Raw genomic sequence first — 108,286 nt, 5'->3', positions numbered from 1 at the left:
TTAGCCCACTGGTGTCCGGCAGGTGGGCACGCCCTTCAAGGGCACAGCACGCCACCTCCTCACTCCCGCTCTAACATAAAACATCCGGTCCTCTCCCAGCCTGAAAGAAGAGATGGAGCTGCAGGGTCCGGCTGGGATGACCAGGCACATCCGCCCCTGCCCCACCCCACTACCTGCCATGGACAAACTTGATCATTTACCACCTTTGTAATATACAAAACCCTTGTCGCCAGGACTCCTCTTCAAGGTGAAGGCCTGGGCACAGCCCACAGCGGACAGTGGCAGGCCGAGCTGCTCAGCCTTGGCAGGAAAAGGAGGGGAACCACATTGCCTTCTTCGGGAGGAGCACTGCATCTGGCCGTCACGGCTAAGCCCCGACCTGGGCCTCATCCGCACCCTAGTGGGAGGGGAGTGCTTGCGCGTGCGGCTCTGGGGCGGCGGGGGCGGGGGTTCTTCCGCAAGTAGCTCTTCAGCTCCACCTAGGTCTCCATTCTCACATAGTGCAGGGAGAGGCCCGGAAGGCTTCTCGGAGGCGGCAGGCCACGCTTTCCCTGGATCCATGCGCAGTGCGAACAGTGTCAGGGAGAGTGAGCCCAACTGGGGCCTAAACGGGGGGAGCGAGGGCTGTCTGAGGCCCAATTTCCGGGTTTGGGTGACACCCCTCCGCGACCCTCGCTAGGACGGACGCAAAGCGCACCAGGGATGGTACCACTGCCATCTCCAGCACGTCCCTTCCCCGGCTCCGACCTGACCTAGCGCCGCGCAAACTACTCGAACAGAAGGAAGAGCAGAGCGGTGGCGAGGCGTCCGCTGGACCGTGCAGGGACCCCCGGGGACGCCCTGCGCTGCTGTCTCACCACACCCGGATCAGGGTTCACTCTGGGGGTACTCACGGGGTCACACCTGACCTGCCGCTGGGCTCGAAGGGCTGGGGCGCCTGGTGCAGGAGGGCGGCAGGAAGGCGGTAGTGGCGGTGCTTTTATGGGACCGGGTTGGGACGAGAGTAGGGGGCCCAAGAGCAGGCACGCTTCCCCACCTCCCCACGCTCACTCAGCAGCCAATTGGAGGCCGCAGCTGGACGAAGCTCGGACGCCAAAGGCCGCTGGATGGGATAAGGACGTGCCTCCGCCCCTAGCAGGTGGGGGTGTGGGCGGGACGCTGGGAGACACGAGGGCGCAAGCTGGCTGTCTCTGCTCCTGATACCAGTCCTCAAAGCCCCATGGCCCGGCCCCCAGCGGCCAGCAGCCTTGCGGGACTCAGGACCAGGGAAAGTGTCCCTACCTGGGGTCTTGGCATACGGATCAGTTCCTTCCCAGACACTGAGGACAGGCGTCCCCACTGGCCACGTTCTGGTCGCTGTCTGTCCACCGGTGACACATTTGGTCCCTCCTATGAACCTTTCCAGTGGCTCACACTTGACCAGGAGCTCTCCCAGACAGGGGACCTTCTGGAGAAGGCCATCCTCACTGGGTGACAATTGGTGCAGGGTCCCCAGAATGTGGAGCCCCATGGAGACACGGCCTGAATCAGAAAAGGGTCCTACCAGCTGGGCTGCACTGAGAGGCCAGTGCCTCTGCCCCTGGGAGTTCCCACACTCCCCCTTGCTTTTGAGAAGCCAGTCTCCAGCTGCCACCTCCTCCGGGAAGCTCCCCTGGCCTCCCCAGGCTGCTCCTTGTCTGATGTGCTCTGGGCAGTTAATTCCTGAGGCCAGGTACCCTGCCTCCCCTCCTCCCTTACCCCACCCCCTGCTTCCTCCAGGACTTGGTATTTTGAAACATCTGAATTTAGGGGACTCTTACACCAGCCCAGGGAAGTGGCAGTGCTGTCCCACATCTCAGATGAGGAAGCTGAGGTCAAGGTGGAGGCTGCGCCCAGCCTTCTGCCTTCACCATGTCTCTCTCTTGTCACCTGCATGGCGTGGCAGAATGGGGTTGGAGCAGGTGAGGGTGTCTAAGTAAAAAGGAGGTGAGAGCAGCAAGGCAGCATGCCAGTGGGTGATGGGTGACCTGAGGCCAGCGGGGGAGTGGGAGAGAGCAGCCCGATGGCAAGGCAGGCACAGCAGCGGGAGTGTGCTGGTCTGAGGGAGGAGGCCAAAGATGAGTGACAGGCCCGAGAACCATGCCAGCTTCCAGCAGAGGGAGGGGAGGGACGGGTGGCTGGCCTGGGTGGCCCCATAGGGCTCTCCCAAGTGCCCAGCCCCAGGGACCTCCCAGCCCCCGGTGGTCAGTGGGTAGGTGCCTTCCCCATAGACACGAGCTCTGCCTGGGGGTGGCCAGGTAGGCTGCATTGCGCCTCTGCTCACCCCGCCCGCCGCCGGGCCCTGAAAGGCTGGAAGCCTTTTGTGGGAGAGCAGCTGGCGGCCGGCCTTTATGTGGGGCTGTGGGAAAGTCCGCGGCCAGCCTCTCACAGCCTCTCAAAGGCAGGGATTATCTCGGGGCCTGCAGGACACCCTCTCAAGGACATCCCTCCCGGCGGGGGTGGGGGCAGGGCGCCTCCGCAGAGGTCCTGTCCGCCAGCCCTGGCCCCACAGCCCCTTGGACAGGAAGGATCCCTGAGCGGAAACCCTGACACCCCACTCCCTGCCCCCAGCCGTCCAGCTGCCAGGCTCAGAACTGCCTGCCATACGAGGTGGGGCTTTCAGGGAACACCCCCACCCTGCTCCTCGGGGCTCTCCCCTCGGATTGTCCAGGTCCCTGGCCCTTCAGGGGCTGGTCAGCAGAAGGGTATGATTGGGGCTGTGCCCACCCTGGGCTGACTCAGGGCAGGCCCAGGGTGGAGGTCAGGGGGCCTGAATGGGGAGAGTGGGTCACACTTACTTAGCGCCTACAGCATGCAGACTGAGCAGGACATGCGGCTTCTCCCTGGAATTGCTTGGAATCCTGAGAGGGAGGCAGGCCCACCTGTGCTCTACTGGACAGAGGACAGGCCAGCCCCACTACTGCTGAGGTCACATCGTCCTGGGTGCTCCCTGGCCCTGCACCCAGCCTTTTCCTGTTCCATCAGGTGGCTTTCATGAGGCCCAGATGTGCGCAGGGATCACCAACCCAAGAAGTGGAACCAAGTGGGGTGGGTGGAAACAAAGTCATTAGTACCAGTAGCGCCTGCGTGGCCACCTGAATACTCTGCCTTTATCCCCTCCCTTCGTCCTCAGCATGGTCCTGCGGTGGACTGTTAGCCCCATTTTACAGATGAAGAAACTGAGGTCTACTACTAAGTGGTAGTAGTAGTCGCAGTGCCTGGGTTTGAGTCCTGAGCCCACAGCCCTGTCCTGAGGCCATGCTGCCCCCAGAGGCTCTCTGATGGGTGCATCCAAGGGGTAGCAATCCTAAGGGTTTGGGAGGGGAGGCAGGCGTCCCCCTCGTCATCCTAGCAGTGCCAGGCTGGGGTGTGCATGGGACACCCCGTGGGCTGTGGGACAGGAAGGTGATGCCAGGCCAGATGTGTGGCCTTCCAGCCGCTGCTGCTTCCTCAACCTTCAAAGGCAGCCCGGGACCCCGCCCTGCTGAGACGACTGCTCCCCAGATGGCCTCTGGGTCCGCAGCCCCGAACACAAAGCCTGGCGGCCGGTGTGAATGAGTTTGTCGCCGGGCACGCGCCTTTTGTGCCAGATGAATGTCCTCAGCAGGGGGCGGGGTGTGGGAAGCCACCCGGAGCGGGCCTCCCGCCCAAATTCCCGCGGACTGGGGCTGGGCAGGGCTGCGGGGCGGCTGCTCAGAAAAAGCCCCAGAGCCAAGAGCTGGCAGCAGCCTCGGGCAGCACAGGCCCCCTGTCCACAGGCCCCCGGGCTTTCTCAAGTAGCATCTGACGAAGGGGGTCCATAGGGCCGGCGAGACCACTGGGGTTCCCCCGTCTTATTCCACATGCAGGGAAACCGAGGAGCTCCAGGGTAGGTGGCAGCTGCCCCATGGGGCACAGAGCTACTGGGTGAAGCCGGGGGGTCACCTGCTGGACACCTGTGGTTGAGACCAGGAGCCATCTGAGTCCCAGAGGCTAGAGGTGGGACACTGAAGATGGGGTCACTGCCAGACCTGGGGGCAACCAGAGAAGGGAGCCCTCACCTCTACCTGAGCGGAGACCCCATGGCCAGGCTCTGGGCACTCGGCCTGGCATTTAACCACCACTTTAAGTAGCTGGGGGTGGGCAGACTTGATCTTGCCACCTCCCCTAAGCCTTTGGCTAGCCGGGAGCCCAAGACTGGTTTGGCCACACTTGCCTTCACCTGTGAACCAGGCATCATGTCCTCTGCTCCACTGAGTGGGTCCAAGGAGACTCCCCAGCCCAGTGGCTCAGGGAGCACCAAGTGTGCCCTGGGCCACTGCTGAGCCTCACTGAGGGGTCCTCTTAATGGGCTGGAATCCTGGAGCCCCTGGCATTGGGCTCTGACTGCCAGTTATAACGTGGGGTCTGCAGGAAGTGGGAGCCAGCAGGTACCCACAGGGAATGCTGATGAAGTAGTTTGGCATCAGTGCAGGGATCTGTGGGGGGTTGGGAAGGAACTGAGGGTCCAGGGATCAGGGAGGAATGACCAAGAAGGATGTGGAGCCTCACATCTGTGATCCCCATAATACCTGGGAGCAGAGGGTCCCGGCTGGGACAGTACCTACAGAGCTGGATTCTTTTCTCCTTTCAGCCATCATAGGGTAGGGGGATGGGGCTGCGTCAGCCCAGTGAGGCAAAGAGAAAGGATTTCCAAACTAAGTGCCCGAGAACTGCAAGTCTCCTTGGCATCCCCCCATAACTGGTCCAACAGCAGGCAGGCCCCAGTGGGCCTGCCTAAAGCCCCCATCCTCTGAGTTGCTGCCCCCTGTATTTCGCATCCCTCAAGCCCCCAGTGACCTAAGCACAAGGCAAGGGAGCACCTTACAGATCAGCAAGACCAATCCAACCATCAGTGGGGACACCGAGGCCCAGGATTGGACTGCTGGTGGAGGAAGGGGTTGGAAAACCCAGCCTAGGGCCCTCAATGAGCCCATGGGGGCAGCCATGTGAGAATTAACTTTAGCCAGGGAAGGGGGGGGCAGAGCAGGGTGCTTTTAGCACAAAATGGATCTTCTCTGTGGTGCACAACAGCACCTGTGCTGGGGGGCATGGACTCCTCCCAATGTGTGAAGGGGAAGATCCCCTCCGGGCAGTGGAAGACATGCAAGTGGACTCTAGGAGCTGAGTGCCCACCGTGGTGCTTTCTGCTGCCCCATCTGCCCTAACCCAGGGTCCAGTCTGGTCTCAGCTACAAACTGGGCCTCAGTTTGCTTACCTGTACAATGGGCATGAGGGCTTCCCAGGTGGCACTAGTGGTAAAGAATCTGCCTGCCAATGCAGGAGACTTAAGAGACTGGAATTCGATCCCTGGGGTGATCCCTGAATCAGGAAGATTCCCTGGAGGAGGGCATGGCAACCCACTCTAGTATTCTTGCCTGGAGAATCCCATGGACAGAGGAACTTGGCATGCACAATGGCCATGAAAACCCTCACCCTCGGCAAGGTGTCCACCTCTGAGTGGGGCTCCCACACCAGCCCCAGAAGCGAGAGGGATGAGGGGGCAAGACTTATCCTTGAGCTGGGGCGGGGCGGGGGGGGGGGTTGGTAAGGATAGCAGTTAACACAGCAACGGTGTGGTGGGTGCCGTTCCTGACTGCAGGTGAGCGAACCTGCCCTACGGTAAATATGTCAGGGTTTAGGAGCCTATGTTTCACCCACTCGGGTCTGCCTCCATCCAGGAGAACGGCACTCCTCATATTAATAGCAGAGGGATCGCCTGGCTGTGGTCCAGTAATATTTTATTTCTGGATGCTGAAATTTGAATTTCATCTCATTTTCACGTATTTCAAAATATTTTTCTTCTTTGGATGTTTTTTCAAGGATTTAAACATGTAACAGCGCTCTTCTGGGAAGGCGTGAAAATGGCGGAGGGCCGCGGTCCGCCCCTGTCCAGCACTCCAAAACCTAGTAGGTGGGCGCAGGCATCCTCCCTGCTTTACAGATGAGGAGACCGAGGCACAGTAGGGTTCAGGCCACCCTGTGAGGGCCGCCGGGAGTCCTCCCGCCCCGCCCCGCCCCGCCCCGCCCCGCCCAGCCCGCTAGCTCTCCCGCCCAGCCCGCTAGCTCTCCACGGGCGCGGGCAGCCCCGCGGGAGCTCCGTGCGTGCCCATCCGTGCCCCTCCCCGAGGGCGGGCTGTGGGTCCGCACTGCCCGGCGGTTCCCACACTGCGCGGCGGCCGCGGAAGCGTGCCTGCTCCCCCACCCCCAGCCTCCCGGCGGCATTAGCGCCGGGGTCTGCCCCTGAATGAATGAGGGCGGCCGCGGGGGGCGAGGGGGGGCAACTCCCAAAAGACCATCTGGCTCCGCGTTATAATAGAGCAATAAAGGGCTTGTCTGCCTTTCAGAGGTTGGGAACGAGCTGCTCTCTGACACTGCGGGGTTTTTAACCAGCTGGGGACAGCGACCTGGCCCTGCCCTGGCCTCGCGGGGCGGGGGCGGGGCGCGGCCACGTGGGCTGCGCGGCCCCTAATCCCGAGGCGCCGTGAGACGCGCAGCTCCCGCGCTTTCCCACCGCCCACCTCCGCGTGTCCCTGTGGCCACCCCACTGCGCCGCACCCCCCTACCTTACACCTGGAAAACTGAAGCCCAGGGAAGTAGGGGCGGATGGAGCCGGGGGTCTGTGCTCCTGTCTGCCAAGTCTGCAGCGCAGCTCTTTTGGGAAACTGGGGCCTGTTTGGTTCGCAAAATCCAGGGGAGGGGATCCCCAAGTCTACAGTCCCTGGCTGACCCCCCACCCTCTCATGGAATGCAGGGGTCCCTCAGATCTGTGGACACCTTGCTTCAACCCGAGGATAGAGTCTAACCTTGATGAGATGAGAGAAGGGGGTAAGGGGTGGGGGAAACCAGGCAGCCATCCAAGGGCAACTTCTGGGGAGGGTCCAAGCTCCGGGATCCCAGAATCTGATCCAGTCATCAGGTTTATGACCTGGACCAGCCCCACTTTGGCCACCCTCAGCTCCAGCAACCTGGAGCCAGTCCCCTGCCTCAGGTGGTCTTGGCAGAGAAAGCCCATCCTACACAGGTAAATTGAGGCACAGAAGGCAAGAGCAGAGCCCATCCTCAGCCTGGACACACCCTGTGCCCATCCCGCCCAGTCCCTCCTCCCCCAAAACCAGCTCCCCTCAGTGTACCACTGAAATGCCAAAGGGAAGGAGACTATCTTCTGGGTGAGGGGGTCTGTGTCTACACAGACAGGGGCAGTACAGACCCCAGAAACTGGGAGCTGGCTGCAGAGTTGCCCCACCACAGGATGGGCAACTTGGTCCCACCCACCACCCGGGGTGAGGGTCGAGAAGGGCATTGTCTGTGCCCCCAGCGGTGCCCCTGGAAACCACCCCACTTTGGATGGGGGTCTCATGGGTCTCTGGGCACCCAGCCTGGAGAACTCTGAGCCTGGGGAGGAGCTGCAAGGCACTGGCTGAGAGCCTGACCCCCAGGAGCAGGCTTGGGCAGGGTCTCTGCGCCCTTAGGGCACAGGAGTGAAACTAGCAGGAGCGAAGGGTGGGTAGAGAGGAGGCGAGTGCAGAAGACAAAGCTGCCAGCCCCTGCTTGTAGAGAGGAGGCGAGTGCACAAGACAAAGCTGCCAGCCCCTGCTTCAGCCCCTGAAGCTGTCACCTTCTCTGACCTGTGGGCAGGAGGAGCTGCAGGGCCCTGGCTGTCTGGCTCAGTCTGTGGCCTTGGGCCAGACCCCTCCTCTTTTGAAGCCTCTCCTCATCTGTGCAATGGACATGATAATAATCATCCTTGGATCCCAGAGTCAGACGCCAAGCCTCCCCTCTGGGGCTCGGCGTGCGGTGGGCGCTCAGGAAATGCCGGCTTTATTTTAGTACCCTGTGAGCTGGGGTGGCCCAGCCTCCAGGTTGACTGGAGGGAGATGTGGAGAGAGTATGGTGGACACCCCCTTCTCGAATCACCCTCTGCAGCCTGCTTTCTGTGCTGGAACAGAAGGGGGTACCCCCTGGAATCCCCGCCCAGCAGCACCCAGGATTGGCCAAGAAGCTGTCTGTGAAACCCCAACTGCCCTGGGGAGAGGGCTGGGGGCCCCCTTCCTGCAACCTGGCCTCTATTATGGGGGCTCCAGGCTGAGGGACAGGAGGAGGCATCTGCACGCTCCCTCCACCGTGGGCCTCGGGTTTCCTGCTGTTTGAAAGCATCCCCTCGCCCCCGCCATTCCCGGACTTCTGGTCCACCTCCTGGGTCCAGCATAACCCAGGAGCGCTGGTCCTGAGCTCTGAGTGTCGTGCCTGGGGAGAGGCTCCTCCCCAGACACCCTGAACCCTCAGCCCCTTCTGGGCTCGGGGGGCTGACTGATCTGCCATGTGGCCTGACACCATGGCCCAGCCCCAGGTAGGTGGTGGACCATGGCACTCTCAACACCTCAGTTTCCCCTGTGAGATGGGGATAATCTTTCCTGCCTCTGAATGTTGGCGGAGGCCTGGGTGAGCCGTGGTGCCGCCCTGGGGAGGGCACTGACCCCCAGACACTGAGGACGGGGGCTGCTAACAGACAAGGTCTTCCCACACCCACCCGGGGCCCTGAGTCCACCTGCTTCAGGAGGGGGCGCCCAGAATAGCATCCAGCCCAACTCGGGTCCTCCTCCAGTTGGGGCCCCTAATGCCAGGCCACAGGAGGGAGGAGAGGACACCTAAGGTACATACACACACTGACCCACCAAGGGAAGTGAGCCAAGCTGAGGGGCTGGGGGCAGTGCCAGGCCCTTTACCTCCAGAGCCCAGGCATGGGCGCACATTCATGGGTGTACATGCCAGGGCACACATGCATGGCACACACATGGGGAAGCCTCCTCCAGCCAGACCTGGAGACTTCCCATCCCTGCTTCTGCTCACCCCCAAATCCGTATGCCCCCAATCTCTTTACCTGGATAAAGCTTCTCAGAATTCCTTACCAGGCACTCAGCCAGTCTCCCTTCAAGGACCTCCTTGGGCACCGCCTCCTCCAGGAAGTCCTCCCTTGGTATCCCCATCTTTCTCTTCAGCCCTCTAAATCCAGGGCTCTTCTGAAAAATGTCAGTGTCTCAAGCTTTCCCCAAGACGCCCCCTGCTCCCTGGGGCCCCAAGTGAGCCTAAACATGCCCGTTTAGAAATTATACAAGCAGCTGATGCTCCTTCCAGAAAATCTGAAGAAAGCAGACAGAAGAAAAACTAAGTTTCTGGCCCCAAACTGTCAGCATTTGGGAAGCTTCCCCTCACCCCTCTGCTAATGTCAGATGGACATTCTTTCTTCCCTGAAATTCCACGGTGGGCTAATTACTCCCTCAAAGTGACCTCCTACATGTAAGGTCTCCCAGCCCCAATTTCAGCCTCACTCCAGCCCCAGGACAGGAGCCAGGCCTCAGTCCCCTCTCAGGCCAAGTGCATCATCCAGGTGTCTGCTGACCCAGGGAAGGAGAGGGAAGCATCCACAGTGGGAAGAGGGGAGAAGAGCCCCCTCTCACATCCAGTTCTCTGGTCTGGTTCTGGAGGTGCGGGGAGCTAGGGTGGAGGAGAGCAGGGAGTGGAGGGCCGGGTGCTCCCGCACCCCAGAGCACTCCTCCCCCAGAGTGCCTCCACAGCAGTGCGGCCACGCAGCCAGAGATTCCCACACTCTGGACCCTCCGCCTTCAAGCCACAGAGGCAGCCGCGTGCTTCACAGCCTGCCTGGGAGCTGCGGCTGCCCTTTGTCCAGAGTCCTGGCCACCCGCCATCTGGAGCGTGGCTCCAGCCAGGGGATCCAGGGAGCGATCAGTGTGCCCCTTCGCACACACCCGGGAGTAAGAGAGGGGGAAGCATGTTGCCTCCCCCAGTCCCATCTCCACAGCAGGCTCCACTCACTTCCGCGCCCCAGGCCCCCAGCCCCGACTCTGCACTCTGTCCCCTCCCCAACCCCACTTCCGCAGGTCCAAGTCCCAGCTCCCACCTTCACCCTCCGTGTGGCCTCAGCAACCTCTCAGATGTGCCTATGGGCTCTCCCCATCTAGTACCTAGTAATAAATGCTCAAAAACATGGACTCACCACTGTCACCATCATGTCAGCTGTCCCTGAGTTCATGGGACCGCGGGAAAGATTTAACCTCTGTGACCCCCTGGTTGCTGCCTGTCAAACAGGGAAGGGACAGTCCCCTCCCTGGGCAGTCCTAAGAAGGCAAATTCTTGTTCCTTGTGTGGTGCTTAGTAGATGCTGAAAAACTGAAACGCTTATCCCCATCTAGCTCTGCTTGGATCCCCACAGAGAGACCCCAATGCCCTCCCCACCCCTAGACAGACTCAGCAGCCTGCAAACCCTGGCCATCCAGGGCCCCCAGGGGTCTGCCTGGCTGGAGGTGACTCTGAGTGGCAGCCTTGTCCCTTCACACCTGGGGAGATGAGTTGGGCGCCTCCCTGCTGTCCTGGGTGCTCTCTCAGGGGCCACAGCAGGTGGTCCAGGTAGTGATGGAGGGCTGGACGGGGACTTGCTGGAAGCCACTGGACAGTAGGAGGGGGCACAGTGCTTGCTGCATTTGGATGGGTCCAGGGAGAGGGCCATGGCACAGAACAACCCCAGGAGGCACCCACCTCTGCCCTGTACATAGCCTGGGGTCCTTGTGATGGCCCTGGATGTGAGGCCACCACTGTGGATGGTGGAATCCCTGCTTTCCCAGAAGGCCAGCCTTGCTCCTTACCTGCCCCAGCCTGCCCACTCCCCACACGCCAAGGAGGAAACCCTCCTGTACCTGAGACACTGGGGCTTCATACGGCCCTGTGGATGGCACAACCTGTTAGGGAATCTGGCCCCAGGCAGGCTGGAGGGGCGGTGTGGAGCTGGGCAGAGGCCAGTGGGTACGGCAGTGTCCCCTCCAGACCAGGCCTGCCTGCAGGGCACTGGGAGGTCCGGGGCAGAGTAGCCTGGGGCCAAATACAAGGCTGAGTGGGAGTGAATGTGTGGCTCTTCTTCAAGGAGTCCTCCTTGTTTATATATATTTTAAAACTGTGGTAAAATACACATAACATTAGAGTACTGTCTCAACCATTTATAAGGGCACAGCTCAGTGGCATTGAGCACATTCACGTTGTTGTGCAGCCATCCCCACGTCTCCAGAATGTTCTCACCTTCCCAAACCAAAGCTCTGTCTTCATCAAACACTCACTCCTCACCCCTTCCCCCTCCCCCAGCCCCCACCCTCCTACTTTGGTTCTCTGTGTCTTTGACTCCTCCAGGGATCTCAGAGAAGTAGAATCACATAGGATGTGTCCTCCTGTGTCTGGTTTATTTCACTCAGCTTTGTGTCCTAAGGTCCATCCACATTGGAACAGGTGTCAGGACCTCCTCCCTGTTTAAGGCTGGATCATATTCTGTCATATAGATGAACCACATTTTGCTTATCCATTCATCCGTTGATGGACACAGGTTGTTTCTACCTATTGGTAATTGTGAATATGCTGCTGTGAACATGTGTGTTCAAGGGTTTATTTGAGACCCTGCTTTCAATTATTTTGGGTACAGAGCACGAGTGGAATGGCTGGGTCACGTGGTGATTCTGTTTAACTTTGGAGGACTGCCACACTGTTTTCCACACTGGTTGCACCGTTTGCCTTCCCAACGAGAAGACCTCCCTGGACACAGGGAGCAAATGCCCCTGGAGCACACCACCCCCCACCCCCATGGTGCTCTCGGCTTTGCAGTCAGTCTGGGAGGGGTGGACTTGGGGTGTGGGTTATTTAGAAATGGGTTGTGGTCCTAGCTTACCGAGTTCTAACATAATCACACCCAGCTAGTATGTTTGGCCTGAGCCCCCACATCCACAGCAAGATGCCTCAATGGCTGTTTCCAGACACCCGACCCCAGACTTAGTGATCTCTCCAGGGTGGGGGCAAGACAAGCTCCCGTCTCTCCTCCCCAGCTGCTGGCGGCTGCCGAGGCAGAGGATCTGACCCCCTCCACACCCTGGGCTGCCTCTGTGTTAAGACTGCTAGCCAGGAGCAGCCCTGGGTTATCCCCCTGCCCCCAAACCCTCCCTCCTTGGCAGCCCCCCCCCCAAGCTGCTGGGCCACTCACTTCGGACGTGTGAGCCAGGAGCCCAGCGACTTTCCCACACTTTGGCCCCATTCACAGTGTTAAGCGGCCCACAAAGGCCAGGCGTGTGCCTCCGAGGCCGCGCTGCCATCTGGCCCACACGCGGGGAGGGAGCCAGCGAGCCTTTCATCCGGCCAGGCTGAGATTTAACACCATTCATTTCATATTTCCCACAGCTCCGAACTGGATCAAAGCTGCTCCTGTCAGGGGGAGAGGGCGGAAGGAGGGAGGAGGCGGCTCCCCCACAGACCACCCGCCACCCTCACCTCCACCCCGGCCCACTGCAGGTGGGCATGCAGTTGGGGTGGTGGGGGCCGGACCACTTCTGCTGGCACGTGTCTCCTCTGGGCTAAAAGCTGGCTTGGGGGAGGCAGCCAAGGCAGGGCACACGTCCCCAGCCAACTGCCCCTCCAAAGCCAGGGAGCAGGGGATGGGTCCCAGCTTGGGTGCTGCCCTCAGTTCTGGGCAGGACTCTGGGGCACCATTGCCAGCAGCCAGGCAGTCAGGCATATATGGTCTCAGGTGGGGGCTGAAGACAGGGCCCACCCCTTACTCCTGCATTCCCTTTTCTTTGGCCAAGCTCCTCCTTGGCACCGGGTGCTGGGCTGGCAGGGTGTGGGAATGGGGACACAGGAGACTTAGCCACTCTGCTCTCCACCCACAGCCTAGTCCCCAGGGAGTCCATAAGCAGGCCAGCCGCCCAGCACAAGCCCTACTTTGGCTGAGTGTCACCAGGTCCCCCCTGCAGCCTGTGGGAGCTGCCAGATGGGCTGTGGAGCAAAGTACAGAGCATGTGTCCTCCACACACCCACCCCCATTTTGCCCGGGTACCCTCTGCCCTTTGGCATCAACCAGATATGGCCAGATATCTGTGGCAGGGGTCCCCCTGCTCAAAGAGGAACACAGGCCCAAGGCAGGAACCTCAGGATCACCTGCCTCCCACAGCCAGTCTGGGCCTGTGTCCCCTTCAGGAGAGGTGCTGCAGGGGAGGAGCAGGTGCCAAAGGGTGAAGTTGGGCTACCTTCTATCTTGATCCAAAGTCACCTGACATTTCCACCCCGGGAGCCCCTCACCTAATCCAACCCAGGGGTGACCAGGGGCTCTCAGGGCTGTCTTGGGCTGACTCCAAGCCAAGCCTGCCCACTACCTTCCTGCTTCCTGGATGGGCCCCTCTCTGGGTCACCAAAGGCTTCCTGTGCTGTGGACTTCTTGAGCAGGTCCACCAAGCAGGCCACTCAAAGCTGCGAGTCCCTGCCAAGACCTTTGTTAGGGCCCTGCGATTCCCAGCAGCACTCGGGCATGGCTGCTGTCCAGGAAACTGTGCTCCTGGATTTAAACTCCAGCTAATGTGCCCTGATGCCAACTGCTGGCTCCTGGGGCTGAAGCCCTGCTCCCCCTTGGACCTTCCTGGATTCTGCCCTGCCCCTAGAAGGCAGCCCCAGTCTCGCCCCCTTGCTCAGTCCCTACAGAATGGGATTCCTGGCTGCAGAGAATCAGAGGACAGTGACAGTTCTGGGTTGAGGGGGGCTCTAAGCAGCCACTCCCCTAGGGACCCAGGGTGGCACTGGCCCCCAACTCGTCACTGGCCCTCAGCTGGGCTGACCAGGGACCAGGATCAGCGGTTCCGCTAGTGGGTCTGAGCTGGTACAGCATTCACGTGGGCTCCAGGCAGGGGCCTCATGTCTGCCTCCTGGCAACCCTTCCCCATCACTGGCAAAATGCTTAAGGACAGCAGGTGCCCTTACAGGTGCCCCCAGGGCTGGACTAGGACAGCATGTGCCTGAGGCTTTCCCCCCGTCCCATGGGAGCAGTAACCACACACCTGTAAGGAGCATGCCTGGAGCCACCGTGACAGCTAGGGTCGGACTCCCATCCAGATTGGGGTGGGGTGGGGCCATGGCGGCCACCTGTTGGTTCAGAGCACCCCAGATGCCACAGCCTGATAAACCTTAGCTCTCCGGAGGAGGGGGTGCAGAGGCTCCTGGGAGGCATCTCAGGGACTCTGGCTCCCTGAAGCTACCCAAAGCCCAGCCTAGGAGGAGCAGAAGCCCATTTTCCAGCTCTTAAGTCACATGTCCCAGGTGACAGCCTGGGGACTTGCCACATACACCAGTAGGTCTGATGCTGAAAGCCCCTCTTCCACCTGAGAAGAGGGAGGTGGCTGTGTCTGCTTCCTCCGTTCCCCCTCCCCTGAGGGCAGCAGGTCCCTGCCTGGGAGGTTGCCCAACCCTCTGGAAGCTGCTGCAGTTGTACATTCTAGAGCTATCTCCGTATCTGCACTCCTGGCCTCTGCAAGCCAGCAGCGCGGAATCGCTGGGGAGGGGGCTGTAGGGAGAGAAGGGGGCTGGGGAGGCGAGGGGCGGGGAGGGCGCCGCTCCTTCCTGCTCCCCCGCCCTCGTCCCCGCGGCCTGGGAAAAGGCAGCATATTGAGGCGCGGGGCTCCCAGCATCAGGCCCCGGGATGCTAATGAGGGCGAGCGCGTTCCCACAGCCCGGACATTGTGCCGCGCGGCCCACCTGCTCCTCGGGGAGCGCCCATTGTGCCCGCGCCAATTCACAGGCAATTTAGCGTGCGCTAATGGGCCGGCGCCTTTGTGCGGCCCGCGCCGTCATTGGCCGCGGAGTGTGGGAACGGCCGCGGCACCCGGGCCCCAGGCGCCAGCCCGCCGCCCGCGCCTATATAGGGGCCGGGGTCCGCGCCAGCCCGGGACGCGCCAGCTCCGCTCCCTGCCGCCTTGCCGCCTCGCCTCTCCCCGCGCCAGGCATGGCTCCCAGCACCGTGGCCATGGAGCTGCTCAGCCCCAAAGAGAAAAACCGAGTAAGTGCGCGGCCGGCCTGGCGCGCGGTCCCCGCGGCCCCCGCGCCTGCGTGGCCCGGGCCCGGTTGACGCCCCCTCCTCCCGCCTGCAGCTGCGGAAACCGGTGGTGGAGAAGATGCGCCGAGACCGCATCAACAGCAGCATCGAGCAGTTGAAGCTGCTGCTGGAGCAGGAGTTCGCGCGCCACCAGCCCAACTCCAAGCTGGAGAAGGCCGACATCCTGGAGATGGCCGTCAGCTACCTGAAACACAGCAAAGGTGAGACGCCCTGCGTCCAGGAGTCGGGCCGTGCGACCGGCTCACGGCCGCCCCGCGCTCCCTGACCCCGTTCACCGGCGCCCCGCTCATCGCCGCCCTCTCCCTGAGCCTCTGGCCCCGTTGTCCGCTACCCCGCTCCCCGCGCCCTTGGCCCGGCTCACCGCGGTCCCTACTCACCGCTGTCCCCGGCCCCCGGCCCTCGCTCCCCGCAGCCTTCGCCGCCTCCGCCGCCGGCCCCAAGAGCTTGCACCAGGACTACAGCGAGGGCTACTCGTGGTGCCTGCAGGAGGCCGTGCAGTTCCTGACGCTGCACGCGGCCAGCGACACGCAAATGAAACTGCTGTACCATTTCCAGCGACCCCCGGCCGCGCCCGCCGCCCCCGCCAAGGAGCCAAAGGCACCCAGCCCCGCGCCCGCGCCTGCCCCGGCCAAAGCCGCCGCTGCCGCCGCTGCGCGACAGCCCGCCTGTGGCCTCTGGCGGCCTTGGTGACCGGAGAGACCCGCGGGCGGCCGCCCAGCCCCGAGGACAAGAGGGCCGGGGCGTTCCTCTGGCGAGGGAAGAGCCTTCCCATCAGCCATGTGGCCCCAGGCTTGGATGCACCCCTTCTCCGGAAGGCTCTCTCTTCAGGCTGGCCGGCCAGCAGGAGAGTCATTCTCAGAGAATGCGTGCAGAGTCCTTGTCATTTAGGACAATCGGGGCCCATCTTCTGCCAAATGTCTGACCCCATGGGGTTGCTCTGTGTTTGCATTTCAGCAAGTGACTTCTGGGAAGTCCCCACTGCCGGGGTTCTATGATATTTGTAGATGGCGGGGCTCAGCCAGCCGGCGCCCCGAGCTGTGCGTAGAGGGCTTTCTCAGATCCGGTGCTGCCGGGCCGCATTTGCCTTTTGTGAAGGCGGAACTCAAGGTGTATCCTCATAGGAAGGAGAGCATCAGCCAGGATGGGTGTGGGGCAGAACCGGGCCGAAAGGCCCTACATCTGCTTGGTTGTCTGGTCGGGGCTCACAGTGGGCTGCGTGGGGCGGGTGGGGGTCCCCGCCATGATCCTTAAAGGATTTCCGTGTGGGTGGGTACACATGGGCATGACTTTGTACTCAGAATTTGAACTGTTGGTCATGTGGGAACCACAGGACTGCTCTGCAGACTGATAATAAAATCTGACTGTTCAGCCCCCTCACGATCTGTCTCTGTGCCTCACACACGTCCTTGGTGGCCACCAGGCAGGCGGGTCGGCTGGGATGAAGGGGAGTAGGCACTATTGTGATATATGCAGCCACAGGTGGGCGCTGTCCTTGCCAATGACCCCCTGGACACACGTAGAAGGGCTGGGCTCCGGCTGAGGAGGGAGGGAGGAGGGGAGTTGACCAGCAGGGAGGGAAGAGAAGCTGGGAATGAGGAGTGAGGGGACAAGTAGGGGGGGCAGGAAATGACTGAGAGGCAGGGAAGCAAGGGAGAGACAGGCTGGAGGGGAGAGGGTCTCCGAACATCTTGGGTCCCCTTGTGCAGTAAAAGGGTTGTGGGGGGGGGGCCTGGGTTCCTGCTTAGACCTCTCACTAGCTCCCTGCAGGTGGGGGTGGGGGCGGAATGCTGAGAGGAACCCCACAGCCTGCAGCACTCTCGCTGCAGTCAAAGGGGTTTAGTTGGTCCAAACACATTCCCCTCCACGGTCCTCCCCGCATACCTGGAGCCCCTGTGTCCCTGGACCAGCCCCTGGGGCACCTTCCTGGCCAGCCCAGAGGTGGCTGGCCTGCCTCCCTGCAGGTTGACCGCTCACCAGGGCTGAGACAGGCAGTGCTGGCAACAGGAGGGCCGGCCCTCACCTCAGAAAGGGCAGCTGTCTATTTTTAGGCAGGCCCGGGGTGTTGGTTGAGTCTGCAGAGACCCAGAAGCACCCAGGCCGGCCCTCCCTCCTTCCTCCTCTCTCGGCCCTGCCTTCCAACCCTTTCTGTCCACTCTGGAGGGGAGGTCCACAGCACCCCTTCCAGACCAGCACAGTGCTGCTCTGCCCTGGGGTCCCTATTGAGCCCTGAGAGCAGCCCCTGCCACACCCACACGTTTATTGTTTGTGTGGCAGACACACAGTTGAACTGTCCCCGTGGGTGTGCCTCCTGGCCAGGCCAGCCTGCAAGGCTGCCTCCTTCTCCTGAAGCCCTGCCTGAATCACCCTGGAGCTCTGAGTCTGTGCTGCTCACAGGTCTGTGTTCCAATGGGCCTTGCCAGGCAGCCAGTGGCATGCTCAGATGGAGGCTGAGGTCAAAACCCAAAGTAACTGGCCCACGAGTTTGGAACCTAGGAGGCAGGTGCCAAAGCCACCTGGAACACTGTCTGCTTCCAACACTGGGCCCTTTCGCAAAGCTCCCACTGCCTTTACGGGGTACACTTCCCTTAAGAGTCTCCACGCCTTCTAGGGTTTCCAGAGACGGGCCCTGGAAGTCTGTCCCCAACACCATCTGGGAGCTTTCTCAGCTTGTTCCCTGCAAACTCCCACAGACTCCATCTTTCACGAGGAAGATGATTTCCTCTGTACTCTGAATCTCGCCATCACAACACACTTCTTGCCCAGCTGCAAGGGTATCTCCCACCCCGGTGGGGTGGGGGAGGGGCTCCTAGAGAGCAAGGTACCAAACTCCCCCCGTTTGCATGGGATTTTTGGCAGCGATGGGCCTGTGCTCCTAGGAAACCAGTCTGGTGGGGTCACAAGCGCCTTCGCGTGCAGGAGTTGGTCTCTGGTGGTCTGCACGTTCCAGGTGCCCTCTTTTCCACTAGCTCAATAGCACACGAAGTCAGCAGCCGACTAGCTCAGTGAAAGAACAGAGACGACAGCCCAGAGGTTTTGTGTTGAGTTGCCTCACCGTCCTCTCTCTTATGACCCTCGCCGACCGGCCTGTGTCCGCCCTCCAGCCTTCACCGCGGCTGCGGCGGCGGCGGGAGGGGCGGGGCCGGCGCGGGCGCTCATTAGCATAATCTATGCGCGGGAGGCGTTTAGCAGTCAAATATATGCGCATATATCTCCATGGCTGATGAGGCTGGCCGGGCACTTTCAAAATGGCGGAGAGTGGAGCGAGCGGCAGCGGGAGCAGCGGGGACAGCCTGGACAAGAGCATCACGCTGCCCCCCGACGAGATCTTCCGGAACCTGGAGAACGCCAAGCGCTTCGCCATAGACATAGGTCGCCGCGGGCTGGCACAGGGAGCGGGGCGGCTGGGGCAGGCGTGGGCGCGGGCGGCGGGGCCAGCGGGCTGGGGTGGCGGCAAGGACGAAGGGCGGGGCGCGGGCCGCTGGTGCCGCACGGCCTGTCGGGCCTTGTGGTCTGCGGCGGCCGACGCGTACAGCCTGTCGGTCCTTGTAGTCTGTGGGCTGCCGGCGCTCGCGCTTTCGCTGGGGCGACCGGACTGCAGCTCCCAGCAGGCGCCGCGTGGCCGGAGCGGGGTATGCCGGGACTCGCAGTCCTGAGGGAGAAGCCGCCGGGCGGCCGCTCTGGCACCCCGCCTTGGGGCAGGGGTGGGGTGGGGTTCGGCCGCCGCGCGGGGCGTCTCCTCGCTGGCGGGAGATCGGGGACCCAGTATCTGGGGCCAGGGTTTTGGAGGACCCGCCCCCCACCGGGCCCTCCTCCCTCCCCGACGCGCTGGCGCCTGCCGACGACCGATTTCTCAGATGTGGTCGCTAAGGCATGGAGACCCGGCTGGTCAGTGGCCAGTACGGGCTGCATGCAGCCTGAGCGCCCGGGACGGTCAGTGCCCTCCGGCCCGGGACCCCCACGCGCCTGGCCAGGCATGGCCGCTCAGTAAACGCTGGGACGGACCGTGCGATTCTCCCCGGAGGGGGTTAGGCCGCCCCGCCCCCCGTCTTTAGGAGTCCCTGGAATCACGGGGTTGGGTGGGGGGCATCCAGGGAAGTGGGGAGCGCCTTGAGTCCCAACCTGCAAAGCGCGGAGACCGGGCGGAGCCTGGCAGAGGGCGGGCGTGGGCAGCTCTGTGAGCGGGAGCTTGTCCTCCTGGGGGGAGACTTGCCAGAACGGTGCCCTGCTGGACGTTGGGCTGGAAGACGGTGAGCGGGGAGGCCCAGCCTGGGGGCTCGAGTGAGCCCTACCGCTGTCCTCTGAGCCCTGCTCACTCCGGAGGTGACCCCAATCCACTGGCCCTGTGCTCCGAGCTTCTAGACTTGGTGCTGCTGCCCCAGCTCTGGGAGTTCTGCTCCAGCCAATGCGCACCTAACGTTTCTGAAGTGCTCCCAAAAAGTTCCTGGCCACAAGTCTTACCTCGGTTGTTTGGTGTGGCCCCAGCTTGTCTCTGCAAAGGGAGGAGTGCTTGCCTCTCCTCCCTAATCAAGGTTCCTTGGCAGACCCAAACGGATGTTTTCAGTGTTTGTATTTATTTCCTCTCTGAAATTCACCCCTCCCCCACCCCCGGGTCCTCTGTCTCTGGTAAGGACACATTCATTGCTAGTAAGGACTGACTTTTGCTAGTGCAGCTAGCTTGTGAAAGACCACTTGGGGCAGTGGTCCTCAGCCAGGAATCCGCAAAGCCAGGGTGCTTGTCAGTGTTCAGTTTACAAGCAGGCTTCCCCTTTCGTCTCCCTTCCCCAAGCCTCTCCATCTAGGAGGGCTCAGCTGCAGGGTCCTCAGAGAGCCCCTTCCTCTCTGTGGTGGGGCACCCCTGTCTGCTGGTGGAGTCCCTGCTTCGAAAGCCTCAGGGAGGCTTTGTATCAACACATACTTGAAGCTGATTTGACTCCAGGTTTTTTGTTTTTTTTAGTTTTGGCTGCACTCAGTCTGTGTTGCTGCACGGGCTTTCTCTAGTTGCAGGCTTCTTATTGTGGTGACTTTCCTTGTTGCAGAGCATGGGCTCTGGGGTGCTTAGGCTTCTGTAGTTAGTTGCAGCTCACTGCAGAACACCGGCTCAGTCGTGGTGGCTCATGGGCTGAGTTGCTCCTCATCAGGTGGGGTCTTCCCAGACCAGGGACTGAACCTGTGTCTCATGCATTGGCAGGTGGATTTTTATCCACTGTGCAACCAGGGAAGCTCTGACTCTAGGTTTCTACTGGGCAGAGGGAGGGTTCCTTGGGTGAAGTGGAAGGGGCCCACAGGGCGGGAATGTGTGCAGCAGTGTCCTGCGCCTCTGGGTGCCTAGAGAGGAGTGACTGCCGCACACCAGGCCCCCAGGGATCTGGATGAACCGGTCTTGGCTCAGGTTCTTGCCATCAGTCAGGGATGCTGTGGGCCCCAAGGTGGGGGGTCAGGAGGCCTGGAGAGCCCGTGGTGTCCACCAGAGAGCACAGTGCTGTGTGGGTGTGCCTGGTCACTGCCCTTGTCTGGTGTGGCGTATGGAGCCAGGGGGAGGACAGGTTGACGTGCACTCTAATCCCAGGGGACCTGAGAGCAGACGGGATCTCCTGGTCCCTGCAGGCTCCTGCATGCTGCCCTATGAGCACATCTGGGCTCAGACAGAGCAAAGGCTGCTCCCACACCACTGACCCCTTCTGCTGCTCTCAGCGGAGCTGGGTGACAAGTCTGGGCAGAGCCAGGCTTCTCCCACTTGGTGCACATGATGTGCAGTGCACAGAACCCAGCTCACCGCCCCCCCAGGTCCCCCCACAAACCATCGCAGTCATGGTTGTGATTTGTAGCTGACCTGGAGAACACACCATCTGCAGTTGGATTTCTGTGACCATAGAGTTTGTTGATAGTAAATTCTGATGAGCTTCTCAAATAGGTCTTTATCCCTTTGCGTTTGCCGGTGTGTGTGGTTTTTGTTTGTTTGTTTGTTTTTGTGGCATGGCATGTGGGATCTTAGTTCCCCAATCAGGGATCGACTGAACCGGGAGGAGCAGTCTTAACCACTGGACCTCCAGAGAGGTCCTGTGTTGCCTCTTTTTAGGAAAGGATTTGTTCATAGAGGTGAATCCGGCAACAGGCATTCAGTGAAAGGTGCTGCGGGCCAAGCTGGGATTGAGGGCAGGGAGGAGGGATAAGGAGGCTTAAAGCCAAGTTCTGTGTCTTAAGCTCATGGCCTTGGGATGGGAGCAAGCCTAGGACAGTGGATGCAGTAACTGGATGTGGGCCCCTCCGTGCCTGATGAGGCTGGCTCACAAGATGTCTGGAGGCCCTGTCCACGCTACCATGCGGGCGGCTCCCACCAGGACAGTGTGCTTGGTCTCAGAAATGGGGCTTTGATTTTTGTTACCTGGGAGAGCCGTGGCCCTCGGATACAGAGGTGTTTCCAGATGCTTGTTGTGACTTGAGTGTTTCTGGTATGCTCCCTTGGTGCTGTGTCACAAAACAGTGGTTGTTGATGATTTTAACCTTCCTCTCACAACGAGGGATTCCTCGTTATTTTTGTCGGGCCTTCTGAGAAGCACAGTTTGTTCTGAAGTCGCTTTGCAGAGCTGAGCCTTTGCCTTTCTCTACTCTGTGTGTGGTTGGCTGCTTTCACAGCCCTGCATCACCTGGAGCTTCCCTGATGCCTCCTCTCTGACTCTGCAAAGGACCACTCTGGGCATCTTTTTCACTTGCCCAAAAGCCTCATCTGTTTCCTGATGTTCCGTTCTCGGTCACATGCCAGGGGAGTTAATGAGTCCTGCTGCCGATCTTCCCGGCGAGTCCAGGCCTCAGACCGCTGCTCCCGGGGCCCTTTCTTCCATGTTCCTGGTGAAAACAGTCCCTCCCCCACCCGTCTACTCTGAGAAATGCTCCTTTTAGCTCCTCCTCCACCGCTTCTCCATGGACTGTCAAGTGTATGCTTTTCAGTGAAAACAGTGAATTTGTCAGCTTTTTCCTTTGGTTCATCCTCATGATCAAAGCTTGGAACTGAATTTTCCTAAACCACCAGCAGTCACCAAGGTCACCCAGAAGCAGGCCTGTCTCTTTGCTCCTCGAGGAGAGACAGACAGTTTCCACTTCAGCTGGGCCCCGAGAGAGAACAGACCTTTCTTTTCAAGGAAGGTAAAGGGCTGGGGTCTCACAGTTCACTCCCTTCCTCTGTTTGGTGCCCTGCAGGCTTTTCAAGTTCAAGTAGCACCAAACTCTTCGTGGGCAGGACCTGGGTCTGGCAGAGGAGGGCCTGTGGAGGGGCAGCCTCAGGTCCCTTCCAGCCGCTCCTGAATCTGCTGCGTCCGTGTCTCCCCCGCAGGCGGGTCACTGACCAAGCTGGCCTACTACTCCACTGTGCAGCACAAAGTCGCCAAGGTGCGGTCCTTCGACTACTCTGGCAAGGTGAGCCTCTGGGAGGGGCCTGGGCAGGCCCTGGCAGTGTTGAATGCTGACACCCCTCTGTGCCTCCTAGCTCAGCTCCCCTTCTGCCCCCGCTCATGCCCCTGGCTCCCACCTGCGTCGGCACTGCTGGAGGTGATCAGGGCTGTGTCTCAGCATTGCCCCCTCCCCAAGGCAGTGCACACACGCGGTCCCCCAACTTCTCCCCAGGACACAGAGCAGGACCACGAGCCACCCTACGAGATCTCCGTCCAAGAGGAGGTAACCGCCAGGCTGCACTTTGTAAAGTTTGAAAACACCTACATAGAAGCCTGCCTGGACTTCATTAAAGACCACCTCGTCAACACCGAGACCAAGGTCATCCAGGCGACTGGGGGTGGGGCATACAAGTTCAAAGACCTCATCGAAGAAAAGCTGCAGCTGAAGTAAGTGTGGACCTCGGGATGGGGTGCGGTGGGAGCTCGGAGGCTGGTTGGCCTCGGCTCACAGGTCGGGCTCTGAAGTAGTGCACAGTGTCCCAGCTACTATACACCCCCTCCTCCCTGCTCTGGGGATTCCTGAGACCCCATGACCACAGTGAGGCTGTGGGGAGCTGCCAGGGGGCCATGGGCCTGAGATCAGGCTCTGGACCAGCTGCAGTGGGATTTGGGTGGCTGAACCTCAGGAAGGGAACTGCACGGTGGGGGGCAAGGGCTGAAAGGAAGGGAGGGGAACCCCGAGACCTAGTCTGCCTGCTCCCGTGGTGACATGAGGCTCCCCAGCCCACTGGATGGAGGCTCTGGGGTCCATGGGCACACCAGCTCCAGTGAGCGGGCCCCTCCCTCGCAGGGTTGACAAGGAGGATGTGATGACCTGCCTGATCAAAGGCTGCAACTTTGTGCTGAAGAACATCCCACATGAAGCCTTCGTGTACCAGAAAGACTCCGACCCCGAGTTCCGGTTTCAGACGAACCACCCCAACATCTTCCCATATCTCCTGGTCAACATCGGCTCAGGGGTCTCTATCGTTAAGGTGCGGCCTGGCTTGTGGAAGAGGGCGGGGCTTCCACCATGGCGTGTTGAGCCCTGGCCATGTGTCAGAGCTGTGCTAGACATAGGGACACGGGCACACTTGGGCCTGGCTCCGGTGTTCATGGGCCACAGGCAGAGTGCTCGACACCGGCTGTCTGTGGGGAGGTGGCGTCTCTACTTCCACCATAAGCACCTGCCAAGCATCCCCAGACTTGGCCTCCAAGAGAGCTGTCACCTGGGTAGGGGATACCCCGAGTCACCACATCTGCTGGCCTCAGGACCTGCTGGCTAGTGGCTGGGGGCCTGCTTGCTGACGCACCTGCCCTTATTCTGCTCCAGGTAGAGACGGAGGACAGGTTCGAGTGGATTGGCGGCAGCTCCATCGGGGGTGGCACCTTCTGGGGGCTTGGGGCTCTGCTCACCAAGACGAAGGTATTTCGGCTTCTGGGGTTGGATGCTCCCGGCTCCAGTTCCCTCCGGAGAGGGCTGGAGGCTGTGGGGTTGGGGCCTGTGCTTGGTGGGGGTTGTGTGCAAGTGGCTCTCCCCTTGGCCTCTTCCTGTTACTTAGTCTCAGGAGGATGGGCATCTGAGTGGCCAGAGCATCACCCAGCTGGATGTTCCAAAGAGGGTGCCCATCTCCCCCCTCCCTGCGCCCCCAGGGCCATGTCTTGAGATGGCCTCCCCGCCCTGGTCAGCAGCTGGCATTCTTCACGTGCTGTGGGCCAGCAGGGGAGCTCCCCCAGCTTGCAGTCCCTGACAGCCCCGTCTGCTCTGTCCCCCAGAAGTTTGATGAGTTGCTGCAGCTGGCCTCCAGAGGCCAGCACACTAACGTGGACATGCTGGTTCAGGACATCTACGGAGGGGCCCACGAGACCCTGGGGCTGAGCGGCAACCTCATTGCCAGCAGCTTCGGGAAGTCTGCCACCGCGGACCAAGGTACCGGCCCCACGCCTGCTCTCGCTCACTGTGGTGCACGGCGGCCGCCAGGCTGCTTGCCCAGCGCGCTGCTTCCGTCCCCCAGAGTTCTCCAAGGAGGACATGGCCAAGAGCCTGCTGCACATGATCAGCAACGACATCGGGCAGCTCGCCTGCCTCTACGCCAGGCTCCACTGCCTGGACCGCGTGTACTTTGGCGGCTTCTTCATCCGCGGCCACCCGGTCACCATGCGCACCATCACCTACAGCATCAACTTCTTCTCCAAGGTAACAAGCACCGCTGCCTTCCTTGGCTCTGCCCGCCCTCAGTCCGGCCTCCCCTCCACTGTGTCTCTAAAACTAGCAGGCCTGAGGAGAGGGGGGAGCGAGCGAGGCAGGACCGGAAGCTGAGTGCCCCCAAACCCCGGCCTCCAGCCCCTTTCCACCCACTGGCTCTGGGCGTCGTGTGTTTGGGTCGCCATGGCCATCCCTGAGTTTGGCGTGTTGCTAAGGGTGAGGTCCAGGGACCGCCTCTCACTGTCTGCAAGCTCTCGGTGAGCTTTGGGGCGGGGGCGCATCATACCAGGTCAGCACAGGAAACTGGGTGGCTACCCGTTTTTATGGAAGATGCTCCACACCCTGTAGGCGATGGGCTTTTAAATTCCATGTGTGCATACAGTTCTGGAGGCCAGTGCACTACAGGCAGCCTTCACCGTGTTGGGAGGGAGGCCTCCTGCCTCAGGCGAACGTGTATTCTTGGGCCAAGCGCTGCATGTGCAAGGCTGGCTTCAGGGGTGTTTCTGTGGCAGGGGGAGGTCCAGGCACTGTTCCTGAGGCACGAAGGCTACCTGGGCGCCATTGGAGCCTTTCTCAAAGGAGCTGAGCAAGACAGTGAGTCCAGCGCAGCTGCAGGTCCTGGCCCATGTCCAGCAGTGGCAAAAGGGGAGGTTTTGGGGAGGCTGTGAGTGGGATGTGGGAACTTCGTGGGCCCCTCCCACCAGTGGCAGGAACCTTTCCTGTGATCCCTGAGGATCCAGTGGAAGCCGACTCATGTGGGTGCCATGTAATCAGCCCACAGGGTCCTCGTGCATGGTGCGCCTCATGCAAGGGCTCCACACATGTGACCTTGGCCCTCCTGCACCCTTTGGCCCCTCGCCACCGTCTCGCCAGCTATTGAGATGTGCTTCCGGTCTGTCCTCTTTGAAGGACACATGAAGGAATCGCAGGTGTGATTCTGTCCCCAGAAGTGCAGGGCAGGCTTCTTTGGGATCAGCGCCAATCAGAGTGGCATGGGCTGACCCTCACACTGTCCTTGAGTCCAGTTTCTTACTTGAGATGAGATAAACCAGGGAGACCCTTCAGAAGCTTGGAAGGGTCTCAGTGATTATCTTGCCAGGTCTCCGAGCCCATGAGAAATAGCACAGCAGAACAAACCCCCCAGCTTGCCTGGCGCCAGGGAGACCTTCAGTGGCTGGTTCTCCCAGACGTGGCCCAGCCACCCCCAGCTTGTGCCTTGCCGAGCTGCTCGCCCCTGACGTTGGGTCTCTTGTCCTGCAGACCCAAACCAGTACAGCTGGGGAGAAAACTACGCTGGCAGCTCTGGGCTCATGAGCTCGTCACCCGAGCTCTGCCCCACCCAGCGGGCAAGGAGCGGCACCGTGAGTACAGGGTCAGGGGCCCTGGGTCCCACATGCGCCGCCTCTGTGGGCTCTGTGTGGTTCCCCAAGAGAGGCCCTGTGTTGCTGCAACCGGGCTCAATCCTGCCCCTTCCTGGTGCAGGCCGGTCTCAAACCACATGCTCTGGGGCTGAAGAACGATGTTTGTACCTGTAGCTGACTTGCTTTCTTCCTTCTATAACATCTCAGCTTTTTCAGACATTTAGCTGAAGCCCCAGAGCCATGCAGTCCACCCCTTGTTTGCAGAGCAAAGATAAAGTTTAGGGAGGCTGGGGATCTCTCCCCAGGGCTCTGGCCCCGTTCACAGCACAATCAAGTGAAAACCCAGCAGGGCCCCTTCTCTTAGGTCATGTTCTCTGCATGACAGGTCCATGGCAGTCCTGGGCACGCGGAGCTTGCTGTCCTTGGGAAATACTGCCTGTTGCTCAGTCTCTCCTTGGGCTGAGGCCTGTGGAGCTAATGTGGAGCGGGGCTTCCGGGTGGGACTGGGTGGTCCTACATGGCCCACCCTGGCCCAGGGCACTGTTTGAGTGCTGTTGCTGACTTGTTGACAACACATCCCAAATAGCCCAGGAGCGGTTGTGAGAACCATGTGGGGCAGGAAGACCGGCCGAGACCACAGGAGCCAGGTCTGGGCACTCGGGTCGGGGCACTTCCTTCAGGACAAGCCTGTGGGCTGTTTGGAGGGAAGATTGCTTTTCAGTTGTGGATGCAGTTTCTAAAAAGTTGGCATAAACATGGTGAGAATATGCCTCATCCACGTCTCTCTCCTGGGGGAGACCCCCACATGCGGCAGCTCTGGTTCCCAGGCAAGGCCTGTGCTCCACTCTGCGTCCTTCACACCCAGCCCAGCCATGCAGGGTAGCTGGGTCCATTCTGAGCGCAGGTGCCTGCGGCAGGGGTGGTGAGGGCCAGGCCTGGTCAGAGTTGTGATTGATTTTCGGAGGAAGGCCCAACGTCCTCCAGGCCCTATTTCTGATTTTCAGAGGGCAGACAATGCAGATACCTGCTCTACAGGTTGCAAAACTAAATGGGCAGGTAGGCAGGCTAGAAACCCTTCAGCCAGCCCTGACATGCACACAGTCACCCTCCGGGACCTGCTCCCACCTGGTGTGCTGGGCTCCCTGCAGCCTTGCGGGTGGGTGTGGGGATCCCCACTGTGTCCTGGAGCCACTTCTCTGAGTATCCCTGGCCTAGATGAGGTCCAGCTCAGATCTGAGCTCCCACCCATCAGGGAGGTAGGGGAGCCCTTGCAGGCTGGCCCAGCTGGAGGCTGCCACCTTTGACCCCCTTGGGAACACAGCAGCTTTTACTCTGCTGAACACGCATTCAGGGGCATCCTCAAAACCAGTCTTTCCCTCATGGCATGGATCTTCTCATCCTGACCATCCCTGGCTCCAAGAAGGCCTGCTGCCCTGACCCACTAGTGGGCCAGTCAGAAGCGCTCCTAGGTGGGCAGCTCCCTGGAAAGTTACGGAGGTGCCTGGCGGGCAAGCCCGAGCTCGCTCTTGTGGCCTCAGAGTGGCTGCCCGCCCCAGTTCTCATTTGAAGTCAGGGCCGGGTACATGGAACCCTTATTCCCATGACACTGACATCAGCCTCGAGTGTCCAGGTCTTCGCAGAGCACGGTGGGAGCAGTGGCTCGGCACTGGGGCCTCAGGAAGGGGCAGTGTTTCCTTCCTGGAGAACTGGCTCTGGGCAGGAGCTGTAGGACGGGCCCCCTGGGCAGGAAGTGAGGACAGTGGCAGTGGTGCCCCAGTAGGAGAGGTGAGGACCAGACAGGTGGCCGTGTGCACAGGGTCCCGAGCTTAGAGCACAGCACACGGGGTTCAGCAGGAAGACGGAGGGTGTCCAGGAGGTCAGGGCGTCAGGCTCAGGCCCCAGACAAGTGAAGGGGACACTCACCTGAGAGGATGTGAGAGGCCCAGAGATGGTGGGAACAGGGCTATCCACTTACCATGCAACAGCTTCCCTTTGTGCAGAGAAGCCAGTTCTTGAACTTTCAGGAGCGGGTTTTGATTTTTCTGAAAAGACATGATTGATGGACCTACCTGCTTCTCATCCTTCCAGTTCGACTTGCTGGAAATGGACCGGCTGGAGAGGCCACTGGTCAACCTGCCTCTCCTTCTGGACCCATCCTCCTATGTGCCCGACACGGTCGACCTCACGGACGACGCCCTGGCCCGCAAGTACTGGCTCACCTGCTTTGAGGAGGCCCTGGACGGGGTGAGGACCAGAGCCAGTGGGGTGAGGGTGGGGTGAGGGATGGGGACAGAGCTGAACATCCCCACAGGAGTAAAACACCCACCTGTCAGGAAAGGTGACTGTGGACCTTTGATCACGGCCATCTCTGAACACCTCGGGTTCCCAAGGGGTCATGAGAGGCGTGGTGAAGGACAGGGACTTTTCTAGGAGTCATTTATTTGCAGCGTTGTTTATAGTTCAAAAACGTGGCTCTGCGTCATATCTGGTTGGGATGCGGTGTCAGCAAGGTTCATCTTCGTGGGCTTGCCTGGCAACCCATGTTTCCTGAGAAGGCAGGCAGGTTGCAGAGGCACAGGAGCAGCAGGGGCTGGAGCCTGAACTCAGGCTAGTCACGTCTCAAGGCCACAGAGCCCCCCTGGGAGCACCTCTTTCTCCATGGAGCCCCTGAGACCCATGGGGTCTGTCCTCAGAGTGAGAGTCCCACCCTGCCCACACAGACTCTGAAGATAATCCAGAATTGCTTGTCCTCTTAGCCAGATGGGAGCTGGTGGCCGGTGGGCCCCGTGGATCATATCAAAGAACACGAACATGAGCTTTGGGTCAGGGCAGTGGTGACCCCATGTCCACATGGCAGGGGAAGCCCCCAGTGGCTGCCATGGCAGGCAGGTGAGCCTGCTCTCCGTGGGCTTGGGGCTGCCCTAAGTACCGCTGACCACCCTGTCCTTAATAGGTCGTGAAACGTGCTGTGGCAAGCCAACCAGGCTCCGTGGACGCAGCCGAGAGGGCCGAGAAGTTCCGGCAGAAGTATTGGAACAAGCTGCAGACACTGCGGCACCAGCCCTTGTGAGTGGCCCCCACACCCGCCCAGGCCAGGTTCCGAAAGCTGAGTGCCCTTCCCCCACACTTGGGGGCCCTAAGCACAGCCCGGTGCCTACTCAGCCTCACCACCCACTGGGCTTCTTTTGTTGGCATCTGACACCTTGAGGACGTCTCTGGGGGTGGAGGGCGTGATGGGCAGGTACTCGGCTGTCCAGCCCACTCAGCCGCCTTCCACCTGGCTCTGTCCCCAGTGCTTATGGGACCCTGACTGTGCGCAGCCTCCTGGACACAAGAGAGCACTGTCTGAATGAGTTTAACTTCCCAGATCCCTATTCCAAGGTAAGCGCTGCCTTCTCGTGGGTGGGCGGGTGCGTGATTGTGAGGAGGTGTGGGGTCCTGGCTACAGGCTGCACCCTGGCGTCGCCCTGCTGAGGCCTCATCCCCTAGAAGCCCTGGGCGGCCTGTCAGCAGCATCAGCTGTGGATCGATCGCAGGCAGCATGGTGACTGCCTCAGCAGAGCAGAGTCGTGGGTCTGACAAGCAGCTGGTATGGGTGTGGGAGATGGCGCCTCCTGAGGTTGGCCCGGATGCTCAGAGTTGGTGCCTGAGGATGTCTGTCCTGCTGACAAGCCTTTCAGGGCCTGGCGGGCGGCCTGGAGGCACCTCCTTGGGCTCTTTGACCAGGAGGCCTCGTGCCCCGGAGCAGTGGGCGGCCCCAGAGCAGTGGGCAGGGTCAAGGGCCAGCACAACACACCAACTCCTGCCCCCCACCCCCTCCCCAGCACATAAGGGTCTGGGAAGGGATCTGGGTGCTGAGGATTTCATGGTCAGGTCAGCAGTGCCCGTGAGGATCTGGGCCCCCGCCCTGGCTCTTCTCTGCTCCGCCCTGCCCTTGGCCACGACAGTCACTCCTGGGCCTCAGCCCTCAGGGTGCGGTTAAAACCTGCACCAACACCAGCGCCCCTGGCTCTTCTCACCCACACTGTTCTGAGTCAGTGCCGTTTTTAAACTGACATGACCTGGGTTTGTTTGGTCTCCTATGGTAACGGCACTTGGGGTCTCCTGTCCCCTAGGGCAGGCCCACGGTTGGTGGTATTCCTGCAGGTCCCAGCAAGGTGCTGGGGGCTGGAGGAGGTTGGCCCACATCTTCACGCGTGTCTCCCCGCAGGTGAAGCAGAAGGACAATGGCGTGGCGCTGAAGTGTTTCCAGAGGGTGGTCAGTGCCCTGGACGCACTGGACTGGGAGGAGAGGCAGCTGGCCTTGGTGAAGGGGCTGCTGGCTGGCAATGTCTTTGACTGGGGCGCAAAAGCCGTCTCTGAGTAGGTGCCTCCCCACCCCTGGCCTGTCCCTCTCCCTCTTTCCAGCTCAGGCTCAGAACTGCAGCCCCTTGGCCACATGTGGCCCTGGGTGGCCCCAATCCCGGCCTCAGCTGGCTCAGCTTGGCCCACTAGCAGTGGGTCTCAGCAGATGGGGTACAGCTCAGGGCCTGCTGGACCCCTGTGGCCTCGAGAATGGACGGGACAGGCACAGGGGTCAGCCTTCCCATCCATAGGAGAGCAGGTATGTGGGTTTTTTCAGTGGGAAACTCCATATTTACGGTGACCTCGTAGAGTAGGTGGAGATGGTACGGGGTGTGTGGAGGAAGCAAGTCCCTCAACAAGTTGATCAGCCCTGGGTCATGGGGTGCGTCTCCCAGGACTCCCATCCCCCATTCAGTGCCTTTCCTGGGCTTACCTCCATCTCCGCAGAAGCAGCACTTCCAGCAGGGACCTCACCTGGTCCACCCCTGGGTGCTCCTGGACCCGGGCTCCTAGCAGAGCCACCTCCTCCCTCCCTGCCCACATCCCTGGCCGCCCCTTGGGCAGTACGTTGGGGTGAGGGGCCAGCACTGCCCAGGGCCTGGCCCACGGCTGCAGCACGGAGGTTCCTGCACTACCTCCCCGTCCCCGGAGGACGTGGCAGCAGTGATGGTGACCGTGTGCTCATCCAGCTCGGGGCCACGGGTGACCAGGGCTGAGGTCAGGGGCTAAGGTCAGGGAGGTTGAGGTCGGGGGTCTGAGGTCCAGGGTTGAGTTCAGGGGCTAAGATCAGGAAGCTGAGGTCTGGGGCCTAAGGTCAGGGAGCTGAGGTCGGGGGCTAAGATCAGGGAGCAGAGCTGAGGTCAGAAGCTAAGGTCAGGGAGCTGAGATTGGGGGCTGAGGTCAGGGCTAAGCTAAGGTCTGGACTTTGGGTGACTGTGTCTTCCTCCCCGTACAGTGTCCTTGAGTCTGACCCACAGTTTGGGTTCGAGGAGGCGAAAAAGAAGCTGCAAGGTAGGGGCACCCAGGGCTCGCCTCTGGTGCGGGGACTCGGGGGAGAGTAGCAGGGGCCACGCGTCCCAACCAAGCCGAGGGCAAGTGAGAAACGGGCAGCGGGTGACCTCATCCCTGTTCCCACAGAGCGGCCCTGGCTCGTGGACTCCTACGGCAAATGGCTCCAGAGACTGAAGGTACACGGAGCTGCCACACCTCTGTCCTGTGCCCTCGGGGCCTGGGGGCAGGGGGCTGAGTGGGGTTCACAGGATGGGAGGCAGTGCAGGGGATGGGCATAGAGCTGCCCAGGATGGGGACCCAGGGTAAGCCAAGGGCTCCCTAGAGTCTCCCCCCACCCCCAAGCTGGGAGTGCAAGGTGACTTCCCTGCTCTGAGCCTGACTCCCACAGGACAGACATGAGGTCGCTGGCCTCGGCTCAGAGGTCCTTCAGACCAGCCGTTCTGGAAGAGGCCGGGGCTGCCCCGTGCCCCTGGCGCTGGCAGACCTGGCAGCCCTTGCCCGGCCGCGGGGAGTGGACTGTGGAGGTGTCTGGAACGCTTGGACGCGCCTGTTCCCAACTGAACGTCCTGGTTTTGTCTTACAGGGGCCCCCTCACAAATGTGCCTTAATTTTCGCAGATAACAGTGGAGTAGACGTCATTTTGGGAGTCTTCCCCTTTGTCAGGGAGCTTCTCTCTAGAGGGACGGAGGTGAGTGTGGGGGCCACATGGCAGGACCCTTGCCCTGCACGCCTGTGCCCGGTGGGGTTGGCATTGCCCTGGGCTCCTCCGTGCGCAGGTAGGTTCCAGGGAGACGGCGGCAGGGCGGGAAGAGAGGAAGAGACCCCATGTGTCGGGTTCCAGGGCTTCTGTCAGCCTGACCTTGGTCAGCCTGACCTGAGAGCTGTCCAAGCCGTGAGATGTTACCAGAAGCCGTGCTCTTGGCCAGCAGCCCCCCGGGGGTGGGGGATACAGGGCGGGCAGGTGAGCCCAGGCTGACCCGGCACCGTCATGGTTGCTAAAGAGCTGGGTGTCCTGCCACAGGTCATCTTGGCGTGCAACTCGGGACCCGCTTTGAACGATGTGACCTACAGCGAGTCCCTCATTGTGGCTGAGCGCATTGCGGCCATGGACCCCGTCATCCAGTAAGCCGGGTGGGAGGCCAGGCCTGGCACCCCGAGGGGGTGGGGGCGCAGTGGGGCAGCTTTCTGGGGCGTCACCTCACAGTGCCGACCCCTATGCTCGGCAGCTCAGCGCTCAAGGAAGAGAGGCTCCTGCTGGTGCAGACAGGCTCCAGTTCCCCATGCCTGGACCTCAGGTAGGTGGCCCTCCACTCCCAGGCCCCCTGGGCCCCCTGGGCCCCCTAGGGGCGGCAGAAGTCAGCAGGGCCGGCCGCAGCCCTGTGGCAGGGGACCTGGGAGGGTAGGTGGAGGGAGCAGGGGCCCTGTAAGTGGCGGGGCTGTCTCCCCACTGCGGGTAGTTGTCCTCAGATAATCAGTTCATGGCTGTAGAGCGTTCCCTCCAGGGCTCCTGGAAGGTGGCGCCACCCATGTAAAGGTGACATGTCTGGGCTCTGCATGTCAGCCTCTCTGTCTCTCCTTGTGACATCTCTGTGGTGTCTACTTCATCCCTCCCAAGCGGGGATGGGGGGGACAATAAAACCCTATGCAAATAGAAAAGCGTCACGAAGGCCCAGTTTTCAGGACAAGCCGCCTTGTAGAAATGAGAGCGCAGCTGCCGCGGGTCCCCGAGGCCTTGATCCCCAGGTCTTGGGAGGGCGGCTGCCTGGCTGGTTGTCTAGGGAGCAGGCTGGACTCAGGGCCCACAAAGTTGGTGGGCTCAGGGTCACTGCCTTTGGCAGGAGGCAGGGTGCGACTCAGTGCAGGGCTCGAGGCCCCTGCCTGCACCTCCCTCACTGCCGCCTTCCTCCCAAAGCCGCCTGGACAAGGGGCTGGCCGTGCTGGTGCGGGAGCGTGGTGCCGACCTGGTGGTCATCGAGGGCATGGGCCGTGCCGTCCACACCAACTACCATGCAGCGCTGTGCTGTGAGAGCCTCAAGCTGGCCGTCATCAAGAACTCCTGGCTGGCTGAGCGGCTGGGCGGCCAGCTCTTCAGTGTCATCTTCAAGTATGAGGTCCCAGCTGAGTGAGGCACGGCCCCCGGGCTGCTCTGCTGGTCACACGTCAGGAATGTATTTCGACTGCAACAGGGAACCGTGTTCAAATCAAAATATTTATATTGTGCTTCAGTGACTCGGAGCCAGGTGCGCCGGGGTGGGCCCAGTGCTCATAGCCTGGGCTCAGTGTTCCTTTAATGCTGCCGTGTTCGTGGTGGGAGACACAACTTTTGTCCCATGAGACATTCGTATTGGAATCTATTTAACTGTTAAATAATCTTTTATATATATATACATATATATATAAATATATATACATATCCGCCTCTGACAGGATGCCGAGGTCGGGGCGCAGCAAATAGAGTTTCCAGAGTGAGAACGGAGTGCCTCTGCCTTTGCTGTTTCCTGTGACGGGGGCCCATCTACCCTCCTGGGAAGCCCGGCAGTGGGGTCTCTCCCTAGGTGGCCTCCAGCGTGTCTAAAGAAGACCCCCCACGCCTGCCCTCCATGGCCCCTGGGAAAGACTGGGCTCTGAGCAGCTCTCCTGACCCAAGAGCCCACTGAGAGGAGGCCCTGGCTTCAAGGACCCTCGAGGGCTCTTGGGCTTAGTGATGGGTCCGTTCTCCTGCTCAGAGCACCTCTGACCACGTGGGCACCTGGGCTCAGAGCCCTGCCCAGCTCTGGGGGTGCTCCTCTCCCTCGACCCGTCCCTCAGGCTGTGGACCTGAGCCACAGACATTGGGTCACTGCAGGAGAAGTGGGTGTGGAGGAGCTGCAAGGCTGCCTGCGTGTGCCAGGGTCTCAGGAGTGAAGAGTTACGTGAGGCCCTGCCGCCACAGCTTCAGCTCAGAACAGCCCTGTGCACTGGGGAGGACCAACTGCCCAGCACCCGGGGCTACTGGAGAACCCAGCGATGTGAGGACAGGCGGGATGAGGAAGTCCAGCGAGGCTGTCTCTGCAGGGACCGGAGCCCGGTCCTCTTTCCCCAAGACCCCCTCACACCTGCACTGCTGGGCCTGGGGAGCCGGGGCCCTGTGCCCCATTCTAGGAGCCTCAGCTCGGTGGTCTGGGACCTACACCGAACCCCAAGGTGTGCGACATGTCTTGCATCTCAGCAGCTACCCTGGGTGACTTGGGTGCTGGCCCTGCTCCTGGGTGGACCTCAGAGCTCTTACTGGGTCAGCAGAGAGGGGCTGGCTTTCCTGTGAGTGGCCGCCAGAGGGAGCAGAGGGCCCAGCCAGGCCTGCCCACTGTGTGGTCCCTGAGAGTCCCTTTCCTCCAGGGCTCCCCCACCTCCACCTCAACACTCCCCTCAACCCCCGGCATGGCTCAGCTTCCTGTGGCTACCTTTGTGAGGTTGGGCCTGGCCCTTCTTCTTCTCAGGCCACCCCTTGTTTTCCCCTTCTCCCTGGTGGGAAGGCAGCACTGTCCTGGCTAGTCTGGAGCTCCCTGTGCAGAGGGTGCCCGGCCCAGACACCCAGCAGGGCTCCAGGGGTCTGATCAGAGCCGCACTCCAGGGGTCCGGCTGGGCCCCTGAGCATCACTGGACAGGCCAGGGTAGCCTGAGGGGCCGCACAGTGAGAGGGCTTCAGGGCTCTGAGCACCTACCCCACCCTGTTGCTCCTCCTGCGACCCCCATTCCCTTTCTCAGCTGGAGCAGAAGGGCGCTGGGCCTTTGGGAGCCGAGAGCAGCCTCTGGAAGTTAACTGGCCATAGAGCCAGCACCCACTTGGGGCTGAACAAGCCCCATAGATCACTCAGGAATGTCCCTCCATGCCCACACCCCTACTGTTCCAGAGACCCTAGGAGCCAGCCCAGATGCCCTGCCTTGGAGCCCCCTGCCTCCTGAGGCTGGGCTGCAGCTCCACAGACTGAGCCCCTCTGACCAACCAGAGGATGGAGGCAGCCTTGCCAGTTCCCGGGGGCCTGGCGGGCCTGGGAGGTAAGTGGAGCCAGTACAGCTGCCTACCCCCAGGCCTTTGCTGAATGTGGGCAAGTGACCAGCACAGGTCCCTAGGGCCTACGAGGGACATGGCAAGAGAACACACACACACACACACACCCCCGCCCAGGTCATCCACACCCACCAGCACCCAGCCTTTCAGACACTGTTCCTGGCACCCATGGCCTCTGGGGCCTCACCCCAGACCGCAGATCTGGTCCTGGTGCGGGCCCACGGCCTCCCCAAGCTGAGCCTGGGTGGGGCCACCCCAGTACCCCAGGAGCACTGTTCCTTGCAGAGGGGCTTGGAGTGGCCCCTGACACCTCAGCTGGCTCCTGTGCCAGCCAGATTCTTGGCAGGAAGAGTGGATAGACCTCCTTATGACCCAGCCAGCCCGCCAGCTTCTCCAGGGAGGGCAGTCCTGGAAGCGTGTGCACAGAACTTCTCTGGGGGCCTCAGCCTGGGGTCCCCGGCAGGGCCAACGTCCGCCCCCGACAAGACAAACAGGGCTCGGGTGGGGGACAGGCTACAGGGTAGTTGGGGTTGTGGCCCTGGCCCCGGGCAAAGTCCAGCCAAACCATCCATGGACAGAGGTAAGGGGACAGGAACACTGGGTACGTGGCCAGAGACAGAGTGGACCAGGAGCCCACATGGGCAAGCATGGACGTGTTTATTGGAGTTGTGTTCAGGAGTTTACAAGCGCATACAACGTCCCATACAGAGCAGGGTTTGTGCAGAGCCAGCCAGCAGTCTGTGGGGACGGCCATGCTCTGGTCACCCTGGGCGCCTGACAAGCACAGCAGGACCGGGCAGACGCGTGCCCGCACACGCCACACGGCCGAGACTGGGAAAAGTGGGAAGGGAAATGGCACCATTTTCATATTGTAGAAGCTTTTGTCTCTAGAAAATTTAAATATCCCTCTATGTGTACGTAAATCTTAAAAGGTCAAGGAAGCTTTACCCACCCCTGGGACGGGGGTCCCTTCCTCCCCGGGAGGAGGGGCGGGGGCTAAGGGGCAGAGCCACACCAGCCACACCAGAGACAGGCGGGCAGCCTCCCATCCTGAGCAAACACTGGCCTGCCAAGGCCCAGACTGCAGTTGGCGGGGGGGGGGCGAGGGGCACCCGGGCTGGTCAGAATCGGAGCAGAAGGCCGGTGGCGGCAGCACCTAAGGGCTGGTGGGTGGCACCCTTGGCGGGGGCCAGCACATCCCCACAACCCTCTTGGCCCACAGAGCAGGCGCCCTCAGGGGTACCCCGCTCCTCCTCCGGGGGCCCCCGCAGACCCCGCAGCCGCTGCTGCCGCTCCTGAGCCTGGCGGGCCCGGCTGGCGATGGCGCGCACGCGGCTCTGGCTGCGGGAGGAGGAGCGCCGCAGGAAGCCCGGGGCTCCAGCCACCCCCTCCCCGGTGGGGCCCAGGCTGGTAGGCGACGTGATGTCCCCGGCCTGCTGGAACCCCGTGAGCCAGCGCAGCTGCTCCGTCAGGGCATCTGGCCGTGCCCTCTGCCCAGCTGGCCTCTCTCTGGCCAGGCCCAGGCCATGGCCCAGGCTCTCCACGCGGGGAGCGAAGTCGTCCGCAGTCAAGTCCCCGAGGCTCTTAGACTTGGCAGCCACAGTGCAGTCAGGGAGGCCTGCCAGGGGGAGGCGGCGCCAGGGTGGCCCCGGGGCCAGGGGCAGGGGCTGCAGCCCGTCCGGCCCCACAGGCAGCTGGCCGGCAGCCCGCAGGTTGGGGTTGGATTTGCTCTTGGTCACAGCGGATGGGTCCAGGTGGGCGACCGGGGCCGAGCAGGGCCGCAGGGGCAGACGTCCCGCCAGGGTCCCTGGGAGGCTGTCGCAGCCCAGGCCCAGGCCTAGGCCCGGCAGGGCGAGCTCAATGACCGTGTCACTGGATGACAGGCTGGAGGACGAGGACACGCTACCACGGTGGCTGCCTGGCTCCAGCCGCTGCCATAGCCGGTCCCCGCCAGTGGCATCCAACGACACGGTGGGGCAGGGTCCGGCCAGGGGCCACCGTCCACCCAGAGACTCAGAGGGCACCTGCCCCTCGCTCTTGGCCCTTTTGGGCACGTGGCCCAGAGCCCGGGGGTGGCCCTTGCCATCTATATGGCCGCTGGGGGCCCCCTTGCAGGCCCCAGCAGGGCCCCCCGTGCTGCACGCCCACTGCCTGCTTCCTGGGGCTGGCTCAGTGCTCCCTTGGCTCCCTGTCCGGAGCTGGAGGGGTCTGGGAGCTCCCAGAGCCGCCCTTGGGGGGCTTGCCAAGTGGGCGCCGGGCCCTGCAGACCACTGGGGCCCTCCAGGGGCATGGCTGGGGGGAGTTGCCCCTGACAGTAGGGGGCCGGGACCCAGGGCTGGTTCCTCGGCAATGGTTTCCAGGCTGCACAGCGAGGAGACCGACCTCTGCATGGAGAAGGGGCGGGGCTCTGTGGGGAAGAGGGAGAGGCCTGTGTCAGGGGTGGCCTGGGGCTTTGTGCCCACAGGATGCCTACACTCAGGCCCCTCCATGTGCACACGGCCGTCCCCCCACCCACCTCCCTCCAGCCCACCCTCTGGTTCTACTGCTGTTGGGGAAGGAACTGGGTTCTATGCCCATAGGCAGGGGCCTCCCAAGGCCAGGGCAGCAGGGCACACGGGGGCCGGGCCCCGTTACCTGGCACTCGGCTGCTCTCAGTTCCTAACTAGGGAGGCAGCGTGGGGACAGAAAGGAGAACAGGGTGGTCAGCGGGTGTGAGGCTGGCCATGGACACAGGAGGGGAGGCTGGGCACGTGCAGGAGGGAGGCTCAGCTTCCAGCGCACCCTCCCCAGGTTGGGTCTGCTTCCTGTGACCAGGGTCCGCTCCCTGTGAGCAGGGGCCACAAGCAGGTCTGTCACGACCACCCCTGAGGGCAGGGGCAAGGGGAGGGTTCCGGGGCAGAGCTGCTCACACGTGTGTCCCCATCCCCAGGGCTGAGGGCCACATGCAATCTGCTCCCCTCACACTTTGCAAGCTGAAGCCCTGGTGTCAAGGCTCCGAGCCCCTTCCAGGAGCCCAGGCCAGTCTTCCCAGAGGACTGCGGTGCAGGCCAGGGCTGGGGAGAGGCGGGAGGAAGGCCTGGAAACTGCCCCTGGGTCCTGGCCGTCAGGCCAAGGAGGGAGCCTGGGCCGGGCACTGGAGCTGGTCCCCAGAGGCCACGCTTGGGCCTCCAGGCCTCGGCAAGCAGGGCCCAGCTCAGACTCGCCAGTCTCCACCCTGGGGTCACTTCCCAGCCTCAGAGGTGTCAGGCCCACGGGGCACGTTGTGGGCACACAGGGAGCTGGGGGCAGCAGGGCCCACGGGACCAGCTGATGGAGCACAGAGAGCACACGAAGGCCATGGTTCTGGACACGAAAGCACAGTGGGACGCCGGCCAGGCCATGCGGGGCGGGGCGGGGCCAGCACGGGGACGCTGCCGAGGAGCGTCTGGTCTTACCGGTGGAGAACACGGGGGATTTACTTCTAATCTCCTCCAGCTTTTGAATGAACAGGGCGTTCATCTCCCTCTGCAGGGCCCCTGCCTGCCTGTGGGCACCCTCGGGCCAGCGGGTGGCCCCCTCGGGGCTGCCCGGGCTGCTGGAGTCCGAGGACACGGAGCCGCTGCCGCCCGGCCCGGGCTGCCGGGACCTGGGGCCCTTGGGGGCCTCTCTGCTTCTCCCGGGGGCATCGTGGGGGGCCTCCAGCGAGTCCTCCCAGGCACGGGGCTGCTGGCTGATAGCCGAGTGCCCGCCCTCGGGCCCCGGGCTGGGCAGCCGCCCCCTGCGCAAGCCCTCGGCATCCTCGCCAGCACAGGAGCCCACCACACACTTCATGCAGGTGGCGGCCATCCCAGCAGGCCCGGGGCCTGCGGGCACCCACGGGGGCTGCCCCTGCTCTGGACTCCTCTCCGCCGGCGCCTTACCTCGGGGGCTGCAGCTGCCCGGCTCCTCCCTGGTTGGGGCCTCCGGGGTGGGGCCAGGACTGGAGGGTGCCACATCGCCAGCCTCCCCCTCAGAGCCCGTGTCCTGCAGGCCCAGGACCAGCTCTGGGAAGGCCTTGCGGCCTGGCTTCTGACTCTTGGTCGGGGCGCTGGCCGTGCGCCGCAGGAGCCGCTGGCTAACGGAGGGTCGGGGCAGGGGCCGCCCAGCAGCATGACTGTCCAGGGAGCCGGGCTTTGGGCCTCGGAGGAACAGGCCTTTTAGGCCCAGAGCCTGCTTGACCTGCAAGAGAAGGAGACACATAGGGGACAGCCGGACACTGGGGGCTGGTGACCGCCCAGCCCCATCCAGCTGAGCTCCAGAAGGTGCAGCCCGAGGGACCAGCACGCTTTGGGGCACCACTCAGGGCTGAGCCTAAGGAGGAGGGTCTCCGGGGCGTCTCTACCAGGTTCAGCGGCGGCTGCATCTGCAGCCTCAACCCAGCCTGCACCGGGTGGAGTGAGTGGGCACTGGCGGAGAGGCTGCAGGTCTCAGGGCAAGTGTCCCAGGAAGGGCTGGAGGATTTCCTAAGCAGAGATCTGGGCCTCAGTCCCGTGCCCACTGCACGTTGCACCCCTCCAGCCCTCGGCCCCCAGCTCTGAGGGCAGGCTGGCACAGGGCTGGTGCAGAGAGCATGGCGGGGTGAGAACCCAATGGAGCAGCCCCGGTCCCGTTCACCCACCCCAGGCACTGCGGCTGAGGCAGCAAGCACAGTCAGGTGCAGCCCCGCGCCCTCGCCCAGGCCCCTGCCCAGCCCACTGCCTGGAGCAGTGCCTCTTCCAGGAGGCCTTTCCAGGCTCCTGCCAGGCCACGCTTCCAGCCTTGCCCTGCTCTCTGGTCACGGGGCCTCAGGAGCAGGGCCCACGCTCGCTTGGTGCCCCCTGAACCAATGCTGGCCCAGGGCCTTCCTGGGCAGCCAGGCCCAGGAGGTCCCTGCAAGGCCTCTCCCCATAGCCTCCCTGACTGCGGAGGGCAGCCAGGGTCCCCAGGACCAGCTGGCAAGTGCCTCGGTCAACACCGGACAGGCCAACTGGGTCCTTGCATGCAGAGACCCTGCAAACAGTCACAGTGCCCACGACACGGGGCACTTCAGGGTGGAGGCATTAGTAGCCAGCACTTGAATCAGCTGCCTGATTCAAGATCCCAAATCCAGAGCAATTTGGTCAGAGTCGGCGAGAAAGTCATTTAGAGGAAGGTCCAGAATTCAAGCTCCTGGTCCCTGGGGCCTCTCCCCTCCTCCCCACCCCCAGCACGGGGCATCAAGGCACAGAGAGTTCAGAGGGGCACGCAGGCAGTTGGGGGGTGGTGCACACAGAAGGAGGAGGAGGGCAGAGCACAGGTGCCAGGAGGGCTGGCAGCTAGAGGACCAGACACAGGGAGGGGCAAGAAGAGACGGGCCGGACCTCGGGGCGGACACACGGGAGGCCTGGCTGAAGTCCTGGACCTGCCTCGTAAATGCTGCTCTGTGCCTGAGGATGGCCCAGGGGACCCGGAACCACATCCCGACTCCCGTCACGTGAGCTGACAGTCTGCAAAATGCTACCAGGAATCACAGATGCTAACGGGGTGGCCTGAGCATGCAGGTGGGGGCGGGCAGGCCATGCCACCCCCGTGCTGGGGTACCTTCGAGCTCCTAACAGAGCTGTGCTTCTAAAAGTAGACTTTGGACACACAGAAGCCCACTGCAAGACCAAAGAGACAGAGTGAGGCCGTGAGACACCGACAGCAGGCGTGCAGCGAGGAGATGGAGACACAGGACAGACAGGGCGACCACGGACGCACGATGGAGATGGGTGGCCTGTGGGGCCCCCGCTGGCAGCACCCGGGGCCGAGGAGCAAGGCAGGAGAGAGACGGTTAGTCCCGGGAGATGCACGGACCCCCGTGTGTGCCTGACAGACGACCTCCTACAGCCCGGCTGGGCCCTGGACACAGAACCAGGGGCCCCTGGGCTCTGCACACTGGGGAAGTGGGAGCAGACCTTCTCCTGGGGTAAATGTGCTGGGATGAGGGGGAGACAGGGGGCAAAGCCAGGCAGACGCCTTCAAGGACGGACAGAGAACCAGGGGCCCCAAGCAGTAGAGGGGGGCTCAGGGGAGATGGGAGGGACCAGGGGTGCCTGGGGAGGACCATGGCTCCCACATCCTGGCAGACACGGAGGCAGGGCTGGCGGAGGTGCATCGGGGGCCCTGCCAACCCCTTCCTGGATGGAGACACAGGCCCATCAAGATATCCACCAGGGACAGGGATGGAGGGGGTGGGGTGGGGCTGGTATGCCCCTTACGACAAGTGACCTTGTCGGTGGCACTCACCTTACCACTGATATCACTGACAGCCACGTGGACAAAGATAGAGGCCTCTTCCATCCCCTCCAGGTACACATGCCGATAGCCTGAAACAGCAGGGGGCATGCTCACCCTGGCCCCACATTCTACTTAAATGTTCCAAGGCCCTGATTACAACCCATGAGCCGGGTCCTGGGGACTCTGCTTCCTTCAGGAAGCCTCCCAGGACTGCCTCAGCTGCAAGGATCTTTTCCTCCTCTGGGAGCTGAGGGGCTCTGTGGTTAGAGCTCCCCTCCCCCATCTAGCCACACAGTGCTGTAGCCTTGAACCCTCCTCCTCACCGCCCTCGGTGTCCCCAGGCCCAGGCAAGGCAGGAGCCAACTCGCCCGGTCCTAGAGCCCTCTGATGGCCCTCAGGGGATGCACTGTAGGGGCACTGGCCCTGTGCTCTGCCCTCCCCCACCCTCACTGGCCCCCTGCCCACCTGGCATCATGCTGCTGAAGGCCAGCGTCCTTTGGCCGATGAAGTCACGCCCAATGGGGTCATGGTCCCAGACGAGGAAGCGCACTAGTGCTATCTCAGGCATGTGCACCGTGAACACCAGAGTCTCCTCCCACAGGGGGTTGAATCCTGGAGACCACCAGGAGGAGGTGTCTGTCACCTTTGTCCCACCCGCACCTCTCAGGCACGCCTGTCCCCATCACAACTTCAACCCGGAGGCCACCTGGGCCCACACCCTCTCCCAGTAGCTTCTCCTGGGTGGGTCGCCAGCACAAAGAAGCAACGCTGGAAGGCCAGGTGGCTGTCACTGGGCTCCCCACCGAGGGGGCAGCCTGGGCAGTTATGTGAGTTACAGGCTGCGGCCCTTGCCCTTCCCTACCTAGTCAGACCAGCATCACCAGCACAGGAGCTGTGATGGGGCCTGGGGGCACAGGCTGGCCTCTGGGTGCCCACACCCCTCCTACACCCCCACCCCACCCCCATGCTCACCGTTGTCGTCCACCACTCGGGTCTGCTCCTTGTTGCAGTCCACCGGGAGCCCGATGACCTCCACCTCCACGAAGGGGTCGATGATCTGGTACACAAGTCAGGGTGGCACCGTGGCCCAGGCCGACACCCAGGCCCTCCCGCCTGCCCAGGCCCTCCCACCTACCTCCCCTCGGTCCCCCAGCATCGAGTCCCTCGGCTTGGGCAGCTGCTGACCACTGATGATCCGCAGCACCAGCTGCTTCTTGAGCTGCCCAGGCAGGGGATCCTCAGAGTTAGGGTTGAAGATGCCTGTGGGGGGCCGGGGCAAGAAGATGACCAGGCAGGGTGAGCCCCCCACCAGCTCACTGGGGCAGCCCCAGGGCACCCACTCCCACCTCTCCCCCATCGACCGGACGGGAGTCCCAGGTGCAAGAGGGGGAGGGAAGGCAGCACTCCAGTGCAGGGGTGCTGAGGGGCCAGTCACCTCTGTGACCACCCAGTGATGTGGGCCCCGCTTGTTTCCCCCACGGGTGAACCACGAGGGCTCAGCGTGGGTGCAAGGCCACACTGCCTCTGGATGGGGGACTGGGTGCTCGGGGACAGGGTCCAGGGTGTCAGCAGGAAGAGATCCACAGGTTGCTTTCAGCACATCCGGGAGAAGCTGAAGTGTCTGAGAAGGAGGAGCAAGTGCCCAGCCAGACCTCACTCAAGGGTGCGTCACCCGGGGAACTTCGTGTAGGGGTGGGCTAGGGAGGGGCTCCAGATCCTGGTGGGGTGGGGGTTCTGGGGCCATGTCCTCACCCTGGCACATGCACTGAGGCTTGAGCACGTAGCCACAGCTGCCGTTGGCGCTGAACTTGGCCCGGTTCAGCTGCAGCATCCGCCCCTCCGACTGGTAGTTCAGGGCGACTGCCAGGAAGGACACAAGGTGGCCGGGTCAGCATGCGGCCCACCTCTGCACTGCCAGGGAGCCCAAGTCTGCTGGGGTCACACTGGGCACAACCAGGGCCGTGCAACCCGGCAGGACTTTCCTAGAGCCTGCACAGCAGCCCCTTCACAGGGGCAGAGCTTGGGCAGACTGGGTCTTCCACCACCTTACCTTGGGGTTCTAAGGCCCCCACCCCCAGGGTCCTCACCAGTGCCATCCTGGTGAGGGTGACTGGATACCTCCAAGATTCTCCCGAGTCAGGGGCGAGAGAGCTAAGCGGAGCGACTGCGGAGTACCCGGCCACATCCCCCTCGCCGCCTCAGCCGCCTCTGCCACCCCAGGACCCAGGCACCCACCCATCTGGCAGCCGGTGTTCCAGAAGGGCTGCGGGTTGTAGTTGCTGGAGTCCACGCGGTAGGAGGAGGGGTAGATGCGCGAGAGCTGGTGCTGGTTGAAGCGCAAGTACTGCGCCGGCTTCTGCTGCAGGATCTGCTGAGCCTTGGTCTCACTGAAGGAGGACACCTGCCAGCTGGACCCCACTGTGGGCCGAACGGGCACCGTCAGGGCACCGGGTCTGGGGGTACCCCCACTGGACTCCGTCCCAGTGGCCCTGCCTCTCACCGGGCCGTGTCCCCAATGACCCCGCCCCCGTGGCACCGCCCACCTCCAGGGCCCCGCCCCTCCACCGGGCCCTGCCTCCAATGGCCCCACCCCCTCCACAGCCCGTCCCAATGTCCCCGTCCCCGAGGGCCCTCAGGGCATTGCCCTGTCCCGACGACCCCATCCCAATGGCCCCCGCCCCTCCCAGGACCCCACTTGTAGCGGCCCCTCACCCTCCGTCTCCACGTCGTGGGTGCCCACAGACTTGGTGTACTTGACCAGGTCCGAGAGGGCCCGAGACAGCTTCATAGTCTTCTTCTGCCGGGCGGCCCTGTGGGAGGGGGTTGTTGGGGTCAGGATCTGGGTCACACTCCTCCCCTTGAAGCTCTGGGGAGCGTCCATCAGGCGCCCACTGTGCCCGTGTATTCCAGGGCTCGGGTCACACATGGATGCACTGAGAGGTGACGCTGGGGGAGGGGGCAGGTGCTGAACCCAAGGAAGGGCACCGACCCTGACCAATCCTAAGGAAAGGAGCACAGGGAGCTGCCAGCCCTGCACCCTGGGTTCCCTGCCTCAGGCCTCCATGTCTCCTCTGAGCCTGCGCATCTGACGCCTGCTGTTGCCAGAACAGCGGCCTCAGCACTTTCCACACAGCCATCTCTTCAAGGGCCGAGGATGGAGGTGGGCACTGACCCCCGGCTCTGGCTGCCTTGGGAGTCCAGGTCCTCGTCCCCCTCCTCCACACTGGCCGCCTTCTTCAGCTTGCTGCTCTTTTTCTGTGCAGAAGGAGGGCAGAGTCAAGATGGGTGGAGCCTCAGGCTTGGGGAAGGAAGGACCTGCTGAACTGGGGTCCTGGCACCCACGCTGCAGCTGGGCTTGCCCCTCCTCTGCAGTGCCCTGCTCAACCTGGGCCCTGGAGGACCTGAGCTCTGGGCATTGGCCACTGTCGACCAAGGGAGGGCCATCGAGACACCTGCTCCATCCAGCCCTGACCAAGGATCCACACCTGGCACCTGTAGCCCAAGAAGGCAACCAGGAATCCCAGGGACCCTCAGGGCTAGAGAAGCCCCTGCCCCATCTCTGGCTGGGGGACATAGGGGCAGGCTCCCTGCCTGGGAGCCCGGCAGACCTTGCGCTTGGAGAAGCTGCCCACGAGAAGCCGGCTGTTCCGACGGCTGGTTCCGGCCTCCTCCCCAATCTCCACGTCCTCCTCGAACTGGAAGCAGAGACAGACAGGGGGCCAAGTGAGCCCAGCCTCAGACCAGGCCAGGGACACAGGCAGGCAGCTCCTCCCAGTGTCTCCTTCCTGGAAGAGGGGGAGCTGAGAGGGGCCTGGAGGAAGGGGGTAGCTGGGCCTTGGGCTGGCCGCTGCCCCAGGCCCTCGGGAGGCACAGTCCCCACCCAAATGGGGTACACAGAGGCGGTTGCCAGGAGCAGGGGCCTGGCTGAATCAGCTCCCCATAATGCCCCGCTCTAAACTCACTAAGTGCCCAGTTCTGATTCTTCCCCATGGATGGTGATTGCATAATGAATACCATCAGTGTGTCTGGAATATTCCGTGGAGTGCCTGCTTATGTAATCCTCGTTTGAGGATCCCAAGCTCAGGAGCCCTGACCTGCTTCTAACAGCGGCAGAGGTGTTATCTCCTTAGACAGTCCCCAGGGCTGTGGCCATCCACTGCTTGCACTTGGGGCTGCAGCAAGTCTCCTGAAGCCACAGGACTGAGCCTCCTCACCACCATTTACAGAACACACGTGTGGGTGGCTCCCCTCCCGGCCCCTGCCCCCTTCACCAGGAAGGGGCTCAGTCCTGGCAGCACTGTGGCCTGTCCACCTCTGTCATCTGTCATTGAAGCCCAAAGCTGTCATCCATGAAAGCGAAAGCCACTCTGTCGTGTCTGACTCTTTGTGACAACATGGACTATACAGTCCATGGAATTCTCCAGGCCAGAATACTGGAGTGGGTAGCCATTCCCTTCTCCGGAGGATCTGCCCAACCCAGGGATTGAACCCAGGTCTCCCGCATTGCAGGCAGATTCTTTACCTGCTGAGACATCTACGGAAACCATGCTGAAGCTCAGTTACACCCCTGGAGTGGCTGGAAGCCTGTGCCCGTGTCCCTGAGGCCACTTGCTGCAGCTACCACCAGCTGCCCCCCCAGCCCTTTCCACAGATGCCCCCACAACCCTCCCAGCTTTGTTCAGGGTGCGCCTGCCACGCCATGGCAGGAGCTGGTTTTGCAGCCGACGTTCCCTGTCAGGGAGGGGCTTCAGCCAGACGTACACACCCTGTGTGTGAGCTTGTACACACACCCCTGGGGGGGCCTCTGCACATACTCCTCCCTCAGTCCACTGGCCTCACCCAGCAGATGAGCGGAGCCCTTCAGGTCTGGGTTCTGGTCACCAGGCAGGGAGCCTGGAGCTGGAGCAAGGGAAAGGAGGCCCTCAGGCCCAGCAAAGAGGGGTGGGGACAGCCACAGGTCCATCCCCCCGGATGCCTTCTCTGCTCACATGCTAGAGAGGGGGCACCTGGCTGGAGACACTGCCTGCAGTGTCAGGAGGCTCCTGGGAGTCGCCACCCCCACCAACTCCGCTGCTTTCCCGACCCTGGTCCCCTCCTCCACCCACCGGGGAGTCCTGTCTCCCACCGGCTGGCAGGCTACATGGAGGGGCGCTGGTGCAAAGCCCAAGCTGCAGACCCTGGGTAACGGAGGCGCTCAGGAAACCCATGAGCTGGCAGAGGCATGGGAATCTGTATTCACGGTGTTTGCAGCCAGCAAGGCTGACACACTTCTTGGCTCTTTAACCCTCGCCTGAAACCCCATGGTCACCCAGCACAGCAGTGCCCCTGAATCTGGGCACAGAGCAAAGAGGTGCATGCTGGCCCGGCATCCTGAAGAAGTGCTGCGGCCAGGGCCAGAATCCGCTGTCACCCACCCCCTCTCCTGGCACCCCAGCTTGGCAGGGAGACAGTACCCCTCTCCATCCTTGGTGGTGGGGGGTGTGGGCAGCAGGGCCACGTCAGCCCCTCCCACCAGCACACAGAGCCGGATGTGTCTCATCTCGCAAAATGGGGTCTGCAGGACCAACTGGCACCCTCCTAGCCCTAGGACCAGCCACCCTGATCATCACAGCCCCCATGGGGTTCCCCCCAGGCCACTCTGCTGATGTGACCCTCCTCCAGTGTCAGCCAGTCCCTCTAGACAGCACCACAGCCGCTGGTCCTGGCCAGCCCAGCCTGGCCCCCAGGCTTTACGTCTGCCCTGACAGCTCCCACACTGTTCTCCCTGCGAAGGTACTTCCCAGAGTTCAGCCACGCTTCCCTGTGAGGCTGGGGGCCTCCGGGCATGGGGCAGCTGGACAGCTGCCAGGACTCACCGGGCTCTGAGCCCCTCCCAGTCACCACCAGACCCCCGAGGCCATGCCCAAGTCCTCTTCTGGGAGTAGCTGGAGGTGCCTTGGGGGCTGCCATCCGCTCCTGCCCACAGATGGGGAGGGTGGGGGCTAGAGGAGTTGCCCACAGGCCTCTGGGGACAAACAGTCAGCCATACGAATGGGGCGGCCCCACCGTGGTCATCTGCCTTGTGACATTGACGGCTGCAGGTCTTTCAAGATGAGACTCGGAAGAGCCAGGTGTGAGCTCCTAGAGGACCAGGGGTGGATATATGCAGGGGCAGTGTATGTGCGCATGGGGGTGTGTGTGTGCAGATGTAGGTGTGTATGCAGATGTAGGTGTGTGTGTGTGCAGGTATGAGTGTGCAGATGTATGTAGGTGTGTGTGTGTGCAGGTGTATGTAGGTGTGTGTGTGTGCAGGTGTGTGTGCAGATGTGCAGAGACCTCACGTGCCAGCCCCTCTCCCAGCTGCAGGCAACCCCCCTCATTGCCTCAGGGCTCTCACCTTTTTGGCCTCTGTCTTGTGCCCAAGTTTGCCAGGCGGGGGCAGCGTGGACACGGTGAAGTCGCTGGGGTCCTCACAGTCCCGAATCTTGGACTCCTTCATTAGGAAATCCAGTTTCCTCTTGGCAATGTTTTCCACACGTTTCCGGTTGGTGGAGGCCTGTGAGAGGCGGACAGCCAGCTCATTGGCCTCCGTCCCCGGCCTGCGGGCAGCAGTGCGGACAGCGTCCGGGGTCTCGGCAGGGCCAGCGCCACCCTACCCCTCCTCTCACACTTGGCACTGACCACATGCAGTCCTGCATCACAGTGCTGGTCCTCACCCCCACCCAGCTCCCCCGGGGTGCACAGTAGGTGTGCAATTTGTCCTGGGGCCCCAGATGGTGCAAGCAGACCCAGGCCCGTCTGATTCCAATGCCTGCCTCCTTCAGCTGCACCACGCTGCCGTGGAACCCACAGACAAGTCACAGGCGCCCAGCTGCCACTATGCGCTCAGGGCGGCTCAAGATCAGGAACCGACCACCGGCCACCCTGTGTCTGGAGGAGATGAATGGGGGTGGGGAGCAGCCCCAGTGCGGCAGGGTATCTGGGCACCCCCACGCCCAGGGTACAGTGGGTGCAAGGGGGCCAGTGCAGACGTAAGGTTTACCATTGCCTTGGGCCAGGCAGGGAAATGCACAGGCCCACCCAGAGCGGGAAGAATCCACTGCCTCAGGGCTTTCTAAAACAATTAGTCAGCAGGGCTTTCTCATCCAATGGCCCCTCAGGGAGAAAGAATACCTCAGCAGCGCCCAGAAAAGGGAGGATGCTAATTAGAGGCCCCCCACCTCCCCATGGCCACCTCCCCATGGCCCATTCCTCCGCTGCTCGAGGCTGGTGCTGACTCCTCAGCCTCTCAGCACTGCCCCAGCCTCACGATGCCGGGAAAAGAGGTGACAGTTGCTCACTGGGAACTCAGGGTTTGTATTCTGTGGGGGGGTGGCTGGGCAGGGGGGCTCCCTGTGGCCCAGGCCAAGTGCATGCCCAGCAGCTTGGCAGCTGTGCAACTTACCCTCAAGCTGCCCCATGCCCCTCTGTCCCTGCTGCCTCCATCCCATAACCAGGCCATGAGCCGGCCCTTCATGGCTGTGGCTCCCCAATCTGGGAAGAAGGTCCCCCCCGACTCACATCCCCATTGAGGAGCTTGCAGTCCTCATCAATCTCGTCTGCACTGTCCTCATCAGACACCTCGCCCTCTTCAGCATCCTCGCTGATGTTGGCTGGGAGCTTCTTGCCCTGGAGGAGCAGGTGGGCCATGAGAGGGGCCCTGCGGGAAGCTCTAGGAGGCCAGTACCCACAGGAGCAGCCGCTAAGGGTGGGCGCCTTTCCCAAACTTGACTGTGGCTCTCAGGCCAGGGGCAGGGCCAGGGGAATGCCAGGGGCAGGGCCAGCCCTGCAGCAGCATCATGGGAGGGACATACCCTGATATGCATGCCGAGGGCCCCAGGTTGAGGGACCTTCGTGGGGAGATGGAGGCCAAGGCAGGGGCAGGTCTTGTACTGACCCCTCAAATCTATCACAGATGGTGTGGAACCCCAGCCGGTCTGGGGCAGGGCCCTGCCCTGCCCTGACCGCAGGTCAGAGATCGAAGGTCAGAGGCTCAGCAGGATGCCGGTGCTGGGAAGGGCAGGGAGGGTCTCACCTTCACCAGGATCTTGCCCTTGAGCACCTGGGGAGAGGGCAGCGTGGTGGCATCCTCGATGCTCACTGATGACAGGTCCAGCTTGTCCCCAAGAATGTCGGTCAGATACTGGGCCATCTTCTTCTGCTGGATAACACTGCAGTGGTTCTCAATGGACAGGATCACTGGGTACCTGTGGCCCCAAGATGGAAGGAGCAGGATGAGGCCAGGGGAAGGCCAGGTCCCACCATGTAGGACTGCAGGTCACCTGCAGCACTGCGTGAGGAGAAGAGGTCTTCATAGGGGCCCCCGGAGAGATGCAGCTGCCAGTCACTGTGGGAGGGTGAGGACTTTTCCCTGTGGCCCAGCGGTTAAAAATCCACCTGCCAATGCAGAGGATATGGGTTCAATCCCTGGTCTGGGAAGATTCCACATGCCTCGGGAATCAACTAAGCCCGTGAGCCACAACTACTGAAGCCTGAGTGCCCTGGAGCCTGTACACTGCAATAAGAGAATCCACCCAGCACAGCCAAAAATAAATAAATAAAATTAAAAAAAAAAAAAAGCAACTGAGTGTGGAGGATAGGAACCAGGAGACCTTGAGGGTGGGTAAAGAAGGCATGTACTTCTTCTCCCCATAAGAAAAGAGCCAAAGGCAATTAGAAACTCCAGGGGAAAAAAAAGGAAACGTTCAAGCAAGTCATGGTCAAAAAATGACGTGGACTGAACTGAGGTGCAATGTGGAGCAATGGACAGACTGTGAGAAAGATTCCCATTCACTGAGATCCTGGAGACACTGTCCAGTGTGTGGCCCTGGGGCCCAGTGTTGGCCCAAACAGCCTGGCCCAGCTATGACCTGTGTGGTGCAGGTGAGGAGAGCAGTGTGGGCATTTTTGTAATAGGCTCTTCAGTTGTTTGATTTATTCTTTTCAGTCATGTGCACAGTTACTTGGATTTTTGCCAAAAGGCAACATAATTCTTTTAGAAAATGTAAGTGACCCCAACCTAGAAGTCACAAACTAGAGCAAGAGATGGGTGAGTCCTGTGATGCAGGGAGGCAGGGCCTGGGGCAAAGGTGCTTCTCTCCTCAGTTCTCAGGTGAGAACCATGTGCCTGCAAACATCATGCTGGCATGGGAGGTGTGAGCCCCTTCCCGAGACCCCAGCAGGCCCCTGGTTTCTTGGCAGATTAGGGAGACCTGTGTGTCCCAGCCCCACTGCCCAGGATGCCCCCACACCTGCAGTTCCAGAGGCCAGGTTGTCCTGCAGAGGTTCCCCATGCCCACTCCCTTCCGAGACAGAGCCTGGGCCAGGTCCTCCCAGAGCAACTCCTCTGTTTCTAGTTCTTAAGTCAGTCTCCTTCTCCTCTTCATTCAATTAGTTCTTCCCTTGCCTGCAAGCCTCGCTGATTTGGGGTAACTAACAGTGTGGGGAGGCGGTCTTCTATTTTCAGAAACTAAACTGGATTTCGCTCAATAGTGTCTATAGCCACAGCTGAGTGACAGCAAAGTGAGTCTGGATGCAGAGCAGCTTCTTAAGGACAGTCAGTGCCAGAGCCACTGTTGGAGGCGTCTGATACCTGGTGTTGCCACCGAGTGTGTGGGGGCGGGGTTGCTGACAAACATGCCCCTCCCAGCCCGTGCTGCTCTTGCACCCACCGCCTCTCCCCTCCTCCACCCCTTCCCTGCCCCTCATCCTCAACAAGAAAGCCTGAAACCAGCCCCTTGGCCACTAAAACCACTGCTCCCCAGAAAGGATGTGGGGGAGGGGCAGGAAGAACCCCTTAATTCCCTCCCCTACCTACCCCCCCAAGCCAGTCCCCCAGTCCCAGTCACTCACTCATTCTTGATGAAGGCGTACTTGTTGATGGTTTCAATGACGTCTTTGAAGAGGATCTTGGAGGTCAGCGTGTAGCCATGGTGCACAATGGGCTCCCCATCAGGCCCATCCCAGCAGTCCACTGCAGGCAGGCAGACCTCAGTGGGTTCCAGGGACTGGACCACCAAGGCCCAGGGACCCATAGCCCATGGGCTCTAACTGGAGGCAGTCTTCTTGCTCCGCAGTTAACACCAAGAGAGACCTATGCCAGCCCCTGCCAGACACAGGGCTCCTCGGAGAGGCCAGCCCACAGCCAAGGCCCAGCCCCCAGGGCCGAGTGGGGTTGCAGGGTCCCAGAGCCCAGCACTCACCCTCCACACAGCGGCAGCCGGCCTGCAGGACCCAGGCGTACATATCCGCCCTCGACTGAGACATGAGCTGGTCGCCCACGAGGTAGGTGTTGTGAGACGAGGTTATGAAGTAGTGGCTCAGCGGCCGTGTCATGTCCTGGTGCACGCAGTGGTGCTCTGGGTTGAAGATGTCACCGGCTGGGCTCCGCGTGTAGTTGGTGAAGCCTGTGGGGAGGAGCGTGGGGCGGAGGGCAGCGAGGGGTTTAGCCCCCGTGTGCCAGTCCCACACTGGGCTCATGTCAAGACCACCCACCCTCATGGCACGTGGCCCCTTTGGCACCCCGCTGGCCTGGCAGCACAGCTGGGCCATTGTGGCACCCACTCACCATCGATGCCCATTGCCCCTTTACTCTTGTTCTCTGGGCAGGGTTCAAATTGCTCAATGATGTCGCGGCAGCTCTCAAGGGTCACGCCCGTCATCTAGGCCAGAGCAGGGGCTTGAGACCAAGCTGGCCTCAGGCAGCCCCTCATCCTCCTCCACCACGGCCAACCCTCCCACTCCACCTCTGACCGCTGCATCGCCCAGGGGCCAACACTGGCGGGACTGAGACTCTGCTCCTTGTAGTGTGCTCCCCCACGAGGGGGCTCCCTGGCCACCCCTAGTGTCACAAGACTTGGGGCTCGATGGCCAACAGAAGATAGAGGGTCCCCTGGCTTTGGAAGAGCTGGCGCTGGCTGAGGATCCCTTCCACAGGGAGGGTCTTTGGCCTCACCAGCTGGGTCATCCCCCACTGACACTGTGCTTGGGGCCTCAGGACCCCCAGGGTGGGCTAGCAGGAGTGAGACCTGGTATGAGAAGGCGCAGGAGGGCCAGAACCATGTCCCATCTCGGAGGAGAGGAGGGGGCTCACCTGGCCCCTCCTGCCATCTGCCCAAGTCACTCTCAAGAAAGTTGCACACAACAGCCGAGCCCAGGTGGCCCCATGTCAGAGGCTGAGCGATCCTTAGGGCTCCACAGTGCAGCCCCCAGGAACCCCCAGCTCTTGGAGACAGGCCCACCAGCAGGGCTTCCTGGACACCCCCAGGAATCTGAGGTGGGTATGGATAGTGGAGTGGACAGATGGGGTCAGAGCTTGGAGCAGCTGCAGACCCAGGAGGCCAAACCACCCAGCTGGTTTGGGCCCCAGACTGTAGGGAGAGTTGTGGAAAGCTTAGGGCAAAGGTCAGGGAGCAAGGGTCAGTGCTGCCCTTCCCACACTGGGCCCCATTCCCTCCCTCCACCCCCAGGTATGCCAGCTGTTAGGACAGTTGCCCCTCAGCCTCATGCCAACATTGCCTTCAGCCAGCCTGGTACCCACCTCTCCTGCCTGGGCAAACCCCAGTGTCCTCATCAGCAGGACAGGAGGGAGGCCTCAGCAAACCACGTGATGGTGGGGAGGAGGGAGGGGGCCCAAGAGCATAGTGCAGGGGGCAGCTCCCCAGGTCAGAACACTGGCAAGAGGTCCAAGGTGACCACCACCCAGACCCAGGATGAGTCCACAGCCGCTTCTGGTTCCCAACACCCAGCCCCCAGCCCTGCCCAGTGGTGGTCACCCACAGCCCATCACCATGAGCCGACATTGCACGTAAGGCAGATGGGATGAGGGCCCTGGGCAGTCCTGGGGCCAAGGAGTCTGACCCCAGAAGGGCAAGGCAGCTGGGGCCTGAAGGTTACCCCAAAAGTGGCCCTCCAAGGGTCCGGGAAGTTACAGGCCCAGACCCTGGTCCCCATGGCCTTCTCCCACCAGCCTGGGGGCAGTGCCTATGTGGTCTGTCTGAGCACCCCTATCCCCCACTCCCTTTGTGAGTGCTATCTCCTCAGAGGATGCTGACCTTCCCCTCCCCCTCTACAGACTTCCAGCCTCCGTCCACCAGAGCGGGCAGCACCTGGCCTCCACCCAGACCGCTGAGTTTCTGGACCCTGAGCTTTAGTTAGGCAATGCCTCTTGGGAGGATGGAGCTTCCCGGGGTCTAGGGCAGTGGGCAGGCATACTCGGCTGGCCCCCACAGGCACCCACACATCTGTTGGACAAATGTTTGAGTGAGTTGGCAATGGGCGCAGAATCCTGGGGGTGTGAGCTCAGGTGGGAAGGCTGGGCCATGGAACCTAGGCCAGGAGATGCTCGACACTAAAGTTGGGGCTGTGGTCAAGCTCTGGGCTGGGGCATGGTCAGAGCTAAGCTGCCCTCCTTCCCCACCTGCTTGGCAGCGGGATGGCTGATGAGAGCCTGGGCAGGTCCAGTACATGGGCCTCAAATGCCAGGCTGGTGCCCACCCTTCTCCCAAACTGTGGACAGGCTCAAATGTCCAGGGAGGCTGAGGAGAGGCCACCTTGACCAGGAGCCTAGCTTCTGCTGGGGGGCCCTCACCTTCTGCTCCACCTCCAGGAAGCGCAGCAGGTCAGCGGCGTCCAGGTGGTCCTTGTGGTTGCTGTAGGTGAGCATGAGCAGGTAGAGGTCCCGGCGTGTGGACATCATCTTGTAGAAGGCACAGAACTCCTCAAAGCCTAGTGTCCCCTGGTGGTCATCCGTGTCCGCCTCCTGTAACACAACGTCTCTGTGTCTCCTCATGTCCCATCCTGGGCCTCGACCGAGAGGGGGCCTTTAAGCCCCCCACTCTTCAGGCAACCCTGAGTCAAGAATCGCCTTTCCCCCTCCCAATGCCACTGCCTGTATCACAGGCTCGTGGAGGGCTCATCGTGTTCTCCAAGCCCTACAGCAGCATCCTCACTCTGCCTCTCCCACCAAGAAGCCACCACGTGATCCATTAACACAGATCTCACCCCACTTGCTCCTTTCCTAGCCTTCCAAAGTCAACCTGCACCTGAACCCAGCAATGTCCCCCCACCTGCAGCCAACAACACCCACCCAGTGTCCATACTGGGCCATGATCTATAATCACAGTTGGTCGTCCATCGATTAGAAAAGCACAGGGCTGCAAAGCATGCAGGAATCCCCGACTTCAGCCTCTATAGCAGAGATGACAGGGCCCTAATCTCAGCCACTGTCCTCACTTTTCTCAGAGAACAGCTCACACAATACCCACAGGAACCCCCACCCCAGGCAAGCCCACTGGGCTGCTAATGAGACCACAGGCTCCTTCATGAATCCACTAGCTCAGGAAGCATGCACTGAGATGTCAGACTCTGGGGACACCAAGAGTCAAGGCCAGGGGCAGACTCAGAGGACAAGGGCACTCAGTAATGAAGTCTAGGCTGCCCAGAGGATGCCAGGGTTGCTACAGGGCAGTCAGGCCCTGAGTGCTGAGGTCGGGTCCTTGGCCCGTCAGCCGGGGTTGGCGACTGCCTGGCAAAAACAGACACCAGGTTCAGCACCATGGACAGCAGTGCTCGCCAGCCCTGAACACAGTCTGCATGTCTTTCCTCCTGTGGCCACACCATCTGGGATGGCTGGAAGGAGGCCCCTCTGAATCAGGAGAATCACCCACAAGCCGGGGGCTGCAGCCACCCCCAAGTCCCCAGGCCCAGAGAGAGTGGGGCTCTCGGGAAGTCTGGCCCTGCCTCTCCTGACCCTGTGGCCTGGCACCAAGGTGGGCGCCCAGCAAGCCTGTCTCCCTCCAGAACCAGGCACCCAGGTGGGGTGCCCATGCCAAGGCTGGAACAGGACCCAGCCCAGAGTCACCTGTGCTGAGACCAGCAGATACCAGTGAGGACCCCATGTCTGCCCAGTTTGAGGGCGGCCCTGTGTCTCAGAGGTGGCGGGACATGCCCTGCAGGTCAAAGGGCCTCTTGGGGACAGAGCCAGCCTGGGAGCCCTTCCAGGACAGAGGCTAGAGCTGGCAGAGATGCCCATCTGCTGAGCGTCTACCCACAGGGTCATCTGGTCTCCCTGCGGGCTCTGAGCTGGGCAACACACCCAAGGCACGATTAGAAAGCCTTTGGGATGATGAGGCCCTCCGGGCCCAAAGGGACGGCCCCGACCCCTAGACCCAAGGAATGCCTCCCGACGTGGTCCTGTGGCCGCTCTCCTCTCTACAAAGGGAAACCACCATGGCTGAAAGCACACGCTGGCCGGAGCCGCGCTACTGAGACAGGCCTGGAGCTGCCTAGGGTGCTCATCATGCAGGAGGCCCAGGGGCCACGCCGGCCTCGCCCACATTCCACTGTTATTTTAGACTTAACGAAATTATGCTCAAGCCTCTCTACCCACCACTCAGATCTATCCTTTGATTAGGGCATTTCCAGGCAGTAGAAACAATATTGAGATTTCTCAACAATAAAATTGATGTTAATTATCAGAGTGGCTCTGCCTGGCTGGAGGTCAGCCCTCTTTCCCTGGGCCCCCGAGTGCCCACGTAGGGCCCCACGTATATGGGCCAGGAGGCCCAGGTGCTCAGGGGACACCGGGGACAACAGCCACTGGGGGCAGAGCTGCCCAGGGTCTGAGGTCAGCACTCCTGGTGACAGCCCCCACTGGACTCTCTCCAGATCCTCGCCGGTCCTTCTCTCTTCCAGTCCACCTCTCCAGGTCCTTCTCGAAGTGGTCTAGACAGTGCCCAGATACCACCTGGCCTGAGGCTGTTCAGGAGGCTCTGCATGGGCACCTCTTGTTCCCAGAGGGGCTGGGGGTATGGGCTCCCTGGAGCTCCCAGCGGGGGCATTTTCAGGCCAGGACTTGACCTTAAGGTGCCAGGAGCCTGTGCCCACTCCATGAGGGGCACTCATCTCTTGTCCTGCCTCTGAGGCCGATCTGAGCCCTGTTGCCTGGCCTCTGGCACAGCCTCATGTTCTGGAAGGGACTGCTGACCCCCGAGCTGCCCCCAGAGGCAGAGCAGGCACAGAATGGGGTGAGGGTATGGCTCTGCAAGCCTGAGCCACCTGCCAGTTCCTCACTGCCCAGGCAGGCTCTGTCCCCGCTGGGCCTTCAGGATGGGCCATGTGAGACCCCCAGTCCTCAACCAGCATCTGAGATCATCCAGCTCACTGTGCCCTGCTCCCACCCCTGCTATTAACACAGACCCACACACTCTGAGCTGGCCAGCTCCCCTCACTCCAACGAGCATGACCTTCTGTCCATCACAGGAGCCCAGGAGGGAGCCGCCAGGGCTTGCACCTGGAGGGGCAGCTGGCTGTGTGTGTGCGTGCATGTGTGTTTGTGTATGTCTGTGTGTTCACATGTGTGTCTCCCTCTGTGCATGTGTGCATGCATCTGTGCGCACGTGTGTGCATGCATGTGTGTCTCTGTGTGCATGTGTGTTGGGGCACAGCGCCTCGTTCAAGCTCACAGAACCCTTTCCCCAGCAGCAGAGAGACAGCGAGCCCTGAGTGAGGGCAGGCTTTGCTGGCCCAGCCCCGCCCAGAACCAGGACCCGCTGACAGCTGACAACGCCTGCCTTCCTCCCCTATCCCAGCAGGGGTTCTGGAAAGAGAGAAACTCATTACAGACGATAAAGGCAGCCGCTCAGCTGAGGATGCATTTTCATAACTGCTAACAGCGGTGGCAGCGGACCGCAGGGGAGGCGGTGGGTGACCAGCGCTGCTGCCCGCAAGGCAGAGTTTCTGCCCCCTATCAGGGCTGGGGAGTCGTGGGTGGGGTGGGATGAGGGTACGGGCCCTGTGAGCGGTTTCCTTTGCTGGCCAGGCAGCTGCTACATGCCCAGTCCATCAGCTAGGGGAGGCCCCAGGAGCTGCTGCAGAGAACCGGCACAGCCAGAGGTAGCAACTTGGGGTATCTGACTGACCGCCCCCCAAAGGTCCAGACCAGCTGCTGCCTCGCTATTTGCTTCAGCTCAGACGGCACTGCCCAGGACCCTCTGCAGCTCGGACAGGGCAGGGCGGCTCCCGACACACACCTGGGTCTGGGCTTACCTTGAACATCTGCTTCACCCTCTGCCGGGGCAGGTTCACGTTCAGCTTGTGCAGCAGCTGCAGAACCTCGCCGATGCTCAGGCTGCCGTCCCCGTTCTTGTCGGCCTCGTCAAATGTCTGCTTCAGCCACTTTGGGGCCAAGTTAGGGACCAACGTAGGTCCAGCAGGGTCAGCCATACCTCCCCTCCCCTCCCCTTCCCGGGCAGGAAGGCGTGAAGGACCCCATCCCAGTGCCCTTTCCCCCAAACACATGAGCCAGCTGGGGCGGGGAGCCCACTGAGGTGGACAGTGAGGATGCATCCTGGGGCCCTCCTGCCCGCCACAAGTGAGGATATTGGTCCCGGGTGCGCTGGCGGCGGGCCAGGCTGTCCTCGTCGCTGATGCCGGCCATGAGGTAGCGCAGGCCCGTGACCCAGGTGCGCGCCTCGTCGCCGCTGGGTGAGACCAGGTCCAGCGACTCTCGGTGGCTGCCATGGTAGATGCTGAAGCAGCAGTTGGGGTCGAAGCTGCCGTCAGGGTAGCGCTGGAAGATCTCCGACTGCCGCCCCTCGCTTACCTCCTGGATGGAGTCGATGGAGACTGCAGAGGTGGGGGGGTTGCAGCACGGTCACGGCCCTCCCCAGGGTTTCCCTCCTGTCTGAGGCTAGGGGAGGGGGCGTTTCAAGGGGCCCTTGGGGTGTTGCTGTTCTGTCGCTCAGTCGTGTCTGACTCTTTGCAATCCCATGGACTGCAGCACCCCAGGCTTCCTTGTCTTTCACTAACTCCTGGAGTCTGCTCTAACTCATGTCCACTGAGTCAGTGATATCATCCAACCATCTCATCCTCTGTTGCCCCCTTCTCCTCCTGCCCTCAATCTTTCCCAGCATCAGGGAAATCTTTCCCACCCTTGGGGAGAAGGAAAAACCACAGATATGCTGGTGCTGGTGAGCTTGCCTCTTCCCCCTCCGCTCGGATCCTGGGGTCTGCCCACCTTCCCTCTGGCCATGAAAGATGTCCATCCTCCCCAAGAGAAGGGCTGCCTTCCCCCGGTCAGCCACCCTGGGTCTGTCCTCTGCATCCAGAGTGAGGAGAACCAGACAAGCCAATTCCATCTGTCAAGCTCCGGCCAGTTGCCTCTCATCCTGGGAAGGCAACTGCTGGCCAGCACGGCTGAGAGCCTGCGGTGACCTCTGTGATAAACTCTGGCGCTAGCAGGTGGGGGCTGGGGGCAGTGGGGACCCGCTTGGCGTGTGCCAGATCAGGCTGCAGGAAGAATTTCATTACTGGCCACAGCGCCTGAAGCTCCGTGGAGCCTGTGTTCAGAGGCTGAATCCTCAGGAAGAGATGAGCTCAGAGGTCATCCTTAGGGTCTGTTCCTGTGCACTCGGCAGGGTCTTTTCACAAATACTGGCACACAGGTAGCCAGCAGCCCCTCTGGGAGCAGGTGCCCTGAAGTTGGCACAGCCAGGGACCCTCACATCACACCCTCCGCCCGGCCCCTGCTGCCTCTACCCCCAGCGCCCGGTGCCCGCTCCCAGAGGCGGGCTTGGCACCACTGTGGGCATTACCATGTCTGGTGCAGTAATGGTGGGCCTCCTGGACTTACACTGTGAAGGGTAGCCTCACTCCTCTGTCCTCTGCCGCCACTGCCCCCTCCCTGGGGGCTCCCGCTTCCCCTGTACCTCCTGCCTGGAGGGGACCTGTCCTGCCTGCTTCTCCATCCAGCTCCCTGTGGCTCACGTGTCCTTGGTGAGGAGGCAGGAGTTCTGGGCCCCCAGATTAGGGGATGCTGAGAGTCAGGAAACAGCTGCCTCTCACCCCGTTCCTCTCTCCCAGGGACCCCTCCAAGGCCAGAGTCAGCTGGTCTCCCCCGTCCTAAGCCTGCTGGCCTCTACCTACCACCCCCTCTCCAGAGGGGCCACCATGACCCTGTCCACCTCTCCCCTCTATTTGCCATCCGGTGTCCTTCTCGTCACTCAGCATGACATGAAGTTATCCCCCCATTAGGTGGTGTCACGACCTCACACGCAAAGCAAGCCTAGCGCCGGAACAGTGCCTCCCGATGGAGCGCATGGGCTCCTGCCTGCACGGCTCACGGCGACTCCACCTCCCCGGGGCCCACAGAGCAGTCCCAGCCCCTTCCTCCAAGATGCCCTCCCAGGGGGCTCCACGGTGTGTCTCTCCTGGGCCCCGTGGTGGCAGCAGCGCCCGTAGCAACCACTGGGCTCAGGCTCTGCCCTGGCACATCTGCGTCTCTCCAGCTGCCAGAGCCAGAGGAGGGGCAGCAAAGTCCCCTCTGTCACCTGCAAGGGCTCACGTGTCCTTCCCTGACTCCCAGGACCCCCAGCAAGGTTCCTGCGCAAACCCTCACAGCTCATTACCCTCCTGACCCATCCAGACAGCCCTGCAGCCTCCAAGCCCCTGCTGGCTGCTCATGCCCCAGGCTGCCTGGGCCAGCACTGGGCGCCAGGTCCTGTCCTCAGGGTGCCCAGGAAGCCAGACTAAAGGTCCTTTTGCCTCTCAGCCCCTCCCAGCATCCGGCGCAGGGCTGGGCAGGGTGCCACCCAGTCTCCACGGAGTCCCAGAGGATCTGCTGGGTGGACAGCAAGGCCGGGGCCCTCCCTCCTCCACTGCATCCAGAGGCCACCGCAGCTCTCCAAGGCCAGCTGAGCCCGTGTTCCAGGCCTGGGGACTTTCAGGGCTCAGGGTCTTGCTGCCCCTCCCACTGCCCTGTGGCTGCTCTGGGAGGGTCTCCTGCCCCCACCCCTGCCCCCAGACCGTCCCACCCACTCTTGGCTTTCTCATTCTTACATGAGGAGGGTCTCCTACCCACCCCCCAACCCCCAGACAACCTCACTCACTCTTGGCCTTCTCATTCTTGCGTGAGGGCCGCCAGCGGATGCAGGAGCGATGCTCGTCCAGGAAGTAGAAGCGGACCAGGCCCTTGGAGCTGCCCCGGAGCTTCACCATCTGCGTCCCTGCCTGCATGGCGCTCATACATCGCTCCACTGGAGATCCGCCAAGTCGCCACACAGACAGATCGATACAGACAGACAGATGGAGCACTGGTGAGCGCTGCGGCAGCCCCCTGCTCACAGCAGCCTCAGGTGCACCCCCAAGTGCTCACGGGGTGCAGAGACTACCCCTCCACCCATCAGGGCACCAAACTCATACCCTCCCAGGGCTGCCTGTGACCCCAGGTGCTGGCCCAGGTCACAGATCCAATCTGGGACCCTGCTCAGTGGCCAGAGTCCACACAGAGTTTGGACCAGCTCTGCCCAGCCAGGCTTCATGAGGCTGAGGATGCACCCAAGGGAGCAGGTCCCAGAAGATGCTGAGCCCTCATCTTCCCCACAGGGCCTAGCTGCCTCCCTCTCCCTCCCCTCCCCCCTCCATCCATTCAGCCTCCCGTCTGCAGCCTACACATCTCCCATGTCCCAGGGGAGGCAGTACTGGCCAGGACAGTGGCCCCCAGGGCTGGAGAGGTAGCAGGCTCCTGAAGTCCCGGGGACAGGACCATCCTAGCCCCTCCTTGGGCCCTTCACAGATGCTTACGGAAGGCCCAGGACCAGGAGGTGCCCTCTGGGGAAGCACCAAGTCATTAACCCACGGGGTCCCCTGATGAGGGACCCTCAGGTGGTGTGGAGGCCTGTGGCAGTGCCAGCCCCAAGGGACCAAGCAGTGGGGATTTCTCAGAGGAAGCCAACCTCTGTTCTTGAGCTGCAGGCATGGTGGGCTGCAGGGGGAGTGGGGGCACGCAGTGGGGAGGGGTACACAGGGCGGTGGGCTCCGCTGAGACACCAGGAGGTGAGGGGATGGTGTGGCCATGGGGATGCAGGTAGAGGGAGGAGGGAGAAGGCTGGGGGTGAGGACAGGGACAGTCCAGGGGCCTAGAACAACTGGGCCAGGCCCCACTCCCCCAGCTGGACAGAGACCCAGTGGAATGGACCACCTGGATGGGGCCCTCCACAGGTCAGCCCCACTGGGACAGACTCTACTGTCCCATCCCCCCCAGAGTCTCACCACAGTCAAGGGCACCCATTCTGTCGGCCTCTCAGGGCCAATATGTCTGACCCCAGTATGCTGGCCTTGCCCCACTGGGGCTGAAGGTGCCACTGACCCCAAAGTACCAGGGTCCCCCTCAGAGAGTGTCCAGCCAGCACATCCACCAGGACCATGCCCCTGGCCCCTCCTTGCCCCTGACTCCCCCCCCCTTCCTTCCCCACTGCCCGGCTGGGGTTCAGCCTCCAGACCCCAAGGTGGGGGGTCAGAGAGGCAGACCGGGGTATGCTGTCAGAGCCCCAAGACCCTCAGAGGGAAACCGAGGGGTTGGGAGGTTACAGGTTTGCATGGGGGGTGGTTGGAGCTCCCAGGCTTTTCACATCCCGAGGAGCACCCCAACACTCCTGATTCCAGTGACCCTGGGGCTGGGTGGGGCTCTGGCAGGGAGGAGCAGACCAGTCCCCGCCCCAAACAACCAACCAGACAAGCCAGCCCCCTTACCTAGTGGGCCAAGCTGCCACTGCGGGGACACAGCCACGCTCCCGCCGACCCAGAGGAGGGCCTCCGCCAGGCAGGCCACAGTTCCCTTGGTCCGGCTGGGGGTAAGCAGCCAGGGGACGGACATGCCCCGATGATGGCCGGGGTGGGCTCACGGAGGCCAGGGAGGGCTGGCGCCCCCAACCCTACCTAGGCAGTGGGTCAGGCAGTGGCGGGCAGCCCCGGGGCTCCACAGGGCCCCCTTCTCTCCTCAGCTTCCTCTTACCCCCTTCGCTGGCCTCTAGCTCTCCCGCAGGGCTGCTCCCAGGCGCCTCTGGCATTGGCCTGACTGTCACCCGCTGTCTCTGATGGCCCCTATGCTAGTCCACCCCCTTCCAGGGCCACGGAGGGGTCCTGGGAGAAGCCGCAACCCAGGGTCTGGAGGTGGAAGAGCCGCAGCGCTGCTGTCCGCCCCGCCCACCCTCTGCCCAATCCCCTGCGCTAATCCAAGCCTGGATCTGGCCCAGCTGGCCAGAGGATTTAGGCCAAGGGAACTCCCAGCTGGGGACCGGCAGGGACTGCCAGTGTCGTCCGAGGCCCCAAGTCACCAGCCCCTACAACCAGCTGAGTAAGGACAGGCAGGACAGATGGGTGGTCTCCCTCGGCACCCAGAGAACACAGCTGTGAGGTCTGGGGTGATGATCCTCACAGGACCACCAGCTGGAGCACACTCTCAGGCCCCCCAGAGGCAGTGTCCCCCAGCCTTCCCGTGTGGGAGGCCCCGCCCCGGAGGCTGGGGTGGCCAGGGTCGGCTGCCTGGCTCACAACCGACCTGTCCTGAGGAAGGAGGGCTGGGGCCAGGAAGGACCAGTCTCTGCCTGCTGACCGGACACAAGGCCTAGTCAAGGCCACCCAGTTCAGGCCCAGACAAGGGCGGCTGGGGGCAGCCAAGCCCAGAAGGAGCTGACTGCTCTGTGGGCAGCTCTGGAGAAGCAGGAGAGGTGAAGCAGACAGCACACCCTCCTCTCATGGGCCAGGGACCGCTGGGTGTCTGGGGCTCCCAGGGCAGGCCAGTTTGGCAGAAAATGGGGCACAGGCCGGAGGGTAGAACCACACTGAATCACTGCAGCTGACCTCAGGGAGGATCTCATGTTCCTCCTGCCTCTGGCCCATGAGCCCTGGCCACCCTGTGCCCCCACCCAGGCCCACAGGGACAGCGACAGTGCTGGGCCGGCACCCGAGTCCTCATTGCCATAAACCCCATGGCTCCTGGGCAGTGCGTCAGCCTTCCCTCCCCAGCACAGACGGTCAGGGCCAGGCCTGGGCCACAGAGACCAGGACAGAGGGCGCCAGAACAGGCAGCCTGGGACACTCGCTGGGGTCCTCATTGGCTCAATGAGGAGCCTCACTGGCTCCAGTCTGGGGGTGCTCTCGCCTTCCACCCCTTCCAAGGCTCTCCTCTCAGGTCACGCCCTTGGCCTCTCAGCTGATCAAGGGTCTCCTACCACCACCTGGGGGCCTTGGGTCCCCATCTTCCTGGGCAGGGCCTCTGGGAGAGGGCACAACTCCTGCATCCCAGACTGCCTGCGTCCTCATGGCTGCCCCGGGCTGTAATCCTGCACTGACCAGGCAGATGAGGTCAGGCTAATCCAGCCTCACTCTGGGCTCTGCAGCTAGGGCTCCTCTACTGTCCAGGGGACCCACACCACCCTTGATCCTCCATGAGACAGGTGGGCACAGGATTGCAGCCACTGTGCAAAGCCAGGAATGCCCCAAGGCACTGAGGGGAGCCTCTACCCAGGAGTGCTGCATCACCCCCATGGTGCACCTGAGCATACTAGATGCAAAAGCTACGCCCCAGGTAATTGCCAAGCTGGGCTCAAACCCACAACAGGCCCCCAAGCCCAAGTGGCTCAGTCCCTCAAACCAGGAGGCCTGGGTCCCCTGCTTCTCACCCCCTCACCAAGGGCACCATGCTGGCAACACGATCTGGGACCCCACGCCCACACAGTCGCCTGAGCCAGTCCCACCCTTCACTCCCTCAGAGTCACACTTGGGGCCCAGGACCTGAGAAACCCCCTCCACTCTTTGGAGTCCTCTGTCCTGTGACCCCGGGGACTCTTTCAAGGCTCCTCATCCACCTTGCAGCTACTGACAGGACCGTGTGTATTTGCCTCTGTGATCCCCACCTCCTGGGCAAGGAAGTCCGGGCCTGTCCTGCTCTGCCTCTGCACTGGCTGGGACTGGGCACTCGAGTGTGGGTGGGCACAGGGCCCAGGCCACCAAGTCAGCTCCAGGAGGGGACACAGAGCCAGCGTCTGGCCCGGCCATCCAGCCTTCTAAGGCTCAGCCTCCCGAGGTAGCACCAACACCTCCAGCTGCAGCCCTGGGGGACCCTGACCGGAGGACTCAGCAGACAGGGGGGCAGGGCACCTTCTGAGGCAGGGAGAGAGCACAGTGCACTCGATCCCACAACAATCCCCGGAGGAGAGTCCCCAGGGGCCTGCCCTGCCTCAGCTGCTGCCCCACAGCGGGACTGCTGGCCAGGACGCCTGGCCACAGCACCTGCCAGGAAGTAGAGGCCTCAGGCACCTCACCTTGCCCCCCGCCTCTGTTCCCCTGGCTGTCAGAAGGTGGCCCCCAGCCCTTCGCTCCTTCCTTCCCCAAGCCCTGAGGAGGACGGCAGCCACAGGACACGGGCGGCTGCTGCTCCGAGGAGGAAGTGCCCTCGCGGTCTGGTCAGAAGCTGGGCAGCTCTGGCTTAATTTTGTTTTTATGGCCAAGATCGATCTTGTACTAACGCAGTAGCCAGCACCTCCACCTTCCCCTGGGAAGGCTGGCAAATCAATTTAATCTTCCAACAAAACCCACAAATTACACCCACAGGCTTCCCGGTGCAAGCACACACACACACACACACACACACACACACACACACACATGGACCCTTGCAGCACCCGGGCCCTCCACGCGGGGCACCTGCCTTGTCCACTCACCTTTCAGGGGGCAAACCTGCATTTCCCTTCCTGCTTGCCTGCCTCCAGCCCCTCCCTCCTCTGAGGCTTCTGCGCTTTCTTGAAGGACCTTTGAACAGGCCATTCCCGCGTCCACTCTGCTCAGAGTGGTCAGCGACCGTGGGACATGTGGGCCCAAGGCTGCTCTGGCCCTGCCCCCACTGCAGGCCCCCACTGGGTCCTCAGCCCTCCGCCCTCTCCCCACACTGCATGGCGGGCCCAGCTCAGCATGCAGTGGGCGCTCAGACAGTGCTTGGCTGGAGAAGTGGAAGGACAGGGCCAGTGTGCCGGGCTCCAGCGCCCACGGGGCCCAGCCCCTGGCCAGCGCCTCCAGGAGGGAGGGACAGGCCCACTCACATATGGCGGAGATTATTTAAACGTCTAGAAGCAGCGCATCCCCCCGCACGTCTGGGAGCCTCCTCCCCAACTATTTTTATTTTACCAGGCAGTGTGAGCTGGCGCCTTCAAGTCCACCCTCCCAGGCGAGACCTCGGGGAAGCTGTGTCCAGGGCCTGGGGGCACAGAGCCCAGGCTGGCCTGAGGGGTCCACACCAGGCAGTGGAGTGCAAGAGTCACTTCACCAGGTCAGCAAGGCCTGGGCCTGGCCCCCGACAGTCCTGTGGTAGGGCGGAGGGCTGGTAGCGGGGGCAGCTGCCGAGGAGGGAGACACTGTCACCAGACTGTGCCCTTTTCCTCCTGCAGGGCCCCCCCCACAGGCAGGCAGCTCGGTCCTCCAGCGGAAAGAGGAGCCTTTGGTGGGCAGGGGCCTGGCCCTGGTGTCTCACTCAGCTGGGCAGTGAGGAGGGTCAGAGGGGGCAGCGGGTGAGCGGACAGGCTCTGCTTTGCCATCTCGGGCTGTTGCTGACTACCCGCCCTCTGCTGGTCTGTGCACTGGATCTCAGGAAGCTGGGGATCGAGAGTGTCCTAGAGGATGGGGACATACTGACGGCCAGTCTTCCCCCATCCAGCAGGCCAGTCTGGCTGAGCTTGTCCCTTCCACCTGCCCAGAGGCCCCTGGTGCACCTGCTCTGGATGGGGACAGCAGCAGTCTCCCCGCCACGCTGCTCCCTCTGCAGCTGGTGGCCCAAGTTCCTGCCTGGATCAGTCCCAGGAGGGCCCGTGGGAACCTTCTGTCCACTGGCCAACAGAGAGATGGAGCCGAAGCACTCACGGGGGTCAAAGCCATCCACAGCTGTCCTGTGGCAGTGGACACAGTGGACAGGACACTTTCTGGGGCAGGGGGTGCCCAGTGCTCTGCACCTGCCCCCTGGAGAATCCCCTTCCCCCACAGTGTGCCCCCACACTGTCCTGGAGCCGTCTGAGCACCACAGAGGCTGGGGGTTTCCAACATTCAGCCTTCCTCTGCCCATGCAGCAGAGCTGGGGTCGCCTCACACCAGCCAGGGATAGTGACAGCTCCGGGTCCCCTGCCTGGCTACAGCAGCACTCATCCCATTCCACAGGTTTCGGGAGAGGACTCCGCTAGCAGTGTTCATGACCTCCAGCCCCCAAAGGTGCCCCGGTGCCCATGTTCTGGGGGCTCCTGAGTCCCCTCGTGGCATCACTGGGCAAGGCTGTGAGGCCATGTGGGCCAGCACATGTCAAGATGGGCTCTGGGGAGCCACCGGAGGCGGCTGGAGGGGGAGAAAGCAGTTCACAGCGGCACTGGAGGGGGGGCACTTTCCTGAAAAGTCACCAGATGGAACCTGGTCTGCCCTGGGGGGAGGAGAGGAAACTCCTGCTGGGCTGGGGGGGCAGCTCCAAGGGAGGGGTCCTTGTGTACTGATGAGCCAGTCCTTCCCCCACCCCATACCCACCCAGGCCCCGTGGGGAGGCCGCGCAGCAGCTAGTGGGGCTGGATGGCCACTGGGCAGAGTGGGCACAGAGCCACGGAGGAGCAGAGAAACAGAGGACGCCCAGGCCCGTCCCCCAGCCCAGCCACGCCTCCCAGCCAGGGCACCAGCCACCTCCAGGCAGCTTTCTCGAGAGCCCTGGGGCCTGGGCACTGAGAAGATGTCCCAGGATCGGGCGGGCCCCTGGAGTCTGACTTCCTGAAGCTGCCCACCCTCCCCACCAGAGGCTGGCCCAACAGCCCACTCCTGCCTCCTATCCTGGGGGCCCGGTGGACCCCATAATCATACCACTCGCTGACCAAGGAGGACACTGAACCTGGCCCACAGGCAGGTCCACCACAGGGCCTTGACCTCCAGGAGGAGTTTCTGAAGGAAACAGAGCTTGACAGAGGCAGGCTGAGGCCTGGGCCAGCCTGGGTCCTGTTCAACGTGAAATCGAGACCACCCTGTGTCACCTCGAAGCCTGTCTGTGGGTCCCTGGATTTGAGCAGGCTGAGGAAACCCTCCGAGACCTGGTGGGGAGTGACTTCCTCATGGCTCGGAGACTTCCTGGGCCACCACGCCTGTGTTCCCCGCCCTTGGGACACAGTGCTAGAAGGGGTCCAGGGGCCCTGGTGTGACAGGAGCAGGTGGACTCAGGGAAGCTCACCTTCCCTCTTGGCTGACCGACCGGTGCACAAGGCCCCACCTTGGGCCCTTCCACGCAGGCTGCCCGGCAGGGGTGGAAACCCTGGCCCACTTCCTCTCCCCACACCTCCCAGAAGTGGGGAAGCAGCCTGTCCTGGGGAGGGAGCCCGCTGTCCCACCTGGAGGCCCACACCCACCAGCCTGCCCCACACGGGAAGGCCGTCCAGCCAGTGGGAGCCCACATAGCGGAGCGGAAAGTGAAGTCTTGGGTAGAAACAGACGTTTCCAATTACTCATTCCCCTCCTCAACGCCCCTCCCACCACAGCCCTCCGTGAGCGTGGAGCCAGCCTGGGCTCGGCACAGGAGGGGCCCCGAGCCCCTCAACCGTCCCCCCCAATCCCACCCCAGGAGAGGAGCACTTGCCGTTGGGGGCTGGGCCACTGACTTTGCAGGAGCCCCAAACCACCGCCATCCGCTCATTAGCTGTGCTGTTGGAAGCTGGACCCAAGACTCCAGCCATCTGCTCCATCCTCGGCAGCACGTTTGAGGCTGTTCTCTCCCCAGGAGGGACCCCAGCAGAGAAGGACCATGCTGCGTGCCCCCCCCACTTGAGCTGGCTGAGCCCTCTGCCCAAAGGATGGGGCACGGAAAGTGGGCTCGCAGTGGGTCCTGTGCTGACAGCCCACTCCCCTCCCAGGACCAGGCTCTTCCCTCGCTGGCAGCAGACTCTGGCCGTGTCGGGGCTACCTCGACCTTGAGGCCTTGGGGCCACGTGGTAGCAGCCATGTCCACACGGTCTGCAGATGGGCACCCTACACCCAGAGGCTCTGAGGGAGTCTGGGCCAGGCCAGAGCTCCTCGCAGGTCAGACTGGCAGGAACACGCTGGGTCAGGCCCTCACCAGGGACCACCCACCCATGGGAGCCCTGCCCTGCACTGGGAGCTGCGGTCAAGGAGTGGGTGCTCCCGGGGTGGCATGAGCATGCAGCCAGGCCGGGAACCATACCACCATTCCATCTGTACCACCGCTACACTGTCCTTCATTCATAAAAGGTAACTAAGGTTGGGGGGAGGGGCAGGAGAGGGGACAGGCAATCCTGGAGCAGCCACACGGGCCAGGCACACTCTTCTCAAGGCCACCCTATTAGGGCAATCCTATGCTGTCCTTCTCTTCCACGAGAGGCTCAGAGAGGGCCAGTGCCTTGCTTGAGGTCACACAGCTCATCAGCGGCACCACCAGGGACCCATGCTCAGTCTGCTGGCAATAAAGCCCATGCATTCTACTCAGGCTCTCCAAGGCTCCCCCCTCTACAGCCCTCCCTCATGCCCATGCCAATCAGAGGGCAGAACAAACTGGGTCTAGAACAACCGGATCCAGACAAGTCACCAGAAGGCTGCTCCTGCTGTCCTTGGAATCCCAGCCCTTAACTTAGAATCTCAGTTCTTGTGTTGTCTGGCCAGAGTCACTCCTGCTGCAGCCATGGGGCTGGCCCCCTTCCCTCCCTGCCTCTCCCACCCTTGGTCCAGATCAAGTGCTGTGCTGGGGACACACAGAGACCCTCTTTGGAGAAGTTCTGTCCATCCCATCCCTGCAGGATAGACCCAACACCCAGCACTTGACCCCTCTACACTCAAGCTCCCTGTGCCAGGCAGCTCTGGGCAGCCTCAGAGGACTCCTGCCACCCCTGCTGAACTGTGCTGTTTGCCCGGGGCAGTGCCCAGGCCCCCAGGTCAATACAGCATGACAGATTTGAGCAAGAAATCTCCCACATAGGTGCCAGAGTTCAGCAACTACAGGCAGGTTTCCTCAGGCAGAGGCTACCGCTGTGCTGTCCATGGTGTTGACAGAGGGTTGGGGCTGCCTCCACCGCCCTGGATGGGGGTGGGGGTGAACAGGCTCAGCCCAGGGTCCTTCAGGTCAGGACACCCCAGATTTGCCCCCCCCACCAAGGCTGCTGTCCACTGGGGGCAGGCTGGCAGTCGGGGACTGTGTTGGCTCTGCCGGGCACCTCTTCCCACTGCCCATGGGAGTGGGATGCCAGCACAGGTAGGGACGATGTGGGGCCAAGAGGTGAGCAGAGGGAGGGATGTGCAGGTGTTGGTATGAATGGGGTCGCCCCAGAGATCTTCAATTGGAGTGGGAGGGTGGGTGGGAGTCAAGCATTGCCCACGTGGGGTCAGAGGGTCACCAATGGGCATCTCAGCACCTGGTCCTGGGCTCCCCGAGGAGCTGACCGCAGCCTTCTTCCAGCCCCTCCCGACCCCTTACCTTGGTCCCGGCTGAGCCCGCTGGGGTCCCCAGGTGCTTCCATGGCCCGCAGGCGCCACCCCCACCGCTACCGGAACAGCTTGAGGGGTCCCCAGGCAGCGTGCTGGCCCCGTGAGTCCGTCAGAACTGGGCGCCCCTCGCGTGCCCATGCCCGATCTCAAGGAGCTGAGTGCTGCCAGAGCTGCCGCTGCTGCCGTGCTGCCGGGACCGCCCCTCCCACGGGAGCCCCGCCTGCCTTAACCCTTCGCTGCCACTGCCACGGCCAGGCTGGGAACCACAGAGGGTGGGACAGCACACCCAGGGCAGGGGTGGGGATGGGGGTTGGCATGAGGGAGGCACTTCTCCAGCAAAGGCTCCGGGCACCACCCCTGGCTGTCCCTGACCTCACTCCCATCCTACGGGCCAGCCCTCCTACCAGAAGGGGCAGCTGCATACAACTCCCCCAGGAGCCAAATGTGGCCCCAGCTGGCATCCCCCCACATCACCGCACAGCCCCCTCCCAGGCAGGTGGGCTGGATCCGGGACAAGTCACCCCACCCCACAAGGGGCCCCCATGAAGGTTCAGCACTTCAGGGGTGACATTTCACTGGTTGTCCTGGTGGGGGGTGTGCAGGATGACAACAGTGGGGGTCCAGGAGCCCCTGGTGACAGCCCAGTCCCTTAGCATCCAAATCTCTCCTGTCCCTTCCCCTGCCTACCAAAGTCTGTGGGGTCTGGGAGGTGGTGGGGCTGTGGGTTACCAAAGAATAGTCCCCTAGCATGCTGCCTGGGAAGGGCCCTGCCAGGACCCAAGCAGGGGCAGAGTTTCAGGAGGACAAGTGTGGAGCAGCGCCCCCACCTCAGCCCCGACCCCCAGCAAAGCCTGCCTCTCCGGCAGCACTCCAGTTTGACCTGCTGTAGCACCATTGCAGGGAATCACTTCCCAGATCAATCCAAGAGGTTTCTCTCCCTCGGGTACTGCTTTGAAAGCTGCTGCTGCTGCCCAAAGCCCCATCTGGCAGGGCTGACCCACAGCCCAGGGGCATCCTGGGGAGGTTTACAGGGATGAGGGAGCCCAGCCTGGGGCCAGACAGCCAAAGGGCCTGAGCAGGAGGACTGGGGGCTCCTTGGGGCTCTCTGAGCCACTGCCTCCCCAGGGGCTGATGGCTTCCTGCCAGGCGAGGCCCCCAGGTACGGATGTGGAACGGAGCCACATGGGCTGTCACCACCACCACCTGGACCCTACCCAGAGAGGGCCAAGGGTCACCTGCCCAGCCCCCTGAGAGGGCAGCCACCCCCCACCCCTGACCTTAGCTGTCACTCCTGGAGCCCTGGGCCCTGGGCCGGAGTGGCGAAGCCTGGGCTTGGGACAGGCCCTCACAACCATACACTGTGACTCTCTCGTGTCCACACTGGTCATGTATTTGTTCGGCACAGCCAGGGTCCCGGCCTGTCCCCCCAGCCCCCCGGGCTGGCAGAGACCACAGAAGGGAAGGACAGCACCCTCCCGCTCCAGCACCAAGTCTGACTGAGGTTCCCGCTTCGGCGGCCGGAGGGGGTCCAGAACAGTTGCCTGTCCAAGCAGTGGCACCATGTGCAGACATGCAAGAGACAGCCAGAGGCCAGGGAGCAAATCGGGGAGGAGCAGTCCAGCAGCCACACCTGGGCTTGGTAAGTCCGGTCCCCACTGGGGATGGACCAGCAGCCCCAGACTCTCAGAAGGGGAGAAACCAGGGCAGGAAGCAGGGAACAAGGGAGAGGAGATGGCAGGCTAAACCAACGGCAGACCTGAGATGGAGAACGCGCCGGGTAGGGGACGGGGGGCAGGGGTGTCGGGGAACCACAGGGCCCTGGGGGAGGGGCTCTGAAAAGCCCAGCACGTCTCCCTGGAGTGGACCAAAGGCCCCTTAGCCCTCCCCTGTGGAGCAGCCGGATGAAACTCAAGTTCAGGTTCTAATGAATAATCCATCGGTGTCGCCAGCCCCGCCCACTGAGCTCAGCCCAGCGAGATGATTTCCGTTACTGGGGCCTGCGATTAAAGGCGATGATTAAAAGCTGCCTGCTGCACATGTTAATTTGCTTAAGATTCTGATCTCCTAAATCTCCTTTCTGGGCATTTAAGCAAAATTCTGCCTTTGGGAGCATGTGATGTGGCCTGGCTAGTGTGGGTGAGGCTGCACGTGGAGGAAGGGCCACCAGCCCCCAGTTCAGGAGTTTGATTTCCTTCTTGTTTGAAGAAGCAAACAGGACAGTCAGGTGATGGGGAGTGGGCACAGGGCCCCTGCCTGAGCCCCTCTCTGGGGTGGGTGCCTTGTGCCCTTGAGCCTCAATTCTGTCCTCCAGGCTGGGCGCACTGCCCTCTCCCCTGCCCCGCTTCCCATGTGTGACACTCCTGCTTTGGGATCAGGCCCAGCTGCCTCAACCTGCTTTGGGTTGACTGAGGGTGCCGAGGCCTTGCTCAGGCCTGGGGTTACAAGGAAGGAAGGGGCTTCCCAAGCCCTGGGGACAGAGCCCAGACCTGGACACCCAGAGCTGGGCGGTGCATTTGGCCCCACAGGTCAGAACAGTTGAGGAGGACCAAGCCCAGCACTGTGGCCTCTCTACCCCATTCTCTGGGGCGGGGCCACGTCCCAGCTCTAAAACACTGTGTCTGGCAGGGGCCAATCTGAGGCTGGATCTGGCTGTGAGCTCCAGCTGGGTCCAACTTTCAGTTCCCAAGCACTGCCGGGAGGAGCCAGGAGACTGTGCCCTAAGACACGGGCGCCAGCCTGCACCTTGGACCCAGAGCCCTTAGTTTCCAGGCAGGCCTGCAAGTTGGGCAGACCTCACGTGTCACCTTGGTTTCCCTACCAGAACTGGAAACACTGCACATGTGCCCCCAGGACCAGGCTCTGGACGGGGGCAGCCATTCACTACCAGCTCCTGATAGCCAGGGCCACCTCAGGACCCTGCCAAGCCCATCCTCCCCGCCTCAGGCTCCCTGACCAGACCTGAGCTGGCCCTGATCCCCCCCAACACGCGCCAGGGGTCGCCTCCTGCTAACGCCACGCTCGATGTCGTGTGTGTATACTGCCATCACCCCTGACCCTACAGTGTCTCCACCTAATTCTGTCTCTGCTAGGGGTGGGGGGCTCTAAAGACTGCACAGAGACTCTGAGAGGGTTGGGGCCGCCCAGGGTCTCAGAGGGCAGAACCTGGTCCCCAGCTCCCATGGCCCCGCAGTGCCCTTCCAAAGCCGGAAACCCATCTCCCACTTAAGAGTTTCATGGTTTACTTAAAGGGGACGGCACAGCCCCTGTCCTGTGGTCCTGCCAGAAGAGGTCTTACACCTCTGATCCCCAAAACTGCATCAGGCAGCCCTATCCCTGAGCAAGGTTGGAGACCTGGGCCATGACCAGGACAGAGTCTCTTCGGGCTCGGGGGACCCCCAAGGGCCTATGTGAATGCACGTGTGTGTGCCCCGGGGATGGTGGGCGCCCCCGTACACAGTCTGTGTGAATGCACATGTGTGTTCCCCGGGGATGGTGGGGTGCCCCCGTGCACAGCCTGTGGCAGCCTCTACCTGACCCTCCGGCCTCAGCTTCCCCATCTGTAACTGAGGAAGTTCCAGCAGTTCTGAGGGGGTGGCCAGCCTGGAGCCCCAGCTGAGGCCACAGATGAAGGTCTGGAGGGCAGTGAGGAGCAGTGGGCACCAGGCGGGGTTGCAGCTGCAACCAGGCCACTTGTGCCGCAGGTCCAAGTGAGATACCCCTCGTGGGGGCCACTGTGAGAAGAGCCCAGCCTGAGCCAGGGGCCGCCATGGGGAGAGCCCAGCCCCTCGTGGGGGCCACCGTGGGAGGAGCCCAGCCCGGAGCACTGCCTGGGCCGCAGGACAGCTGGGCAGCCTGGGGCTGCAGCAGCCACGGAGCTGGATGGCCCTCAGAAGCAGACAGCCTTGAGGAATCACCTTCCCAGTGGTGGAGTAAGAAACCCTCAGAAACCTTCACAGGGCATCTCAAGGTTCCAGCTTCCGAATTCTACATGAACCTCCAGGGAGATGCGCCCTGGGACCCTCTGCAGGTCACCAGCGTGCGGCCACAGCCCGGTTGCCTGTAAGGCTCTACCAAGGGCCCACGGGCACCAGGGACCCAGTGCACAGCAGAGAGGCCCTGGTGGATCCCTGATTCTGCTTCTCCAAGGCTGCTTCAGAATGTCCCAGTTAGCAGGGCCCTCAAGGCACCAGGTCAAACCTGTCTTCTTTTCCACAAGGAAAACCAAGCAGAAGGGTCTAGCCCAGGGTTCACGGCCAGCCAGAGGCAGAGCTGAGACCAGGACCCAGGCCCTGACCCCAGGCAGCACCCCTTCCAGAGGGGTCACCCCAACAGTCACACTGGCCCCTGCTGCCACCTCCAACGTGGGCACCGCGGCCCAGCGCACACACGCATGTCTTAATCACCTCTGCGAGGAGTGGAGCGCTTGTTTAAAGATGGAAAGGCGGCCCCTTGGGCAATAAGGCAGTACTGACAGCCCCGCCACTGGGAGTGACACACAGCCCAGCAGTGGCGCCGGGGAAGTTTTATTAATTATTCAACAATGAAGCCAATTTAGTGTCACTTTCTTGGTTGGTTTGAGAGTTCTGTAAACGTTATGGCTTCTGTTAAGGGACTGAGAAGCCTGAGAGGCCTTCATGGGTGGCCTGACACACCCCACCATCTTAGACACACACTTAACACACCAGTACGGGCTGAGCAACATCCTGCCTTGGGAAGTAGCTGGGGAGGCAGAGGCAAGTGGCACACAGAGGCCAGGCAGGGGTTAGCCCCTCTGTCTGGGCCCCGAGGTGTCCCCCTATGAAGATTTCCTGCTCCCTCAGGCCCTGATCCCCTCGTGGGGTCACCCCAGTAATGAACTGAGCCCAGGGCTTGGGTCTGAGGTTGCGGTCACAGTTGGCCTGGCTGGAGAGGACTGACCAAGGGCAACCGGCCCGACCAAGCTGCCTGGAGTGACCACAGCTGCCCAGAGTGACCACAGGCCATGGGAGGAGATGGGAGCAGGGTGTGAGGTAGCAGTGAGGTGTGCTGCCAGCTCAGGCCAAGTGTCAGAGAGCATCTGGGAAGAGGACTGAGAAAGTGGGACCCAAGGAACCAAGAACCGGACAGAATCGTGGGGTACAGGGTGAACAGCCCAGGAGACCCCGATGCAGACGTCCTGGGTGGGAAGGGTGCTTCTCTGGGCCTGGCATCCCCACCGCCACACACCCCCACGCCAGCCCCCTACAAGGGCATGAACCTTCCTTTTGGCGCCCCAAACCAGGCGGAGCCAGGCGACCCTTCGAAAGGAACATCGTCGCCCGATCCCCAGGCAGGAGAGGGACAAAAAGAGTCACACACAACAAGAAGGGGCTGGGTTTGAGGTCGGTGGATTCAGGGTGCAACAGGGGCAGTGGAGTCCCACTGACCAGGGAGGTTTCCGTCGCCACAGCCTCCTCAAGGGTCACCAGACAGGATGAGGGCCAAGGCCCCAATGTGGCTAGATCCCTGGGACCTCAGGTCAACCCGTGGGAGGAGGCAGAAAAATAGGCTGGCAGGGAGAGGAGGACACAGACGGGGGGAGGAAGGAGGAGTTCCCAGAAGGTTCTGCCTAAATGGCCAAGGCCATACCCTCACGTGCAGGCCCCCAGCTGCCCAGGAGCCCGGTCCCCACTCGGGCAGGGGCACTGCAGCCACGACACACATCCACTCACTGCCCCCCGCCCTTCCCCTGGGATAGTCATGTGCCCAGATCACCAGAGGGGCCTGGAGAAGTCACTGGGTCAGGGCCCAGCCCCAGGCTGCTGCGGCCCCCCTGGATACAGCCCGCGGGAACAGCACTGCCCTCACTGCCCAGCACTGCTGCCCTGCACCAACCTGACCTAGATTCTGTGCCCTCATGCGGAGCTGGGCAGAGCCATGGCCGCCTGGCACCAAGACAGTGGGCTGGTTTCCAGGCTAAATGTGGCCACAGAGCCACCGGCCCAGCCCACCTAAGGCAACCCTCAACACCCCAGAAGCGGCCTACCATTGACCCCGTAGCAGGCTGGGCCAGCCCCCAGGACCCGGACATCCCCTTCAGCCTCTCCAGGCTGTGCTGCACCATCTTGGTACCCGTGTGCCCCTGGGCACGGGGACGGAAAGCCACTTGGCCACTTGCATTGACTAAAACTACACACATCTTTGAAATTAGAAACACGTGCATGCCAAGTCCAGCCTCTGGCCACCAGGCCCGCAAGCCTTGGACATCCTCCTGAGCCAGAGAGGCGCAGGTGGCACGCATCCCCATGCTCCAGCCACATTCGGCCACTCGTGTCCCTGGGCTGTCCTTCCTCGCCCTTCCCCCCAACCTGTTCCACTGCTACACACCGACCCCCACCCCAGCCAATGCTACTGCTAAGTCGCTTCAGTCGTGTCTGACTCTGTGCGACCCCATAGACAGCAGCCCACCAGGCTCCGCCGTCCCTGGGATTCTCCAGGCAAGAATACTGGAGTGGGTTGCCGTTTCCTTCTCCAGTGCATGAAAGGGAAAAGTGAAAGTGAAGTCGCTCAGTCGTCCAACTCTTAGCGACCCCATGGACTGTAGCCTACCAGGCTCCTCCATCCATGGGATTTTCCAGGCAAGAGTACCGGAGTGGGGTGCCATTGCCTTCTCCGACCCCAGCCAATAGCCAATGTTTATTAAGCACCTGCCGTGTGCCAGGTATTGCGCTTGGGGCTGGGGAGGGAGTGATGACTGAAGTGGAAGCAGCCCACGCCCTCAGGGAACTTGTGGTCCAGGGAAGGTGGAGGAGTAGGCAGTAGTCCCAGGTCCTTTGGGGAGGACCCAAAGGGTTGGGTATGCAGAGTAGGGGACCCCTGGAGCCTAGCAGCTTTTGCAAACCCTGGGAGAGGACAGGCCACTGCACTGGGGTGGGGGCGCCTCTGACAGGGGAGGGAAGTCACTCCTCAGGCTGGGCCCAGACCGGGCAGAGAGGGGGCTGAGGGCACAAGGGGGCCAGAACAGAAGCAGAGATTTCAGCTGGACCACGCTCACCATGGTGAGATGAGTTCTGGGCCCAATACCCAGCTCAGGACACAAAGGAGCCAGAGCGGGGTGCGTGGTGGGGGGTTACTGGACCCCTCCTTGGCCATCAGCTCCCACCCCGCCCCCGCCAAGGACGAACGGATGGTCCTGTCACTGGCACTGGGCTGAAACCGTCCTCTAAACGCTGCCTGCCCCAGTCTTCCCGGAGGTACAATTTCATGTACAAATTATTTCTAAATTTACTCCATTGCTATATCCAGACAGCCACTTGCTGGGTGTTCATTGGTAGAATGGAAACCGTTTAAAAATCCTGGGCACTAGCACATGCGTCTCCAACCACAAAACTGAATAAGCGAATTAGAGAGGGTTTACGATGAGGGTGGAGTCTGTCCTGATGACTTGCAGGGGGAAGTTGAGGCCACCGGGACAGGGCCAGGAGGGAAGGGCTCACAGTTTAGCCCCGGGGGCTCTAGGCACGTGGAGAGCACCCTGCAAGCTCGTGGCACCTGCCAGATTCCATTTTCCCGCAGCACATGCTGAACTCAGTCTGGACACAGACCACAAGGGGCCTTCAGGACTGGCCCTTTACAAAGAGAAGCCAGGTCCCTATGAAGCCATGGTCAGTGTGTGGGCAAGGACACCCTGCATGTCACCAAATCCTGCCCAGTGGCCAAGGGCCTCCCCAGTCACTGGGAGAGAGTTAGCCACTAGCACCATGACACTCCAGACAATCAGCTTTCCACCAGCGGGACGATGCTTGCATCCAAACAAGTGTTCAAACCCAGCAAGACTTCAGGGACACAGGAGGCGGATGTGGGGAATGAAATCGGGACTGTCCCATGAAGACGGGTCTATGGGGGGGCACCAGTTTTTGAGAGCACAAGTCTGCCCAGGAGGCCTCAGCTGGTGCCAAACAGACCCACTGTCCCTCCACACCCCCACCCCACACTGGAGTTAGTGGGGCCCTAACCATTACCCTCCTCCTTCAGAGAGGTGGGCAGTGCCCTGAGCAAGGGGAGTGCAGGGAGTCTGGGAGCAAGTGTGAGCACAGCCGGGAGAGTGAACACAGTTCAGGAAGAGAGTGTGAACACAGCTCAGGAGATGAGTGGGCGTGTGAAAACATAGCTGGGAGAGGTATGAACACACAGCTGGGAGGAAGTGTGAACACACAGCTGGGAGAGGTGTGAACACACAGCTGGGGGGAGGTGGGGACACATAGCTGAGGGGAGGTAGGGACACATAGCTGTGGGGAGGTGTGAACACACAGGTCAGGGGAGGTATGAACACATAGCTGGGGAGGTGGGAACACACAGCTGGGGAAGGTGTGAACACACAGCTGGGGGGAGGTAGAGACACATAGCTGTGGGGAGGTGTGAACATACAGGTCAGGGGAGGTATGAACACACAGCTGGGGGGAGGTGGGGACACACAGCTGGAGAAGGTGTGAACACACAGCTGGGGGAGGTGTGAACACACAGGTGGGGAAGGTGTGAACACACAGCTGAGGGGAGGTAGGGACACGTAGCTGTGGGGAGGTGTGAACACACAGGTCAGGGGAGGTATGAACACATAGCTGGGGAGGTGGGGACACACGGCTGGGAGAGGTATGAACACACAGGCCAGGTGAAGTGTGAATGCACAGCTAGGGGAGGTATGAATGCACAATTCAGGACCAGGGCACCTGGGAATCATACTTTCCCTCAAGTCCAGACAGAGACACCAAGATCCAAATGGACCAGGGGTCACACCATGCAGCTGAGGGTTCAGGGCCTGGTGGGATGTGGAGGGGTCCCTCTCACTACTCTCTGCAGAGGACACTGCCCACAGAGCAGGCAGTCTGGGCCCATGTGTCCATTAGCTTCCTGCTCAGCTTCCCTGAGCCTCACCCTAGGCAGTCACCTCTCCTTTGCTTTCAGGTTCCCGGGGATGACAACCTGGGATGGTGACAGGTCACTCCCCTGCTACATGGTGATCGCCACCCAGGTTCCCTCCACATGCATTTCCACCCACAGCTCAGGGCATCAAGCCCTGGAGAGACAAAGAGCTGGGAGCCCAGGCGCCATGCCCTTGGCCTCCCGCTGTCCCCCTGCCCTGTGCAGCCCAGCCCCCCTGCAATTGTGTGGGCCCCCGCAGCCATCAAGCGCTACACATGCAAATGTTTATTTTCTCTTAGGGCACAAAAAAAGAAAAGCAAGAGGGTTGGCCTATCCGGTGGGTGAGTCACTGGGGGTGTTCAAGCAGAGGCGGGGAGCAGCCCCCAGCACCTCACGGTGGGGATGGGAATGGCCCCACCCACCCATCTCTGTAGTCGCCACCGTGACACAGGAGGAACGCTGGTCAGCCTCTGGCTAGTCGCTCCAAGGAAAGCTGCCTCCTCCAGGGAGTCCTCACTAACCACCTGCAATCTCCTGGTGCCCCTAAGGGGTGGGAAGTTATCCAGTAGGCTCAAGAAGGGGGTATCCCCCACTTCAGCAGACTGTGGTTCCCCAGGGAGCAGCTGAACCTCATACCTCCGAGTGACCCACGGTTGGCAGCTGAAAACGAGGGCAGAGGGGTCAGGAACCCCATATCATGGCCCTTGGTGCTGCCGAGGCACAAGGCCCCCCAAACCCCAGGTCCCTCACAGCCCCCACCCCATGGCTGGACCTGCCCCCGACCGCTGAATGGGCAACCGGCCAACCAACCGCAGGCTGGAATTCCAGCAAGCCGGGGCGGACTGACCCAGAACAGCCCCTCAGGGCCAGACCGCACTCCTGTTCGCCTAGGATGGAGCCACCAGCCTGTCGGTCCAGGCTGGCTTCCAAGGGTAGCCCCGCCTGGCCCATCCTGAGAGATCTGTGAGTGTCCTATCCCCAGACCACCAGGGTAAGGACTGACCACTGTGATGACCATCAGGGCAGGACCGAAAGCCACTGCAATACCCTGGAGATGGCTCCTTAGGAAAGGAGATGGCAGCCAGGGACCCAGGCTGGACAGAGGACCCGAAGCAAAGGCCCAGGGACGGTGCCGACCACCCTGTGGTGCCCCAGTCACGGGAGCGAACCCCACAGTCTTTTCCCACCTGGGAGCCAATGTGGCCCTGGGACCCACTCCCTGCCCACCGAGCACAGCCCTCCCCCAGCTCGGGAAAGGACGGGAGGGGCTGTCCTCTGAGGACTAGATGGGATACAAGCCAGGGCCCTCCTCCCACCCAGACCCCTGGACAAGCCCAGGTGAGGGGAAGGCGCCGGAGGTGGTGGCAGCTTCCAGCCCGGTCCTCCACGTGGACCAGTGCCCTGCCCTTCCATCTTCCCTCCTGCCCTGCAGGGCCAAGGGGCACTCACAAATGCAGTCTGGGCTCTGTGGGAGGCCAACTGCTGGGGGTCTGCCTGGGCCACCACCTGACAAGCCTGCAGGTTTCAGATGGGCCGAGCAGCCCCAGTGACCTCATGTGTCACCAGGAGCAGTGCCCAGTAGTGACGGCTGAGTCACCTTCCAGGGCTTTTTCAGGCACAGCTGAGTGCAAGGGGGCAATTTAGGTCTTTTTGAGAAGACGGGAGAGCATGTGATAGAGAACACGAGGTTGGAACTGAGCATGCAGCCACGTGTCCCCCCACAACGGGATGCCCCCAGCTCCTGCAGGCAGGGGGCCGCAGATGCAGCGTGGGGCCTTGATGGGGTGGGAGCAGGCACCCCAGAGGTTGGGTATGTGATGGGCTTGCTGGGCTGTTGGGGCCGGGTGGGCCTTGCTGCATGACTGGGGGGGTTGTGTCCTAGAGACCAGCTGTGGCTGTTTGAGTGTTTTTCTAGGAGGGGCGGCCCAGCAGCCCCCATCCCACTCCTGTTCTGCCCTGGGCAGAGGCGGAGGAGGTCAAAGGCTAGTAGAGGTCTGGCGCTGTGGTCTGATGTATCATCTGGTCAGGCTGCTGGCTGACCCTGACTGTGGCTACAGACCCGAAGGGTATGGGCTGGTGGCCTCCCTGTGCCTAATGTCCCCTTCTGGCCATACTGACTCTCCCTGGGCCTCTGTTGGTCCCTCTCCATCTGCCTGTCTGCTCTCCTGAGAAAAGTCCCCCAAAACCGGGCACCAGCCAGAGCCTGTCCTGTCCGGCTCCTCGGCCATCCAGCTCAAGCCAGCAGGTCTCTGCAGAGCAGCCCCTGCGAGGGGGGACCAGAGAAGGACTTGCCCGGCAGGGCCATCAGAACCCATGGGCCAGAGGAAGTGGGCAGCCCCAGGGAGATGCCTGCCCTGCCCCTCTTATAGCCCCTGAGGGCCCCATCTCACTCTGGGCTCCGCTTCCTTAGACACATCAAGTACCCCCCAACTCAGCCTGTGTTGATGCTGTTTCCTTACAGACACAGAATATAACTCCCAATAATGCCAATCCCAAAATAACCTCACAATGCGCCACGTGCCAAGCACCCACCGGAGAATGTAGCCAAGCCGAGCACAGCTGCAGAGTCGCTTTAAAAATACTCTAAACACGCACACGCAAACACACACAAACCTGCTTTGAGGATGCCTGCCCTGTCCACGGCAGGTAGGGGGTGAAGATGGGGACACAGGCAGGAGGGGGACCCTGTCCTCCCCCCAGGGGCTGACAGAAGCCCCCAGGCAGCAGCACAGGTAGAGGGGTGGACAGGGCACCCGAACATGCTCTTGCACTCCTGACCGTGGCTCTGACCCCCAGCCTTTCCCAACCCTGCCCCTAAGACCTCGTGGGATGATGCTACCCTAGCAGGGAGGCCGGTGAGGGGGTCGGCACCCTGGGAGAGCTAGCCTCTGCTGGAAGGCGTGGCTGCCTGGACCTCTACCTTCCCTGACCCAGCCTGGCCCCATCTTGGGCCCTCAGCCCCCACCTTCCCTCCTTTGCCACCACCCCCGCCATCCCGAGGGGCAGCCTATGCCCACCACGGCCAAGGGAGGTACAGGTGGGCCTTTCAGGGGGCCGTCCTTGACTCTGCTGGGGGGTGGTGGGCCTCTCCCAGGACGGGTGCATATCTACCTGAGGCAGGTGGAGGAGACTCCAACTCGGCCTCTGGTGCCCAGTCCCAGATGCCCACTGGCCTTGGCTTCCACGCCAGAATGTCCTGGGCCTGGCCGTCTCCCTGCACCCACAGCCCCAGGGCTGCACCTGAGAAACCCAGTCTAGCAGCTCTTCAGCTACTGAGACACCAGCAGGGCCCAGACACTGCAGAGACCAACCCAGATCCCCCTGAATGTCAGGAGCTCACTGGTGCCCAAATCCTCCCCTCCCCAAACTTGGGGGCCTCATCCGTGAGGGACACTCCAAGGGTCGTTATGGTCCCCACATCCCAGGATAGCGACCGCAAGATTCTCAGGAAGGTTAGGTCAGCCATCAAGCCACCTGTTCTCGGTAAAGGGGCCAGGCCCACCCAGGGCATTGCCGGTCTAGCCCCGGCAGAATAAGGGGCTGGGACTTGGACACTCGGAGCCTCCATGGAATGACGCCTCATTGAGCCATCCTGAGGGGGGCATCCATGCAGGCCACACCCCATGCAGGATGGAAGGGTGACGGCAACAGGGACAGGCCACGGTGACATCCATTTGCTCAGTCCCTCGGGACGTAGCTTCACCCAGAGGGGCACAGGCTGGCTTTGCTCTGGGGAAGCAGACCCCCTGCCCACCCCCCATCCCCAAGCCCATCTAGGAAAGCAGAGGTTCGCTGGAGCCCGGCCCTTGCTGCTGCCCGAGGGCCGAGGTAGACGGCCACCTGCTGCTCTGGAATTCCGCTGCACCAATCCGGCTGCAGCTGAGAAGTGGGCCACGGCCTGGCCTGGAAAGCGGTTGCTCAGAAACGCTCTGTGGTCACGTGGTCACGGGGTCTGCTCTGCAGCAGACGGACTGCGGGAGCTGCATGCTGCTGAGGTGCAGGACCTGGGGCGGGGCTCCCAACCATCCCCTCCTGCACCCCTGGGGGAGCGGACCCCAGCAGCCCGGATCCCATGCTCACTGCCTCCCCCACCCCCAGCAAAGCTCAGGTGGTGCTGGGTGCGGAGGACTCCAAGCCTCGGGCTCACCGGGGGGCTGGGGGCTCCCTTTGCTACCCCTTCCCACCTGAGGAATGCAGAAAGGGCTTTCCCAGCAACCCCTGGCCCGGTGTGGGCCACAGTCCTAGGGACACTGGCAGCAGCCCATCCCAGCTGCGGGAGGGGGGCACGCACAACCAGGCAGGGCCCACTGCTGGGGTAGGCAGGAGTGGGATGACAGCACCTCAGGGGGCAGGATGCACAGGAATGAGAACCCCAGCAGGGCGGCAGGATTGGATCCCCGGGCTCTCCTCTTGGTGAGGGGAAAGATAGAGGGCAGCACCAAAGGTGGAGGGTCCTGTTTATGCCAGGAGCAGTGGTCCCAACCCCTGCACCACAGCCAGCACGACCAGGCCCCATGACCCCTTCCATGAAAGGAAGAGGAGTGCCTACCCAGTGAGTGCCTACTGTGTGCACAGACTGTCCTACTTAACGGGCCGCCACGGGTCTCACCTCCACCTCCACCTACTGCCATGGGACCCCGGCAGGTCACCCCACCAAGCCTCCATGTCCTCAAATTTTAAATGGAGCAATAACAGGACCAAGGCCTCTAGGCCTGGAAAAAACACACATAAGGGGCTTTCCCAAGACCTAGACGGAGGGACGAGGCCCCTGGACCTGAATGGAGAGCCCTGGCCAAGCCTCCCCACACAGGAATTATTTAGGTGCCTCTCCAGGCAGGAGGGGAGGGCGAGGTGGGTGGAGGTGACATGAGGCAGGGGCAGCCTCACGTCCCACTCTGGCTGGCCCTTTCCCCAGGGATCACTCCAGGTCAGCGCTGCCTCTAAACTGAGATTAAATCCTCCCACCAGGCCACTCTCCTGCACACAGGGTGGGTCCCGGGGACCCCAGCCCAGCACTGCTCTGGGAAGCTCCTGCTTGCTCTCTGAAGGCTCCATCCAGCACCCAGGCCCAGCTGTCCCCTGGACTCACCTCTCCTTTTGCAAACCCGGGTGGACACAGTGCCCGGGGGTGAGACAGTGACTGACAGCCCCACGGGGTCCCCAGGGGTGCCCCCTCCCAGAGGGACCCTGCTCAGCCTGCCCTCCAGGCTGCGGGGACCACAACCCTCACTGCCTAGGTTTGGCATTTCTGGAGGGTGACAAGATCCCAGGCTCGGAACGTGTTTTCTGTGTGAACAGACACTGGCACAGGGAGTGCCGGGTGCCAGAGCCTCCCCTCAGCTCAGCCTGAATCATTACCTCCTGGCAGCCCCGGTGGGGGGCAGGGACCTGGCTGGGGGCCCAGAGCCCATGGACGCTGGAGGCAGAGGCCATCCACTGAGAGGTTGACCCACAGTTACAGAGGAACTCTCTGCTCCGAGTGCAGGGGGCCCTCTCCAGGCGGCCCCTGCACTGGGTAAGGGTCCCACACCGCCAACCAACAGGGCTGCCCATGGCCCTTCTCCTGAGGAACGGTGAGGGTTATGGCTCCAGGGGTGAACTCTGGCCCACGGAGCCAGTTCCTGGGACTAAAGAGAAGCTACCAGGCAGGGGGCAGGGGGTTTCCAGGGAGCAGGAGTATATGGCCGGCACTGCCCCCAAAGCCATCTTCATAAGCCATATTCTCGGTGACAGTTTCTGGCCTGTTGCTGAAGGGTGCAACCCATGGACATCCCCTCAAATAACTGTGGGGGGTGGCAGCCCCTCTGAGCGCACACAGCTCTGGGCTCCAGACCCCCAGAGGAGCTGGGGCAGGCCCACCACTCCACCTCCATCCAGAGATGGTGGGACCTGGGGGGTCGGGACCCCATGGCTCCTTGGCGAGGTGGAGGCCAACAGAAGCCTCCATCCAGGACCACCAGGCCCCATCTGCCAACCACCGCCTGGCATCCTGGGTCCTGCTGACAGAAACCCATGTTCCCTGGGGAGAGCAAGGAAGCCCCAGCTCGAGTGGAGCGATCGCCACCTTCTGGCAGGCTCCTCACCTTGGCTACAGGTTAACTCACTCACCCTGCCATCACCCACACCTCTTGTGACAGGTGAGGACGCTGAGGCTTGGGGAACCAACATCCGGCCCAGGAACCCACAGCCCAGGGAGCTGCAGGTCCGGGAATGCTGGGAGATGGTGGGGCTCAGGACCGGGCTGTGGATTCGCACCTCTGTTTTCTGAAGGCTGCACCAGGCCTCCCGGGAGGCGCTCGTCCTCGCTGCTCAGGGAAGCGATCAGGAGCTCCCAGAAAAGTGGGCCATTTGGTGACTGGCCCAGAGCAACGCCCTATGCTGAAAGGCCACCCAGGAAGGAAGGGAGCCTGGAGGACGCAGAAGGTCTCCAGGGAGGCGGGAGGTGCAGGAGTCCCCGGCTTCACTCCAGATGGAGAGCCAGGCCCTCAGCTCCGCCACGGGAAGGGGACAAGCCCCTCTGACTAGCCTCAGGATGCTGGCCACTGCTGGGAAGCTGTTGTACACTCCCTTAGGGGCCCTGGTGGAGGCTGGGCTCCGCTGAGCTCTGGGTACAGAGAAGTGGCCGCGCTTACCCAAGTTCCAAGACCTGCAGGCTACCAGCAGCCATTGCTCAGTGCTAGTCACTCGGAAGCAGCAGAGGCTGAGGGGGGCGGTTCTTCAGGCAAGAGCCAAGTGGGGGGCGCTGGCAAGGAGGTCCCCACTGGGGTGAGGCAGAGAGCTACACACACACACAGCCTCTCCTTTACTGCACTGCAGGCTATTACTTCCCCATTTCACAGGTGAAGACACTGAGTTTGAGTCCCTGCCCGAGGCCACAGAGGGGCTGGAGAACTGGAGCTGACCCAGGCCTTCCCACTCTGGGGCGGGGCCCGGGGCCCTCCCACCCCTCATCCCAGCCGTCCTGGGAGGGTCAGCCCAGAGCAGACGGTGCTCCCAGGAAGCAGAGCTACCTGCAGACCCGGTCTCCACCCACCCATGACCTGACATCCTGTTTACAACGCATATTTAGTAGCCCATGCCTCTCTTGAGTCTATGTTTTCCATGCTCTCAGCTGACACCTAAAGCCCCCTACACATAGTTCTGGGGCCACAAGGGGCCACACCAGGGCCAGAAGGGCCTGGTCAGAGCAGCTGACTGAGGCACTAGAGCCCCTAAACCGCTGGCTGCAGGGGTCAGGCTCTGATGTAGGGGGCATCTGGGAGACCCCCCGCAGGGGGTGCTGTGACCAGTAGCCGGTGGGATCTGGGAGCAGCCATTCACTAAGAGGATGAAGCCCCTGCCCAGGACCCACCCAGCCTCCACACCCCCCAGGAGGCCAGGACCTCCAGGGCCCCCTCCACACCTCCCCCCAGGAGCCTCTGGAGTCAGTTCGCATCCCCACCTCTCAGCCAAGGAGAGACAGGGGTGTCAGAAACCAGGAGGCAGCCAGGCAGGGCTCCACAGCTGGGCAGCCCTGCTCATATGTCAGAGAACCCCACGCCAGCCCTGTCCTCAGCCTGGAGGGCCCAGAGGGGTGAGATCCAGGCCCTGGCTCACAGGTGTCCACCAGTGGGTGCAGTAGACAGACGACACGACCAATGTGGGATGCTGAATGGTGGCCCCCAAAAGATGTGTCTACATCCCAGATCTTATTTGGAAAAAAGTCTTTGCAGATGTAATCAAGTTAAGGATCTTGAGACAAGGCCATCCTGGATTACCCAAGGGAACCTAAATCCAACAAGTGTCCTTTTAAGAAGAGGGGGGACAGGACGCACAGAGGACTGGGCTGAGTGAGGACAGAGGCTGAGGCTGAAGGATGCAGCTGCAGGATTCGGAGGGAGTGACCTCCTGCAGACACCTTGACCTCAGACTTCCCACCTCCAGGACGTGTGAGAATAGCACCAGTAATTTGGAGCCCCCCAGTCTGTGGTCATTTGTTCCAGAAGCCCCAGGGCTCCTGGGCTCAGGAAACGAGACACCTTCTTGAGGCCTCTGCTGGGGTCTGACTGTCTGGGAGTCACCAGGATGAGGACCACAGTGGCCTCAGGCCCAGGAGCCTCCCACCCTGGCAGGGAGCCCCTTTAAAGAATGACTTGGAGGATGGAGGCAGCTTGGGGACCAGAGGAGGCCAGGCAGGAGAACCGGTGCCTTGCTCAAGTCAGAGTTTCCCACAGGCTCTCCCTCCCTACGTGAGAGGGCAGGGACATTTCAGAGCCTGCCCCTACCACCGCCCTCCCTGCCCTCCTGCCTCCTGGGGTTGAGGTCTCAGTCATAAATGAAGCCCCGGGTCATAGCCCACCCCTCGACCCACACACAGGTGGTCCCCGTCTTCCTCCATCACAGCTTTCCTGTCTGGCTCACGTGTCTCTGTGCTCCCCACACCCATCGAGCTGCTTGGTCCCATTAACCGGTGGGACGGACCCATGGTGGGTGCCCCCAACGTGCCAGCCATTCACCCTCTTCCCCGGGGTCTGGGAATGAGACCTTGCACAAGAGCCAGGGTCCATGCACGTCTCCACAGGCCCCAGGGGGAGGGAGGCAGTGAAGTGGTTGCTGACCCCACAGGATGCAGGCGAGGGGAGCCTTTCGGGGCCTTCCCCACACATTTTCAGGGCCACCTGGATGGGCTTGTTTGCCATTCAGCCTGAGCCTCCTGGAGCCCCCTGGCCCAACCTGTCTGATGCAGAGCAGGAGCTGTGAAAAGAGGCGTGAAGAGTCTGCTCTGATCTGTGGGGGTGGAGACCCTGCGATCAACCCTAGAGGCTTCTGGGAGCACAGAGGGAGGAAGAGGCAGGAAGAAGAGCCTTGGGGGGGAGACTGGGAGCGGAGTGGACCCCCAGACCACTCTGCCCCAGAGGGATACACACACACACACACACACATACACGGCTGCAGGGGCCGGAAGCTACCATAGACCCAGGCCAGATGAGCCCCAGGGAGCACATGCCCTCGGGCCGGGGCCCTTTCCCCAGGTTGGGCTGGGCTGGGTAGCCAGGCGGCCTCCTTTGTCCCTTTGTGCTGGGCTGCGAAGGGACAAACCCGGCTGGCTGGCGGCTGCGCTGGAGACGTCTCCCAGGAGCCCTCCCTCCCCGTTCCGTGGATGCGGGCCTGTTATACAACAGACCTAAGAATAATCTGGAGGGCGGGCAGTGCAGGGAGAAGGCCGTCCTGCCTCCTGGGACCCCTAGAGCTGCGGCAGGGGGTGGAGTCGATGGTGTGTAGGTCTTGCTGCTGCCCGGGGCCGGGGTTTGTCTGGAGCTTCGGGGACACCCCAGGGCATGCCCACCCCCAGCACCTGGGAGACTGGGCAGTGGAGTCCTGACTCCCACCCCAACCCTGGCTCCCAGGACAGGCCTGGCAGTTGGGAGGGGCAGGCAGAGCCCTAGAAGGCCCAGGGCCCTGTCTGCCCAGTGGCCCTTGGGGTCAAAAGTCCTGCTGGGACGCAAGAAAGCTGCAGGTTCAGTGGGTATGTGGCCCGAGCCCCTGAGGACTGTCCTTTCCCAGTGGCTCCCAGCGTATGGGGCCTGGGGGCTACAGTGGACATGGGTGCAGGACAGGGTAGGGGGCAGTCGACCCAGCAGTGACAGAAGGGGAGCAGGTGGCAGGCCACCCGTGGGTCCTGAGCCCAGACTCCCTCCCTTCCAGGGAGCAGTCAGCAGGGTAGGCAGGATAGTTACCAGCTAATGAAGTAGTCCAAATAAGTACAAGGTAGCAGAATATATACAAATTGTCCCACAGCTCTTCATCTACTGCAGACATTAAAAATTAAAATCCAATTACAACTCGTATTGTCAAACCTGGCTGCTACCTCTTACAGCAACCTGTGTGCAGGGTGGGGGATTATGTAAGCTGAGCTCTCAGCTGCATGGAGTGAGGGCCTCGAGGAACCTGCTAGAGGGTCTGCAGGCATCTCTCCTACCCACTGGCCCCTCTGGCACCTAAGGGATCCCACAGACCTGCCCCAAGTGCCAGCTGAGGGAGTCCCTGCCTGGCCACCGCCAGGAGGGGTTGCTGCCAACCTGCTGGTCGTCCTCCCAGTGCCCCCAGCGACCCCCTGACAGCAGCCGCATCAGCTCTGCCGGTGGCTGTGTGACAGGCCCAACCCCGGGGACCCCAGCCCAGCCTCGGGCTCACTGCGCTCCCTGGACGCACCTCATACAAGAAGTCAAGGCCAGCAGACCCCCCCCCCACCTCCGGCCAGGGCACCCCAGGTACAGCACACGCTGCCTGGCCTGAGAAAGGGTGAGCCCTCTCCCACCACAGGCACAGGGTCACAGCCTCTGGTCAGGCGCAGGCCAGGGCAGGGCCACCGAGCAGTTGGACCTTGGGAAAGGGGGCCGTGGGGACCCTTCAGACACAGTCCAAGGGCACATGCTCCACCTGCCTCCCCACGCTTTCTGGAACCCCTGATCCTCCCCACAGGGCCGCACAGAAGATGTGGCTATGGGTTGAGTATATGGGTTAAATGCAGAGGGAATATGATGGGGGGTGCTGCTTATCCCAGAATTCTAGGGGAAACAGGTCAGCTGACTCGTGTTCTCACCACCCAGGAGAGAAAATGATGACCTCTGACCTCTGTGAACCCCCTCTGGGGCTACAGCTCTCTGACCAGGCTGTGGGCTCAGGGTACCCTGGCTGATCACAAATGCTGCCGTGAGTGCAGCCTTCGGGTCCCAGGTGCCCCAGTGTCACCTCTCAGGGGTCAGGCACAAAGGAACAGAGAGGACACAGAGCCGGCATATTTTCAGGGGTAGAGAAGGCAATGGGGAAAGGCTAGCCTGGGCAGGAGGTCTGTGGTCACTCTGTGCATCTCAAGCGTCCCCGAGCAGGGCAGGGTGGAAGAGAGGGGCGGGGAGGCCTTCTGCTTCCTGGGCTTCCTCCCTCTGCCAGCCACAGAGGTGTCCACATCCCCAAAAGGATGCTGGCCCCCTAGCTCCACTCGCAGGCCCTGGGCCCCAGGAAGGCCTGCTTCTCCCACCCCCACCAGCACCAGCCCACCTGGGCAGAGCTGCTGCTGAGCCTGGCTGCATCCCATCTGCCACAGCAGTGCCCACTGCATGCACCCCTGCCTGCCAGCACTAGGAGAGGCTGGCCTGAGGCCAGAAGCGGCACCTGCAGCCCCAGGAGACATGCCAGCCCCCTCTCTGCACAATGTCCACCCAGCACCCACATGGCAGGGCCCCTGTTGCGCCGTCCACACCCAGCAAGAGAACGTGGCCTCCGGACCAGGGCTCTGAGGGCGCAGTCTCAGCTCAGACATCCATCCCCAACCAGGGCAGGAAAGTTTGCAGGGGGCGGCCCCCAGATCCCTCAGCCCGCACCTGCAGCCTCCAAGAGAGCCCAGGACCTTTCCTGTGCTATCCTACACCCATACCCCGGCCCAACCCCTCCAAGATCAGGGCCCCCTCGCCGAAGTCTGGATCTCAGAAGCAGCTCGACCCACCAGGCGGTCGCGGAGGCCGGCACGAGGGGAGCCGCTCGCGCCCCCTCCCCGCTGGGGCCCGGACCCGGAGCCCAGGGCAGCGGCGCCCCCGCGCGTCCACGGAGCCCAGGGCGCAGCAACAGGAGCGGCGCGGTACCTACTGTGCTTCCGCGGGGCGGCTCCCGCGTCCATTGTCTCCGAAGCGACGGCGGCGGCGGCGGGGGGCGGGGGGGTCCGCGGCGGGCCGCGGCAGTCCCGGCTGGGGCGCTGTCAGCGGCCGGCTCGGGGCTCGGGCTGGGGCTGGGGCTCAGGCTCGGGCGGCATCGCCCCGCTGACTCGGAAGCCCGCGGCGGGCTGTGCGCGCGGCGGGCTCGGAGCGCTGACACTGCGCCCCGTGGAGGCGCCGCGCGCGGAGAGCGCTGTCACTCGTGCCTCCCGCACCACACCCCCTGCCCGCCCCGCGCGGGGAGGGGGCCGGGGGCGCGGGCTTGCGGCCGGCGCAGAGCTGCGGGCGCGGGCAGTGGAGCCGGAGCGCAGAGCGCTGGGCGCCGGGCGCATAGTGGGGCCAACCGACCGGCCCCGCGCCGGCCCAGCCAAAGTATAATACATTCTGGGCAAGGATGTGCCGGCAGCCTCCCCGCCCCGCCCCCACTCCCCCTCTCCTGGCCTCGGGTAGGCAGGGCCTCGGGACCAGGAAGGGGGCGGGGCCGAGAACCGCTTCCCCATCCCAAGACAGCGCACTTGTGGAGCCGGCAACTCGGCTCCGTGAGACGGGTGTGTGCCAGGCGTTACTCTCCCACCACACTCCCATCCACCGCCACCCTGGTGCTTGAAGCCGGGACCTGGGCCACCCCTCACCCAAGGCGTAAGGTGGCACGTGCAGACACCTGCAGGAGTGCCTGGAGCTGGTGGGGAAGGGGTGGCGGCCCAGCCCCAGAGCGATTCCTGGGCAGGACACCAAGTACCCCCCCACACTCAGCTCACATCAGGGGGCCGAACGCCCTGAGTCGGAGGAGGGGCACTTAGCTGCCGCTGTCTTGAAAACTGCGACACTCCCCCCATCCCCCCGCAGTCGGGAGAGAGCCTGGACACCAGGGGCAGCAGTGGGAACTGCCCACTGCCTGCCCACCACAAAGGACAACACTCCCTAGCAGCTGCCCCAGCACACTCCTTGTCAAAGTTCCAGGTCCTTCGGGGCCCCCTAAGCAGTAACACACAGGCTCTGGACCCTGGTCCCTCCTTCGTGGGACCTCCTAGCCAGATCAGACTTCCTGAGAGCTCCCCACCACCCCTTTCTACTGCAGTGGAGGAGGCAGGGACAGGCCGGTCAGAGAGCAGGTCCAGCCAGGCACCGGTGTCCAGAGAGGCCAAGATCCTGCCCACCGGCCCTGGTCTAGTAATGACAGGAGACAAGATGTAGCCTCGGGTCCTAGCTCCCCACAAACCTGTGCAGATGTAACCTCGGCTCAACCCCTCCCCTCTCTGGCCTCAGTTTCCCTGAATATAAGACCCGTTGGTCTCTAAGGTTCTTTACAGACTGCTGCAGCCTGGAGAGGCCCAACTTTCCCCAGGCTGCATGGTAGGTGCCATGATGTGCCATAGACCACGGGGTGGGCCTCAAGATGCCTCCCAGGCAGGGCCTCGCTGACCCCCGAGAGACAGCATGATGGCACTGGCCAGGGCCAGCCTATCTCCCGAGGGTTTCTGCTTTCCCGGTGCACTGGACAAGGGATGAACTCCTGCTCCCAGCCCTGCCTGCACACCTTTGCTAGGAGCTGCAACCAGGCAAGTACTTGGGGATGCCTGTCCAGCCAAGGCTGACCTGGCTCTGGCAGCCTCTGTTCAGGGTGGCATCAGGCTCTCCCACTGGGCTGCAAACTGGAGACAAAGACCCCCCCAACACTTCCAGTCAGAGAGATGCATTCAGAGCTACAGAGGCAGCAGTCAGGGCACGCCCCCACCCCCTACAGGGATGCACCCTCCGTGCCCAGGGGACACAACTGAGAGCCCAGGACCCAGGGACAGAGAGACACCAAGACACCCAGACACACAGAAACCAAGGGCAGTGATGAGACAGGGAAACCGGGCTTGCTCCCACAGGCAGCCAAAACTTAAATGCAAATTGGAAACGTTGAAAGAAGTCTCCATCCTGAGCCAGAGACTCCAAGAATCCCCAGAGAGGACCACAGAAGCTCTAGGACTCAGGGCCTCCAAGCAAGGAGGCTGCACAAAGCATGGGGTGTCTGTGTGTGGATGCGCCTGCCGCACGCAGTGTGCAGGGTCTGTGTGGACACTCCTACTGCACTCGGCATGTGGTGTCTTTGTGGACATGCCCTCCAGATCCTTTGGGGGCAGCCTCAGCATCCAGGATGGACAGCCTGCTCCCCCCTCACCCACCTGTGCCCCCACTAAGACCCCCCGGCCACCCTTCCTTACCCATGTGTCCCTGGCTGGCTGCTATGCAGGTCTCCCCATCACCCCCTCTGGCCTCAGGGCCTCCCTCCAAAGCACCCTACCCCTGCTTCTCCTACACTGGCCTGAGCAGGCTGCTCTGGCTCCAAACCCTCAGGGACTCTGCTCTCCTGTCACTTAACACAGACCACTCAGCCTGGTGCCCGGGGCCCCACCCACTGGCCTCCACCCCTCTCACTTGGCTCCCAAGGCCTGGAGTGAGACACCTCCTCCAGGAAGCCTTCCCTGGTTCCCTCATCCTCCAGGCTTACTCCCTCTAGGACTGCCACACAGAACTTCCCTTGAGATGTCACAGGGGCCTTGCCCTGGTTTCCAGTCTGTCTCCAGCAAGATGATAAGGGCACTGCAGGCAGGGCACCCTGTGCCCACTGCTCCCCCAAACACACCAGCCTCTCTGGCTGCAGGTGGCCTCAGGCACAACTGTTCTCCAGACTGACCCGCTGCCCGAGGCATCTGGAAACCATCCCCATGGGCAGCGTTGCCTGGCTCTGGGAGCAGCAGGTGGTCCAGGCAAGAGCCCAAGGTCACCCCTGAGGGCAGAGGCCCAGAGACACACACGTAGAGGCGGCAAGGGGCACAGCACACGCCATGGGCAGAGCAAGAGCACGCTCACCAGATCAATAAGCATAACTGGGTGAATGTGCAATTCTCACCCGCTAAATTTAGAAAGTGTTTCAGTTTTCACCAGCATCTGGTCTTAAGACATCTCGTTCTCCATCAGAACTCAAGACAACATGCAGGATCAGAGCCAGCCCGTCTCCCGCCTCTACACACAGCACAGGGGGAAGCCCTGACTGGCCAGCGCTGGCCTGGGTGGCAACCAGCCATCTCTATGGGCACCAGAAGGGGAGTGGGTGAGCTGCCCCCAGACCCCCGGGAACTTTGCTGCCCCAAGATGGCGCCAACTGGGGGGATCTCTGATGGGCTGGAGGTCTCTACAGGCTCTGCCAGCCCTTAGGAACCATTGATTCCTGACCCTGCTTTTCCTTGGAGAGGGAGCTGAGGTGCAGGAAGAGGAAGGCACCTGCCCCAGGCCTCCCCCGCCAGAGACCAGGTTGCTGGCCCCCAAAGGGTGGGCACTTTCATCTGGGTCTGGCAGGACAGGAAGGGTGCCTGAGCTGGGGTCAGGACTCAAGGGGCCTGGTCCAAGCTGTGTCTAATGTGGCCATCCACAGGGCCAGGACAGCCTGAGCCCCTGGGTCGGTCAGCAGGGCCCGAATCTGGATGAAGGAGGTAGAGCACATAAGCAACAACCCCCCCAACCGTGGGCTATCAAGTCCTGGGACCTGCAGGGGAGCTGCCCGTGGACAGGAAGGGTGGGAGGCTGGTGCGCAGGCAGGGGTGGGGCAGAGGGCTGCTTCCAGTGCAGGAGCCAAGTTCAGCTGGGGAGAAAACAGTTGGCAGCTACAGCTCACGGCAGCGTGGACGTGAAGGTCAGCAGGCTAGGGAGGAGGTATGGATGGGGCTGCGGTGGGGAGGGGAGGGCAGAGTCCTTGACCTGCCCAAGCCAGGGGTGGCTGGAGGTGCCCTCTCTTGGCCCCAGGTGGGGAAAAGGACAGGATGGAGAAGCACAGCACCCTCCATGTCTTCCCTGAAGGCACCCCAACCCACCCTCGGTGCCCACCACTGCCTTCTCACCTAACTGGGGGTCATTGGCCCGGGAGCGGCAAGGAAGGACCTGGGTGACAAGGAGGGAGATGGGTGGGGGAGGAGAGTGTGCCTTGGACAGTGGGGAGGGACAGAGAGAGAGGGTGGTCAGAGCACAGGAGGGTGGTCCTAGCAGAGAGACCCTCCCCAGGGCCACCCCAGGGGGGACTCTGGACCAGGAGACACTGGGGCCTGCCCCTCTTCTTATCCCACGCCCAAGCCCCTGGCCTATTCCACCCACCACTCTTATGAACCAAGTATGGCTCCCATGCAGCAGCCAGCCCATTCATTCCCTCACTTGTTTGTTCCTTCAGTCTTGTAAACACTGACAGACACCCTTTGTGAGTCCCCAGGGTACCCAGTGGGATGACTGGAAATTCAGTGGGCCCCCATCCCAAGACCCCTGCCCTGGAGGCCTCTGCCCACTGACCAGCATGAGCCAACCAACTTGCCTTGTACCCTGGTTGATGAAAACTGTCACAGCTGACACTAGGCGGCTCCCTGGAGGGAGCACAGCAGGAGGGATCCTCAGAGGGGAGGGGCTGAGCAGAAGAAGAAGGGCTGGGGGTGCGAGATAGGAAAGGGATGCAGGAACCAGATCACAGAGAGTCTTAGAGACAAAAGTGAGGAGGTGTTCTTGGGTCAGATCCAGAAGATAAGTAAGACAGGTGGTTAGTGGGGAGGGGCCAGAAGAGGGGAGTTGGGAGGCTGTGCAACAGGAGGTCTGGCTGCAGGCCTTGTTAGGCAGATGTGGACACCCAGGTGGCTCAGACAGGCAGGGCCATGGGCATGGAGAAAAGTGTGGGGACCCGAGACGTTGAGGAGCAGGACTTGGGCTCCTGGACTGTGGGGGGCAGTCCTTTCCTTTCAAACTGAGCTGACATCAAATTCTCATGCTGATGAGTCTGAGATTCGGGCAGCGCTGTCTGACTGGCCTTGGGAGGTCCATGGTGCACGTGGCCAGGAGGGGGGCCTGGGCATCTTGAGTGGGGTGACCCTGGTGGGAATGGAGAGTGGACCTCAAGTCTCTGGGGTGGGCAACCATGCTCAGAGAGCATGGGGTCTGAACCGGGCAGAGTGGCACCCTGCTGATTCCCAAGTGCCCCCCTCGTGGCCAGCTGGATGGAAAGCAGACCCCGAAGCTGTCCTCCAGGGGCCAGGTCTGGACTACATTCTTCTTTTCCCACCAGCTCGGGTCTGGAGTCCTGTGCCCGCACACGCTGAGAGCTAGCTGTCCCCTGCCCACATGGCTGTCCAGCCCAGTGGGAGGACAGAGGCTGTGGGCACGGGGCTCCGGGTAGGTCCTGGGAGGGGCCAAGCAGGACTTCACGCCCCTCACCCCCACACCCACTCCCACCTGAAGGGTGTCCTTCCTGGCCCCACCCCTCCTCATCTAGCCAGACTCAGGAGAGATTGGACCAGGCCCCTCACCATCCCTGCAGAGAGCTCCCCACCTGCCACCCCTAACACCCCTCACCTCACAAACACATTTATACACCCTCTGGCCTCAGTGAAACCCAAACAACTTCTGCTGAGCATGCTACTGGCCTGGCTGGCTTCCTCTGGCCAGGATGGTTGGTACGGTGCTTGGAGAGTGAGCCACCAGCCCAGTCAACTCAGAGGTATCCTGTGTCCAGTGCATGAGGGCCCCTGCTCCCCTGGCTTCACTCTGGAAACCCCTAAGACCAGGTTTCCTCCCACAGGAAGCAGCTTCCAGGCTACCAGCTGCAGCCCCCGACTGTCCGCTGGCCCCAGACAATGGACTGGCCGCCCCATCCCCTGCTTCTATCTGCAGCGGCCCCTTTCCTTCTCCTGATCAGGATTCAGTGGTCTGGCCCCTCTTTCCACCCACTCCCCTGTAGACCCAGCAGAATGGTCTGGGGCTGTCTGCTTCCCCACTTGCCGTCATAGCCAGGTCTCTGTCCCAGGGCCCGGCCCAGCTCTGACATGTGCCAGGTTCCTGGTGCGTGGGTAGTTGGGAGATGCAGGCCCCACACTTGTCAGAAGAAATCTCCCCTGTGCAGAAGCTCTGAGCATGGGGGATCCCCATGCCACCCCAGGTGTTGAGGCTAGGGTATCCCTCTGCACCCAGGCCCTGGGTGGATGCCCAGGACCAAAACAATTCATGGCTTCATCCACACAACCAGCCCAAGATTCATGATGACAAGGAGCGTCAGTGCATGTGACACCAGGAAGAGGGGCCTGCAGGATCAGAGAGAGGACGTGATCAGAAAGGTCCTGTCCCCTTGTCCACCTGGCCAGGAAACCTTGCAGTCGAGGGCTCCTCTACTTGCTTGGGTGGGGCATATCCTGGTGGAAACACCCTAACCACACTCTCCAAGACTGGGGAGTCTAATTGGCCTGCTCACCCTCTGGGCCACCTGTTAGAACTGTGTGTAAATGAAGAGTTAATAGGCCATGAGTGAGCACCTGAGGGAAGCGGATGAGCTCACAGTCCTTGAACTTCATAACGTCTACTTCATCTACTCACAGGCAGGGTTTGGTTTTGTTTCTCTAAACCAGGCTGCGGTCTAGATTCCTGGGGATAAGGACCCTCCATGAGGGGAGCGTGCCCCTGCCCAGAGGCCCCCAGGGATGTCCAGAGAATGAAGGAGCCCAAAGCTGCAATTGTCCAGGGAGCCACAGTCACTTTGCCCAGATGCAGATCGCCCTGAAGGTGAGCCCACGAGTCCTGCCTCCTCCAAAAGAGCCTACAGCCCCGCACCAAGCAAGGAAAGGCGGCCGGGGAGGCTGGAGCAAGTGTACCAGACGCCGAGGCTGCCCAGAAAGCTGAAGGCAGTAGCTTCAAAGAGCTTGGCACAATCAAATGCCAAGACCATGGCGCCTCCAAGGAAACAACCAGAGGCGCAGACTGAAATGCCTGCATAACTGCCAGCGCTCACAGGCTCGCTAGGTGCTCGGTGGTGGCTGAGGCACCGCGTCCACCGGAGTGAGGCAGCCAGGAAAATTCATGCTCTGGAAGAAGATGCGAAGGTTAGAAGGGAGCCGTAGGTCTAGGCTCCCAGGGCGGGGCTCGACAGGAGGGAGCTGGACAGTGAGAGGCACAGGTGGTGACCTGCAGCAGCTAGAGCCTGCACACAGAGGTTCAGGGAAGGGTGTGCTCTGTGCCTCCAGACCATCTCCTCCAGCAAGTCCTGTTTCCACCCTCAGCAGAAAAGAAACACAGCGAGGCCAGCACAGGGGGAACCAACTCCCAGGTAAAGCAGGCGGTCTGAACACACTTCGAAGCCCCAGGAGTTCACACTCCTGCCGTGTAGACTCACTCCAGTCCCAGCCCCTAGCCTCACGGCCCAGAGGCTACAGCCGACACAGACCCTCCAGCCCCAAGGTCAGCAAGGACACCCACTCCACTGCCCCAGCACTGCAAGCCCCAGGGTGGTGGGGGGCCAGACCCACGCCTCGAGCCCCTCCCATGGCACCCCCAGATCCATAACCTCAGGGCAGCTCATTTGCGCTCTCCTGCCTGTTGCATGGGACTAAGTAACTCTAAATGCAAGAGAACCTGGGTAGGAGACCATGCTGTGGGGGTGGGGCCTGGCCCCACTCTGTCCACCCACCCAGGCCCAGTAGGAGCTGGTGTGTGTAGTTTGCTCTGGGCCAAGAGCCGTAGGCCGAGATGAGAGCCAGAGAACATGAGCCACACCAGCCACACGCACTGCCCAGGCTGAAGCAGGGCCTGCCCCCATCGTGGACACCGTGGACACAAGTCCAGTGCCACCAAGTGGGCACCAGGTGGGTCACTGGCCCCACAGCCCGAGTGACCAGGACTCCAGAGCAACCCCCAGGCCCCCACTTCCTGGGGGCCTCTGCCCCGCCCACCCCACTGGTTCCAACTTGGGGACAGAACTGGTCTGGCCAGGGCAGCCACTGTGGCCCACAGAAGCCCAGACGTGCTTCAGTCCAAGGCAAGAAGGAGCCTCCTGACCGTCCCAGACAGCTTCCAGGACACACTGGCCTGCTTCGCCGGCTCTGAGCCTGTCACCCAGCCCATGGGCCTCCTCTACCCTCCCATGCTCACCAGGGCTGCCTCAGGACCTTCTGGAAGGACTTCCAGGCCAGATCAGGCCCCCGCCCAACCCTGCCAGCCCTGCCCTCAGCCCCACACCCAGCGCAGGACCTAGCCTGACGTCAGCATCAGCGAGCCAGGAGTGGGGGAGACAGGAAAGCATGGGGGTGGGGGCTGGGAGCAGGGGGAGGGACATCAGTCTAAGGGTGGGGCCCCCTTTCCTCAACATCACAGCCCCTCCCAACAGCCAGAACTGCCAGAGGCCCAGAGGCCTCCCCTTCCTTGGGTGTCCATCCCAGACTGAGGTGAAAGGCAGGCCCTGAGCCCAGGCAGGGGACCGCATGCCTCCAAGCAGACACCCCCTCAGGTGGAGAAGGCTTGTCTGGGCGCATCCAGGGAGTGTGAAGGAATGAGGTGGGCGGCTCCCTCCGGGCCCGGGGAGGGGGGGAAAGGGAGCGTAACGCCCACAGTTGTGCACACACTCTCAGCTCCATGCGCTCTGCTGCGGGCACGGCCCCCCAGGAAAAGCAGGCTCTCGTGTGCACGAGAACACACACACACACCCACACACATGCAGGCGCGCCCCACTGAGACACAAACCTGTCATCATGCCCACAGCCCGGTGCTAGCCGGGCACCATGCAGACCCCCACCCAGGACATCCCAGGAGAGTCAGGGTCCCCTGAGCTGCTGTGTCTGCCAAGGAGGCGCCAGGAAGAGCACCCCCCCTCCAACAACAGGCAGAGACAGACACACTGCACAACAGAGGGCCCAGCCAACCAGCCAGAAACCTGCACCCCAGGGTCTCTCCCTCTGGGTGGTTGAGAGACTGCCCCCGGGCACCAGGCCAACCACACACCTGAGAAGGAAACACTGCCAAGATGCAGTGTGCCGGGCCCCTGAGTACTGCCCCCATGGCCCACCCACCCCCTGGGTGGGCTCAGCCCCCCTCATCCTGCAGCTCCTGGCTCAGGGCTGGCAGGCCCAGGGCAGGGAGGGGCACACACGCTATGGCAACCTCAACTCAGCCCAGCATGCTGGACCTCGGGGCAGACAGCAGCCAACCGCCCTGGGCGGGGAGGGAACAAGACCCCCATCTTCCTGTAAATCTGCCACACGGAGCGCTGCGGGCATGGTCTGTCTGGTGGGATGTGGAGCCTGGGCAGCCCAGGGAGGAGCAGGGCACCTCCGGGCGCCCACCCTCCCCTCAGGCAAGGGCTCACACCTGGCCAGGTCCACCCACACACCTGCGCGATTCCAAAAGTTGGAAGTCGAGATGCAGCAGACAGATGTTGGGTGATGGACGTGAGAAGAGTGGAGAGCCAGGGTGTGGGGGCAGGTGGAGCCCATGGTTCCCGCTGCGTAACCGCACCCAGCTACGCCCATGAGGTCTGTGTACTTTCCAGTCTGGACACTAAACTCCCATGGTTTTTAAAATCAAGAAGACAGCAGGCTCTTCAACCCACACAACCCACTTCTGAGGCCACAAGTGTCCCAGCCAACAGGCCACAGGACACCAGGAAATGCACACCAAGGGCCAGCACTGGAGGCACGGCACGTGGTCATAGAAGGCCCAGACCAGCTGAGGACCCCCCCAAGCCAACGCAGGGCTCGCAGGGGTCTGACTGAGCTGGACGGAGCCGGAGAGAGAACTTCATCCCCCAAGCTGTCTTCCTAATAAGTGTGCTTGTGCCGCTGTGCCGCTTCCCCTGTCCCAGGAGATATCCCGCTCCTGGCAGCCCACGGCACCCCCCACCTTTCCAGAGGAGCAGGCCCTGACCCTTTCCCTGGGTGGGACCAGGACATCACACCTGCCGGGTGAGCTCAGAACCACATCACCGTCTGGCTGGAGACCGCACTCACCCACGGGCACGATGTTGGTGGTCAGGAAAGGCCGTCTACTCTCCAGATCAGGGCCTGGATCCTCGGGCGAGGGCGCCATCACAGAGGAACCTTGGCTCTTGGCAGTGGGGCAGCAGGTGAGAGGCAGGGCTGACCTGGATTACTAGCTGAGGCCGGCCATCTGCAGGAGGCACGGAGGGGCTGCACTGAGGTCCCTCTGCCAGAGGGCCCCTGCCACGTCCCCTGCCCAGATGGAGTCTGGGCCTGCCCCTCACCACATGTCAAGAGGCAGGGGCTGCGAGGCTGGTGGGGCAAGGCCTGTCCAGCCGTCCAGGTCAATACTGGGGCAGGAAGGCAGGAGGCGGCTGAATGGCAGTCCAGCCCCTCTCCCTCTCCAGGGCAGGGTGCAGGGCAGCCTGGTGGGAGTCAGGCAGGAGGGCGACCCCGCCCACCCGGAGTATGAAGGCTTTGGGGGAGGAGCCGATGCAGCCAAGGGCTTCCCAGGGGGTTCAGTGGTAAAGAATCCACCTGCCAGTGCAGGAGATGTAGGAGACGTGGGTCTGATCCCTGGGGAGGGGGGGGAAGATCCCCTGGAGAAGGAAATGGCAACTCACTCCAGGATTCTTGCCTGGAAAGTCCCATGGACAGAGGAGCCTGGCAGGCTACAGTCCACGGGGTCACACAGAGCTGGACACGACTGAGCACGCACATATACGCACAGGTGCAGCCAGAGGCCAGGACCATATCAATGGCCTCATCACCCGAGTGCAACTGCATCTCTCTGCTGGGACTTGTCCCACAGCTCGATAAATTTCAAAGGCAAAACGGGGTGTTTTTACAGAAACCAGCCAGCCACTTCTGCTGTAGATAGTGCTGGATGCCCTGGCCACACAGGGGCCCCACAGACCACAGGGGGAGCCCAAGGCACAGCTGGGCCCCCCTCCGCCCTTTCTCCAGCCCTCAGGTCCCATTACACCTGTCACCCCCAGGTCTGCGATCTCGGGCCCTCCCAGCCACCACTTGGTCTGGGCAGCGGCTCAAGGCCATGCTGGCCTCTCAGGCTGCCCCCCACCCCTGGGCAGGCTGACTGGGCTCTCACCACCCCAAGTGGGCCCAGGCCCCGCCCGGCCTCCTTGCAGCCTGCACAGAGGCTCTGTCGCACCCGGGCCTCTGTTCAGGCCCCTCACTGCTCCCCCCACCTCCCCCGCATCTACCCAGCTCCTCACTCGCCCATCCATGTCCTTCCATAGGCTTCCTCAGTGCCTACTCCCTCCTCTGAGACTCCTCCCCAGGGGCACAGAGAGACCACAGAGGCCGGGATGGGGGCCTTGGCCACTGGGCTCTGGAGCCCTCCTGACATGCACAGGACAGAGCTTCTGAGGCCTGGCCCTGGGAGGGACATTGGGACACCTAGGCTCTCAGACCCTGGGAGCCACGCTCTGCTCAAGGGGAACAAAACAGCTGGGGGTGGGGGCAGCACCCCCCAAGGGCCCCTCAGAGCAGCCCTACTTTGTGTCCCTTCTCCGGCCCCCCCGGGAAGAAGGGCCCCTCCTCCACTCCAGCAGGCTTCACCCCTCTAGGCTCTCCTCTTGCCCCCCCACCCCAAGATCAGCAGCAGCACCCCCAGAATAGGCTGCCACTCCCCAGACCCAACCGCCAGGGTCCCCCACCCCAGCCTTGCTCATCCCCTCCCTGCTCCCCCAGGAGTTCCCCGGGGTCCTGCTCGTCCCATGAGCACAGGGGAAATGCCACACAGCCCTCTGTCCAGCCCAGAGGCCTCGTCTGCCCCAGCCGGGCTGGGCCCACCCTCACCCTCCACAGGCCCACTTCCCATCCTGGGCACCCCTTGCCACGGCCCAGACCCCCAGCTCACCTGCAGGTAGCTTCTCTGAGGTGACTGGACCCCCACGGCCCCTTGGCCACACAGCCCAAGAGGCGGGCACCGCTCCTGCCGCCCTGCCGGCTGCTGCCGGGGATCTAAGCAGGCCTGCGCTTCCTGCTGCGGCGGGAGCCCAGGAGCCGTGCCCAGACACGTCTGGCGGAGCGGGGCCGGGCGTGGGGCTCGGGCTGGCACAGGAGAACCTAATTAGGCAGCAGCACCCACTGCGCACCAAGGCGAGGCTGAAGAGGACTGTGAGGTCAGCACCGGCGCCGTGAGCCCTCGCTGCCGGCCCTGCCCCCAAGCCATGCCAGGGCCCTGATGGTGCCCCTCATTCCAGCCACCCCAGCCCCCCTGGGGAGGGTCCCCAGCTCGGCCCTTCCTCCTCTCATAGGCTGACCCCCAGCTAAGGAGGGGGCACCTTCCAACTCAAGCCTCCAGCCTCTGCCCAGACCCCAGCCCAGATGCCAGCATCAGGCTGGGAACTGGCCGCTGCCCATGGGTGTGCAGTCAGCATGACGTCACTAAGAATCAGGCTGAGTGGGTGGGGATGGGGCCAAGAGGCCCACTGGACCCCTGCCTCTCAGAGGCCAGCCAAGACAGGGCGGGAGGGTGGGTGCCGCTGTCGACACACCAGGAACTGCTACTTGGCAGCCACTTCAGCCTGGCCTCAAGGCTGGGCATTGGCCACTGTAGGCAGGGGAGTCTGCTGGTCTGGGTGTGGGCATTGCCATCTCTGCATGTGGGCTTGGCTGGCCACCCTTCAGCCTATCTGGGCCTGTGCCATGACCCTGAGGCTAGGCAGGAGTGCCCAGGTGACACACCCACACCTCTGGATCCAGGGGCTTCATGGAGCAGGACCCACACCCGAGGACAGGAGGAAAGGGCTTCTTCACTTGAGGGCAAGTCCTGGGTATGAGTGGGGATCATTCAGCCAGGGCCCGTGTGTGCAGCCTGGGACCCAGCCACTCTGCCACAGAGAAAACCCTTCCAGGCCCCAAGGGACGGGGGCGGGGGTGCTGGAGGTCACACACTTGGAACAACACAACATCGGAAGGAAGAAGAGAGACGTCTCGTGGGAGAGAGATGCATGGTGAGTGAGAGCAGAGGGGAAAGCGAAGGAGCGGAGATCAGAGGGGCAGCCAACCAAGGCCACGCCCCTGAGCACTGCTTCCCAAAGAGCAGCCCACGGAACCCCAGGGTGCCCAGAACCTTTCAGGGGCCCAAAAGGTCAGAACTGTTCTCATGATTCCCTCTCCTTCTCCACGCAGATGTGTGCACCAACGGGGGCAGGGGGTAGCGCTCACTCTGCACGGATCAAGGCTCCAGGGACACGTCCTCATGCCCTGTGTCACTACGTGCTCAGGATTGAACAAAGCAAAAGCTGTTTCCCTGAGCATGTCCTCAACAGAGCAGTAAGAAGGACGCATCCCGTGAAACCTCAGCTCTGGGTTCGCATCTTTTCGACAACGAAGGGCTCGCACGTGCACACAGAGCTGCTGCCCCTGAACCGGCCACGGATGCAGCTCACAGACACCGCGTTTTACCCAGAACAGCTGGCCCTGCCTTACGGGTGTGCAGCCATCTACCAGCTGCTCTCAAAAACAAACGGAGTGAGTCCGCCACTTCAGAGGAAAAGAAATTAAATGACAAGAGCTGCCGCCAACGCTAAAAGTCAGAGCTTAAGTGAACATCAGCTTTTGGGGAGAACTCGTACCCACTGCTATGGGTCTGACAGCTTCCCATCAGTGACGGCTCTTTCTCATGAGATTGGTGGTGTTAATATGATCTAATGAAACATGTCAACACTTGGAAAATCCAGCAAATGAGTATTTCCCAAATGACCAAAACAGGATAGTCTAAAATCATGGTGAAGATCCTTTGCAAGGGAAAACTGGACCAGTAGGTATTGGTGGAACAGAATCCCTGATGGCCACTGATACAGCTACAGCTTTTTAAAAATATATTTATTTATCTGTTTGGCTGCATCAGGTCTTAGTTGTGGCACGAGGGATCCTGTGTTGTGGCTTTAGTTGCCCTGCCGCATGTGGGATCTTAGTTCTCTGACCAGGGATCGAACCCATGTCCCCTGCATTGGCAGGCCGATTCTTAACCACTGGACCACCAGAGAAGTTCTCCTTGGCTGCAGCTTTCACATCTCAACTTCTTAAAGAATCTCTCATTGGTTCCATTTTGGCAACTCATTTAAGAATACCCACTGTAACCTGGGCTTCCCCTGCTGGACAGTTGGTAAAGAATCTGCCTGCCAATGCAGGAGACATGGGTTCGATCCCTGGGTGGGGAAGATCCCTTGGAGCAGGAAATGGCTACTCACTCTAGTATTCCTGCCTGGGAATTCCCATGAACAGAGGAGCCTGGCGGGGTACAGTCCTTGGGGCCCCAAAGAGTTGGACATGACAGCGACTGAACTGAACTGAACTGAACTAGCACGCGCACACCTGAATCAGAAGATTTCTTCGAATTCTTTACCACAACCAGTAGGGCAGATGGAGCTGTCTTCTCTTCTCTACCCAAACATTACGGAGATTTGCAACAATGTAAAAAATGTCACTCTTCTCGCTGAATTTTTTGTTTGGAAAAACATAGTCATTTTCATAAAATGTTATTTATATTAACATGCAATGTGTTGATTGTTATTTTTAGTAAGACTCCATCCATAGCATTTTTTTTTTTTGCTGTGCTGGGTCTTCGATGCGGTGTGCGGGGGCTTCTCCAATCACAGTGCACAGGCTTAGCTGCCCCCACAGCATGAGGGATCCTAGTTCCCTTACCAGGGATTGAACCCTCATCCCCGTGCATTGCAAGGCATATTCTTAACCACTGGACCACCGGGGAAGTCCCCCATAGCTATTGTTTGATCATTTTTATGTTCTTTGTGTAAACTGTCAGATCACTTTTATGTTTTTTGTGTAAACTGTCAGGAGCTCATAACCCGGAGTGTGCAGGTCAAGCCTGACCACCAGCTCTCTGGGGAGGAAAGCCCTGCAGGTCATGCTCGCTGATGTCTGTGCTCTAAATGCACCCACCTCGGCCAATTTCAAGCTACCACCATGAGATTCAGGAGCAAGGAGTTGGGAAGAAATGGGCACATTCCATCCCCTGGGATTGCCAGTCCTTAGATGGAACAGACACAGATTCTATCTATAGTAAGAAGTGAATAATTAGGAAGTGCTAAATTTTGAGTGTTGATTGCTTGTGTTTTTATATAACTTATATGGTTTACATAATTTGATTTTTTTTTCATTTTTAACGTTTTATTTTATATTGTAGTATAGCCAATTAACAACGTTGTGAAAATTTCAGGTGGACAGTGAAGGGGCTGAGGCATACATATTGTGGTTATTCAGTCGCTAAGTCATGTCCTACTCTTTGTGACCCCATGAACTGCAGCATGCCAGGCTTCCCTGTCCTTCACCATCTCCTGGAGTTTGCTCAAACTCCTTTCCATTGAGTCAGTGATGCCATCCAACCATCTCGTCCTCTGTCATCCCTGTCTCCTCCTGCCTTCAATCTTTCCCAGCATCAGGGTCTTTTCCAATGAGTTAGCTCTTCACATCAAGTGGCCAAAGTATTAGAGCTTCAGCTTCAGCATCAGTCCTCCCAGTGAATATTCAGGGTTAATTTCCTTTAGGATTGACTGGTTTGATCTCCTTGCTGTCCAAGGGACTCTCAAGAGACTTCTCCAGCACCACAATTCAGAAGCATCAATTCTTGGGCATTCAGCCTTCTTTACGGTCCAACTCTCACATCCGTACGTGACTATCAGAAAAAACATAGCTCTGACTATAAAGTTTCAGGTGGACAGCAAAGAGACTCAGCCATAGAAACACATGTATCTATTCTCCCCGAGAATCCATTCTCCCCCAGACTCCCCTCCTATCCACGCTGCCACATAACACTGAGCAGAGTTCACTGTGATGTACATTAGGACCTTGTTGGTTTTTCATTTTCATAATTTGATTTTAGTAATGGCTATGTTTACCAACCAGCTCACAGAATTACTGAAGATCTCATAGCCAGCTCTCCCCAGCTCTGCCTCTTTGGGGTCCCCAACAATTATTCAGAGTAGAAAGAGATACAGAGACCAAAAACCTCTGCACCCCTAATATAGATATGAATCCAAAGTAATTGCAGGGGGTGGGAGGGATGCTCAAGAGAGGATAAATGTATACTTAAAGCTGATTCACGTTATTGTACAACAGAAACCAATACAACATTGTAAAGCAATTATTTATTTAAAATAAGTGTAAAAAAAAGTAATTACAACACAAAACATGAAAGCAATCTGTGTTCATCATGTCCATCGACAGATGAATGGATAAAGAAGATGTGGTACATATATGGACTTCCCTGGTGGTTCAGCAGTAAAGAATCTGCCTGTAATGCAGATGATGCAGGAGACATGAGTGAGATTCCTGGGTCAGGAAGATCGCCTGGAGGAGGGTATGGCAACCCACTCCAGTATTCTTGCCTGGAGAATCCCATGGACAGGGGAGCCTGGCAGGCTACAGTCCATAGGATTGCAGAGTCAGACACGACTAAAGCGACTGAGCATGCATGCATGCGTGTTACATATATACAGTGGAATATTACTCAGCCATAAAAAGAATGAAATAATGCCATTTGCAGCAACATGGATGGACTTGGAGATTATACTAAGTATACAGAGAACAAACTCGTGGTTACCAGTGGGGAGGAGGGATCATATGGGAACAGAAGACTGGGAGGTACAAGTTATTCAGTGCAAGACAGTCTACAAGGATATACTGTACAACACGGAATACAGCCAATATTTTGTAATAATTGTAAATGGAGTATAATCTTTAAAATTGTATTTAAAAAGCTTTTAAGGTGATTGCAACAAAACACACTATGCATTTGGAAAAATAACTAAAACCAAAGGTGGGCACTGAATACCACCAGAGAGCACCCTGGTTGTACTGGGTAGGATGAACACAATTGGTCAGCTGTGCGCCAGTCAGTCAAGAGGGCACTGGGTGGCACGGGCAGTGAGGACATGGCCACAGCTCCCAAATGCAAGTCTTTGCACAGGGGGAGAACACTAAAGACGCCTCGTGTGGTTCCCCCTCAGCCTGGTCTTGGGGACAGGTCTTGGCAGGTTCCACTGTAAACTGTCATTTTACAGCCCCCAGACAGGCCACATCAGGGAGCCTGTGAATGCACAGGGCACCCAGAGCCTCCTGCGAGGGACTCAGCTCCTGACCCCTGGCCTCCAACAGACAGGAGCCACTCTGTCCGCACCCTCGCAGGGTGCTCACAAGAGAAGCCACTCCTGTGTTCCTCCCTGGGGAGCCCCTGTGTAGCACACTCGCAGTCCCCAGGCCCTGGTCGCTTCCCGACCCTCACATCCCAGGTGAGGAGGCTGCGGGCCTTCAGTAGCCTCTGCTCTTCTACTTCGAAAGTAAACATCCCTCCTTGGGGGTGCTCAGCGCAGCCTCGAGGCTGCAGAGGGGCCGTGAGAAGAGCTGGTCGTTGGCAGCTACCAGCCACTGTGAGTCAGAAGAGCCCATGCCCCCCAAACCCAAATTCAGAACCAAGTGGGCTTGGAGGTCCAAACCAGCGCACCACAGTTCCCTCCGGAGCCCCAGCCAGCGGGGGGCTGGCGAGACAGGCCACGACCTTGCTTCCCGACGAGCACAAGCTGTGAACTGTGCCCGCTGCGCATCTAGCCGCATCCACTTGCCCTGGCCTCGCAGCTTGGTCCACACAGACCCCCAAGCGCTGCTGCCCACCGGGCGCCCACTGGGAAAAGACAAGGGAGCCAGACAGGAGACAACCTCTGGACTTGCCCTCTCGGCACCATCACTGGAGTCACAAAAGCATTTCTTCTGCTGAGAAACCGGCAAACCCCTAAGGCCTTTACCACCTGCTGCCCCACCTCCTTGCAAACCCTGAACCACTCAGCCCCAGGCCACTCACGAGGGGAACCACAGTGAGCCTCGCCCCTCGGGCTGCCCCACACTGCCTACACTGGACACACGTGGAGCCTGGGGGCTCCCAGGGCCGGAGGGTAAGACTTCCTATCCCCCATTTGTCAGGTGAGGATCCTGAGGCCGAGGGTGGTGAGGACCTGCTGAGCTCACACCTATAGCGCAGAGGTGGCAGCCCCAGTGCCCATCCCATTAGGAGGACA

General features: G+C 61.6%; 3 protein-coding genes across 5 annotated transcripts; 2 read left to right on the top strand and 1 right to left on the bottom strand.

Moving 5' to 3' along the window:
• Positions 1-14,687: 14,687 nt before the first annotated feature.
• HES5 (hes family bHLH transcription factor 5) lies at positions 14,688-16,339 on the top strand. Its single transcript, XM_081488420.1, has 3 exons — positions 14,688-14,905; positions 14,997-15,162; positions 15,375-16,339. Exons 1-3 carry the CDS (start codon positions 14,852-14,854, stop codon positions 15,650-15,652), a joined length of 498 nt encoding a protein of 165 aa, XP_081344546.1. The 5' UTR covers positions 14,688-14,851; the 3' UTR covers positions 15,653-16,339.
• Positions 16,340-18,181: 1,842 nt separating this feature from the next.
• PANK4 (pantothenate kinase 4 (inactive)) lies at positions 18,182-33,515 on the top strand. 3 transcript variants are annotated; one of them, XR_014053222.1, is made up of 19 exons: positions 18,182-18,331; positions 22,290-22,372; positions 22,580-22,794; positions 23,198-23,381; positions 23,720-23,812; positions 24,163-24,316; positions 24,402-24,583; positions 25,105-25,207; positions 25,853-25,953; positions 28,042-28,197; positions 28,907-29,019; positions 29,247-29,334; positions 30,164-30,315; positions 31,253-31,308; positions 31,435-31,484; positions 31,926-31,996; positions 32,330-32,430; positions 32,535-32,603; positions 33,221-33,515. XR_014053222.1 is itself a non-coding variant. In XM_081488419.1 (19 exons), the coding sequence occupies exons 1-19, from the start codon at positions 18,208-18,210 to the stop codon at positions 33,432-33,434; spliced, it is 2,322 nt and encodes a 773-aa protein (XP_081344545.1). In that variant the 5' UTR covers positions 18,182-18,207; the 3' UTR covers positions 33,435-33,515. The 3 variants fall into 3 exon arrangements, 2 of the variants coding, with proteins under 2 accessions (XP_081344545.1, XP_081344544.1); XM_081488419.1 differs by having other exon boundaries at positions 25,105-25,186; positions 31,892-31,996; XM_081488418.1 differs by having other exon boundaries at positions 31,892-31,996.
• A 2,479-nt stretch (positions 33,516-35,994) lies between these two features.
• On the bottom strand, positions 35,995-102,193 carry PLCH2 (phospholipase C eta 2). The gene is made up of 23 exons (XM_081488417.1): positions 102,106-102,193; positions 100,254-100,413; positions 60,517-60,663; positions 58,013-58,255; positions 57,677-57,807; positions 54,219-54,389; positions 52,197-52,290; positions 51,832-52,035; positions 51,482-51,602; positions 49,665-49,836; positions 49,151-49,258; positions 47,988-48,146; positions 45,220-45,297; positions 44,784-44,866; positions 44,324-44,421; positions 43,847-44,029; positions 43,364-43,471; positions 42,747-42,871; positions 42,584-42,668; positions 42,077-42,223; positions 41,621-41,700; positions 39,256-39,553; positions 35,995-37,763 (listed from the first exon to the last, which is right to left on the bottom strand). Exons 2-23 carry the CDS (start codon positions 100,330-100,332, stop codon positions 36,478-36,480), a joined length of 4,200 nt encoding a protein of 1,399 aa, XP_081344543.1. The 5' UTR covers positions 100,333-100,413; positions 102,106-102,193; the 3' UTR covers positions 35,995-36,477.
• Positions 102,194-108,286: the final 6,093 nt, after the last annotated feature.

The sequence above is a fragment of the Giraffa tippelskirchi genome, chromosome 5, assembly GCF_054371585.1.
Source record: "Giraffa tippelskirchi isolate mGirTip1 chromosome 5, T2T-mGirTip1v1.2.pri, whole genome shotgun sequence".
Taxonomy (NCBI): Eukaryota; Metazoa; Chordata; class Mammalia; order Artiodactyla; family Giraffidae; genus Giraffa; species Giraffa tippelskirchi.
The sequence above is the reverse complement of the archived record's forward strand: the minus strand, read 5'-3'. Positions and strand labels throughout refer to the sequence as shown.

Bases quoted from the DNA above. Each gene is read 5' to 3' on its own strand.
- HES5 (XM_081488420.1), top strand. From the start codon at position 14,852: ATGGCTCCCAGCACCGTGGCCATGGAGCTGCTCAGCCCCAAAGAGAAA. The intron at 14,906-14,996 runs GTAAGTGCGCGG...TCCCGCCTGCAG, and splicing joins GCCCCAAAGAGAAAAACCGA to CTGCGGAAACCGGTGGTGGA. The intron at 15,163-15,374 runs GTGAGACGCCCT...CGCTCCCCGCAG, and splicing joins CTACCTGAAACACAGCAAAG to CCTTCGCCGCCTCCGCCGCC.
- PANK4 (XM_081488418.1), top strand. From the start codon at position 18,208: ATGGCGGAGAGTGGAGCGAGCGGCAGCGGGAGCAGCGGGGACAGCCTG. The intron at 18,332-22,289 runs GTCGCCGCGGGC...TCTCCCCCGCAG, and splicing joins GCGCTTCGCCATAGACATAG to GCGGGTCACTGACCAAGCTG. The intron at 25,208-25,852 runs GTCCTGGCCCAT...CTTGTCCTGCAG, and splicing joins TGAGTCCAGCGCAGCTGCAG to ACCCAAACCAGTACAGCTGG.
- PLCH2 (XM_081488417.1), bottom strand. From the start codon at position 100,332: ATGGCGCCCTCGCCCGAGGATCCAGGCCCTGATCTGGAGAGTAGACGG. The intron at 39,554-41,620 runs GTGAGTGCCACC...CTTCTCTTGCAG, and splicing joins TCAGTGATATCAGTGGTAAG to GTCAAGCAGGCTCTGGGCCT. The intron at 37,764-39,255 runs GTAAGGCGCCGG...TCTTCCCCACAG, and splicing joins GGGCAGCTGCAGCCCCCGAG to AGCCCCGCCCCTTCTCCATG.